This window comes from Hemiscyllium ocellatum, chromosome 17, assembly GCF_020745735.1.
Source record: "Hemiscyllium ocellatum isolate sHemOce1 chromosome 17, sHemOce1.pat.X.cur, whole genome shotgun sequence".
In the NCBI taxonomy this organism is placed as follows: Eukaryota; Metazoa; Chordata; class Chondrichthyes; order Orectolobiformes; family Hemiscylliidae; genus Hemiscyllium; species Hemiscyllium ocellatum.
The window spans coordinates 4464613-4590196 of NC_083417.1; the positions used below are offsets into that span (position 1 = coordinate 4464613).

Below are 125584 nucleotides of genomic sequence, written 5' to 3' on the forward strand. Positions count from 1 at the left end.
GCACCATAGAACATTACAGTGCAGTACAGGCCCTTCGGCCCTTGATGTTGCACCGACCTATCATACCAATCTGAAGCCCACCTAACATACACCATTCCATCTCCCCTGTCAGCCAAATTCTGAGGGGTTTGGTACTGGGGTTCCTCAGGGCTCACCATCAGGATTCTGGCTTTTCTTTGTATCCGGGATTTGGGTAATCTGATTTCAACATTCACAGATGACAAGAAACTTGAGAGCATTGTAAATGATGATGAGGAAAGAAGACAAGCTGATGGAATGGGTGGTCACATGGCAGCTGAAGTATAAAGTAGAAAATCTGAGCTTAAGAAATAAGAACAGGAGTGGGCCATTTGGCCCGTCAAGCCTGCTCCTACATTCAATATGACCCTGGCTGAACTTGGGCTTCAATGCACTTTCCCTCCACTCCACCCGCTCCCCCCCACTACCCCCCCCCCCCAATTCCCAAGTGACTAAAAATCTATTTGCCTGCACCTTAAATCTATTCAAAACATGCAGCTCTCACTGTCCTGTGAACTAAAAACATTGACAACTTAAAAAGAAAACCCACTGGTGAGGTGATGTTTAGGGAAATACAAAGACGTTTTCTAAGAAATTATATCATAGGCAAGAGAATACCGGGAACAGAGTTGGACACATTAGGGAGCAAAGTGGCAATCTGTCAGGGGAGCTGGAAGATGTAGCTGAGATCTTAAACGGAGTCCTGCGGATCTGTATTCACAATCAAGAAGGACCATGTAGGTGTAGAAATCAGGGAGGCAGATGAGGTATACCCAAATGAATTTAGCGTCAAGAGGAAGGGGCTACTAGCAGTTTTTAGAATAGAATCCTTACAGTGTGGAAACAGGCCCTTTGGCCCAACACCAACCCTCTGAAGAGTATCCCACCCAAACCTATTCCCCTACATTTACCCTAAGTAACACATCCCTGAACACTATGGGGAATTTAGCATGGCTAATTCATTCTAACCTGCACATCTTTGGACTGTGGGAGGAAACCACACAGACACAGGGAGAACGTGCAAACTCCACACAGACAATCACCCGAGGCTGGAATCAAACCCAGGTCCCTGGCGCTGTGAGGCAGCAGTGCCAACCACTGAGCCAGCATGCCATTACAGCTTAAAAGTATAATAATCCCCAGGCCCAGATAAGATGGCACAAGGGAGGAGATTGTAGGGGTTTTGACATTAATTTTGAAATCCCCTCTGGCCACAGTAGTGGGGAAAATACTGAGGGACAGAATTAATCTCCATTTGGAGAGGCCAGAGTTAATCACAGACATCCAACTTAGCTTCATATTGAATTGAATTGATTGTCACGTGTACCGAGGCTTTGTCTTGTGAGCAATACAGGCAGATCACAGAGTTCAATAACATAGATAGTAAATAATAGGTAAACAGCAGCAAAAACAAAAACACAGGTACAGGCGAATGCTAAGAGTTTGAGAGTCGATTCATTATTCTAACAACAGGCGGGTAGAAACCGTTTTGAAACCGGCTGGTTCAGGCTTCTGTACCTTCTCCCCGATGGTAGAGGTTGTAGAAAAACATTGCCAGGGCGGGATGGATCGTTGAGAATGCTGGCGGCCTTTCCTTGACAGTGGGCCTGGGAGATGGATTCTATCGATGGGAGGTTGGCCTTTGTGATTGTCCGGGCTGAGTTCACCACTCTCTGTAACCATCTCCGATCTTGAATGGTACAGTTGCCATACCAGTTGTGGTAAATCCAGACCGAATTCTCTCGATGGCGCACCTATAAAAGTTGGCAAGGGTATTCGCCATCATGCCAAATTTTCTCAGCTGCCTGAGGAAGAAGAGACATTGTTGGGCCTTTGTAACCAGTGCGTCCTCATGAAGAGTCCAAGAAATCGTGATGTGAATGACCATTCTCTGAAGCTTGACACTCTCCACTCGTTCCACCTCTGTGCTGTTAATGTGTCGGGGGGCAGGAGTAACATCCCGCTGAAAGTCAACAATGAGTTCCTTGGTTTTGCCGGCATTGAGAGCTAGGTTGTTCCGGTGCACCACCTTTCCAGGTCTTCCACCTCCCATCTGTTTCGTCACCATCTGTGATTCGACCGACTATGGTGGTGTCATCAGCGAACTTGTAAATGGCATTAGTCTGGTATTTGGCGACGCAGTCATGGGTATACAGTGAGTACAGTAGGGGGTTGAGTACGCAACCCTGGGGGGCTCCAGTGTTGAGTGTTAGTGAGGATGAAATATTGTCCCAATCTTCACTGATGGTGGCCTGTGGGTCAGGAAACTGAGGATCCAGTTGCAGAGAATGGGGCTTAGACCAAGATCACTAAGTTTAGTAATCAGTCTCGAGGGGATAATAGTGTTGAGTATGATTCTTACGCAGCTGTTCTTGGTGTCAAGATGTTCGAGGGAGGAGTGAAGGGCACGTGATACAGTATCTGACGTGGATCTGTTGGTCCGATAGGCAAATTGGAGTGGGCCAAGAGTAGTGGGGAGGCTGGAGTTAATGCCATGACCAGCCTTTCAAAGCACTTCATGACCAGTGAGGTTAGGGCCACTGGGTCATGCTGCATGAGCCGCCTTAGGCACAGGGGTGATGTTGTCCCTCTTGAAACAAGCAGGGACAGGGGTCTGCTGCAGGGAGAGGTTGAAGATGTCAGAAGACCTCTGCCAGTTGATCTCTGCATGCTCTGGGCGCACGGCCTGGTACTTTGTCTGGTCCCATCGCTTTCCCTGGGTTCACACGAAGGAAAACTGATCTGACCTCTGACTGCTGGGATAGGTTCGTCAAGACTCGTCAGAATAGGTGTTACCTCTTCCCCAAACTTCTGCTCAAAGCGAGCGTAGAAGGCGTTGAGACAATCTGGGAGGGGTGTGTCATTGTCTGCTACCCTGCACTGTCTCTTTTAAGAACCTGTGATGTCATTCAGTCTTTGCCATAGTCGCTGGGTGTCTGTCTGGGTCTCCAGTTTGGATCAGTATTGGTCCTTGGCTCTCTTAATATCTCTGCAAAGGTCATACTTGGATTCCTTATATTTGAATGGGTCTCCTGATCTGAAGGCCTCATGCCTGGTTTTTAGCAGGTTCTGTATGTCCTAGTTTATCCAGGGTTCCTTGCTGGGGAACCCCCGGATTGACTTCCTCGGTATACAGTCCTCCACATACTCACTGAAAATTGATTGTAAGGGGGAGATCATGTCTAACAAATTTGACTCTTTTGGGGTAGAGTAGTGGATGTAGTCTACATGAATTTCATTAAAGCTTCTGACAAGGTCTGGCACAGCAGCCTGCTTCAGAAGCTCAGAACCAATGGTTGTAAGTTGTAACCTCAACCTGAGATACGAATCTTCTCAAAAATCAGTCAGAAAGAATGGAATCCAGGGCCATTTGGCAAAATGGATCCAAAATTGGTTTCGCGGTGGGAAGCAGAGGATGATTGGGTCAAAGGATGTTTGTGTGACTGGAAACCTGTGTCCAGGGACACACCATTGGGTTTGGTGCTGTGTCCCTGACTGTTTGTTTGTACATTAATAATTGAGACATGAAGGGAGGAGCTATGATCAGTTTGTTTGCAGATGACAGGGGAATTGGTGATGTAGTAAGTAGCGAGGAGGACAGCCTTAGACCACAGGACAATGTAGACGGGCTGGTCAGATGACGGAACACAGTGGCAAATGGAATTAAATCCTGAAAACTGAGAGGTGATGCCATTTGGGAGCACTGACAAAGCAAGGGAGCACATAATGAACAGCAGAACCTTTGGAAATACAGGGGGACCATGGTGTGTGTGAGCACAGATCTTTGAAGGCAGCAGGACAGGGTTGTTAGGAAGGCACATAGGATACTTGCCTTTATTCATCAAGGCATTGAGTACAAGGAGGTGGAGAAGTCGATGTTTCAAGTGTAAACCTTCTTCAGGACTGGGGGTAGGCGTAAGGGGAGCCGCAGCTAGATTCAGGTGTGGGGTGGGAAACGGGGTGGTGAGATAAGGATAGGTGAACACAGGGAGAGGGTATGATCTGGTTGGTTGAAGGAAGAGAGATAACCTAGTTTACTGCATCAACTGCTCCCGATGTGATCAGGGAGACCAAATGTAAACTAAGAGGACGTTTCACTGAGCATCACAGCCAGACCCACAGGGGCTGACCTGACCTCCCAGTCACCATCAATTCCCCTTCCCACTCCCTTTCCAACATGATCATCCTTGGCCTCCTTCATTGTCACAGCAAACCAGACCGTAAAAACATCTCACCTTCCACCTGGGCAACCTACAGCCCAGAGGACTCAACGTTAAGTTCTCCAACTTCAAATCCACCTCCCCCCCCCCCCCCCCCCCACCTCACCAAACCCCCTCCGCATTCCTCTGATCAACCATTCCTTCCAGCCACCAACCGGATTCATTCCTCCCATTGACCAACCAGGTTGTAGGATCTGACTGTCTGCACCAATCCCTAATTCATCACCACCACCACTCCCTTTATCCGCCACTCATCCCCAGTCCTGAGAAAGGGATAAACCCGCAGTGTTGACTTCTCCACCTCCTGATGCTGCAGGGCTTACTGTGTTCTTCCAGGCTCCTGCCTTGACACCGTTGGAGCACTGACAACCTTGGATTCCAGCATCTGCAGTTTTTTTTGTCTCTGTTGAGTACAAGTGCAGGAGGTTATGATGGAGCTGCCTATAATGTGAGATTACAGCTTGAGTCCTGTGTGCAGTTCTGGTCACACTGTGAGGATTGCACTAGCGAGGGTGCAGAGGAGATTCACCAGGAAATTCCCTTGGGCTGAAACAATTCAGATAAGAAGAGAGATTCAATAGACTGGGAGTAGTTGCCTCAGAGCAGAGAAAGCTGAGGGAGATCCGATTGAGGTATACAAAGTTCTGAGGGGCATAAACACTGTAGATAGAGAGAAACTTGAATTTTTTCCCTTTAGATAGGTTAATAGCCAGGGGTGAGGGGCAGGAGGTTGAGGGGGGATTTGAGGAAAATATTTCTCACCCAGAGGATTGTGGGTATCTGGAATTCACTGTTTTTCGGGTGGGAGATGCAGGAACTACCAAGACATTTCATGATGATTGAGATGAGCATTTGTAACTACACAGGATACAAGGCTACAGGCCTAGTGCTGTAAATTGGGGTTAGAATAGATGGATGACCAGTGCAGACATAATGGGCCGAAGGGCCTCGCTCTATGCTGTAAAAATTCTATGTCTCTGTTCATTAACCTTTGATTTCTCTTTCTTAGTCCGAAATGATCACTGCCTTATCCTTAAGCTCTGACCCTGTATCTGAGCTCCACCATTGGGAGAAACCAGGTTCTGTGTCTACCCAGACTATCTCCCTCCAAACCTACAGGAATGTGAGGTGACATTTCTCAGGAAGACCAAGGAAATGAAATATAAAATAGAGGAGACAATTCTAAAGACGGGACAATAACATAACAAGTCTATACGTGGAGTGAACCTGAACTCTCAGGAAAGGCCGAGACAAACTATTGAGTCCCATTCAGGCCAGCAGAAATTAAGGAAGTTTTATAATAAGGATGTTAGCCTGATCTCACTTTATAGAATCACCAACAGGTTAAATTAGCCACTCAATGATTTTCATCAAACAAAGGAGTAAGGAATACTTGCATTTATATAAACACCTTTTCTGACCTCAGCATTGTGTAGTTAGGAGAAACTCCAGTCAGTATCTGGAGCCACTGATTTAATGGGATTGGCAAAAAAAACACAGGAAATAGAGACAGGAGTAGGCCATTTGACCCATTGAACCTGCTCCACCATTTAACCACAGAGTCATAGAGATGTACAGCACGGAAACAGACCTTTCGGTCCAACCTATCCATGCCGACCAGATATACCAACCCAATCTAGTCCCACTTGCCAGCACCCGGCCCATATCCCTCCAAACCCTTCCTATTCATATACCCATCCAAATGCCTTTTAAATGTTGCAATTGTACCAGTCTCCACTACTTCCTCTGGTAGCTCATTCCATACACGTACCACCCTCTGCGTGAAAAAGTTGTCCCTTAGGCCTCTTATCTTTCCCTTCTCACCCTAAACCTATACCCTCTAGTTCTGGACTCCCTGGCCTCAGGGAAAAGACTTTGCCTATTTATCCTGTCCATGCCCCTCATAATTTTGTAAACCTTTATAAGGTCACCCCTCAGCCTCCATGCTCCAGGGAAAACAGCCCCAGTCTGTTCAGCCTCTCCCTATAGCTCAAATTCTCCAACCCTGGCAACATCCTTGTAAATCTTTTCTGAACCCTTTCAAGTTTCCCAACACCTATGAACCTGCTCTCCAAGGTCTCATGACTACAACTTCACTTTTAAATCCAGGACTCATATTCCCCAGCTTTTTTTTAAGACATTTTGTGGGCGGCACGGTGGCACAGTGGTTAGCACTGCTGCCTCACAGCGCCTGTAGACCCAGGTTCAATTCCCGACTCAGGCGACTGACTGTGTGGAGTTTGCACGTTCTCCCCGTGTCTGCGTGGGTTTCCTCCGGGTGCTCCGGTTTCCTCCCACAGTCCAAAGATGTGTGGGTCAGGTGAATTGGCCAAGCTAAATTGCCCGTAGTGTTAGGTAAGGGGTAAATGTAGGGGTATGGGTGGGTTGCGCTTCGGCGGGTCGGTGTGGACTTGTTGGGCCGAAGGGCCTGTTTCCACACTAAGTGTAATAATCTAATATGGAGACCACACACTTTATAATGACACAGCATTTAAATTGAATTATTAAAATCCTGGAACTGAAAGGTCTCCAGTAATGGAGACCATGAAAATATGATTGACTGCTTTAAAAACCTGTATGGTTCATTAATTCCCTTTAGAGATGGAAATCTGCTCTCCTTACCTGGTTTGGCTTATGTGTGACTCCAGACCCACAGTAATGCAACTGAGTGTTAACTGCCCCCTGAAATAGCCCCAGCCATACACACAGTTCCAGGGCAATTAGGGATGGGCAACAAATGCCCAGTGCTCACCACCTCCTGTAAATAAATAAGTTTAAACTTGCTTGCAATAAAGGCAAAATGCCATTTGCCTTCCTAATTGCTTACTGTACATGAAAACTAACTTACTCTGATCCTTGCCAGATACAGAATTCTCTGCCAACATCAAAGTTTACAAGATTCACACCTTGTAAACAATTTTCTGTTCTTATTTCCAAAATGAATAACCTTCCCTTGCTGTACATTGTATTCTGTCTATCACCTTGTTTTCCACTGACTTCACTTTTCCACATCACTTTGCAGCCTCTCTGCACTCTCTTTGTAGCTTACACTCCCACCTGACCTTGTATTGCTATCAGTGTGGGCATCTTACTCTCTAACTCAGCATCAGTCGTTAATACTGATGGCAAGTAGTTGAGGGCCCATGACTAATCCTTGTTGCATTCCACTTGTAATAGTCTACAACTTTAAAATGCCCTGTTCATTCCTATTTACTGATTTTGGTCCATTAACCAATCCTCCAATCATGATAATTCACATCGCCCCAAATCCATGAGCCCTAAGTTTGCCTATTAACCTTTTATGTGACACCTTTCTGATGGCCTTTTGGAAATTCAAGTGTACTACACCTGCTGATTGCCCTTTATCTCCCTTACTGGTACCATTATCATAAAACTCTAATAAATTTATCAAATTAGATTTCCCCTTCATTAAACATTAACTTTTGCTGAGTGCATTACTCAGACATCTGCAATAATGGGTTCAAGCAAATTTGCCCATGACTGATGTCTGACTGACCCAATGGCAGTTTGGAAATCCAGTGCAGACACAATGGGTCGAATGGCCTCCGTCTGTGATGTAACAATTCTATGATTCCCAGTTTATTCCTCTCTCCTTTCTTGAATAGTGGTGATACAGTTGCTAATTCCCAATCCTCTTGGACTGTTTTAGAATCTATTACTATGAAATCAGACACAAGATTTGTTCAACATCCCGTCAATCCTCATTACCCACAATAATTTCTTTGAACTCTGCCCTCTAAGGTACAAGTGCTTACTTTAGCTATTCTCTTCCTTGTTACATACTCTTCTGATCAGTTCTTATATTCTGGGGTATTTCACACCAGCATTCAATTTCTTCCTTTTTTTATCCAAATTTTGGTATTTCTTTGCTAGTTTCTGAATTGTCCCCATTCTTTGCAAACTACAGTCTCATTTTTTTTTGATCCAGTATTACTCCAACCCTGACAGGCTATTAGTAAATCATTCTTTCCAAGAGTTTGCCTTTAATGGAATGTACTTTTGTAGAACATTTTGAATAATTCTTTTAATGTTTCTCACGGTTTATTTGAGGATAGTGTGCAGTTTTGTTCACATAGTCTGAGGAAGGACATTCTTGTTATTGAAGGAGTCCAGCGAAGGTTCATCAGACTGATTCCTGGGATGGCAGGACTGACATAAGAAGAAAGATTGGATCAACTGATCTTGTACTCACTGGAATTTAGAAGGAAATCTCAAAGAAACGTGTAAAATTCTAATGGGAGTGGACAGGCTAGATTTGGGAAAAATGCACCAGATGTTGGGCAAGTCCGGAACTAGGGGGTCACAGTCTAAGAATAATGGGTAGGTCCTTCAGGACTGAGATGAGGAAGAATTTCTTCACTCAGAGAGTTGTGAAGCTGTGGAATTCTATCCCATAGGAAGCTGTTGGGACCAGTTCATTCGATAGATTCAAGAGGGAGCTGGGCATGGCACTTGTGGCTAAAGGGACCAAGGGGCATGGGGAGAGGGGGGGAATGGGACACTAAGATTGCATGATCAGATTGAATGGTGATGCAGGCTTGAAGGGCCGAATGGCCTAGTCCAGCTTCTATTTTCTATGTTTCTATGTTTTATTTATCATCAAATCTTTTAATCAGAAAGAAGATAAGCGTTTTCTCATGCAATGAATTGTGATTTGAAATTTGCATTCCCTAATGGAAGTAAATTTAACACGGAATTCAATGCTTACTACAGGGAAATAAGTAAGTGGAAAGGCCAAATGGAGTGGGATCATTGGATACCCTTGTAAGTAGTTAGCACAGACACAAGAGGCTGAATGGTTTCAGGTGAGGTGACTCACATTATGGAGTATATTTATGGGATGAGGACATTACTGCGCAATATTTATTGCCCAGAGTCTGCCACATTGCTGTGAGTCTGGAGTCACATAGCCAGGTGAAGATTGCAAGTTTTAGGGCATTGGTGAAGATTTTTAAAAAATGACAATTGGTAGTGGTTACAGGTAAACATTTTACCACATTTAAATTTCGTCAGCGACAGTGGTGGAATTTGAACACAGGATGTTAACCAAGAGGTCTGGAATTCCTAGCCCAGTGACATTGTCCCTACACCATCATCTCCCCATGATATACCGTACTGTTTGAGGGACATGGATAGGGTGGAAACATCAAATACTAGGGGTGCATAGGTTTAAGGTGAGATGGGAAACATTCAAAGGAGATACATGAGTAAAGTATTTTACTCAGAGGGTGGTAGGTCATGGGAGGTGATAGAAGGAGATATGATAATATGTTCATGAGGTATTTGGACTGACCCATGAGCAGACAGGGAGTAGAGGGATATGGAGCATGTGCTGACAGATGGGATTAGTTCAAAATGGCATCATTGTCAGCACAGATATGGTGGGCTAAAGGGCCTGTGCCTGTGCTGTACTATTCTATATTCTGTGCTGGACACTTTTATGATTGTACAATGCCTAAGTGGAATTGTACAAAGGTAAAAATCACACAACACCAGGTTATAGTCCAACAGGTTTAATTGGAAGCACACTAGCTTTCGGAGCATCGCTCCTTCATCAGGTGATAGTGGAGGGCTCGATCGTAACACAGAATTTATAGCAAAACATTTACAGTGTGATGTAACTGAAATTATACATTGAAAAATTGATTGTCTGTTAAGTCTTTCATCTGTTAGAATACAGTGATAGTTTCACTTCTTTCATGAGTAAATCACAAAACTCTTTTTTAAAAGTTGCATTCTCAGGTTAGCTGTTAACAATGGTGATAGCTAGACAATATGTTGAAGGTGTTAGCCCCCTGTGTTCTCTGTCTATGCCATGATGTTTAGACTGATTCTAATCTGTCCGGGTTGGGGGTTGTGAGTGTGAGAAAGTGTATGTGTGTGTGTAGTGAGTGTAGAGTGTCTTAAGTCTGTGAGGGGGTGCATGTATGAGTGTATGTGTCTATAAGGGTGTGCGTGGGTGTCTGCGTGCACGTCTGTTTATTTGTGTGTCCGTGTGTATGTGTGTGTGTACAGGAGTGTGTGTGTGTGTGTGTGTGTGTGTAGGAGTATCTGTGTGTGTGTGTGTGTGTGTGTGTGTGTAGTGCAATGGTGGTCACCTGTAATGTGACATGAACCCAAGGTCCCGGCTGAGGCCCTCCCTGTGGGTACCAAACTTAGCTATCAGCCTCTGCTCGGCCACCTTCCTCTGCTGCCTGTCCCGAAGTCCACCTTGGAGGATGGTCACCCGAAGGTCCGAGGCCAAATGTCCTGGACCACTGAAATGTTCCCCAACTGGGAGGGAACACTCCTTCTGTTGATTGTTGTGCGGTGCCCATTCATCCGTTGTCATAGCCTTTGCTCAGTTTCCCCAATGTACCATGCCTCCGGGCATCTTTGCTTGCAACGTATAAGATAGACAACGTTGGCTGAGTCACATGGGTACCTGCCATGTACAAGGTGGGAGGTGTTCCCATGTGTAATAGTGGTATCTATGTCCACACTCTGACACGTCTTGCAGCACCTACCATGACAGGGTTGTATGGAGTTGTCCTGAGAGCCGGGCAGCTTGCTACGAACAATGATCTGTTTGAGGTTTGGTGGTTGTTTAAAGGCAAGTAGTGGAGATGTGGGGACGGTCTTGGTGAGGTGCTCATCCGCATTGATAATGTGTTGTAGGTTACGAAGAACATGGCATAATTTTTCAGTTCCTGGGAAGTACTGAACAACAAAGGATACCCTGTCAGTTGCAGCACGTGTCTGTCTCCTGAGGAGGTCATTACAGTTCCTTGCTGTGGCACGTCGGAACTGCCGGTCGATGAGTTGAGCATCGTACCCCGTTCTTGAAAGGGCATCCCTGAGTACTTCCAGGTGTCCATCACATTCCTCCTCATCTGAGCAGATCCGGTGTATGCGTAGGGCTTGTCCATAGGGGATGGCTGGTTTAATATGTTTTGGGTGGAAGCTGGAGAAGTGTAGCATTGTGAGGTTGTCTGTGGGTTTGCGGTAGAGTGTGGTGCTGAGGTGTCCATCCTTGATGGGGACGCATGTGTCCAAAAATGAGATAGAGAGTTGACAGTAGTCCATGGTGAGTTTGATGGTGGGATGAAACTTGTTGATGTCACTGCATAGTTTATCAGTGACTCCTCGCCATGGGTCCAGAGGAAGAAAATGTCGTCAATGTTCCTGGTGTATAATGTTGGTTGGAGATCCTGCATAGAGAAGAAGTCTTGTTCGAACCTGTGCATAAACATGTTGGCATATTGGGGTGAAAATTTGGTCCCCATGGCTGTTCCATGTGTCTGGATGAAGAACTAGTTGTCAAAGGTGAAGATGTTGTGATCAAGGATAAAGCAGATGAGTTGTATAATGTATAATTTCAGTTACATCACACTGTAAATTTTTGCTATAAATTCTGTGTGTTAGGATTGAGCCCTCCACTATCACCTGATGAAGGAGCGCGCTCCGAAAGTTAGTGTTTCCAATTAAACCTGTTGGGACTATAACCTGGTGTTGTGTGATTTCTAACTTTGTACACCCCAGTCCAACACCGGCATCTCCAAATCATAAGTGGAATTGGTTAACCCAGTTGGCTAAGCATAAGGGTAAAAAATGAGGTCTGCAGATGCTGGAGATCACAGTTGAAAATGTGTTGCTTGTTAAAGCACAGCAGGTTAGGCAGCATCCAAGGAATAGGAAATTCGACGTTTCGGGCATAAGCCCTTCATCAGGAACAGCCAGCTTTTGACGCTAACAACATGGGTTAATTCCTGCACTGGCTGAAGTCTCCTTCTCAACATCTCCTCACACTTGGGCCATGGTGACCCTCAGGTTAAACCATCACCAATTGTCTCTCTCCAATGAGAGAGCAGCCCTGTGCTCTGGCAGGCCAATAGCAACTGGATCTTCTTATGACATTCTAAAACACTTCACAATGAATTCCTTTTGAAGTGCAATCACTTTTGTGGTGTGTGTAATTCAAGCACATCAAGCTCCCAACTACAATAACGAGATAAATGGCCAGATAATCTGTTGTTTGTTTGTGGCTTCCTCAAGCACAGCCAATTTCAGGATTTCAATGTGATAAAATCCTGGTTTATCTGAGCAATCTATCCAGAAATATATTAAATGCATGCTGTTGGCACACACTGTACTATATTAGCGCAAGACAATGTGATTTAGATCCGTGATCATCCTGTAAAGGGAGATTGATCAGTGCCTTGGGGTAACTCAATACTTGGAAGAACTGAAAGCCCTTTTCATTAACAGTCTCCCTGGCTGTGTCTCCATGTCATTTCATCCCAAATTCCACCCCAACCTCAACCTGCCCATGTCCCACATCCCTTGTGAATAAAATCAGATCTGGTCCTTTTCTGGATATTGATGTAAAATATGTACAAGATATCAATGAATTAAAGGGAAATTTGAAATGACGTTTCCTATGCAGAGCGAACATAGGAAATCCCTGCGAAGAAACCACTGCTTGAAAGCAAAATTATTTCAAAAGGGTATTAGGCACACACTCTGAAGAAGTGTCAAATTAGACTTAAATGTTAAACAAAAATCGAAAGAACTACAGATGCTGAAAATTGAAAACGAACGCAGAAATTGCTGGAAAAACTCAACAGGTTTGACAGCATCTGTGGAGAGAAATCAGAGTTGACATTTCGTGTTCAGCAACCCTTCCTTAGAGTTAAATATTATTTCTGTTTCTCGATGCTCAGAAACTGCCGACCTGCTGAGTTTCTCCAGCATTCTCTATATCTGTGAGAGGGAAGAGCCAGAGGAATTTTCTTTATTTCAGATTGATATCAATTCCTGTTAGGAATGTTGTGCCAAAGTTTCATTCAAAAACATGACTAAATGTTCCCCATTTCCATAAAATTACACAGACCCAGGGCCGAGGGCAATGAAATGTTGACAAACTGGTCTAAATAAGAAAATGAATCAAATTCTGAGCGCTAAAGACAACCAGAGCACTATCTAACCATCCAGCAGAGAATATACAGCCCAGAAACAAACCACTCACATATAGAGTAAATGTACTGTAGTAAATGAATACCATTAGACTGAAGATATTTGAAATGTATATGAGTGGTTCATTATTTTTAAAAGGTGGAGATGTGACAATACAATTACTTTAAGAGCTGTATTTTGTCCACGGGTTTTTTTGAAGAAAGGTTTTCAGCCATAAATGCTGAGAATTTCAACAAAGAATCTGGGCTTTTGTTAAAGTTGGAACAATAGAAGCAGCATGAATGGGTGGAGTCAGGCTCCCACAGAACCAAAATTTTAGTGTAGCTTCCAGTAGTTGCTGGGGCTTTGAAGTTGGTTGTGGAAGCTGTTACATCTCTCTTGGCCACAGTAAAAAGTTGGTATTCTCTGTCTCTCTCTCTCTCTCTGTTTCTCTCTCTGTCTCTCTCTCTCTGCCACAGCTTCATGTGAGCCAATCTATTTGACTGAACATGCTTTTGCCAAGGGTGTGTTTATGGGATGGTATGATTTTTGAACAGTTGTTGTTTAATAGTGAAATAATCTATAATTCTGTTAAGTTTTCCCCAAATCGAGTTAAAATTATTCCAATTCTTCTTTCTTTTGTTTGTATTTCGACTGTAGGGTGAGAATAAAGAGCATTTTGATTAAAGTTGAATAGTGTAACCAATCGAAATACATCTGGAATACTGAAATACATCTGGAACACAGCATCTTACATTTGCTTTTAAATAAGATAAAAGTTAGGGCCTAGGCTATTTCCTTAATATATTTGAAGGGGTATTGGTCTGGTCCATAACAGGAGATAGGACGTCATGTTGAGATGACATGACGTTGGTGAGGCCTCTTCTGGATTTCTGCATCCAGCTCCGGTCACCCAGTTATAGGAAGAATAGTATTAAACTGGAGAAGGTTCAGAAGAGATTTACCAGGATGTTGCCAGGCAAGGAAGGTTTGAGTTATAATGAAAGGATGGGACTTTTTTCACTGGAGTGTAGGAGGTTGAAAGCAGGCCTTATAGAAGTTTATACAATAATGAGGGGTATAGATAGAGTTAATGGTCATTGTCTTTTCCTGAGAAAGGGGGGGTTTCAAGACCATGGGGCATTTCTTTAAGGTGAGAGGAGAGAGATTTTAAAAAGTCATGAGAGGCAACTTCTTCACACAGAAGGTGGGTTGTGTGTGGAATGAACTTCCTGGGGAAATGGTGGATTTGGTACAATTACAACATTTAAAACACACTTGGAAAAGTACATGAATAGGAAAGGTTTGGAGGGTTAAGGGCCAGGGGCAGGTGGGTGGGACTAGTTTAGATTGGGATTTTGGTCAGCATGGATTAGTGGGACCAAAGGGTCTACTTCCATGTTGTATGACTCTATGATTACCATCTTCTCACAGCCAATGATCTGTGCAGATATACAAGGTAAAAACAATGACTGCAGAGGCTGGAAGCCATATTCTGGAGTAGTGGTGCTGAAAGAGCACAGCAGTTCAGGCAGCATCCAAGGAGCAGCAAAATCGACGTTTCGGGAAAAAGCCCTTCATCAGGAATGGCTGAGTGAAGGGTTTTTGCCTGAAATGTCAATTTCGCTGCTCCTTGGATGCTGCCTGAACTGCTGTGTTCTTTCAGCACCACTACTCCAGAATGTGCAGATATACACCCAGGCCCCTCTGCTCTTAACCCCCCTTCGTAGAATTGTGTCTCCTAGTTTATATTGTCTTTCAATGTGCATCACCAAAGCGCATCACCTCAAAATTCTGTGCAATGAACGTCATCTGCCCCCATCTGCCCACTCCACCAACTTGTCAATATTCACTGGAGTTCCACACTGTCCATTCAAATGCTTCCAGTTCTCCAAGTTTTGTGTCATCTGCAAACTCTGAAGTTGTCCCCTGCATTCCACAATTCAGATCATTAATATAAATCAAGAACACCAAAGATCCCAAACACTGACACCCGGGGAACTCTACAACAAAGTTTCCCCCAGAGAACCATTGTTCTCTGTTTCCTATCACTCAGCCAATGTTGTATCCATGTTGCTATTGTCTCATTTACACCATGATCTGTAACCTTCCTGACAAGTCTGTTGTGTGGCACTATCTCAAACACCTTCTGGAAATCCATGTACACCACACCAATAGTGTTACCTTAATCAACCTTTTCTGTTTCCTCTTCAAACAATTACAGCAAATTAGTTAAACATCATTTCCTCTTTAGAAATCTGTCCTGGCTCTTCCTAATCAGCTCATACTTTTCCATGTGCTTATGAATTCTGTGTCATTTGATTATTTCTCGAAGTTTCCCTACCACTAGTGTCATAGAGTAATACAGCACTGAAATAGACCCTTTGGTCCAACCTGTCCATGCTGACTAGTTTTCCAAATGAAACTAATCCCATTTGCCTGCATTTGGCTTATAGCTTTCTAAACCTTTTCTATTCACGTAGCTGTCCAAATGTCTTTTAAACGTTGTTACTGTACTTCATGTTAAACTGATTGGCCTGTAATTGCTGGGATTATCCTAAGAACGCTTTTTGAACAAGGCTGTAATGTTTGCAATTCTCCAAACATTTGGCATCTCCCCTGAGTCTAGGGGAGACTGAAGGATTATAGCCAGTGCTCCCACAATTCCTATCCTCACTACCCTCTGTTCAGAAAGGAAGGGAGGCAGAAAACAGGAACTCTCATTATTCCTTGAAATTGGTGAGGGAATACTGTTAGAGTTAAGAGATTATAGGTGGGCACTTCGGGAATTAGGAAGAGTCGGCATGATTTTGTCAAAGAGGAATCATGTTTAACCTCTTTATTTGAGTTTTTTGAAGGAATAACACGTGTTGTGGTTAAAGGAGAGCCTGTAGATGTATTGTACTTGGATTTCCAGAAAGCACTTGATACAGTGTCACAATCAGAGGTTTTTGTACAAAGTGAATACAGGGGTAAGCATATCAGCATGGATAGATGACTGGCCAGCTGGAAAATCACAGAGTATGCCTGAATGGATCCTTATCTAATTGGCAGGAAGTGATGAGTGAAGTCCCCCTGTGGTCTGTTCGGCAGTCTCAACATTTTAAAGTCATAGGTAGGACACAAAGGTAGGTGGGAAAGTCTTTGTGAAGAGGATTACTGAATATGCAAACAGAGGAGGCAGGAAATCTGGTCTGATTTGATTTGATTTATTAATTGTCACATGTATCTTGTTACAAAATACAATGAATTTTGTTGTATAGTGTTGCCACTCTCCAGGGTAAAAACAATGACTGCAGATGCTGGAAACCAGATTCTGGATTAGTGGTGCTGGAAGAGCGCAGCAGTTCAGGCAGCAGTGCAGCGAAATCGACGTTTCGGGCAAAAGCCCTTCGGCACCACCCAGCTCCACCGATGTAACCGGCACCATCTTGGTTATGTACAGGTGGTTCTCTTATAACACAGTGGCTGCGTTCCCATGGGACTCCATGTCATAGAAAATCGCGTAATACAAATAACTGCCTGTGGGAAGAACAGGGTTGGGACAAACCATTGGAAATATCAGTAAAAATGGAAACAAAAATAGGAGCCTAACACAAAGGATATCATTAAATAAATCCTTTATTTAATGAAATAGTACAGTAAATATAACACTTTCACACTACAATCACTGATTACAGCACTGTACCTTTCACCAAGCTCTTCACCAGAAAATGTGTGAGTCAACTGACCACATGATGCCGACGCGGAATTCCAATTCTCCCCAAGATTCTCCCCTCCCAACCCCGGTTTGAAATAACGTTTGTTCTAAATGTAGACTACAATTTCCAGTATCAGGCTCAGTTTCAAGGCTTGCAGAGCTGATTGCATTCCTGTTTTAGCTGAAGACGTTGAAGTTGCATGTTGTAGGCAGAGGATCCTGAGGCTGGGACTTGCTGCTCAGCTGGTGCTGGGGATGGAGTCACGTAACAGCGAATGGGAGTTCACTTTTAAAAAAAAGTCCACAATTCACAAATTGCGTTCCAGCCAAACCGTGCTTAATAAACCGCGCTATAGTAGAACGAGCTGTACATGATTACAAAACTGGAATTTTAAAAAGCAGCAGAATTAAAGGAAACAAAGCCAAAAGGAAGACTGGAGAATCATGTGGGAAAATATGAAGCTGCTCACTTTGCCAGGGAAAATAAAAATGAACATTATTTAAATGGAGAACAACCGTGGAATTCTGATGTGCAGAGGGACTTCAGCTCTGATGAAGAGTCATCTAGACTCAAAATGTTAGTTTGTTCTCTCTGCATGGATGCTGTCTAACCCGTAGCGATCTCCAGCATTTGTCACGATTTGGAGATGTTGGTGTTGGACTGGGGTGTACAAAGTTAAAAATCATACAACACCAGGTTATAGTCCAACAGGTTTAATTGGAAGCACTCTAGCTTTCGGAGCGACGCTCCTTCATCAGGTGATTGTGGAGGGCTCAATCCTAATACAGAATATATAGCAAATATTTACAGCATGATGTAACTGAAATTATACATTGAAAAATTGACTGTCTGTTAAGCCTTTCTTCTGTTAGAATACAGTGATAGTTTCAATTCTTTCATGTGTAAATCACAAGACCCTTCTTTTTAAAGTTGCATTCTCGGGTTAGCTGTTAACAATGGTGATAGCTAGACAATATGTTGAAGGTGTTGGCCCCCTGTGTTCTCTGTCTATGACCTGATGTGTAGATTGAATTCTAATCCAATAAGTGGAGATAACAGTGTTTTACGTAAATTCCTGCAGTTTTTGAGCTCAGAGTTCTACATGAATGTATGCAGTGGGTGCAGAGTGTCTTAAGTCTGCGAGGGGGTGCCTGTGTGGGCATGGGAGTGTGTGTGTCTATAAGGGTGTGTGTGGATGTCTGTGTGCGCGTCTGTGTGTACCTGTGTCCGTGTGTATGTGAGAGTGTCTCACCTGATGAAGGAGTGTCGCTCCGAAAGTTAGTGTGCTTCCAATTAAATCTGTTGGACTATAACCTGGTGTTGTGTGATTTTTAACTCCAGCATTTGTTGTTTTCAGTACAGATCCCCACATTTGTAATAATTTGTTCCTGCAGAGGCATCTAGGTGTTCTAGTGCGTGTGTCACAAAAAGTTAGCATGTTGGGACAGCAAGTAATCGGGAAGGCTAATGAAATGCAATCCTTTCATACAAATGAATTGAACGCAAGAGTGCAGATGTTATGCTTCACTTATACAGGGCAATGGTGAAGCCACATCCCCGATACTGAGGGCAGTTTCCTTCTCCCTATTTACAGAAGGATGCCAATACACTCACAGTGGTTCAGCAAAGGTTTATTTGTATGGTACCGGGAACAATTCTGTTCTTTTATGAGGAAATGTTGGACAGACTGGGCTTGTTTCCGTTGGAGGTTAGAAGAGTGAGAGGTGACCTGATTGAGGTGTCTAAGATCCTGAATGCTCTTGATAAGGTAGACGTGGGAAAGATGTTTCCTCTTGTGGGTTCGTCCAGAACTGGGGGTAATGGTTCCAAAATCAGGGGTTGCTGAGGAGGAGGAATGATCTCTCAGAGCATTGTGGGAGTTTGGGCCACAGGCTCAGAGGCTGGTGAAGTGAGTGTCTGAGAATAGGGTTAAGGTGGATCTGGATAGACAGAGAAAGGGTAACCCGACCTGAAACGTTTACTCGGATTTCTCTCCTCAGGTGCTGCCAGACCTGCTGAGCATTTACAGCAATTTCTGTTTTTGTTTCTGATTTACAGTTTTTTTTCAGTTTTTATGTGGATAGATTCTTGTTGGGAAGGGGATCAAGATGAGAATGTGGGATTCAGGACTCAGCAGATCTGTCATGATCTAATACAGTGATAGAACAGGCTTGAGGGGCTGAGTGGCCTACTTCTGCTTGTCATTCATAACTTTGTACTCAGGTTAATCTTTCCTCAGTTGTTGACTGAGCAATTAACTTTAAGACACTGAAGAAACAGAATAACATCATCTACTTAATCACTCATTCAGTGCTGAATTAAACATAAACGAGATTGGAATTTGGTAATAAAGTTTGAAAATTTAAACTTTAAATCTTTTTCAACTTGTTTAGAAGATTGGATAAAAATTCTCAATTTAACATTTTCCAACGTTCAAATTGACTGATGCCATTGTTGGGGGAGGGTAAGGGAGGTGAGTGGGACAGAAGAGGGACTTGCAATATTTCGAGATACTACAAGGTTGTTAGATTGGAAAGAATCTAACTAAATCTAAATCTTCTTTGATATGAATTCCTCTTTAAACGTATCAAGAAGACAGATGTTAATGTAGGACATTGAAACCTTTCATTTTAAACACAGCAGCACAAGGTTAGATACAGAATTAAATTCTCTCGACACTGTCCCCATCAAACACTCCCAGAACAGGGACAGCATGGGATTAGATACAGAATAAAGCTCCTTCTATACTGTCTCCCATCAAACACTTCCAGGACAGGGACTGCGCAGGGTTAGATACAGAATAAAGCCGTTAAGAGTGTGTTGCTGCAAAAACACAGCAGGTCAGGCAGCATCCGAGGAGCAGGAAAATCAACGTTTCGGGCCAGAGCCCTTCATCAGGAACACAGTGTAAAGCTCTCTCTACACTGTCTCCCATCAATCCACTCCCAAGTCAAGGACAGCACAGTGCTAGATACAAAGTAAAGCTTCCTCCACACTGTTCCCCCATCAAACCACTCCCAGATCAGGGACAGCACAGTGTTAGATACAAAGTAAAGCTTCCTCTACACTGTCCCCCATCAAACATTCCCAGGACAGAGACAGCACAGTGCTAGATACAAAGTAAAACTTCCTCTACACTGTCTCCCATCAAACACTCCCAGGATAGGGACAGCATGGAGTTAGATACAAAGTATAGCTTCCCCAACACTGTTCCCATCAAACACTCCCAAGACAGGAACAGAACAGAGTTACCATACAGATAAGCTCCTGCCTTTTAAAGTTTGTGAGATTCTGCATCAGCAAAGTGAAGTAGGGACTGGCAGTGGGGGGGGGGGGAACATTTTAAACACCAGATTTAATGTCAACTTGTTTTTGCTCAGTGTGTGGAATGGTAGGTGTATTCCTCACCAGGAAGCCATGCATAATATTACCATTGAGCTTTATGATCAAGTGATGGGGTTTAAGTGTATCTATAATTCCATGGTTAAAAATCACACAACACCAGGTGATAGTCTAACAGGTTTAATTGGAAGCACACTAGCTTTCGGAGCGACGCTCCTTCATCAGGTGATAGTGGAGGGCTCAATCCTCACACAGAATTTATAGCAAAAATTTGCAGTGTGATGTAACTGGAATTATACATTGAAAAATTGATTATCTGTTTTTTTTCAATGTATAATTTCAGTTACATCACACTGCAAATTTTTGCTATAAATTCTGTGTTAAGATTGAGCCCTCTACAACCACCTGATGAAGGAGCGTCGCTCCGAAAGCTAGTGTGCTTCCAAATAAACCTGTTGGACTATAACCTGGTGTTGTGTGATTTTTAACTGTGTCCACCCCAGTCCAACACCAGCATCTCCAAATTATAATTCCATGCATTGTGTGGATCACACTGCACCCTGCTGGGCATTTGAAGAACTGGTCTATGAAATGGTAGAATAAATTCTTCCCCAAGCCTCAAGATGCTTCTATGTTTTTGTTTCCCCACACCCAATGAAGTTCTCTTCTACATGCCATTGCTGTGACAATGTCGGAAATGACAGAACCAATTGGGTCAAAGGAAGTTCCCACAAACAGCAGTGTGAAACTGTCTGGGGAAGGGACACTGATTGAGATGTTGCCTGTGGTGCCATCCCAAGAAGTGGGCTATGGAGAGGATGGGAAGAGAAAGTGGGTGAAAATGAGAAAGTACGAGGAAAGTCAAGGTGTCACAACACTCCAAGATATCTGAACACCTCTCAAACAGGCCTGGGCAGCTGGGAGTACAGATACCTGAGCCCTATGCATTGGTATGCCCTCCCTCCACCTCCCAGCCTCTCCATCTCACTTTCCTTCCTTAAGACTCTCATTAAACCTGCTTCTTTGACCAAGCTTCTGGTCACTTGCCCTAGTACTGCCCCTTGTGGCTCAGTGTGATATTTTTGTTGTATACCTTGGGACATTTGATGATGTTAAAAGTGTTATATAGGTACAGGAATAGGCCATTCAGCCCCTCAAGCCTATTCTGCCATTCAATGAGATCATGGCTGATCTGTGGCCTAACTCCATATGCCTGGTGTATCCTTTAATACCTTTGTTAAACAAAAAATCTCAGATTTAAAATTAACAACAGATCCAGCGTCCATTGCCATTTTTGGATGAGAGTTCCAAACTTCTCCCAACCTTTGTGTGTAGAGGTGCTTCCTAACATCTCTCCTGAATGGTCTGGCCCTAGTTTTTATACTATGTCCCTAGTTCTAGAATCCACAACCAGTGGATATAGTGATAGAGTCATAGAGTCATAGCGATGTACAGCATTGAAACAGAATCTTCGGTCCAACCCGTCCATGTTGACCAGATATCCCAACCCAATCTAGTCCCACCTGCCAGCACCCAGCCCATATCCCTCTTATTCATACACCTAGTTTATCTTTATCTACCCTGTCTTATTCTTTTAATGTCTTGAAGACTTTAATCATATCACCTCCTAATCTTGTAAATTCTGAAGAAAACAGCCCTAATTTGTATAATCTCTCTTCACGGCTTATCCCCTGAAGTCCAGGCATCATTCTTGTAAACCTATGTTGTTCTCCCTCCAAGGGAGTCAGTCTTTCCTAAGGTGTGGTGCCCAGGGCTGCTCACAGTGCTGTTTAGTTTTTGTTGTTTCAGGCAGTTGACATTCAATGGTGTATCTGGGTGAGGAGCTGGTAGGAACCACAGTGTTCTGATGAACATGATTCGTTGTAAAACAGATGCATCAATTAATGCCGAGAGCTGGAGTGATTCTAGTCACAGATCAAAGAATTAGTGCAGATGGATAGAAAGATTAAAGAGAGGAAAAAGCTGAAAAATTGAATTAAATCACATCTGGTTAGCAAGTGGAGACTGTTTGAGAGGACAGACTCACTCACATCACACCAGTGGAGTTGGGAGCTGCTGAGTTGGGAGCCCCTCAGAGCTGGGTAGGCCCAGACCAGATCTCAACCAGGGCAGTGGCTAAGGGTTTGCCAGGACTCCAAGATTGCTCTGCAATCTCCTGGGATAGGAAATTAAAGCCCACAAACCCAATGGGATCCTAACTGGAAGCAATAAATCATTAGGGAGATATGTGTTTGGATATTAAATATTCATTCATGTACAACATTGAAGATGAAGAAAACATGATGAAGAGTCATTTCTCCCCCCAATTTTCCAACTGATCTCTGTCCAACTGTATCCTTCGACAACCTTCCTCACTATCCACAACTCCAGCAATTTTCATGTTGTCTGTAAACTTACTGATCAGACCACCAACATTTTCATCCATATCATTTATAATTATTACAAACAGCAGAGGTCCCAGCACTCACCCTGTGGAACAGCACTGGTCACAGACCTCCTATCAGAAAAACACCCCTCTGCAACTACCCTCTGTCTCCTATAACCAAACCAGTTTTGTATCCAATTTACCAACTCACTGTGGATCCCATGTGACTTAATCTTCTGGACCAGTCTACCATAAGAGACCATGTCAAATGCTTTAGTAAAGTCCATGTAGACAACACCCCCTGCCTTACTGTCATCAATTATCTTTGTCAAATTTTGTGAGAGAAGGCATCCCCTGTACAAAGCCTTGCTGACGATATGATTCAATGAGATCACCTCACATTCTAAACTCCAGTGAATAGAGTCCCAACCTGTTTAACCTTTGTTCAGAAAACCATCCCTCCATATCAGGGATTATCCTAGTGAACCTTCTCTGAACTGCTTCTAATAAAATGATATCTCCTTAAATAAGGGGACCAAAACTGTTCATGGTACTCCAGATATGGTCACACCAGCATCTTGTACAGTTATTGTAAGACCTCCCTACTCTTATATTCCGACCCGCTTGGAATAAGGGCTAACATTCCATGAATCCTTCTGATTACCTGCTGCACCTATGTGCTAGCTTTCTGTGTTTCATGCACAAGCAACCTCCAAGTTCCTTTGTGGTGCAGCTTTCTGCAGTTTTTTTGCCATTTAAATAATATTCTGTTCTTTTGTTCACCCTTCCAAAATGAGCAACTTCACATTTTCCCACATTTGCCAACCTTTTGCTCACTTACCTAACCAATCAACATCTCTCTGTAAACGAAAAGCAAAATCAAAAGTTGCTGGCAGCATCTGTGGTGAGAGAAATAGAAGTTAATGTTTCAGGCCCTGTGACCCTTTTTCAGAACTGATGGTAGATAGGAAAAGGTTGGCATGTTGCTGAAGATGGGTTAGGGGTATGGGGAGGAATAAATGATAGATAGAGATGAAGCCCAGAGAGAGAGAAAAACAATTGGACAGACAAAGAAATGGGTAAAGGTCAGCCTGGGAGAATGAGTAACTGCTGATGGGGACTATTAATGGCTGACAATGAGTTGTTTGTGGAACTGCTCATGTGATGACAAGGCCTGATGTGTGGGTGTTGGGGTAAGGACATGGGAGATGGTGCCCAGGCCCTAAAATTGTTCAACTCAAAGCGGAGTCCAGAAGGTTACAGGGTTCCCAAGTGAAAAGTGAGATGCTCTTCTTCCAGAATGTGCTCAGCTTTACTGCAGCAAACCTGAGACAGAGGTATTGGCCCGGGATTAGGGTGGTGTGTCCAAGTGGCAATTCTCTCTCTAAACTGTTTGTATCCCTCTTGCAACCTGCCTTTCCACCTGTATTTGTGTCATCCGCAAATTTGGCTACAGTACGTTCACTTTATTTGTAAACTGTTGCAGTTCCTGCACTGATCCCTGTGGAATCCCTGTGGTCACAGGTCATTAACCTGAAAAATAACCACTTATCCCCAGTTACTGTTTCCCGTCCATGAGCCAATTCTCTATCCATGCCAAGGTACTCCCTCCAACAGCTCTTATGGGCTCTTATCTTATATCTTAATTCTCTGTGAGGTACCTTTTCAAACACATCCTGGAAATCCAAATACAACTCATCTACTGATTCCCCTCTATCTGGCTGAACCTTCCTCAAAAAACTCCAACAAATGAGTCAGACATGATTTCATGAAGTCATGTTGATTCTATTTCATTAGATTATGATTTTCCAAAAGTTCTGCTGTTACTTCCTTAATAATTGATTCCAATACTTTTCCAACAATATGTGTTGGACTAATTGGCCTTAAGTTACTTGTTTTTTCCCTCCCTCCCTCTTTTGAATGGGGGCTGTAACATTAGCAGTTTTCCAATCCTCTGGTACTTCTCTAGAATCCAAGGATTTTTGGTAATTTACAACCAGTGCATCCACTATCTCTACAGCTATGTCTTTTAGGATCCTAGGTTGTAAGCCATCAAGGCCAGGGGACTTATCTACCTTTAGCCCCATGAGCTTATCTAAAACTATGTCTTTAGTGACGGTGATGGGATTTAATTCCTTCCTGTTTTCTTTAGCATTAATGGGATGTTTGAAATATCTTCCACCATAAAGACAGATACAAAATATCTCTGCCATTTCTTTGTTTCCCCAAAGCTGCCTCCCATTTTCTGAGGGGTTTATGTTCACTTTGACCTCTCTCTTCCTTTCTATATATTTAAAGAAGCTCTTATTGTCCGTTTTTATATTTCTCACTAGTTTGCCTTGTAATTTATTTTCTCAGTTATTTTGTTATCCTCTTTTGCTGGATTCAGGGCTATCACTGATAGTTGCCTCCTTACATGCTTTTTCTTTTAACTTACTGCTCTCCTTAACTTCCTTGGTTAGCCATGGATGGTTCATCCCTCTTTTAGAATCATGCCTTTTCACTGGGATGTACTTTTGCTGAGAGTCATGAATTAATTCCTTAAATGTCTATCATTGTTGGATTACTGTCTTTCTTGCTAACCCATCTGGTGAGTTCAGTTTAGCTAACTCTGTCCTCTTCATTGTTATGCCCATTATTTAAGTAGAATACATTTGTTTCTGACCCAAATTTCTCACTCTCAACCTGAATATTAAATTCTGTCTTTTATGATGACTGCTTCTTAAGGAGCTTCTAGTCAGAGGTCATTAATTAAACCTGCCTCATTATCCATTAGCAGATCCAAGATAACCTGATCCGTGATTGGCTCCATGGCATGTTGCTCTAGAAAACGATCTTTACTGCACTCTATTAATTCATTGATGTAGCTCATCTTTCTAATTTGATTAACCCAATCAAATTAAGGTTAAAGTCACTCATAATTATTGCTTTTTTTTTAACCTGCTCCTACTATTTGTTGATCTATAAACTTTCCCACAGAGTGGCTCCTGTTTGGGAATCTGTACACTGCTCCTATCAATGTCATCTTTCCTTTGCTGTTTTTGCCTTCTGTCCAAATGGACTGGACACGATCCAAGCCAAAATCAAATCTCACAATTGTCCTAATTTCATCTCTTATTAACAATGCTACCCCACCACCTTTTCCAACCAGCCTATCTCTCCAAAAGGTCAAATATCACTGAATGTTAAGCTCCCAGTGTTGATCTCATTGTAAACGTGTCTCTGTAATGGCTTTAAGGTCATATTCGTTTACATTAATTTTTGCTGTCAGTTCATCTACTTTATTTGGAATGCTTTGTGCATTAAGATACAAGGCCTATACATTTTTCAATCATCATATTTCCTTATACTTCTATGGTTTCTAGGTACAATATGACATTCGTATATTCTGTCCCTTCCTTTTAGTTTCCAGTAACAATCCACTGCGTCACTAACCTGCAATCTTGCCTTCTGCTTTATCTTTGATTTTATAATTTCCCATCCCAATGACCCCCCCCCCCACCTCACTATTTGATTTAAAGCCCTACTCACAGCCTGAGCTATACAATTCCCCAGGTCTCTGATCCCAGCATGATTCAGGTGGACCCTATCCCATCGGAACAGCTCCCTCCTTCTCATGCCCCTCAAATTCAAACCCTTTTCTCCCACACCACCCTTTGAGCCATGCAGTTACCCCTTCAGTTTTGATTTGAAGATGCCGGTGTTGGACTGGGGTGTACAAAGTTAAAAACCACACAACACCAGGTTATAGTCCAACAGGTTTATTTGGAAGCACTAGCTTTCGGAGAGCTGCTTCTTCGCTTAATGGAAAGAGCAGCGCTCCAAAAGCTAGTGCTTCCAAATAAACCTGTTGGACTATAACCTGGTGTTGTGTGGTTTTTAACTCTTTAGTTTTGTTAAACCTGTGCCAATTTGTTCATGGATCAGGTAGTAATCTGGAGATTATTACCTTTCTGATTCTGTCCTTTCATTTAACCCTGAGATTCTCATATTCCTTCCGCAGAACGTCTTTCCTCTTTCTACCAATATCTTTGGCACCTACATGGACCACAACAACTGGATCATTCCCCTCCCACTCCAAGTTCCTCTGCAGCTGAGGTGAGATATTCTGAATCCAGGCACCAGGCAGGCAGCACAGCCCTTTGGACTCTCAATCCTGGCCACAGAGACTATTCTTTACCCAATTACAATTAATCCTGTTAAAAGACCTTATAAACTGTGAAGCAGAAAAAGCAAAAAACACATCTCCCCCTCTACAGCAAATTTCCACACTGCCCCAAAATCCCAGAAGTATATACTCCCTTGGGCTGTGCCTCACTCCAGATGTGATCTCTCCTTCCTGATCAGGCAAAGCTTACTGCTGGGGGTGGGGGTGAGCTGCCTTCGTGAACCACTACAGTTCATGTGCGGTGGGTTGACCCACAATGCCCTTAGGGAGGGAATTCCAGGATCTTGACCCACCAACACTAGACAAATGGTGATATATTTCCAAGGCAGGATGGTGAGTGGCTGAGAGGGGAACTTTCAGGGGCTGGTGGTCCCATATATCTGCCGCTCTTCTGGATGGAAGTGGTCATGGGTTTGGAAGATGCTGTCTAAGGATCTTTGTGAATTTCTGCAATGCATCTTGTAGATGGTACACACTGCTGCGATTGAGCATTGGTGGTGGCAGCAGTGGATGCTTATGGGTGGTAAACACTGCTGCTACTGTGCGATGGCGATAAGTCGGCTCATTCTCTAACTGGCAAGGTGAGATATTGCAAGAATTAAAGTGTTGGATGAGCAGTGGTGGGATTGTGGGGCATAGGTCGGTAGGGTGTGGGAGACTAGACACTGAAACCTGCAGGAATTCATCTGACCACAGCAATCTCATCACTAGGTCCTGGGGCTTCTTTACTGACACAACAGAAAATCACCCAGGATGCCCACTCCAACTTTCACCATCCTGAGATTCCCACCAGAAACTGAGCTATCACTGGGAATATTTTGTAACTTCAGTTTGGTGTTTGGAAAGAGCTACTCTGAGGTAGGTGGGGTTTTTAAGGGGCAGAATCGTCATCATAGACTGAATGGCCTGTTTTGCACCTCCATGTAGTAAATAACTTCAAATAAATGACGGTGGATGCTGAAGATCTGAAAGAAACAAACAGAGAACACTGGTGAACCTCAGCAGGTCTGGCAGCATCAGAGGGAGAAACAGTTAATGTTTCAAATTTGGGGATCCTTCTTCAGGGAAGACCTGTCGAGTCTGTCCAGCAGTTTCTATTTCTGTTTGTAATAAATAATTGGCTTAGCAGGAGGTCTAATGTTCCTTTGAGATTTTTCTCACGTCTTGTCTGGATCTGTTCTGGACTCAATCAACAAACATTAATCAACAACTCCATTACCATCTCCAATAATGACGACCGACTTGATACCGACATTTTTTACAAACATACCGACTCCCACAGCTACCTGGATTACACCTCTTCCCACCGTACCTCCTGCAAACATGCCATCCCGTATTCCCAATTCCTCCGCCTCTGTCGTATCTGCTCCCAGGAGGAACAGTTCCACCACAGAACACACAGATGGCCTTCTTCTTTAGAGATCGCAATTTCCCTTCCCACGTGGTTAAAGATGCCCTCCAACACATCCCGCACCTCCACCTTCAGACCCCACCCCTCCAACTGTAACAAGGACAGAACGTCTCTGGTACTCACCTTCCACCCTACAAACCTTCGCATAAACCAAATCATCCGCCGACATTTCCGCCACCTCCAAACGGACCCCATCATCAGGGGTCTATTTCCCTCCCCACCCCTTTCCACAAAGACTGTTCCCTCCGTGACTACCTGGTCAGGTCCACGACCCCCTACAACCCACCCTCCCGTCCTGGCACTTTCCCTTGCCACCGCAGGAACTGTAAAACCTGCGCCCACACCTCCTCCCTCACCTCTATCCAAGCCCCAAAGGAGCCTTCCACATCCATCAAAGTTTTACCTGCACATTCACCAATATTATTTATTGTATCCGTTGCTCCCGATGTGGTCTCCTCTACATTGGGGAGACTGGGCGCCTCCTAGCAGAGCGCTTTAGGGAACATCTCCGGGACACCTGCACCAATCAACCACTCCGCCCCGTGGCGCAACATTTCAACTCCCCCTCCCACTCTGCCGAGGACATGGAGGTCCTGGGCTTCCTCCACCACTGCTCCCTCACCACCAGACGCCTGGAGGAAGAACGCCTCATCTTCCGCCTCGGAACACTTCAACTCCAGGGCATCAATGTGGACTTCAACAGTTTCCTCATTTCCCCTTCCCCCAGTTCCAAACTTCCAGCTCAGCACTGTCCCCACGACCTGTCCTACCTGCCTATCTTCCTTTCCACCTATCCACTCCACCCTCCCTCCTTGACCTATCACCTTCATCCCCTCCCCCACTCACCCATTGTACTCTATGCTACTTTCTCCCCAGCCCCACCCTCCCCTAGCTTATCTCGCCACCCTTCAGGCTCTCTGCCTGTATTCCTGATGAAGGGCTTTTGCCCGAGACATTGATTTTACTGCTCCTCAGATGCTGCCTGAACTGCTGTGCTCTTCCAGCACCACTAATCCATTTGTATGACCGTCAGGTTGCTCGGGGATGAACTACATGCACTCTGGTCTTTTTCATCTCAGATTCCCTCTGCTCTTTCCAGCACATATAAGCATAGAAAATAGAAACAAATACAGAAGCTGTTGGAGAAACTCAGCTGGTCTGGCAGCATCTGGGGAGAGAGAAACAGAAATCATTTTGAGTCCAATGTGAATGAACAGAAAAGAAGTGGAAAATAGTGTTTTTTACATCTTTTATAGCAAAGGTGGGGAGGGAGGGAACAGACAGTGTGGGGACCAATGGAAAAACAAGAGGTTTACAAATGGGGGTGAAACAGAAAAAGAGGTGCAAAATAATTACAAATTATTTTAATTTTTGAAAGGGAGAAAATGCGTCCAATCTGCTGAGAGAAATGCACTAACAAGACGAAACTGTGGGGAAGGGCGAGAGAGAGAATGTGAGAACAGACATCAGGCAGTCACACTCTGAAGATGTGGAACTCATAACTGAGAGCCTGAGGCTGTAAAGTACCTGAGCAGAAAACAAAGTGCTATTTCTCGATCTAGTGTTGTTCTTCACTGGAGCATTGCAGCGAGCTCATGGTGGAATTGTTAGCTCAGAAGCAAGGTGGTTTATTGAAATGGCATAGAAATAAGCAAATAAAATGAGCACCACACAGGGAACCAAACAAGCATTGATATTATGGGTGCAAAACAAAAGTACTGGGACACATAGTTTAATAGCACCTTAACATAAATGGAGTTCTATCATATTGAGAGTACCACTTTGTTATGGCGATGGTGAAACTGAACAAGTTGAATCCCAGCATGAAATCTGGCTTCATTTTATTTTTATATTTTGGTCAACGTGATGATCAGTCACTGAAGATTTCACAAGAGGCTATCAATGTACTTTTAATAAAAGAATGGTTTATTTTGCAAAAGAAAATAAAATTTAAAAAAAGCTACATGACAATTTGAAATCGTATCACAAACAGTAAAAAAGAAAGATTCAATCTTTTGCTTACCAATATCCACTACAGACAATCAAACCCTAGTGAAGTATCACTCATCTCTTCATTTGAAGATTTCTTACTCAGCTGATAGTGGTTTCTTTCAGTGACTTTCTACACATTTACCAGAAATTATTCTTTCCATTACTGTTTCTTTCTGAGACACACAGACACTGGCTAACTCAGTTACCTTTCTCACAGAAGTCTGAGAAAAAAGTTAAGGGCTGCTAAAACAGTCAGACTCCTTTCCAGCTCTGATGGCCTGGAGACTGTCAAAATCTAAAATACTGGTACAGATCTTTGCTTCTGAACCTGCAAACCTACTTTTGGCTGATTTCTCCTTCTGTGGAGAAAATGAGGACTGCAGATGCTGGAGATCAGGGTTGAAGAGAGTGGTGCTGGAAAAGCACAACAGGTCAGGCAGCATCTGAGGAGCAGGAGAGTTGATATTTCGAGCATAAGCCCTTCATCAGGAATGAGGGGCTTATGATCACAACGCGATTCTCCTGCTCCTTGGATGCTGCCTGACCCGCTGTGCTTTTCCAGCACCTTCTCTTTCTGTAGGTCATAAACAGCTCACTTTAGTAAACACTTGAGCAATTATTGGTAGCTCCCCTTATGATTTAGCATAAGTCACATGATTTCTTGAAAATGCTGTTTTGAACCAATGATTAAAAAAAGTTTCTGATCTGTTAAAAATGTCACCTTCACACATCTGAAAACCAAATAGTCATTTACCTCTTTTAAATCACAGGTTCCCAAATAATAATAATTCATTGCAATAGCAAGCTCCAATAACAGCAATATAATCATGAAGAATTAATCTACTTATGGGATAAAAGGTAAAAACAATGACTGCAGATGCTGGAAACCAGATTCTGGATCAGTGGTGCTGGAAGAGCACAGCAGTTCAGGCAGCATCCAACGATTTCGCTGCTTGTTGGATGCTGCCTGAACTGCTCTACTTATGGGATGTTGATTGAATAATCAATGCAATTCAGGACCCTGGAGGTAACTTTGCTGAACTTCTGACAGTGGTGATGAGAACCATTACATCTACCTCAGATGACATGACGTGACTTGGTTTAATATCTCTTAAAGATACTTCTGAGAGTACAGAACTCCCTCAGTACTGAGTTGGTGTGCCAGCCTTGATAGTTGTGATCAAATGCTGAAGTGGGACCTGAATTTATAACTTTATCACTTAGGGGCTAAAATGCTATTAACTGAGCTACAGATTACACATTATTTACTTCAGTCACTATTCCTTTAAATAACAAGAGCATTTGTTGTGTCAATAAGAAACCATTAACAAAGCAGTGTACTGCTTCTTTAACAAAGCAGGTTCACTGCCCCTTTAATTTTGAAAAAAAATCTATTTTTCTAATCAACATGTGAGAGATGTGATAACACCCTTCTGGAGAAGGTGGGACATGAACAATGGCCTCCCCGTTCAGGGGTAGGGACATTATCACGGTGGTACTAGAGGGCCCTTTACTGCCCCTTTAACAGAGCAGGGACATTCTCCCTTTACCAGTGCAGGGACTCTGCCCCTTTGACAAAGCAGGGATACTGCCCCTTTAAGAGAGCAGAGACTTTGCCCCTTTAACAGAGTAGGGGCACTGCCACTTTAAGAGAGCAGGGACACTGCCCCTATAAGAGAGCAAGGGCTCTACCACTTTAAGAGAACAGGGACACTGCCCCTTTAAGAGAGCAAGGACACTGCCCCTGACAAGAGAGCAGGGGCTCTACTCCTTTAACATAACAGGGGCACTGCCCCTTTAAGACAGCAGGAGCACTGCCCCTTTAAGAGAGCATGGATGCTGACCCCTTAACAGAGCAGGAGCACTGCCCCTTTAAGAGAGCAGGAGCACTGCCCCTTTAACAGCAGAGGGACACTGCCCCTTTAAGATGATGTTGATGTGGGCTGAGTGCGCCCTCTGCTGTCGAGTTGCCGCCAGTGCCGCTCGTGGCGAATCTGCGGCTGCGCGGGATTTACCTGGCGCTGGGTCACCATGGCGGCGGGGAGCGGCCTGAAGAAGGAGGAGAAATATGACCGACAGCTGCGGTAACGGGGGGGGGGGGGAGAGGGGCCGCAGGTGGGCGCGTCGGAGCGGCTCCTCCACCCACTGGGTTTCCCTCTCACTGTGACCTGCGGATCACCCCCCCCCCCCGGGATCCCCCCCACCCCCATTGGATCTCCCTGGCCACTCCACCCCACCCCACATTGCTGCCCAGTGGGTCCCCCTCCCCCTTTACTGGATCCCCTCCCCATTCCCTCTTGGCTGATGGTCCACCAGCATGGCACCCCCCCCCCCACCCTCACCCTCACCCTCACCCCCCACCCCTCCCCCTCACCCTCACCCCTCACCCTCACCCTCACCCCCCCCCCTCCCCCTCACCCTCACCCCTCACCCTCACCCCTCCCCCTCCCCCTCACCCTCCCCCTCACCCCTACCCCTCACCCCACCCCCTCACCCCCCACCCCCCACCCCCCCACCCCCCTCACCCCCCCCACCCCTCACCCCCCCCCCCTCACCCCCCACCCCTCACCCCCCACCCCTCACCCTCACCCCTCACCCCTCCCCCTCACCCTCACCCCTCCCCCTCACCCCTCACCCCTCCCCCTCACCCTCACCCCCCCACCCTCACCCCCCACCCCTCACCCCTCACCCCTCACCCCTCACCCCCCACCCCTCACCCCCCACCCCTCACCCCCCCACCCCTCACCCCCCACCCCTCACCCCCCACCCCTCACCCCCCACCCCTCACCCCCCCACCCCTCACCCCCCCACCCCTCACCCCCCACCCCCCACCCCCCCCACCCCCACCCCCCCACCCCTCACCCCCCCACCCCTCACCCCCCACCCCTCACCCCCCCACCCCTCACCCCCCCACCCCTCACCCCCCACCCCTCACCCCCCACCCCTCACCCCCCACCCCTCACCCCCCACCCCTCACCCCCCACCCCTCACCCCTCACCCCTCACCCCCCACCCCTCACCCCCCACCCCTCACCCCTCACCCCTCACCCCACACCCCTCACCCCCCACCCCTCACCCCCCACCCCTCACCCCCCACCCCCTCACCCCCCACCCCCTCACCCCCCACCCCCTCACCCCCACCCCGATGTGTCTATGCCAGGTACTGCGGGGTGGGGGTTGGGGAGGGACAGTGCAGCCTCTGCATCCTGACTGTTGGCTCATCGCTCTGTCACGTTGAGCTAATGTCTGCAGGAGGCTGTTGCACCATCAGGTTCTAGGTTAGAGTGGTCTCTCCACCCTGCAGGCACTCTGCCTCTAGTCCTGCTGAGGGGCTTTTGTCTGAAACATCGACTCTCCTGCTCCTCGGATGCTGCCTGACCTGCTGTGCTTTTCCAGCACCACTCTACTCCAGAATCTGGTTTCCAGCATCTGCAGCCCTTGTGTTTTTACCCTGTTGGACCATCAGAAATGTTGTAGCCAAACATAAACCCCGTTCTACCCTAATCTGATGGCCAGGCGTGGTTGCTCTCCAACGGTTTGTAGGAAGCCGATGAGAATCGGGAACTCTGGTTTTTCGTTTTTGTTTCTCTGGTCGTCCAGGGAATTCAACACAGGTGACAGCATCTCCACCTCTACCGAAACCCTCAGCACAAACAGCAGTCTCTGAGTACTGGTCCCATATCACACATTATGCCAAGTTCTCTTCATTGATGACTGAACTACATTGACACCTGCTTGTGAAAATGCTCCTTCTTTTGAAATCCTCCATTGTGACGTCTCTTCTGTATCTCTGAAATCATTCCCAGACCCACAACCCTGAAGCGAAATCTGTTTTCTGATTATCTGACATCTTGTGGATGCCTGACTGTAATTGGCGCTGTACCTTCTGTTGATTGGTCCCATGTTCTGGCGTACCCTCCCTCCCTTTGCCTGTCTGCCTCATGTCTTCCTTTAAAACACTTTAAAAGTCTACCACTTTTGGTTACCTTTCTCTCTTTATCGCACAGCATCACATTTCATTGAATTGTGCATCTTTATCTTGGAGTGGTTCACTGTGGGGAAAAAATTAGTTCAGTAGTTGTTGTAAACAAGAGCAACTTCCTACCTCCAGCAGCACTCCAGTGCCTCATGTGAGATCATGGAAGTCTGAGAGTCATAAAGATGTACAGCACAGAAACAGACCCTTTGGTCCAACTCAACCATGACTTGGCAGGAGATTGTGGGGTGTGCCTTCATGAACATTTGTGCAGTTTAATTTTACTTGGCATGTTTGTTTGTATCGAGTGGAGGGGAAATAGGGGCAGCCATAGAGTCATGGAGATGTACAGCATGGAAACAGACCCTTCAGTCCAACCTGTCCATGTCATCCAGATATCCCTAATCTAGTCCCTCTTGCCAGTATCTGGCCCATATCCCTCCAAACTTTCCTATTCATGTACCCAACAAGATGCCTCTTAAATGTTGCAATTGTACCAGCCTCCACCACTTTTTCTGGCAGCTCATTCCATACACGTACCACCCTCTGTGTGAAAAAGTTACCCCTTAGGTCCCTTTTATATCTTTCCCCTCTCACCCTAAACCTATGCCCTCTAGTTCTGGACTCCCCCACCCCAGGGGAAAGACTTTGTCTATTTATCCTATCCATGCCCCTCATAATTTAGTAAACCTCTATAAGGTCACCCCTCAGCCTCCGACGCTCCAGGGAAAACAACCCCAGCCTGCTCTGCCTCTCCCTATAGCTCAAATCCTCCAACCCTGGCAACATCCTTGTAAATCTTTCCTGAACCCTTTCAAGTTTCACAACATCTTTCCGATAGGAAGACCAGAATTGCATGCAATATTTTAACAGTGGCCTAACCAATGTCCTGTATAGCCGCAACATGGCCTCCCAACTCTTGTACTCGATACTCTGACCAATAAAAGAAAGCATACCAAACGCCGCCTTCACTATCCTATCTACCCGTGACTCTACTCTCAAGGAGCTATGAGCCTGCACTCCAAGGTCTCTTTGTTCAGCAACACTCCCTGGGACCTTACCATTAAGTGTATAAGTCCTGCTAAGATTTGCTTTCCCAAAATGCAGCACCTCGCATTTATCTGAATTAAACTCCATCTGCCACTCCTGAGCCTATCAGTTCGTCTGGTCAAGATCCTGTTGTAATCTGAGGTAACCTTCTTCGCTCTCCACTACACCTCCAATTTTGTTGTCATCAGCCAACTTACTAATGATACCTCTTATGTACACACCCAAATCATTTATATAAATGATGAAAAGTAGTGCACCCAGCACCGATCTTTGTGGCACATCACTGGTCACAAGCCTCCAGTCTGAAAAGCAACCCTCCACCATCACCCTCTGTATTCTACCTTTTGAGCCAGTTCTGTATCCAAATGGCTAGTTCTCCCTGTGTTCCATGAGAGCCCACCTTGCTAACCGATCTCCCATGGGAATGCCTTACTGAAGTCCATATAGATCACGTCTAATGCTCTGCCCTCATCAATCCTCTTTGTTACTTCAAAAAACTCAAATCAAGTTCATGAGACATGATTTTCCACACATAAAGCCATGCAGACTATTCCTAATCAGTCCTTGCCTTTCCAAGTGCATGTACATCCTGCCCTTCAGGATTCCCTCCAACAACTTGCACACCACTGACGTCAAGCTCACTAGTCTATAATTCCCTGGCTTGTCCCAAAGCATTTTATTATATAAGAAGCAAGCAGGTAACTGGAGAAAGGATTGGGCCACTAAAGAATAATGAAGGAAGGCTGTGTGTCGAACAGCCTTCAGAATGGGTGAGATTCTGAATGATTACTTTGCATCAGCTTTCACTGAGGAGAGGAACATGATGAATGTTGAGATTAGAGATAGAAGTTTGATTAGTCAGGATCATGTTGACATAAGTAGGGAAGATGCGTTGGGTAGGCTAGAAGTTATTAAGGTGGACAAATCCCCAGGACTGGATGGGATCTATCCCAGGTTGCTGAGGGAGGCGAGAGAGGAAATAGCTGGGGCCCTGACAGATATCTTTGTGGCATCCTTAAATACAGGTGAGGTGCCAGAGGACTGGAGGGTTGCTCATGTTGTACAAGAAGGGTAGTAGGGATATTCCGGGTAACTACAGATCAATGAGCCTGACGTCACTGGTGGGGATGTTGCTGGAGAAGTTACTGAGGGATAAGATATATTTATATTTAGTAAAGAATGGGCTTATCAGTGATAGGCAACATGGTTTTGCATGGGGGAGATTGTGCCTTACCAACTTAAGTTCTTCGAGGAAGTGACCAAGTTGATAGATGAAGGAAGGGCTGTTGATGTCATATACATGGACTTTAGTAAGGTGTTTGATAAGGTTCCTCACAGTAAACTAATGGAGAAAGTGAAGTCACATGGTGTGCAGGGTGTTCTAGCTCGGTGGATAAAGAACTGGTTGAGCAACAGGAGACAGAGAGTAGTAGTTCTCGAAATGGAGAAAGGTGACCAGTGGTGTTCCACAGGGGCCAGTGTTGGGGCCACTGTTGTTTGTGATTAGATTAGATTACTTACAGTGTGGAAACAGGCCCTTCGGCCCCACAAGTCCACACTGACCCGCCGAAGCGCAACCCACCCAGACCCGTTCCCCTACGTTTACCCCTTCACCTAACACTATGGGCAATTTAGTATGGCCAATTCACCTAACCTGATATACATAAATGATCTGGGAGAGGGCACTGTTGGTATGATCAGCAAGTTTGAAGATTGGTGGAGTAGCAGAAAGCATAAAGGACTGTCAGAGAATACAGGAGGATATGGATAGACTGGAGAGTTGGGCAGAAAAGTGGCAGATGGATTTCAATCCAGACAAATGTGAGGTGATGCATTTAGGCAAGACTAATTCTAGGGTGAATTGTACAATGAATGGAAGAGCCTTGGGAAAAGTTGATGGGCAGAGAGATCTGGGAGTGCAGGTCCATTGTACCCTGAAGGTTGCTGCACAGGTCGATAGAGTGGTCAAGAAGGCATATAGTATGCTTGCCTTCATTGGACGGGTATTGAGTATAAGAGCTGGCAAGTCTTGTACAACGTTGTACAAGACATTAGTTTGACTGCATCTAGAATACTCTGTACAGTTCTAGTTACCACATTACCAAAAGGATGTGGACACTTTGGAGAGGGTGCAGAGGAAGTTTACGAGGATGTTGCCTGGTATGGAAGGTGCTCGCTATGAAGAGAGGTTGAGTAGGTTAGGTTTATTTTCATTAGAAAAAAGGAGATGGAGGGGGGACCTGACTGAGGTTTATAAAATCATGAAGGGTATAGACAGGGTGGATAGAGACAAGCTTTTTCCCAGGGTGAAGGATTCAATAACGAGAGGTCACGTGAGATGTGGAAAGTTTAAGGGGGATACACGCGGCAAGTCCTTCACACACAGAGGGTGGTGGGCATTTGGAACGCGTTGCCAGCAGAGATGGTAGAGGCAGGCACGGTAGATTGATTTAAGATGCGTCTGGACAGATGCATGAGTAGGTGGGGAGCAGAGGGATACAGATGCTTAGGAATTGGGCGACAGATTTAGACAGTGGATTTGGATCGGCTCAGGCTTAGAGGGCAACCAACCTTGAGTTGACTCAAGATCTCTGTGCTTTAGAGTTAAAAGTTTAATAGCTCTCCCTGTATTCCCTCTGTTAGGCTGTGGGGAGACCATGGTCAGGAAGCACTGGAGGCTGCTCATGTCTGTCTGATTAACGCTAGCGCCACTGGAACTGAAATCCTGAAGAACCTGGTGCTTCCTGGTAAGATTGGAGCATTTATCATCCCATTAAAATGCAAAATATGATAATGACAGCCAATCCATCTGTAATCTTTATTTCCACAATTCTCATTCCTTAGGAATTGGATCTTTTACCATTGTAGATGGCAGCACCGTCGCTGGGGAGGATGTTGGCAATAAGTGAGTTTTTTTTTTAACAGCCTAACATTTTATTTTGTCCATGTGCGGTTTAACATTGACAATGTCATTTTTTGAATTGGTGGAGGCCAGGCTCCTCCTCATCTGGACCTCCAGAACTCCCTCCCTCATTATTGAATCTACTCCTCTTATTTCGACATTTTAATCTATGGTTTCTTTGCTTCTCTTCCATTCCTTCTCAAGCCCAGTGACTGATGTTTGAACTCATTGGCCTGAAGTATGTTGTACATTGAACTCTGTAAAATGTGATATTGTTCACCTTTCTTTGGTGGGAGTTATTGCTGTTGGAGCTGTGCTTGCTGATTCTTGTGTACAGTGTGATGTGATTCCAGAATGGTTTCTGAAATAATCAGTGTTTTCTTTCACTCTGAATGGGGCACAAAGGTAAGGAGCACACTGTGAGAATGGAGAAACAAAACTGTACGTTTTGGACATCCCTTATCACAGCATGTGATGTGAGTCTATAAGGTTAAGCAAGCATTATCAATCTCAAGTTGTCTAGAGCGCAGTTAGAATCAACCTCGTTGCTGTGAACCTGAGGTCACCTGTAGGCCAGATAGGGAACAGTTGGCAGGTTTCCTTCCTTCAGGGATATTAGTGAACCAGATGGGTTTTTACAACAGTTAACATTAGGCTGAAACAAACACCGAGAATGATGGAGAAACTGAGCAGGTCTGGCAGCATCTCTGAAGAGGGAAAGCAAAGTTAATCTTTCAATTGGATGATCTTCCAGTAGACCTGGAAAACTTTAGAGGCAACTGGTTTTAGCCAAGTACAGAGGAAAGGGAACCCTGGCAGGAAAGGAAAGAACACAACGGAAAGGCTGTGATGGGGTGGAAAGCAAGAGAGCTTAAGTGAAAAAGGTGTTGATGGGGCAAGATGGAAGGGAATGACGGTGGAACGCAGAGAACCAAACATGGGGCTAAATGAACTGCAGTTGATTCAGAGTTTCTCTGTTCCATTTAGTTTATGGTCAGTGGTAATGCTAATACCTTGGGAGATTCAGCGTGGGCAATATTATTTAATATCCAAGAGCAATGGTTAGATTCTGGTTTGTTGCAGGTTACCATTACCTGACAGTTACATAATGCAAATGGTCCTTGCCCTCTTAACCCAAATGTAGTGTAGTGACTGTATCAATACCTGAAACATTGCAAATAGTGTCAAACATTGCAACATCTCCACATCTGATCACTACGGAGGGTAGGTCATTGATGAAGCAGCTGAAGATGGTTGGGTTTACAATCTCTCCTTGGAGAGTTCCTGCAGAAATATCCTAGGGCTGAGATGACTGACCTCCAACAACCACACCATCATCTTATGTGTCACATATGACTCCCAACCAGTGGAGAGTTTACCCCAATACCCATTGATTCGAGATTTGCTAGAGTTCTTGGCTCCACAGCTTTTCACTGACTGAATTATATTCTCTTGCAGCTTCTTCCTAACCAAAAACAGTATTGGACTGGTGAGTGCTTTGGATTTTGTTTTTACATTTTTGTAGCTATGATCTGAAATGATCCTTCTGTGCACTGTTGCTCAGTGAAGAGGGCCTGGGTGCCACTTGATGGTGTGGCCATGCTTTCAAATGTCAGCTGCAGCTGAGTGCTCTCTGAGTACTGACACAGCAAGGCCAAACCTGCTGGAACTGTATAACAAGTGGATTCGGAGCCTTCCAAAGAGGGAGAATGAGAGTCTAACATGATATTAAAAAGGCAGATCAAACACTGGGATTCATTTCTGGTGAAATCGAATTGAAAAGCAGAGAAGTTACATTACACTTTTTTGTTTGTATAACTGTAGAATGCTTTGCATAGTACTAGTCAACAAATTGGAGGCACTGGACAAGGTGCAATAAAAAGATTTCTGGGATAATATTCTAACCGAGTGGTTATATCTGTCTGGCATCCTCTGTTTGGCATCGTCTCCATGCTCCTGACCTTGGCCTTCCCTGCAGGGATGTAAGGAGTTTACGAGCATCCTGGGTCAGACGACGTGTTTTATATACCTTGGGCACGCAGTGACAGACCATCTGGCGTTGCACATTCTCCCTGTGTCTGCGTGGGTTTCCTCTGGGTGCTCCAGTTTCCTCCCACAATCCAAAGATGTGCAGGTCAGGTGAATTGGCCATGCTAAATTGCCCATTGTGTGAGGTGCATCAGTCAGGGTTAAAAATAGGGTAGGGGAATGTGTCTGGGTGTGTTACTCTTCAGAGGGTTGGTGTGGACCTGTTGGGCTGAAGGGCCTGTTTCCATACTGTAGGGAATCTAATCTAATCTAATCTGTTCCTTGATGAAGAGCTTAATGCACACATTAGGGAAGCAGCTACCACCTTTAGCTGGTCTGCGGATGGAATAACATGAAGTTGGCCCCAGGACCTGACTGTTTCCATTCCAAGGTGTTAGTGGAAGTAGGAGAGCACAATGTAGATGTTGTAACTATAATCTTTCAGAGTTCCCTAGACACAGGGGCTGTCACTCTGTATTAGAAAATTACACCATCTCACTCCACTTTTTACAAAGGGCGAAAGAAGAAAACCAGGGAATTACAGACGAGTTAGCCTAACGGCTGTGGTGTGGAAATTGTTGGAGTCTGTCATCAAAGATGGGGTAAATAAATACCTTGAAAGTTTTCAGTTAATCAGGAAGAATTGACATGGATTCGTGACCGGTAGGTCATGCCTGAGAAACCTCATGGAAAACTTTGAAGACATGACTAAGGCAGTAGACAGAGGAATGTCTATGGATGTTGTTTATATGGACTTCCAGAAAGCATTTGAAATAAGTCCCACGTAAGAGACTGTTAATTATTTTAAAATCTATGGAATTGAGGGCAAACTACTGACATGGCTGGGAAATTGGTTGAGAGATGGACAACAGAAAGTAGGGATAATGGGTAGGTACTCAAATTGGCAGGATGTGACCATCCCACAAGGTGTCCATCAAGGATCTGTGTTAGAGTCCCTGTTATTTACATTCGTTATTAACAACTTGGATAATGGTCAGAAAGTCATGTTTCAAGTTAAGTTCATGTGGAGTGAAAGAAAATGGATGTCCAAAGAGACTTAGGGTTCATATGCATTTATCTTTAAAATGCCACAAATAGGTGCAAAAAATAGTAAAGAAAGCTAATAGAATGCTTTATATCTAGAAGATTGGAGGATAAGGATGCTGATGTTTTGCTGCAGTTATACAAAACCCTGGTTAGACCCCACTTGGAGCACTGTGAGCAGATCTGGGTCCCACATCTTAGGAAGGATCGATCGGCCTTGGTGGGGTGGGTGGGAGGGGTGGAGAGCGGGAGTACGACGTTAGATTTACAAGGACAACCTGAACTTTAGGGTTTATACAATTTAGGCCTGTTTCCTCTAGAATTAAGAGGGTTAAAGGGGTGATCTGAATGAAGTCTTCAAGATCTTAACAGGAAAGACAAGGTACATAACGGAAGTCTGTTTCCGATGGGGATTCTAAAAATAGATGGCCGAGTCTGTGAATTAAGACCAGACCTTTCAGGAGAGATGTTAGGAAGCTCTTCTAGACACACAGGGTGGGAGATGTTTGTAACGCTCTTCCACAAATGGCAGTGGATGCTGGACTATTTGTTAATTTTGAATCTAAGATTGATAATGTTTGTTCAGCAAAGGTATTCGGGGATATGGGACAAAGACAGGGTATATGGAGTTAGGCCATAGATCAGCCATGACCTCATTGAATGATGGAACAGGCTTAAGGGGCTGAATGGCCTACTCCTGTTTCTGTGATCCTGTATTTTCAGCCTTATGTTTGCAGTACTTCGCTGCGCCAAATGAATGAGATCTTGTTGTTGAAAAAAGAAGCACAGTATTTCCCAATTTCCCTGTCCACAGGGCATATCCTGGTAGGGCAAAATCACATGCAGCAGCCCCCTCAAAGGAAGAGCTCCTGCATTCGTCAGCAGGCAACTTCCCAAGGACCTTCTGTATGGTGAGAAATCCAAATCCAAAGCCAGAAGACCAGTAGGGTGCTTTGTGTTCTTTCTCAGCGAAGCTTGTGAAGTGAAGGCCGTAGTCATTGGATATCACAGCTGGCAGTTGCTAATCAACAACAGGGGGAAATAATGACCCCTCCTCGGGCTGGCATGAGGGAGCCACGGTGACTTGGCAAAGTGCAAACAGCAACACATAGTCACACTTGGCAGCTTCATGTGCAGCACTAACCTGCGTCTCAACTACTGATCTAGTCAGCTATCAGCAAACATGGATCACGTCCATCAGGAACAGACTGCTTACTGCACGGCCATTACCTTTCGTAGATGGACCAACCTGTACTTGTTTGGAAAATTTGAACAGGTTGGGTCTCTTTTTCTTTCTAGACTTGAGATTATAAAAGGAGTTTGAAAAGAAGGAACTGGCAAAGGTTTTTCCACTTCCAGAAGAGACCAGAATGAGGGGCAATGAACTGAAGCGAGTCACTGATAAAAACAGTGGAATTTTCCTATGAGCTGGTTAGGCCATTTGACCCTTTGAGACTAATACCCCATTCAATAAGATCTTTGATCTGGTTGTGGTCTTAGCTTCACTTTCCCGTCTGCTCCTCATAATCCTCAATTGTTTCATCTATCAAAAACCTATCGATCTCAGTGGTGGGCGGCACGGTGGCACAGTGGTTAGCACTGCTGCCTCACAGTGGCAGAGACCTGGGTTCAATTCCCACCTCGGGTGACTCTCTGTGTTGAGTTTGCACGTTCTCCCCGTGTCTGCGTGGGTTCCTTCCGGGTGCTCCGGTTTCCTCCCACAGACCAAAAATGTGCAGGTTAGGTGAATTGGCCATGCTAAACTGCCTGTAGTGTTAGGGGCAGGGGTAAATGTAGGGGAATGGGTCTGGGTGGGTTGCGCTTCGGCGGGTCGGTGTGGACTTGTTGGGCCGAAGGGCCTATTTCCACACTATAAGTAATCTAGTCTCAGTCTTGAATATATTTAAGGACAGCCCACTACCTACTTGGGAAGAAACCTCCGCGCACTCAACATCAGAGAAAAGAAATCTCTCCTCACTTCAAACTTGGAAAAACCATTTATTCTTAACTACATCCCTTACATTTAGTCTCCTTAACAAGAGAAAACATCTCTGTGTGGTATCCACCCTATCCAGACTCCTCAGAATCTTTCATATTTCACTAGGATTGCCTCTTGTTCTCCAAAACTCAAATGGACATACGCCAAACCTGTTCAGTCTTCCTGAGATAAGCCATTCATCCTAGGAATGAGTCAAGTGAACCTTCTCTGAACTGCTAATGAACTTATTTGTTTTCAAATAAGGAGTATTGTGTACAGTTTTGATCTCCAGATGTGGTTTTACCAAGGTTCAGTACAGCTACTGTACAACTTCACTACTGTTATATTCCATTCATGAGAAATGTCTTTTAGAAAGACAGAAATGCAGAATTCTCAAAGAAGGGTGGAGGTGAATACTAAAGATTCATTTAAGAGTCTGGTGATGGGAGATGAAATAGGGCTGGAACAGGATAGTGTGGAGCTTAAACACTGGGGTTGAGTTGAAGGGTCTGCTTCTGTGCTGTAACTGTTTAGTCAGGGGAGGGTATTCGTTTTGAAGTTCATGACTAGAGTGAAGGTTTAGTATTTCTGTTTCTTTTTCCATTCAGAACCGAGCCCAGGCAGCCATGGAGCTCCTTCGGGAGCTGAATAGCGATGTCAGTGGAAACTTCATGGAGGAGGTAAGGAAGTTTTTAATTTCACAACAAGCGATGTATCCTGTCCTGTTTGGCAGGAGCAGTGTCCTATGTTGTGTTGTAAAAAGGGTGGTGGAAGCAGATTTTATGGCAGATTTTGAAATTGGTTTGATAAATATTTTGAAAAGGAAAGAAGATTGGGGTTATGAGAGAAATACCGTGTGGACTAACTGGCAGCTCGTTTGTAAATTACAGTATAGATATAACGGACTGAATGGCCATGGCAATGAGTTACTTTGAGTGCACAATGAGTCAGTCACTTGCCCACAACAATGTTTGAAAGGATTAATGTCTGCAGTGTTGTGTGTAATGCCTCCTACTGTGATGGGGAAGATTACATGAGAGAGGGATGCATCATGGCTTCAGCAGAGATAGTCATGCTACTGTGAAGCTGTATATCTTATTTTAAGATATAGAAAAACATTATTGTTTGAACTTATTGAAACCTCACTAATCTCCCAAGCTCGTTAATTGAACATACAGCACAACGCACAAAGAACGCTGCTGGATGACAGACTGGTTAGTCGGTGATGTGTGGAGCTGATGGGCTGGGCCAAGGATGGAGTCCTTTCTGCTTTCTTGGGAGTGCTCTCAAATCCAAATGGTTCCATTCCAGGGTCCTACGTCATCAACTTATGCCAACAGGACAGGGGAATAGCGTCTCAGTTTATCATTTTACCCTGTTTCCAGGCTGTGGATGACTTGGACTTTCCAGGCTTGGTCAACCTTGAGGAATGGGACTGGAGTCACACAGACAGCAGTGATTAAGGAAGGACATCAGTTATCCAGTTACATTGGTGTGAGCAGCCAGCAGCTTTTGTAAAGGAAAGATAATGGGAGGATATTTACATTTGAGGCTGAGATTTATGTGTATGACTGTTTTCTTTGGAATTGACTGAGTTATGAAATCTTGACACTTTTTCAGAGCCTTGAACAGCTGCTTGAAAATGACCCCACATTCTTCCTCCGATTCAATATAGTGATTGCTACTCAACTTTCAGAAAGGTAAGCAGCAGTTTTTTAAATAGTTGTTTGGTACATTTCTTCTCCATAAAAAGCCTGACATGTCAGGAATGCTGTCGTCAATAGAGTGATTGCAGTCAGCACAGAGGAAACGTGACATTATCTAGACAGACTACTGCATCCACCAGCTTCAGCATTCACTTCCTTCAATGACATACACAGAGGCACCAGGGTGTACCATCTACAAGATACCCTGCAGAAATTCACCAAAGCTCCTTCAACAGCATCTATCAAACCCACTGCCTCTACCATCTAGAGGAAAAAGTAATTTAGAGCTAAATTCTGCAATTTTGAGGTCTCATCACAGTTATACCTTAGAAAATGTGGCTACCAGTTTGGGCACAGCAACTCCCCACAACATCGATGTGTTAAATGACCGAACATCCATTTTTAGTGATTTTTGGTGAAAGGATAGTTGTTATTCCTGCAGGCTGTTCTCTGAAATACGAACATGGGACCATTACATCCACATGATGGACAATAGTTCCTCATTTTAAAGTCTGTTGAAAGAGAGCACCATACCCTGCAGTGCTGTACTGGAGCTGTCAGTCTTGGGCTATGTGCTGGTTATTAGTCATCTCGTTACTACTTGTCTATGTTTCATGGAGCATTTGGGTTATTACAACAGGTGATGGTTTCATGATCATCTAATCTGATGACAGGTCACAGACAGTCAAGAATATTGAATAAACATTGACAATTTATTGCAGTGGGATTGAATAATATCGCCATCACTGGATTACTTGGCCAGTCACCTGACCATTAGGCCTCAAGTTGTTTGGTTTTCTCTGCAAATCAGATATTTTAAAAGAGGAATAAATGAATGAATGTTTGTTCTTTCTCAGGCAGTTTATTGATATTGTCCATTATTTTCTGAGACACATGCTAACAAGCCAGAGGGTGGGGGTGGAGGGTTGGTTTTCAGACTGGAGGCCTGTGACCAGTGGTGTGCGACAAGGATTGGTGCTGGGTCCACTACTTTTCGTCACTTATATAAATGATTTGGATGTGAATGATGGAGGTATACTTAGTAAGTTTGCAAATGACGCCAAAATTGGAAGTGTAGTGGATATTGAAGAAGGTTACCTCAGAGTACACCAAGATCAGATGGGCCAATGGGTCAAGGAGTGGCAAATGGAGTTTAATTTAAATAAATGCGAGGTGCTGCATTTTGGGACAGCAAATCAGAGTGGGACTTATACGCTTCATGGTAAGTATGTAAGTTAGCTTGCTGAGCTGGAAGTTTGTTTTCAGATGTTTTGTCACCATACCGCAGAATTGGGCTGAGAGGTTGCAAATGGAATTCAATGCAGCTAAATGTGAGGTGATTCACTTTGGGAAGAATAACAGGAAGGTAGAATACTGGGTCAATGGAAAGATTCTTGGTAGCGTGGATGTGCAGAGGGATCTTGGAGTCCATGTCCATAGATCCCTGAAAGTTGCCACCCAGGTCGATAGTGCTGTTAAGAAGGCATGTGGTATGTTAAGTTTTTTTTTATTGGTAGAGGGAGTTCCGGAGTCGTTATGTCATTCTGCAACTATACAAAACGCTGGCGTGGCTGCACTTGGAATGTTGTGTACAGTTCTGGTTCCCCCATTACAGGGAGGATGTGGAAGCATTGGAAAAGGTGCAGAGATTTAGCTGGATGTTGCCTGGTCTGGAGGGAGGCTCTTAATTAGGAAAGGCTGAGAGACTGGGGCCTGTTCTTATTGGACAAAAGAAGGCTAAGAAAGGAATTTGATAGAGACATACAAGATGATCAGAGGATTAGATAGGGTAGACCATGAAAGTCTTTTTCCTAGGATGGTGATGTCAGCATGTACGAAGGGACATAATTACAAGTTGAAGCATGGTAGATTTAAGACAGATGTCAGAGGCAGGTTCTTTACTCAAAGTGGTAAGGGAGTGAATGCCCTGCTTGCCAAAGTAGTTAACTCAACCACGTTAGGGAGATTTAAACAATCCTTAGATAAGCACATGGATGATGATGATGATGATGATGGGATAGTGTCGGGTGATGAGCTTAGATTAGTTCACAAGTTGGCGCAACATCGAGGGCTGAGGGGCCTGTTCTGCGCTGTATTGTTCTATGTTCTGTACTAGGTAACATCATCAGTGAGATCTCTGGTGATGTGCTGGTTGTATGTCCTAACTTGCCACCAGGATACATGAACACCAACTAGCCACCAAAAGACACAGCCCACTATCACTAGTTTCCATATATACAGACGAAGAAGGATACCATTTTGACTGGGACAGCGCACACGTCCTAGGACAGATGAAACAAAGACTCTCACGAGAATTCCTAGGGGCATGGCATTCTAACTAGAACTCCCTCAATAAAAACATCGACTTAGATCCCATCTACCTTCACTTGGGTGAAAAAAAGAACCAGAAATGACATCACCCGCCTTAAGGAACCAGGACCATAAATAGAGAGACGGGACATAACACCAGCGCTTTACCGGAGACTCTCACTGATGTTACCTAGTATGGTGACAAAACCTCTGAAAACAAACCTTCCAGCTCACCAAGCTAACTTATAGACTTATCATCGACCTGAGCTTCAAATCTCAAAAATCGCTACCTTCATGGTAAGGTCTTGGGGAGAGTTGCTGAGCAAAAGAGACCTCTGTGTGCAGGTTCATAGTTCCTTGGAAGTGGTGCCGCAAAGAGATAGGATAGTGAAGAAAGCGATTGATATGTTTGCCATTATTGGTCAGTGCATTAAGTATAGGAGTTGGAAGTTCATGTTGTGGCTGTACAGGGCACAGGTTAGGCCACTATTGGAATACTGCATGTAATTCTGGTCTCCCAGCTATAGGAAGGATGTTATGAAACTTGAGAGGGTTCAGAAAAAATTTACAAGCACGTTACCAGGGTTGGAAGGTGTGAGCTGTAGAGAGAGGCTGAATAGGCTGGGCCTATTTTCTGTGGAGCGGCTGAGGGCTGACCTTTTACAGAGGTTTATTAAATCATGTGGGGCATGGATAGGGTAAATAGACAAGGTCATTTACCAGAGGTGGGGTAGTCCAAAACTAGAGGGTGTAGGTTTAAGGTCAGAGGGGAAAGATTTAAAAGGGATCTAGGTCACAACTTTTTCATGTAGAGGCTGGTGCATGTATGGAAAGAGCTGCCAGAAGAATTGGTGGAAACTGGTACAATTACAGCATTTAACAGGCATCTGGATGGATATATGAATAGGAAGGGTTTGGAGGGACATGGCCCAAGTGCTAATGGGATTGGGTTGGTTTAGGATATCTGTTCGGTGTGGACCGAAGGGTCTGTTTCTGTGCTGTACATCTGACTCCATAACTAGCAAAAATATTACTTTCTCTCCACTTTGAGTAGCAGAGAATAGATAACAGTCAATCTAAGGGATTGCTGTTTTAAATTATTTACACATGACCATCCACTTAACTATAAAATAAATGAGATGTATAAAAGCAAATATAGTGCATGCTGGACACCTGAAATTAAAAATAAACACATTGCTGGAGAAACTCAGTAAGCTCAGATAATTCTTTGAAGCAGAGTTACAAAGAAGTGTCCTTGGACTTATTGACAGATGCTGCCAGACTTGCTGAATTTCTCCAACAGTTTCTGTTTTCATGCATTTTATATAAACTGATCGACTTTTGTTTCCTATTGTCAGTACATTGTTACGTTTATCAGCCATCCTTTGGAAAGCTGATGTGCCACTGCTGGTGTGTCGGACGTATGGGCTGGTTGGCTACATGAGACTGGCTGTAAAGGAGCATCCAGGTAGATTTTCATATAATTCTACTTATCGAGCAGTAATGCTCATTCTGCTGTGCTGCTGCTTAAAGTGAATCAGATAATACCACAGGATCAGTGTGATGTTTTGTTAAATGGCATAACTGCTGTGTAGCGAGCAGAGAAAATTCAGGGAAGATTTAATAGATGTCAAAGTTATGCAAGGTGGGCTGGATGGGTTGCACCCTCAGGCATTAAAGGAAGTAGCTGAGAGATTTTGGATGCACTGGCAATAATCTTCCAAAAATCCTTAGATTGTGAAAAATTCTCAGAAGATTGGCAATTTTCAATGTAAATCCTTATTCAAAAAGTAAGGGAGACAAACAAACAGACATTTTTAGATTACTTAGTGTGGAAACAGGCCCTTGGGCCCAACAAGTCCACACCGACCCGCGGAAGCACAACCCACCCAGACCCATTCCCCTACATTTACCCCTGCCCCTAACACTACGGGCAGTTTAGCATGGCCAATTCACCTAACCTGCACATTTTTGGACTGTGGGAGGAAACCGGAGCACCCGGAGGAAACCCACGCAGACACGGGGAGAATGTGCAAACTCCACAGTCAGTTGCCTGAGGCAGGAATTTAAACCAGGGTCATTGGCGCTATGAGGCAGCAGTGCTAACCACTATGCCACCGTGCTGCCCAAACAGGATAGGGAGATAGCTTAATATGTCATTTGCTAAAATGTTAGAATCATTTACAAAGGATATAAGAGTGCATTTAGGAATATGATCGAGCAGAGTCAGTATGGCTTCATGAAGAGGAAATCCTACTTTCCATATTTATTAATAACTAGAACCCCATGTTGAGTGGATAATTGGGGAGGCAACTGAACTGTTGACCTGTTATGGGAATGCAGTATAAAAATGGGAATCTTGCTGAAACAGGATGTAAGTTTGCTCACTGAGCTGGAACCTACTCAACACTTGCTGAAACTCTTCAGGCACTAGTCAGACCACAATTCGAATAAAACCTGGAAAGGTTGTTTCCCCTTGTGGCAGAGTTGGGCCAAAGGGCATAATTTCAGAGGAAGGGTTGCCCAGTTAAGACAGAGATGGGGAGCAATTTTATCTGAGGGTAGTGAACCTGTGGAATTCTTTATCACAAAGAGCTTTCAAGGCTGTGTCTTTTAGTATTTTTGAGGCTGAGACAGATGGATTTTTATCAGGAAGAGAATCTAGGGTAATGAAGAGAAGGCAGGAAAGTGGAGTTGAGGATTATTGGACCAGCAATGACCTCATTGAACTGCAGAACAGATTTGATGGATTTTCCCCTCTTATTTTGCAGTCTGGGTTATTGACAGAGTTATTAGGGAGAAACTGTTCCAACTGGCAGGAGCATTGATAGATAAATATCAGAAATTTAAGATGATTGGCAAAAGGACCAGAAGATGGATGAGAATTTGTGTCCTGGAGAAGTTTGTTGTGATCCAAAACCAGCAGCTTGAGGTTGGGTGGAAGCTGGTTCAAGAGTAACTTAAAATGGGGGAACGGACTGTAAGGTTAAAGGGGGGCGGAGTGCGATAAGTTTGATACCTCTTTCAAAGAGGGACAAATATATTTGCAAACGTACATAATTGTCCTCTGGAGTGTTAATATGACCTATAGCATTCAAAATCCTTAATTTGTGCCTTTTAAATTTTAAAAAAAGTTTCTTTTTCCCTTGTGAGCCATGGATTATGATCAAACTTTGATTGTTGAGACAATTGGGATGCAGCAAACTTTAGCAACCAAATTGTGATGTGAATGCCAGACCTCAAGGTACTTGATGCATGTGTTTTCTTTTCAGTTGTGGAATCGCACCCAGATAATGCGCTGGAAGATCTGAGACTTGACTCACCTTTCCCACATCTGAAGGATCACATTCAGGCCTACGACATGGATAAAATGGACAAAAAGGTTAGCAGCAAATACAGGGAAGGTCCTTTTTTAATAAGAGCATCAATTTCCCAAGATTTGACGTGTACAGGACCAAAGGCTCCAAATCTCAGGTTGTGGATTTAGCCACTAAGAATTTCTTTTCTCATCTCAATCCTACCACTCAGAAGTTGTGAATGTTTCAAGTCCTCCATTCCAGAGAGTTGCAGATCCTGTCATTTTGTAAATTCAAGATTAAGATCAAGAGATTATCCAGTCATTACAGGAATCCAATAATATGCGGATCAAGGGGAGGGAAGTGGAGTGGAGATCAGTCATGATCTTAATGAACAGTAGAGCAGGTTCCAAGTGAACTATGACCAATCCTGCTCCTATTTTTCTGTCCTTAAGAAAATGACCAGTGCTATAAATGGTTTAGAGGGCTTAGAAACTGCTTCTGCAGTTTTGCGTTGAGAATGAAAATGTGCGGAGTAGGCTAGAGGAGTGATTGAAGGTGAGGAACTTGGTTTTTCAAGTTACTAAACTCCATGTTTCTCAGTCCTCACAGTTGTTATGAAGGCATAGAAGTATACTGTACCTTTAAGAAAGTTAAAAGCTAGCAGAACTACCTGACAGCACCAAGTGTTCTGAGCAAAATATAATGTAACCTTTTGATCCAGCAGCTAGGGTAGCTGGTTGTCTAGAGACAAAAGCAAATTTTAATTAGGCCAATCAGTTTAAATTATATCCCCCAAAAATACCAAACTCCAATCGAGTTTGAACTTTGTCAATAAACTATGTTAAAAACCAATGACCCAATCTGATGCTTTGGGGGTATAAGACCGTGGAAACGTGAACAACTGGGAGAGAACTGCCAAAAGACCAACAGATGTAGGCTGCTAGTCAGAACTCTGAGAGAGGCACCTGTCTAGAGAAGGAGTTAGCACAGAATAAAACATCAACACCAACCTGGAGAGCAAATCTACAGAGGAAGATACAAAGAGAAGATTTGACAGCTGGCTGGTTATGAAATTTTGAATTTTTTGACTAAATCTTACTCTGTTTTATTGGATGAGTATTATAGAAGGGAAAGTAAAAGATAGGTTAGAGGAAGAAATTGTAAATAGTTGTTAGTTAATTATTCTCTCTTATACTTTAAGAAATAAAGTTGTTACTATTTAAGTAGTTCTTGGCATCTCGAATTTTCACAGATTACTGCTAAGGCTGAATCTTTTCTGTGTTGCTGGTTTAAAATTAACATAAGGGGTTTACCCCATGTCATAACACAGTTTCAATTTATAGTTGCAGAAAATGGTGTTATTTTACAGTAGTACCAGGTACCTAAAGCAGGAAAGTATTTCTGAGCACTAAAACTTACCTTTAAGTACTTAAAAACTCATGCACAAAAATAATGTTCCGTTTGATATTGTAATGGATACTTGTGCAGTTGTATTATGTGATAGTTTAGTAACAGTTTATTGCCATTAATATTGTAGGACCATAGTCACACTCCATGGATAATTGTGGTAGCCAAATACCTGGAAAAGTGGTGCAGTGAGGTAGGTTGTAGATTTTTTTGTTGATATTACTTTGATAAGTAATCCTTATCCATCTGAGAAAATATACAACTGCAAAAATATACAACTGCAAATAGTTCTGCATATGTTACAGAGAATTACTTTTGATCTCCACGGGATTAGTTTCACTTTGCAGGTTTCAGATGCCATTATGAAATTGGGCCATTCGATGCAATAAAACATAGAAAAGTATAGCACAGAACAAGTCCTTTGGCCTACAATACTGTGCCGAGGATTAATCCTAAAGTAAAATAAAATAATCCGACCTACGCACTCCTCAATTCACTGCTGTCCGTGTGCATGTCGCTTAAATGGCCCTAATGACTCTGCTCCCACCACCACCCTGGCAATGCATTCCATGCATTCACAACTCTCTGCACAAAGAACCTATCTCTGACGTCTCCTCTATACCTTCCTCCTAATATCTTAAAACTATGATCCCTCGTCCCAGTCATTCCTGTCCTGGGGAAAAGTCTCTGGCTATTGACTCGCTCCATGCCCCTCATTATCTTGTACACCTCGATCAGGGCACCTTTTTTCCTCCTCCTCTCCAGAGAGAAAAGTCCAAGCTTAGTCAACCTTTCTTCATAAGGCAAGCCCTCCAGTCCAGGCAGCATCCTGGTAAACCTTATTTGCACCGTCTCCCAAGCCTCTGTATCTTTCCTATAGTAGGGCGACCAGAACTGGACACAATATTCCAAGTGTGGTCTCACCAGGCTCTTGTAGAGCTATAGCAAAACCTCGCAGCTCTTAAACTCAATTTCCCTGTTAATGAAAGCCAAAACACCATATGCTTTGTTAACAATCCTATCCACTAGGGTGGCAACTTTAAGGGATCTATGTACTTGCATACCCAGATCCCACTGCTCCTCCACACTGCCAAGAATCCTGTCTTTAATCCTATATTCAACATTCAAGTTCAACCTTCCAAAATGCATCACTTCGCATTTATCCAGGTTGAACTCCATCTGCCATTTCTCAGCCCAGCTCTGCATCCTGTCTATGTCACGCTGCAGCCTACAGTAGCCCTCAGTACTATCAGTGGCACCTCCAACCTTTTGTGTCATCTGCAAATTTACTAACCCACCCCTCAACCTCCTCATCCAAGTCACTTATAAAAACCACAAGGAGCAGAGGCCCAAGAACAGAGCCCTGCGGGACCCCACTCAACACTGACCTCCAGGCAGAATACTTTCCATCTACAACCACTCTCTGCTTTTTGTCAGCCAGCCAATTCTGAATCCAGACAGCCAAATCTCCCTGTATCCCATCCCTCCTGACTTTATGAATGAGCCTACCATGGGGAAATCTTCATGGACGTATGGACGTTTTGTGTTTGTGAAAAGCAGTGATTTTAACTTCTGCCTCCTGGTGATTTATGTAATTCCCCTTTTTTATTCACCCCCCCGCCCCGCCAAACTCCTTGCTGACCCAGTCTTCACTTATCCTATTTCAGGTTTTGCTGGGATGCTGTGCTGCTAATTAATTTGTTGTTATTCATATAGTCTGTCCTTGCATGAGCCATGAAAATGCAGACCCCACCCTGGTGTAGTAAGGTTCACCAGATCGCAGTCAGAAATGTTGATTTCCTGGCTGACATTTCCTTCCCTATTCCAGGAATGCTGATGCTAGTCTGAATGTCCATAATATCTACATCAAAGATCACTTGGATGAGTCTGCAGAGTGCTCTCTGTGACCATGGAACTGTATCTGCACAAATATTAATCACTTCAGACGAGGAGGAAGGGAAATACATTTGATGCAGTGTGCATTATAATATGTCTTTAGGTCCAACCAGTTACAGGCAGTCCCTGGGTAGGGAATGGGCTCCTTGTTTGAGTCTGTTTGCAAGTTGATTTCTACGCAAGTCAGAATGCAAAGCAGGACAATATAAGATCACAGTTCATAAGTACAGGAAATATTTGTACGTTGGATCTTTACATTTACACCCCTGTATGGGATGACCTTTGTATGTTTGAGGGCTTGAAAGTCAGACGTTATTATTACTTTTTGGAGTAACATTTCTCTCTGGCTCTCTCGCTCTTTCCCCAACCTTCCAACCATGACTGATATGTTTCTCAACTCCATTCTCCTGCCTTCTCCAATAACCCTTGCTCCCATTACCAATCGAGAACCTATCTATCTCTCTCTTAAGTACGTTGAATGACGTGGCCTCCAAGAATAACTGCTGACTAGCTAAAGAAATTCCTCCTCATTTCAGTCCTAAAGGGTTGTCCCTTCACTTTGAGGTTGTACCCTCTGGTTCATTTCTCTGACTAGTGAAAATATCTTCTCCATGTCCACGCCATCCAGGCCTCTTTGCATTCTGGAAGTTTCAAAGAGATCCAATTTAAACTACATTAATTACGAACCCAGAGTCCTCAACTGCTCCTCATGTGACAAGGCCTTCATCCTTGGGATCATTTTTTTAATCTTCCTCTGGACTGCCTCCAACGACAGCACATCTTTCCTTTGGTCTGGGGTCCAAAAGTACACACACTATTTTAAATGTGGTCTGACCAGAGCTCTACGTAGCATCAGCAGTATGCCTCTGTTCTTGTATTCTAACCCTCTTGAAATTAGTGCTAACATTGCATTGTCTTCCCAGCTGAACTTGCATGTTCACCTGAAGAGAATCCTGAACTAGGACTCCCAAATCCTTTTGTGCTTCGAATTTCTGAAGCCTTTCCACATTTTAGAAATGAGTCTGAGCTTTTATTGTTCCTACCAAGTGCATAGCCTCACAATTTCCCTCATTTGTGTTCCATCTGTCTCTTCTTTGTTCATTCTCCCAGCCTTGTCCAGCTCCTTCAGCAGCCTCCCCACTTCCTCAACATAGCCTGTCCCTCCAACCATCTTTGCATCATCTGTAGACTTAGCAACAATGCCCTCTGTTCCTTTATACTATTCACTAATGTGAATAGTTGTGGCCCCAACACTGACCCTTATGGAACTCCACTAGTCACGGAGTGCCATCCTGAAGAACACCCCTTTGTCCCTGTTCTCGTGTCTTCTGCTAGTCAGCCCATCCTCTATCCATGCCAGCACTTTGCCCCTAACACTTAAGAGCTCTTATTCAGCAGCCTCCTGTGCAATACTTTGTCAAAGGACGTCTGATAGACTGACTTCCTTGAGCCAGACTCGCTGCAGAGAATTTGAGTGACACTGCCAGTGATATTATGAAGATTGCCTTTTGATGAGACGTTAAACTGAAGTGCCTCGGGTGGCTGTAAAAGATCTGATGGCTACTATTTCAGGAATATTGCAAACAATACCCAGCACAAACAAAGATGGATGTGACGGTTGAGAGGCCAAATATTTCAGCCACAGGATTTCGCTTCAAATGTTCCTCAGGGAGGTTTCTTAGCTCATACCACCTTCAGTTGCTTCATCAATGACCTTACCTCCTCCATATGGTTGGAAGTGAGAATGTGTATTAAGCAGGGTACAGAGTAACAGACTCTGCAGCCTACACAGACTAGAAAACGGTCTGGGGTTGATAAATAGCAAGTGACCATTATTACCATACAAGTGCCAGGCAATGACCATCTCCAACAGGAGAGAATCTGCCCATCACCCCATGACGTTAAATGGCATTGTCATTGCTGATTCTTCTCCATCAACATCCTGGGGTCACTATAACCAGAAACTAAATTGGCTGCAAGACTGGGTCAAAGGCTGGGAATTCCAAGATGCGTAACTCACCTTCTGACTCACCAAAATCTATCCACCATCTGTGAGATACAAGTCAGGAGTGTTTTGGAATGGTCTCTACTTACATGGTTGGAGCTTCATTCCTCAACACTAAGACAAAGCAGCCTGCTGGATCAGCATCCCATCTTCCACCTTCAACATGAACCCCCATCACCACTGATGCACAGTGGTAGCAGTTAGTAACATCTAAATGGTACATTGCAGCAAATCACCAAGGCTCCTTTTGACAGCATCTTCCAAACTTGTAACTTTTGCTATCTAGAAGGACGAGGGGAGCAGGTACATAGGACCAGCACCCCTGCAATTCACTTTCAACCAGTCACCATCTTGCTTGGATCACAATCCTGGAATTCCCTCCGTAACAGCATTGTGGGTCTGCCTACACCTCACAGACCGCTGTAAGTCAAGAAGGCAGCTCAACGTCAACCACCTCCAGGGTAAACCGGGATGGGCAATAAATGTCGGCCTGGTCAATGGTGCCCATATCTCGTAAGTGAATAGATCAAATGCTTTGTAGAAAGTAGGTCCAAGGCTGCAAAGTGCCGTTGGTCTTTGATATTCTGACAGATCTACATAAGTTCATATTTTATTGTTGAGTAATCCCAACACAGTCCTGTGCTGACATCCCCCTTTAAAGCCATTGGTACTGTATTTTTGTAATCTGTGTGATTGGGATTGCCTATACGAACAGAAACTCATGTTTCCTTTTCTTTTAAACTATGCAGCACAGTAGTCAGTTACCAAAAACGTACAAAGAAAAGGAAGCATTTCGAGAGTTAATACGTCAAGGTATGAAATTGTAGTTTTGGTTTTCTGGATGGTTCTGTTAGATAGATTTGGTGCACATAAACAGCTAATTCTCTTTGTTTTTGGGGTCTTCCTAACTTATTTGTCAATTTAATAGTTCCTGTAGTGTAGTGATAGATATAGGACAGAGGACAGATGTCAGAGGTAGTTTCTTTTCTCAGAGTAGTAAGGGTATGGAATGCTTAGCCTGCAATGGTATTCGATTAGATTAGATTAAATTACTTAGTGTGGAAACAGGCCCTTTAGCTCAACACGTCCACACCAATCCGCCGAAGCGCAACCCACCCAGATCCATTCCCCTACATTTACCCCTTCACCTAACACTACGGGCAATTTAGCATGGCCAATACACCTAACCTGCATATTTTTGGACTGTGGGAGGAAACCGGAGCACCTGGAGGAAACCCATGCAGACATGGGGAGAACGTGCAAACTCCACACAGTAAGTCGCCTGAGGCGGGATTTAAACCAGGGTCTCTGACGCTGTGAGGCAGCAGTGCTAACCACTGTGCTGCCCATATTTCGCAAACTTAAAGTACATTTAAGTCGTCATTGGACAAGCATATGGATGTACATGGAATAGTGTAGGTTAGATGGGCTTCAGATTGGTATGACAGGTCGGCGCAACATCGAGGGCCGAAGGGCCTGTACTGTGCTGTAATGTTCTATGGTCAGGCAATTGGGTCAGCAATCTGAAGGGTGAGAGTTGGAACCTCTGTAGCCTGATGTTGTGCAATTCAAAAAATCCAGTGGGCGTGCACCAAAAATATGACCATGTGAGGCATTGTTTCTCTCAGCCCTGCCATGACATAACGTACTGCTATATGTGACCAAATATCCACTGAAATTTGAATGTAAATTCTTTATCAAAAATACTCTCAAATGATTTTGATGGGAAGAGCAAGAAGATCGTTGCAAACTAAATGGTCCCATTTTAACTGGAATGGATGTTAGGGGGTGGGGTGGGTGGTGAGGGTGTGAAAGTGCCAGAAAAAAGTGACCTAGAGCTGTACAGGTCAGGTTGTCGGTCTTGGAAGGTGGCAGGACAAATGGAGAAAGCTGATTAAAAGGGATTTTGGAACCATGGCCTTAATAAGCAATAAACAAAGGCTTGGTGTCTAAAAGCCAGGAGGTAATGCTGAACCTTTATAAAACACAGCTCGAGTTTTGTCGCCAGGTCTGGGCACCATACTTCAGGAAAACCATCAAAGCTTTTGAGAAGGGGTAGAGGAAATTTACTAAGATGATACCAGTGATGGAGGGACTAGAAAAACTGATCCCTCCTCAGTTAATGGCCACAAGGCCACTAATTACTTCATTTTCTTGCCTTGCAAATTAATTCAGGATTATTAAAGAAAGACAATGGAACACCAGAAGATGAAGAGAACTTTGATGAAGCAATCAAAAACGTCAACACTGCCCTGAATCCTACTAAGGTACGATTGCTGGTGCCGTTGCTTCATTATGTGCTGCTTTCTGATATGGAGCATGAGATTGACACACCAGTGAACAAATATCAGAAGACTAGTAAAGGTATCTCCTCCTCATGTCATGCTGCTACATCTTCCCTTGCCATCCGAGCTGTAGCTTGGAAGTTGAAGATCTTCATATACTCCACATTGTGTAGCTGATGCAATAGAGGACACGCATTTTAGGAGCTGTTACATCACTTGCAGTGTCCCCACAGCTGGAGTCGACAGAACTCGTACAGCTGTATCTGTGCTTCTGCAATGCAGCCAGTACCTGTCTGGAAGTGATTGAGTCATAGCTAATCGGTCATGGGATTAGGGATTCCTCTGGGCCAATAGACCATTCATCTCGGGGTCATTAGTCTGCTTTATCTAATTTTTCATAAAGTCGCCATTAGGATCAGTACCAGCAAGGAGACCATTGCCCATTTTTGTGGATTTCAGCAATTTGTAACAGCTTGTTGTAAAAGCCAGGGGGTAATGCTGGACCTTTATAAAACACAGCTCGAGTTTTGTCACCAGGTCTGGGCACCATACTTCAGGAAAACCATCAAAGTTATTGAGAAGGGGTAGAGGAAATTTACTAAGATGAGTGTGGGATCCTACTCCTTTGCGGAGGGAGAACATTCTGTCAGATGTTCAGCTGCTGAGTTACATATGACAGGGGCAGATGTTTGTTATATTCTTAGGTCAGTTCCCCATTTAGACTTGGCCACTTTCCTCGATCTTGCTTCTGTCTGCCATTTTCACCTTTTACTTTGATGTCATCATCTTAAAAGCTATGAGTCTCATTTATTCCATTATTTCATGCAATATGGGCATGATGGACTGGTCCAGCATGCATTGTTCATCCCTAATTACCCTCATGAAGGTGTTGGTGAGCTGACACCTTGAGCCATATAGTCCTTGGAGTTTAGGAACAACCATTGTACTATTATGAAGGTGTTCCAGGATTTTGAGTGATGCATCAGTTATATAGGTCCAAGTCAGGATGGGCGTGTGGCTTGGAGGGGAACAGGTATTACTCAAAGACAAACTGATTTAAAGTTGTGTGCCAGTCTTCTCTCATTCCAGCATATGGTAAGTTCTCACTTTGCATCTCTAGTCCTAAAATGAAAAAAAAAACTGATTTTTTTCTTTTCAAGATTAGTCAGCAAATCATTAGTCACAGTAGAATGGAGGAATATCTGACATTTTAAGAATGACTTGAGTTGTAGAAGATGAATCGGGTCTGCTCTAGGTCAATGTTGGAACTACCAGCTTCTCCTAGAAAGATCGTTTCTGATGCTTTGTGAATTCAAATGCACCTCCCAATAGTCCCTACTTTTCAAAACTTAAAATTCTTTTCAAAACAAATCAAAACCGCACAGAGGGCAAAAAGCTAGACATTTAGCATGTCCCCATTCCATATTGATTAGATTAGTAAGATGTTTAGCCTCACTGTTAGTAGTTGATGACTGACATTGCAATATACATTTGGGTGAGGAATGCATTTAACCATCTTAGCTCGTGCATCTGTTAGTCTGTCAGAGAAGGTTAAGAAGGGATTTGATGGAATGACTGGTGGGATGTTAACCAGAGAATGCAGATTTTAAAGTAAAAGGCTTAAGAAAAGCAGGAGTGAAACATGGAGACGTTCTTTGCATCAAGTTATGGAAAATGCAGCCGAAAAAGCTGGTAGGAACAGAATCAATGGGAGCTTTCCAAAGAGAAATGGCTAAGTAGAATCACAGATTCCCTACAGTGTGGGAGCAGGTAGTTCATTCCATCAAGTCTATATCGACCCTTCGAAGAGCATCCCACCCAGACCCACTCCCCTACCCTATAACTCTGCATTTCCCATGGTCAATCCAATTAACTTGCCACATTTTTGGACTTTGAGAGGAAACTGGAGCACCCGGAGGAAACCCACAGAGACACAAGGAGAATGTGCACCTCCACACCGACAGGTACCTGAGGGTGGGATTGAACCCAGGTCTCTGGCATTGTAAGGCAGTAGTGCTAACCACTGAGCCACTGTGCTGCTGGAAAGCGCTGGAAAAGGAAAACCATTTGTTGGGCTAATTGGGAAATAGCAGTGAAGTGGAGCTAAATGGAGTCACTTTGAAAAGGTAAATAAGGTCACAATAGAGCAAATGATTTCCTTCTGTGCTGTATAATTCAATACTTGAAATGGGAACTTCTATTTCTGACATGTTCTTCTCTTTAAATGTATCTTTGTAGATTCCAAGTAACGTAGAAGAGCTGTTCAAGGATGAGAGATGCACCAACATCAATGCGCAGGTCGGAGTAAAGAACAAAACAAACCCTTTTTAACATTTGAACATTTAATCTGAAGAAGAGAATGTTCTATATTATGTATTTATCCCTGATTCCCCAACCCACCCACACACACAAGATCAGTTTTTGTTTAACATGTTGACTTGAGCTATTGGATAAGACAGCACAGTGTTGAGATCCATTGACTAGTCTAATAGGTATTCTCCCCCGTTATTAGAGTAGATAATGACCTGGGATTTGATATTTCCCTTTGATTTGTGTCCCCTTCTTCCTAAGACCTCTAACTCACTTGACCACTTGTTCATAAAGGGTAAGCTGAATGAGTTGGTGTCAGTTGTCTTTTGGAAGCTGACAACTAGGTTACTACGTCCTGGTATTTCAGAAAGGAATATGTGTTATGCCATCTTCCTGGCATGGTGCTCAATGCCTACAATTTTGTCTGCAACGTGTTTTTACATTTCACAACATTGCACTTGAATAGGACTGCTTCAGTAGTGACTCACAAGATAGGATTGTAATGTTAAAAGATTAAATTGTACTACTTCTCTGAACATTAATGTAATATGAAAGTGCAGTTTAACCATATCTTTGGATGGGAATGACCACCGTGAAACAATGCAGATGACTATCCACTGAAATTTACACTTCAATTAGATATTAATCCCCTGCTATTGTCAAGTTAAACTATCAATTCAATCTCCCATTCAGAAATGCTTTCTGGCCAGAGACCTTTCTCACCTTCATTGTCTTGAGAAATCACTGAGTCAGGAAATTGTCTGCATAAAGATTCCCCAGGATTGGGGCATTGGTATTTGCATTATCTCTGAGGATGATCTCATCCTGCCATTGTACCTGGGGTAGCATGTGACTGTGTGTAACAGGGGGGTTGTCTTATAAGAGTCAAAGAGCTATAGAAATGTACAGCACGGAAACAGACCCTTCGGTCCACTTCATCCATTCCGACCAGACACCCCAACCTAATCTAGTTCCACCTGCCAGCACCTGGCCCACATCCCTCCAATTCCTATTCATATACCCATCCAGATGCCTTTTAAATGTTGCAATTGTACCAGCCTCCACCACTTCCTCTGGCAACTCATTCCATACACATACCACTCTCTGCATGAAAAAGTTGCCCCTTAGGTCTCTTTTATATCTTTCCCCTCTCACCCTAAACCTATGTCCTCAGTTCTATACCCCCCCCCATTCCAGGGAAAAGACTTTGACTTTGTTGGCTGCGTAGAACAGTTGATCTTCTGTAATTACACCGGCACCACCCCCCACCTCTTCCTCCGCTACATTGATGACTGCATTGGCGCCACCTCATGCTCCCGCTAAGAGGTTGAGCAATTCATCAACTTCACCAACACATTCCACCCTGACCTTAAATTTACCTGGACCATCTCTGACACCTCCCTCCTCTTCCTGGACCTCTCCATCTCCATTAATGGCGACCGACTTGACACTGACATTTTTTATAAACCCAACGACTCCCACAGCTACCTGGATTACATCCCGTATTCCCAATTCCTCCGCCTCTGCCATATCTGCTCCCAGGAGGACCAGTTCCACCACAGAACACACCAGATGGCCTCCTCCTTTAGAGACAGCAATTTCCCTTCCCACGTGGTTAAAGATGCCCTCCAATGCATCTCGTCCACATCCCGCACCTCCGCCCTCAGACCCCACCTCTCCAACCGTAACAAGGACAGAACGACCCGATGCTCACCTTCCACCCTACCAACCTTCACATAAACCAAATCATCTGCCGACATTTCCGCCACCTCCAAAAAGACCCCACCACCAGGGATTTATTTCACTCCCCACCCCTTTCCGCCTTCCGCAAAGACCGTTCCCTCTGTGACCACGCCCCTCTACAATGCACCCTCCCATCCTGGCACCTTCCCCTGCCACCGCAGGAACTGTAAAACCTGCACCCATACCTCCTCCCTCACCTCGATCCAAGGCCCTAACGGAGCCTTCTACATCCATCAAAGTTTTACCTGTACATCCACTAATATCACTTATTGTATCCGTTGCTCCCGATGCGGTCTCCTCTACATTGGGGAGACTGGGCGCCTCCTGGCAGAGCGCTTTAGGGAACATCTCTGGGACACCCACACCAATCAACCACACCACCCCATGACCCAACATTTCAACTCCCCCTCCCACTCTGCCGAGCATATGGAGGTCCTGGGCCTCCTTCACCGCCGCTCCCTCACCACCAGACGCCTGGAGGAAGAACGCTTCATCTTCCGCCTCGGAACACTTCAACTCCAGGGCATCAATGTGGACTTCAACAGTTTCCTCACTTCCCCTTCCCCCATCTCACCCTAGTTCAAAACTTCCAGCTCAGCACTCTCCCCATGACTTGTCCGGACTTGTCCTACCTGCCTATCTCCTTTTCCACCTATCCACTCCACCCTCTCCTCCCTGACCTATCATCTTCATCTCCTCCCCACTCACCCATTGTACTCTATGCTACTTTCTCCCCACCCCCACCCTCCTCTTGCTTATCTCTCCATGCTTCAGGCTCTCTGCCTTTATGCCTGATGAAGGGCTTTTGCCCGAAACGTCGATTTCGCTGCTCCTTGGATGCTGCCTGAACTGTTGTGCTCTTCCAGCACCACTGATCCGGAATCTTTGTCTATTTACCCTAACCATGCCACTCATGATTTTATAAACCTCTATAAGGTCACCCCTCAGCCACCGACGCTCCAGGGAAAACAGCCCCAGCCTGTTCAGCCTCTCCCTATAGCTCAAATCCTCCAACCCTGGCAACATCCTCGTAAATCTTCTCTGAATTCTTTCAAGTTTCACAACATTCTTCCAATAGCAAGGAGGCCAGAATTGCATGCAATATTCCAACAGTGGCCTAACCGATGTCCTGTACAGCTGCAACATGGCCTCCCAACTCCTGTACTCAATACTCTGACCAATAAAGGAAAGCATACCAAATGCCTCCTTCACTATCCTATCTACCTGTGACTCCACTTTCAAGGAGCTATGAGCCTGCACTCCAAGGTCTCTTTGTTCAGCAACACTCCCTAGGCCCTTACCATTACGTGTATAAATCCTGCTAAGATTTGCTTTCCCAAAATGCAGCACCTCGCATTTATCTGAATTAAACTCCATCTGCCACTTCTCAGCCCATTGGCCCATCTGATCAAGATCCTGTTGTACTGTGAATTAACCTTCATCGCTGTCCACTACAGCTCCATTTTGGTGTCATCAGCAAACTTACTAACTATGCCTCTTATGTACACACCCAAATCATTTACATAAATGACAAAAAGTAGTGGACCCAGCACCGATCCTTGTGGCACTCCACTGGTCACAGGCCTCCAGTCTGAAAGACAACTCTCCACCACCACCCTCTATCTTCTACCTTCAAGCCAGTTCTGTATCCAAATTGTGAGTTCTTCCTGTATTCCATGAAAGCTAACCTTGCTCACCAGTCTCCCATGGGGAACCTTGTCAAACGTCTTACTGAAGTCCATATAAATCACGTCTACCGCTCTGCCCTCATCAATCCTCTTTGTTACTTCTTCAAAAAAACTCAATCAAGTTTGTGAGATATGATTTCCCACACATAAAGCCATGCTGACTATTTGCCAGAATTTGGCCCATATCGCTCTAACCCATCCTATTCATGTATCCATTTAGATGCCTTTTAAATGCTGTAATTGTACCAGCCTCCTCCACTTTCTCTGGCAGTTCATTGCATACACGCACCACCCTCTGCATGAAAATGTTGCCCCAAGGTCTCTTTTAAATCTTTCCCTTCTCATCTTAAACCCATGTCCTCTAGTTTTGTACTTGTTGAATGCCTTGCTGAAGTCCATATCAATCACATCCACCGCTCTGCCCTCATCAATCCTGTTTGTTACTTCCTCAAAAAACTCAATCAAGTTTGTGAGACATGATTTCCCACGCACAAAGCCGTGTTGACTATCCATAATCAGTCCTTGCCTTTCCAAATACGTGTACATCCTGCCCCTCAGGATTCCCTCCAACAATAATGCTTGTATGGCGTGTGACTGGGGGGGGGCGCGGTGTGTGTGTAAGCATGGCCTGTATAAAGGGAATGTGTGTTCTTTGTTGAGTGCCTCACTTGGACTCAACCTTGCAAGCCTGTGAGCAGGGTTGGGTGGCCAAAGAGGGTCATCTAGACTATACAAGCTTTAATAAACTTTAACTGTTTCCTTTTTGCCAGAATGCCATATGCTCTGTGAAGTGTGTTAAAGGTTCCTCCAGAAAGCTTGCACTGTACTGTGTTTAATACATTTGGCTGCTTGTTCACAGAAGTGGATGTGCTGCTGTTACATCAAATGTGTAAGAACCGCAAGAGTAAAAGAACCTAAAGGAGGAGATAAAAAAACACCAAATTGTTTGAATGTGTCGGTTTTATTGGGAGGTCTTTGTTCTCCGAATTGCTGTGTTTGCCTCTAACTGCAGTGATGGTTACATGTGCGAGACCATACTTGACCTGCTGCTTTGTTTATTGTTCAGAGTCCTTCATTTTGGATCCTAACCCGAGCTGTGAAGCAATTTGTGGAAAAAGAAGGGCTAGGAAACTTGCCAGTACGTGGTACTATCCCGGACATGATTGCAGACTCAACTAAGTTCATTAGACTGCAGAACATGTATGTAACCGAAATGATTTAACCAAAGTATTTGTCTTTTCCATAGTTTGGTGAATTTGAGTACCACCAGTTCCTCTCAGCTATTCTCAAAAGTGTCCTTTGTCCTGATATGAGGAAGCTTTTCTTTTTCCTAATGTTCTCTGCAGAGGTCTTCCCTGACAACTAAAGGTTATCCTGCTGCTTACCGTGTTTTTCCTTCTCCTGAGTTATTCACTCTAACATCACCCCAAAGACATGAGCAACATATGTGGGCTAATGTTTTTTTTTAGATTAGATTAGATTAGATTAGACTTACAGTGTGGAAACAGGCCCTTCGGCCCAACAAGTCCACACCGACCCGCCGAAGCGAAACCCACCCATACCCCTACATTACCCCTTACCTAACACTACGGGCAATTTAGCATGGCCAATTCACCTGACCCGCACATCTTTGGACTGTGGGAGGAAACCGGAGCACCCGGAGGAAACCCACGCAGACACGGGGAGAACGTGCAAACTCCACACAGTCAGTCGCCTGAGTCGGGAATTGAACCCGGGTCTTCAGGCGCTGTGAGGCAGCAGTGCTAACCACTGTGCCACCGTGCCGCCCACTAATGTTCCAAGTGCATTAGCTGAGGGAGCACCACATTGTCGGAGGGTCACTGCTGAGGGAGGGCCACATTGTTGGAGGATCAGTACTGAGGGAGCACTGCAGTATTGGAGGGTCAGTACTGAGGGTATGCACACTGTTGGAAGGTCAGTCCTGAGGGAGTGTCATGCTGTCTGAAGTACCATATTTTTAGTGGAGACCTCCCTTCTCTGATAATTGTAATAGATTCCACAATGGTAAATGTTGGGAAGCTGAAAGCCATTATTTTGGTCCTGACTCCAAACTCCTCCCATCCAGACAACAGTGTGAACATACAGACACCAGTCAGAGAGTAAGTCAGTCTGTGTACAGCCTTTTTCACATTTCATTATGAAATTAGCTTCTGACCTCGTATTTATGTCGTCACTCAGACTGCCTGTATGACCTCCCTAAAAGCACCCGACTTCACTATGTTTAAGCTCGTCTACAATAGGGTTAGTCTGAGGAAACCCTCATTCATCATGTCTTTGTTACCTCTAGCGCACTCTCCTGATATTCTGTATTCTGAAACCATTTCAAACTGCAACCTGCATCTTAACTTACATCAAAACATCCGATTTCTCTGACACTCGTATGCTCCCTGACTTTCATTGTTTCCTTTTCATCTTACAATTATATGTTAAAATACTCATCCTTTTTTCAAATCCCTCCATAACTTTGTTGCTCCCTATCTTGATCTGTGCTCATCTAATTCTGCTCTTTTGAGTATCCCTAATTATAATCACACCACCATGGCCTGATATTGCCCAGGTCCCGAGTGCTGGAATTCCCTCCCTGCTACTCTCTTCTCTAATTTTGCTTTCCTTTTTAATGCAGTCCTTTAAACTTCCTTGACAAAGTTTTGGTCATCTGTCCAAATATCTTCCAGTGTCTAGATGTTACACTTTGTTTTATAATGCTCTGTAAAGCAATTGGAGCGCTTCATTATGATCACATTGCTGTATAAGCTGTAGTTACCCTTCAGAGAAAAGAGTAGCTGGTCATCGTTATTTAACCAGTAAGCGTTATTTATTCCACAAACACAATCACTAAAGTATACAGTCTGATTTATTGCACTGTGGTTTGTGGGATTTTGCTGTATGAAGTTTAGCTGCTAACTTTCTTCCTTGACAACAGTGAACTTCAAACGTATGTCATTGTTGACACAATATTTTGGGACATCTTGAAGGTATGAACAGCACTGTATAAATACAAATTATTATTTTTATTATGGGCATATTGCAAGAGTTGCATCTAGTATAGGGGTTTTCAACTTGTCACACTTCCGTATGGTCTTTCTAAGAGACTGTACAATCAGTAGAAACGTTCTTGTTGTGGTCGTGATTTGTAGGAATTTAAACTTGTTTTTCTCAACTTCTTTCTTGTAGAATCGCTTAAAAACTGAGAGAAAATTCATCAGTGTAAAAATGGGTTAGATTCTAGTTTCAGGACCTGAGGGGATTGTCTGAAAGTCCCCTGTACTACATAGGGGAGGCAGTGACGTAGTAGCCACTTCACTGGACCAGCAATCTAGAGCCCCAAGCTAATGCTGTGGGGACTTGGGTTTGAATACCCACTTGGCAGGTGGTGAAATCTGAATTCAATGTGAGAGACCTGGCCAAATAGCAACTGTCATAGAACAGTACGGTGCAGAACAAGCCCTTCAGCACTCGATGTTGCACCGACTTGTGAAATAATCTAAGCTCATCATCCGACACTATTCCTATCATCATCCATGTGCTTATCCAAGGATTGTTTACATCTCCCTAATGTGGCTGAGTTAACTACATTGGCAGGCAGGGTATTCCACACCCTTACCACTCTCTGAGTAAAGAACCTGAGTAAAGAACATCTGTCTTAAATCTATCACCCCTCAATTTGTTGTTATGCCCCCTTGTAGACGCTGACATCATCATCCCAGGAAGAAGACTTTCACTGTCTACCCTATCTAATCCTCTGATCATCTTGTCTATCTTATCAAATTCCCTTCTTAGCCTTCATCTTTCCAACGACAACAGAAGCAAGTCTCTCGGCCTTTCCTCATAAGACCTTCCCTCTAGTCCAGGCAACATCGTGGTAAATCTCTTCTCCACCTTTTTCCAATGCTTCCACATCCTTCCTGTAATGAGGCGACCAGAACTGTACACAATATTCCAAGTGTGGCCGCACTAGCGTTTTGTAAAGTTGCAGCATGACATTACGGTTCCGGAACTCAATCCATCTACCAATGAAACCTAACACACTGTATGCCTTCTTAACAGCACTATCCACCTGAGTGGCAACTTTCAGGGATCTATGTACATGGACTCCAAGATCCCTCTGCACATCCACACTACCAAGAATTTTTCCATTGACCCAGTACTCTGCCTTCCTGTTATTCTTCCCAAAGTGCATCACCTCACATTTAGCTGCATTGAACTCCATTTGCCACCTCTCAGACCAATTCTGCAGTTTATCCAAGTCCGTTTGAAACCTGTAACATTTTTCCACACTGTCCCCTACTCCATTGACTTTGTTTCAAAAGCCCATCTGGTTCATTAATGTCCTTTTAGAAAGGAAATCTGTTGTCCTTAGCTGGTCTGGTTTACATGTGACTTCAGACCCACAGTGTTTGATTGTTAACTGTACTCTGGGCAATTAAGGGTGAACAACGAAAGCTAGTCAAGCCAATGACACCCAAATCGCCTGAACAAATTTTGTAAAAAGTCTTGTCTCGGGCTTCACTAAGGAGATGCCACAACGTCATCCACTGCGTTCTGCTTCTTTGTATCCAAGCCTTCAGTTTTCTCCGAGATGTACTCAGTCTTATCCCTATTTCACTGCCAAGGGAAGCGGGGAAGCGTACGCACGGCACACAACCTCTAAACTGAGCCTGTCAGTCCGGGTGGCCTGATTCTATGCTGTAAACACCTCTTTAATACCCAACTAACACCTGACTTTCTGATTCTGGTGTGATATTTCCATTCAAACAGAACTTTAAATACGATTATTAAATAGGACTTTAAATAGGATTAAAACTCTCATTCCAATAGGTCCCATCTCTCTCTCAATAAGAATCAATACCAGATTTTGATGGAATCAGATACTGCTGTAAATACACTGCAGGCCATCTTGAAAGTGTGTTAGTATTTCAGTTTAGACCTTTCATCAGACCTCAGCTGGAGTTTTCTTTTAGAAATCAGTCATGATCACAAGATCAGATTACAGTGAGCTCCTTGACCTAATGGGTCTTGCTCTTAGAGTGCCATCTGCTTGTCACAGCTCCTCATAGCAACATGAACGGAAAAATCTCACTTTGTCAGCTTTTTGGAAAGATGGAATCTCGAGCAAGGTGGTACTTGCTCCGTACTACACTAGACCACAGGTCTGGTGACCATTTCCACCCTTTACATCATTTCATTTGGTGTCTAGTTTTAAATAGCTGACAGTCCTTGTTTCTGTGTTATGTTTGTGTACTTGATTCTGCCTCTCTTTCTCTCAGATATCGTGAAAAGGCAAAAGAAGATGCATCTGTTATAGGTGACTATGTCACTGAAATACTGGAATCTATTGGCAGGGTAAAGTTACGTAGGATTCAACTCTTTCCTTATTGCATTTTTACTAATGAATTGCTTTATAGAAGTTACCAAGCGCATCAAATCTAAATGTGATGAATGATCACCTAATCTGATTATGATCCTGTTGGGCAGACAGGAGGGAAAATCCTGATGTCTCTTCCCAGTAATAACTGAATATTCTACATCCACCTGCACAAGTTCCTATCAAGCCTCAGTTTAATGTCTGATCCAAAAAAAAGTACCCTGACATTGTAACCCAACTTTCATATTCTTTATATATAGATTTATATTATTTTTAGATTTTCATCTGCAATGTTTTGCTTTTGTGTTTATGTGGCTCATTCCTCTACCTTTTCAAGAATTGTGGAATCAAGCAAGGTACTAAGAATTGAAACAAAACAAAGAATTGCAGATGTTGTAAATCTGAAACAAAAGCAGAAAATGCTGGCAAAGCTCAGGTCTGGCAGCATCCGTGGGAAGAAATCAGAGTTGATGTTTTGAGTCATCAGAACTGTTAGTGGCTCGGCAAAAGTGGTATTTATGCGAAAGATGAAGTTTGTGGGTAAGCCGTACTGAGAGTAACCCATTTAATATGGTAGAAGGCCCAGGAGTAGGTGAGAATCCTGTCACCTTCAATAGGATGCTGTGACAAGACACATGTTCCGTTCCGTTCCCTTCCCTGTAAGCATTCCGCAGGGACCGTTCCCTCTAGTCCATGCCTCCTCCACTCCCAACACCACCTCCCATCCCTATGGCATCTTCCTATTCAATTGCAGAAAGTGTAATTACCTGCCTGTTTAGGACTACCTTCCTTACTGTCTAAAGTCCCAGACACACCACCTAGGTGAAGCAGCAATGTACCTGTACTTCATTCAGTCTAGTTCACTCTATTTCATTGTTCAGTTTGGTCTACTCTACACTGGGGAGATGAAAGGCAGACTGAGTGACCACTTTGCAGAACACTGGCATTCTGTCCTCAAAAGTGAGCTGGACTTCCAGTTGCTTGCCACTCCAACAGACCATCATGTTCCCATATCAAAATCTCTGTTGTAAGCCTGCTATAATGTTCCAGCGAGTCTCAGTGCAAGCTCGAAGAGCAGCATCTCATTTTCCTCTGGGTACCTGGAGTCTCTGGGACTCAACATCAAGTTCAATAACTTTACAGCCTGACTCTATCCTTCCATGTTTTTATATCCGCCCCATACTCCGACCTCTTATGACTATGGTTGCTTTTAGTACAGTCGCCTGTTCTGACCTACTCCTAGGCTAATTATCAGATCAGACCCTGCTGAGTACCGCCAGCAATTTGTTTTTATTTCAACCCGGAATTGAGCTGTTTTGGATTGAGTGTTGTGTAATGGGAAAGGCTAATTAATAACTTCGTTCTAAAGGAGCCTTTGGGAAATGGTAGCCATAACATAGTAGTGTAAATGTCTTAAGTTTGATTGTGACATTCTGAAACTAAGGCCTGAAGTCTGTGCCAAGGAAACTGAGGGTATGAGGGGGCAAGTTGGCTATGGTGGATAGGAAAAATGCAGAAGGATTTAATGGTAGACGGGTAAAAGAAATATGACAAAAATCTGTATTACTCAGTGGAAAAGGCCAATTAATCCGTGATCAATAAAAGAAGTTAAAGGTTGCATTAAATCAAAGGAAGTAGCTTGCATGAATGCTGGAAAGAGTGGCAAGCCTGTGAACTGGGAGTGATTAGGATTAGCAAAGGAGGACCAAGGAACCAATAAGGAAATGGAGACAGGAATATGAATGTAAGGAATGAGGTACACAGGCTTTTGCTGTCTGCATTTCTTGATATAGGAAAGAGAAAAAGGTTAACAAGGAGAAATGGAGGCCCATTACAAATGGGAATGTGAGAATTTGGAAAAGAGAATGGAAATGGTAGAGAAACTAAGCAGTTATCTTGCATCTGTTATCACTGAAAATCTCCAGAAAAACTAAGCGACTTAGAGACTTGTATAATTGGGGAACCAATAAAAATTAGATTTAGTAAAGAGGGTAGACTTGAAAACTTAGCTGAATTAAGGGTTGATGCATCCCTTGTAGCAGATAAATTTCATCCCAAAATGTTGAAGAAAACAACATTGGATTAGTGGATGTATCGGTGGTTACATTTTCTAACTCCAGATTCTAGAAAGGTCGCTACAGCCTATAATTGTAACCAGCCAAGACTCGTAGGGCCAGAGTCATCGCGGATTCTATTATGAGGGGAGTAGATAGGCGGTTCTGTGGCCGAAAATGGGACTCCCGGATGGTACGTTGCCTCCCAGGTGCTTGGGTCAGGCGATGTCACCGATTGGCTGCAGACCATTCTGAAAGGAGAGGGTGAAAAGCCAGTTGTTGTGGTGCATATGGGCACTATGTAATTATAATTATATGAGTAAAAAAAAAATGAGATGAGGTCCTGAAAGCTGAATTCAGGGATTTAGGAGAGAAGTTAAAGAGAAGGACCTCAACGGTAGTGATTTCTGGATTGCTACCAGTGCCATGTGCTAGCCAGAGTAGAAATGAAAGAATAGGCAGGATGAACACATGGCTTGAGGGATGGTTAGGAAGGAGGGGTTCAGATCTGTGGGACATTGGGACCGGTTTTGGGGAAGTTGGGACTATTACAAATTGGATGATCTATACCTGAACCACACTGGAACTAATGTCTTTCGGGGAGTTTTGCTACTGCTGTTGGGGAGGGTTTAAACTAATGTGGCAGGGGGCTGGGAACCAGAAGAGAACACCAGTAGGCAGCGAGGTGGAGACTGGAGACTGTAAGGATCATGAAGTTAGCATTACCAAGTGGAAGAGTAGGCCAAGAACAGATGAACGCAAAAGAACTGGCGGCCTGAAATGCATATACTTTAATGCAAGGAGTATAGTGTATAAGGCAGATGAACTTCAGGCTTGGATTGGTGCCTGGGAGTATGACGTTATTGCAATCACGGAGACTTGGTTGAAGGAAGGACATGATTGGCAACTAAATGTCCCAGGGTATAGACACTTCAGGCAGGACAGGGAGGGAAGTAAAAGCGGGGTGAGGAGTCGCATTGCTGGTCAGGGATAATATCATGGGTATGATAAAGGAAGATGCTATGGCGGGCAAGAGCAGGAGGCGTTATGGGTAGAGCTAAGAAATAAGAAGGGTGCAGTTACATTATTGGGGCTGTATTACAGGCCTCCAAAACAGAGCGTGAGATAGAAGAACAAATAGGTAAACAGATTATGGAAAAATGTAGGGGCAACAGTGTGGGGTGATGGGAGATTTTAACTTTCCCAACATTGACTGGGGTACATTTAATATCAGAGGTCTGGATGGGGCAGAATTTGTAAGGAACGTCCAGGAAGTTTTCTAGAGCAGTCTGTCAATAGTCCAATGAGGGAAGGAGCCATATTGGACCTGGTATTGGGAAATGAGTCAGGCCAGGTGGTAGAGTCATAGAGATGTACAGCACGGAAACAGACCCTTCCGTGCCAACCAGATATCCCAACCCAACCTAGTCCCACCTGCTAGCACCCGGCCCATATCCCTCCAAAACCTTCCTATTCATATACACATCCAAATGCCTCTTAAATGTTGCAATTGTACCAGTCTCCACCACTTCCTCTGGCAGCTCGTTCCATACACGTACCACCCTCTGTGTGAAAAAGTTCCCCCGTAGGTCTCTTTTATATCTTTCCCCTCTCGCCCTAAACCTATGCCCTCTAGTTCTGGACTTCCCGACCCCAGGGAAAAGACTTTGCCTATTTACCCTATCCTTGCCCCTCATCATTTTGTAAACCTCTATAAGGTCACCTCTCAGCCTCTGACGCTCCAGGGAAAACAGCCCTGGCCTGTTCAGCCTCTCCCTATAGCTCAGATCCTCCAACCCTGGCAACATCCTTGTAAATCTTTTCTGAATCCTTTCAAGTTTCACAACATCTTTCCAATAGGAAGGAGACCAGAATTGCATGCAATATTCCAACAGTGACCTAACCAATATCCTGTACAGCTGCAACATGACCTCCCAACTGCTGTACTCAATTCTCTGACCAATAAAGAAAAGCATACCAAACGCTGCCTTCACTATCCTATCTACCTGTGACTCCACTTTCAAGGAGCTATGAGCCTGCACTCCAAGGTCTCTTTGTTCAGCAACTCCCTAGGCCCTTACCATTAAGTGTATAAGTCCTGCTAAGATGTGCTTTCCCAAAATGCAGCACCTCACATTTATCTGCATTAAACCCCATCTGCCACTTCTCAGCCCATCTGGTCACCCTCTTCGCTGTTCACTACACCTCCAATTTTGGTGTCATCTGCAAACTTACTAACTCTACCTCTTATGCATGCATCCAAATCATTTGTGTAAATGACAAAAAGTAGAGGACCCAGCACCGATCCTTGTGGCACTCCACTGGTCACAGGCCTCCAGTCTGAAAAACCACCTTCCACCACCACCACCTTTCTACCTTTCTACCAAAGGTCTTCTACCTTTGAGCCAGTTCTGTATCCAAATGGTTAGTTCTCCCTGTATTCCATGAGATCTAACCTTGCTAATCAGTCTCCCATGGGGAACCTTGTCGAATGCTTTATAGATCGCATCTACCACTCTGCCCTCATCAATTCTCTTTGTTACTTCCTCAAAAAACTCAGTCAAGTTTGAGACATGATTTCCCACGCACAAAGCCATGTTGACTATCCCTAATCAATCCTTGCCTTTCCAAATACATGCACATCCTGTCCCTCAGGATTCCCTCCAACAACTTGCCCACCATTGACGTCAGGTTCACTGGTCTATATTTCCCTGGCTTGCCCTCACTACCCTTCTTAAAGAGTGGCACCATGTTAGCCAACCTCCAGTCTTCCAGCATCTCACCTGTGACTATCGATAATACAAATATCTCAGCAAGAGGCCCAGCAATCACTTCTCTAGCTTCCCACAGAGTTCTAGGATACACCTGATCAGGTCCTGGGGATTTATCCACCTTTATCCATTTCAAGACATCCAGCACTTCCTCCTCTGTAATGTGGACATTTTGCAAAGATGTAACCACCTATTTCTCTTCAATCTATATCTTCCATATCCTTTTCAGTTGCAGTGGGTGATTTCTTTGGGAATAATGACCACCATTCTGTATGTTTTAGAATATTTGTCTACAAAGGTGAGAGTGGTCCTAAGGGAAGAGTACTAAACTGGGCCAAGGCCAATTATATCAAAATTAGGCAGGAGCTGGGAAATGTGGATTGGACACAGCTATTTGAAGGGAAGTCCACATTTGATGTGGGGGAGGCTTTCAAAAATAGGTTGAAGATAGTGCAGGATAGACATGTCCCTTTGAAAAGAAGGGATAGGAAAGGCAAGATTCGTGAACCATAGATTGCAGGAGAAATCGTGCGACTAGCCAAGAGGAAGAGGGAAGCGTACATAAGGTCCAGGCAACTAAGAACAGAATTGGCCTTGGAGGAATATTGGGAGAGTAGGACCAATCTTAAACGAGGAATCAAGCGGGCTAAAAGGGGTCATGAAATAACTTTAGCGAGCAGAATTAAGGAGCATCCCGAGACCATTTATGTTTGTATGAGAAGCAAAAGGGTAACTAGAGAAGGGTTAGTCCACTAAAGGATAACGAAGGAAGGCTGTGTGTCAAACCTGAGAAAATGGGTGATATTCTCAATGATTGCTTTGCATCAATGTTCACTGAGGAGAGGGACATGAAGAATGTTGAGATTAGAAATAGAAGTTTGTTTACTCTGGATCACGTTGACATAACGAGGGAAGATGCGTTGGGTAGGCTAAAGGATATTAAGTTGGACAAATCCCCAGGACCGGATGGGATCTATCCCAGGTTGCTGAGGGAGGTGAGAGAGGAAATAGCTGGGGCCCTGACAGATATCTTTGTAGCATCCTTAAACACCGGTGAGGTGCCAGAGGATGGAAGGTTGCTTATGTTGTCCCCTGTACAAGAAGGGTAGTAGGGATATTCCAGGTAACCACAGACCACTGAGCCTGACATCAGTGATGGGAAAGTTGCTGGAGAGGTACTAAAGGAGAAAATTTATTTATTTTTGTTTGGAAAAGAATGGGCTTATCAGTGATAGGCAACATGGTTTTGTGTGGGGGAGAAGTGGTCAAGTTGATAGATGGTGGAAGGGCTGTCAGATGTCATATACATGGACTTTAACAAGGCATTTGATGAGGTTCCCCATGGTAAACTAATGGAGAAAGTGAAGTCACATGGTATGCAGGGTGTTCTGGGTAGGTGGATAAAGGACTGGGTAAAAACAAGGACTGCAGATGCTGGAAAAACACAGCAGTTCAGGCAGCATCTGAGGAGCAGGAAAATCGACGTTTTGGGCAAAAGCCCTTCATTAGGAGAGAGGCAGAAAGCCTGAGGGTGGAGAGATAAATGAGAGGAGGGTGGGGGTGGGGAGAAAGTAGGATAGAGTACAATAGGTGAGTGGGGGTGGGGATGGAGGGTGGAGTGTATAGGTGGAAAGGAAGATAGGTAGGACAAGTCATGGGGACAGTGCTGAGCTGGAAGTTTGGAACTGGGGTGAGGTGGAGGAAGGGGAAATGAGGAAACTGGAGATGTTCCCTAAAGCGCTTTGCTAGGAGGCACCCAATCTCCCCAATGTAGAGGAGACCACATCGGGAGCAACGGATGCAATAAATGATATTGGTGGATGTGCAGGTAAAACTTTGAATGTGGAAGGATCCTTTAGGGCCTTGGATGGAAGTGAGGGAGGAGGTGTGGGTGCAGGTTTTGCAGTTCCTGCGGTGGCAGGGGAAGCTGCCAGCACGGGAGGGTGGGTTGTTGGGGGGCGTGGACCTGACCAGGTAGTCACGGAGGGAACGGTCTTTGTGGAAGGCGGAAAGAGGTGGGAAGGGAAATATATCCCTGGTGGTGGGGTCCGTTTGGAGTTGGTGGAAATGTCGGATGATTTGGTTTATGTGAAGGTTGGTAGGGTGGAAGGTGAGCACTGGGGGGTTCTGTTCTTTTTACAGTTGGAGAGGTGGGGTCTGAAGGCAGAGGTGCGGGATGTGGACGAGATGCGTTGGAGGGCATCTTTAACCACGTGGGAAGGGAAATTGCGGTCTGTAAAGAAGGAGGCCATCTGGTGTGTTCTGTGGTGGAACTGGTCCTCCTGGGATCAGATACGGCGGAGGCGGAGAAATTGGGAATACGGGATGGCATTTTCTCAGGAGGTGGGAAGAGGTGTAATCCAGATAGCTGTGGGAGTCGGTGAGTTTGTAAAAAAAAAATTCAGTGTCAAGTCAGTTGTCATTAATGGAGATGGAGAGGTCCAGGAAGGGGAAGGAGGTGTCAGAGATGGTCCAGGTAAATTTAAGGTTAGGATGGAATGTGTTGGTGAAGTTGATGAATTGCTCAACCTCCTCGCGGGAGCACAAGGTGTTGCCAATGCAGTCATCAATGTAGCAGAGGAAGAGGTGAGGAGTTGTGCCGGTGTAACTACAGAAGATGGACTGTTCTACGTAGCTAACAAAGAGACAGGCATAGATGGGGCCCATACAGGTGCCCATGGCTACCCCTTTGGTCTGGAGGAAGTGGGAGGATTTGAAGGAGAAATTGTTGAGGGTGAGGATCAGTTCAGCCAAACGAATGAGAGTGTCAGTGGAAGGGTACTGTTGGGGACGTTGGGAGAGGAAGAAGCGGAGGGCTTGGAGGCCCAGGTCATGGCGGATGGAGGTGTAGAGGGATTGGATATCCATGGTGAAGATGAGGCATTAGAGGTCCGGGGAAATGGAAGTCTTGGAGGAAGTGGAGGGCATGGGTGGTGTCTCAAACATATGTGGGGAGTTCCTGGACTGGGGGGATAGGACAGTTTCGAGGTAGGTAGAGATGAGTTCAGTGGGGCAGGAGCATGCTGAGACAATGGATCGGCCAGGATGGTCAGGCTTGTGGATCTTGGGAAGGAGGTAGAACTGGGCTGGCACCTTCCCCTGCCACCTCAGGAATTGCAAAACCTGCACCCACACCACCTCCCTCACCTCCATCCAAGGCCCTAAAGGAGCCTTCCACATCCATCAACGTTTTACCTGCATATCCACCAATATCATTTATTGTATCCGTTGTTCCCGATGTGGTGGTCTCTACATTGGGGAGATCGGACGTCTCCTACAGAACGCTTTAGGGAACATCTCCAAGACATCCGCACCAATCAACCACACCGCCCTGTGGCCCAACATTTCAACTCCCCCTCCCACTCTGCGGAGGACATGGAGGTCCTGGGCCTCCTTCACCACAGCTCCCTCACCACCTGACGCCTGGAGGAAGAACGCCTCATCTTGTGCCTCTGAAACACTTCAACCCCAGGGCATCAATGTGGGCTTCACCAGTTTCCTCATTTTCCCCTCACCACCCCCCCCCCACCTCACCTCAGTTCTAAACTTCCAGCTCAGCACTGCCCTCATGACTTGCCCTACCAGCCTATCTTCCTTTCCACCTATCCACTTCACCCTCCTCCCTGACCTATCACTTCCATCCCCACCCCCACTCACCTATTGTACTCTATGCTACTTTCTCCCCACCCTCACCCTCCTTTCATTTATCTCTCCACCCTTCAGGCACTCTACCTGCATTCCTGATGAAGGGCTTTTGCCCAAAACGTCGATTTTCCTGCTCCTCGGATGCTGCCTGAACTGCTGTGCTTCTCCAGCACCACTCTAATCTCGGATAAAGAACTGGTTGAGCAACTGGAGACAGAGTAGTAGTTGAAGAGAGTTTCTCGAAATGGAGAAAGATGACCAGTGGTGTTCCACAGAGATCAGTGCTGGGGCCACTGATGTTTGTGATATACATAAATAACTTGGAAGAGGGCATTGTTGTTCCGATCAGTAAGTTTGCAGATGACATGAAATTTGGTGAAGTAGCAGAAAGCATAGGGGGCTGTCAAGGAATACAGGAGAATATAGATAGATGGGAGAGTTGGGCGGAGAAGTGGCAGCTGGAGTTCAATCCAGGCAGACGTGAGGTGATGCATTTTGGGAAGTCTAATTAGAATATAATCCTAAACTAAACAGAAGAGCCTTGGAAAAAGTTGAAGAGCAGAAGAGATCTGGGAGTTCAGGTCCATTTTACCCTGAAGGTGGCTGCACAGGTGGATAGAGTGGTCAAGAAGGCATATAGTATGCTTGTCTTCATAGGACTGGGTATTGAGTATTAGAACTGGCAAGTCATGTTAAAATTGTACAAGACACTGGTTCGGCCGCATTTAGAATACTGTGTACAGTTCTGGTCGCCACATTACCAAAAGGATGTGGACACTTTGGAGAGGGTGCAGAGAAGGTTTACGAGGATGTTGCCTGGAATGGAAGGTGCTAGCTATGAAGAAAGGTTGAGTTTATTTTCATTAGAAAAAAGGAGATTGAGGGGGGACCTGACTGAGGTTTACAAAATCATGAAGGGTATAGACAGGGTGGATAGAGACGAGCTTTTTCCCAGGGTGAGGGATTCAATAACGAGATGTCACTCGTTCAAGATGAGAGGTAAAAAGTTTAAGGGGGATACACACGGAAACTGTTTCACACAGAAGGTGGTAGGTGTCTGGAATGCGTTGCCAGCAGAGATAGAGGCATGCATGCTAAATGCATTTAAGATGCGTCTGGACAGGTGCATGAGTAGGTGGGGAGCACAGGGATACAGATGCTTAAGAATTGGGCGATAGGTTTAAGACAGTGGATTTGGATCGGCTCAGGCTTGAAGGGCTGAAGGGCCTGTTCCTGGGCTGTAAACTTCCTTTATTCTTTGTAACCCTGTGCTTTAAGAAGGGAGGAAGAAAGCTACAGACCTGTTAGCTTGACGTAAGAGAGAGATTCTAACATTTCACCTATTATAAAGGCATCTGACAACTGGACACTTAAAGAAATGGCAAAATTGGGCAGAGTCAACATGGGTTAATGCAAAGTAATTCATATATGACAAACGTGAGTTGTTTGAGGATGTTACTTGTAGCTTAAACAAAGGAAGACCAACGGATGTACTGTATTTAGATTTTTAGAAGGCTTTTGATAAGTTCTCCCATAAGAGGATGACAAATAAAATTAGAGCACATGACAGAGGAAAACATTCTAGTCTGAATTGAGAATTGGCTGTTATATAGAGAGTAGTAATAAACAGATGATTCTCAGGATGGTAAGTTGTTACTAGTGGGATACTAGAAGTCCAGTGCCTGGTCCACAAATGTTCACGAATCCTCACTTTCACCACAACTGTTCATGGTCTACAAAATTGATTTGGATATGGGAGCCAATTGTAATATTTTGAAACTTTGTTGATAACATTAATGACATTAAACTGGGTAGGTTTGAGTAGGTTTAGTAGGCTAGAATGTGGTAAATGAAACCTAATGTGAATAAGTGTGAAGTTTGAAGTGGGGAACAACAGAAAGGGACAATATTTCTTAAATGGTGAGAAGTTGGGAAGTGTGGGTGCCTAAAGGATCTGAATGTCCGTGAGTTACCTAAAAGCAGGTGATCAGGAAGGCAAATGTTATGTTGCCATTTGTTTCAAAAGGGGTTGAGTACAGAAGATTTTGTGTTGCAGTTGTGTAGAATCTCGGTGAAATCACACCTGGAGTACAGTTGTACAGTTTTGGTTTCCAAATTCTTAATGGGACATAACAGGCTGATATAGATATTATGTTTCTTCTGGCTGGTGAGCCGACAGCTAGGGAATATAATTTTAGGATAATAGGCAGCCATTTAAGATTGAGCTGAGGGCGAATTATTTTCAGAGTGTGGTGAATCTTTGGAAATCTATACCCAGAAGGCTTTGGAAGTGCAATCATTAAGCCAGTTCAGTATAGAAATCGCTAAGTTTCTAGAGACTATTAATTTCAATTAGTGATGTGAAATAGTGCAGGAAAAGTATTTAAATAGAAGATCAGCCAAGTTCTAATTGAATGTTGAGGCAGACTCAATGGGCCAAAGGACCTATTCCTGTTCCTATCAAACCTTTACTGGCTTCTTAAAATAGCCATCTAGATGTTTTCTGGCCCCTGCTACTTCTGTCCATAGCTCTGCAACTTCTCTTCCAAGTATTTATCCAATTCAGATTTGAAAGTTACAAGTTGAAGGTGCTTCCACTGAACTTCTCACAGTCTTTGTCAAATCATAATGGCTAATGTTCTCGTGCCACTCTGATTCTTCTGCCTATTAACGTAAAGCTACGTCCTCTGGTATCTGGTCATTGAAAAGGTTTCTCCTTGTTTATAAAACCCTTCATCATGTTGAACAGCTTTATTTTCGGAAGGCTCCTCTTCACCGTAATAAAATGGAGCATTGAGGTTCTGAAACAAAAACAGAAAATGCTGGGTAAAATCTGGCATCGGCTGTAGAGAGAAAGTAGAGTTAACATTTAACTCAGTGTTAAATTTGCTTTCTGTTCACAGGTATAGCCAGTTCCGCTGAATTTCTCCAACAATGTCTGCTCTTGTTTCTCCTGTTCACTACCTCTGCTTTAAAAAGTACAAAACAAACTTCCTGAGAACTTCCTCCACTCTGGAGACCTGAAAGCGGTTTTCAGTTGCTGTTAAAAAGTACAATGACAAAGATTTAGTGCAGGGTGCCTCTTCAGATTGAAATCCACAGAATGTGATCTGTTCTGTGTAAATCACCACAAGTTACCTCTAGTCTGGCTATTTAGAATCATAGAAATGTACTGGTTCTGTTCGCCGAGCTGGAAGTTTTAGTTGCAAACGTTTCGTCCCCTGGCTAGGAGACATCATCAGTGCTCTGGAGCCTCCTGCGAAGCGCTTCTTTGATGTTTTTTCCGGCATTTATAGTGGTCTGTCCTTGCCGCTTCCGGGTGTCAGTTTCAGCTGTCCGCTGTAGTGATTTGTATATTGGGTCCAGGTCGATGTGTCTGTTGATGGAGTTTGTGGATGAATGCCATGCCTCTAGGAATTCCCTGGCTGTTCTCTGTCTGGCTTGCCCTATGGTAGTAGTGTTTTCCCAGTCGAATTCATGTTGCTTGTTGTCCGAGTGTGTGGCTACTAGGGATAGCTGGTCGTGTCGTTTCGTGGCTAGTTGGTGTTCATGTATGCGGATTGTTAGTTGTCTTCCTGTTTGTCCTATATAGTGTTTTGTGCAGTCCTTGCATGGTATTTTATAAACTACATTAGTTTTGCTCCTGTTGGGTATTGGCTCCTTTGTTCTAGTAAGTTGTTGTCTGAGCGTGGCTGTTGGTTTGTGTGCCGTTATGAGTCCTAGGGGTCGCAGTAGTCTGGCTGTCAGTTCTGAAACACTCCTGACGTATGGTAGTGTGGCTAGTCCTTTTGGTTGTGGCATGTCCTCGTTCCGTGGTCTATCTCTTAGGCATCTGTTGATAAAGTTGCGCGGGTATCCGTTTTTGGCGAATACCTTGTATAGGTGTTCCTCTTCCTCTTTTTGCAGTTCTGGTGTACTGCAGTGTGTTGTAGCTCTTTTGAATAGTGTCCTGATGCAGCTTCGTTTGTGTGTGTTGGGGTGGTTACTTTCATAGTTTAGGACTTGGTCTGTGTGTGTTGTTTTCCTGTGTACCCTTGTGGTGAATTCTCCGTTCGGTGTTCTCTGTACTATCACGTCTAGGAATGGGAGTTGGCTATCCTTTTCTACTTCTCTCGTGAATCGGATGCCTGTGAGTGTGGCGTTGATGATCCGGTGTGTTTTTTCTATTTCCGTGTTTTTGATGATTACGAAAGTGTCATCGACATATCTGACCCAGAGTTTGGGTTGAATTTGTGGTAGGGCTGTTTGTTCTAACCTCTGCATAACTGCCTCTGCTATGAGTCCCGAGATTGGTGATCCCATGGGTGTTCCATTGATTTGTTCGTATATCTGATTGTTGAATGTAAAGTGTGTAGTGAGGCATAAGTCCAGTAGTTTAAGTATGCCGTCTTTGTTGATAGGTTCCGCCTCCTGTTTTCTGTTCTGTATGTCTAGTAGGTTGGCTATTGTTTCTCTGGCTAGGGTTTTGTCAATCGAAGTGAACAGTGCCGTCACGTTGAACCAACAGCCACGCTCAGACAACAACTTACTAGAACAAAGGAGCCAATACCCAACATGAGCAAAACTAATGTAGTTTATAAAATACCATGCAAGGACTGCACAAAACACTATATAGGACAAACAGGAAGACAACTAACAATCCGCATACATGAACACCAACTAGCCACGAAACGACACGACCAGCTATCCCTAGTAGCCACACACTCAGACAACAAGCAACATGAATTCGACTGGGAAAACACTACTATCATAGGGCAAGCCAGACAGAGAACAGCCAGGGAATTCCTAGAGGCATGGCATTCATCCACAAACTCCATCAACAGACACATCGACCTGGACCCAATATACAAATCACTACAGCGGACAGCTGAAACTGACACCCGGAAGTGGCAAGGACAGACCACTATAAATGCCGGAAAAAACATCAAAGAAGCGCTTCGCAGGAGGCTCCAGAGCACTGATGATGTCTCCTAGCCAGGGGACGAAACGTTTGCAACTAAAACTTCCAGCTCGGCGAACAGAACCACTACAACAAGCACCCGAGCTACAAATCTTCGCACAAACTTTGAATAGAAATGTACAGCATGGAAACAGACCCTTTTGTCCAACTCATGAAGCAATCTCAATCAAGTACTGAAACAATGATTTAAACTTTACTGCAAGTAACAATCAAACTAAGACCCCTCAGTAAGCAAGTTAAGCCTCACAACCCAACTTGGCTATTACCCAATTAATTGTGGAATTTAGTTACAATTCCAACCACTAGTGTCTGTCTTTGCAAATTTCCAGAGTTTGATCCTTGTGCAGTATTGTTCTTCAAAGTTTTGCCGTGTGGTCTATCCTGTTCTTTTTCTTACGGTTTTATATGAGGTGGCTATTCAGCCCATCATGTGTGCACCAGCTCATTAAATGATCTTCTGCCAGTAACAAATACCTTGCACACTATTTCTATCCAAATCCACTAGTTGCTGGTGGATTAACGTTAAAAACTAATGTTAAAACTTATGCAGAGAAATCCCACAGTTTACATCACAATGGACGTTCTCTATTCATGATTTGAGAATGGGACATAGATGAGCTTCTGTTATGGCCACTGTTTTTGTGTTGCGATGTCCAAATTAAAAATGAATTATGTTCCTTCTGCAGCCTCCGGATACCATCTCTGAGAAAGACATTTGGCTTTTCTGTAAGTGACCTTGCTGCAACCACTAGTTGGCAGTGCTTTGCCATTTGACAATAAATAAGAGCTTAATGTTATCACAACTGCATGAAGCAACAAAGTGAATAGGGTAGTGTGGTGGTGATGTTATTAGACACATTACCCAAAGAATGAGTTTAAGTCCCATCCTGGTGATTTACAAATTTGTATTCTGGTTAGCACATGTAGAAATGAAAAGATGTGGGATTGTTGTGAACATACTGTTTATTCACTAACATTCTTTAGGAAAGAAAAGCTGCCATCATTGCCTGCTCTGGTTTATGTATGACTCCAGTGCCACCCGAAAGTTGCTGACTCCTCTCTACTACCTGATGTGGCTGAGAAGATGGATCAGAGCTTTAAGAAGGCCCACACTCTCTTTGCAGGGCAGTTAAGAATGAACATTAATGCCGGTGATGCCCATATTTTGGGATGAATAAACAAATTTAATCTTTTCCTGATCATTGCTTTTTGCAAAAGTCCTGAAATCATTTCCCTTTGTTTTGATTATTCATTTCATGTGGGCTCATTTCAGAAAGGGTAGGGTTCCCATGATGCTGCAAATTCTAATTTTGTATTGACCTGCTAATGATTTTAACACCTGCCATCATTGAGGAGATCAAGTGATTAGGTTTGTGTAACTTTGCTCCACATTTTGCACAAGGGTGCATCGGTAGCTGCCAGTTCCTCCTTCACTGCTGCTGTCTAAAACTAACAGCCTTTACTAGTTGTAGGGCCCTGCTTTTTAAACAAACAACTTGGATTTAACTGTTACACCTTTAACAGGGTGAAACACCCCAAGGTTCATTGCAGGACGATACATTAGACAGAAACGGACATATCAGGAGATATTAGGATAGTTGCCCAAAAGCTTAATAAATGTGTGTGGCTTTAAGGGTGTTTTAGGAAGAGTTTATTCAGCCTCTTGAGCCTGTTCTGCATTCAATTAAATCATACCTTTTAAAAGAGATAAGAGGTGAAAAGATTTGGAGACTGAATTTTAGCATCTGAGTTATATCCCAATCTGACATCCCATTGCTGAGTTTCATTCTTAACCCAGTTGAGATCAGATGTCTTGCTGTGTGAAAGAGTAGTAGGTCCTGTCTGATGTCCTTGTAGTGGCAGGGGGCTGCTTCAGCAGTAGCAGAGTCCCTTATCCATTTCATAAACCTGGAAACAACAAGTGAACTTGTCTTAACTTCGTCTAAATGATTTCTTTTTATTATTTCTATAATTAAAATATCATTGAGTTATGGTGACTTATAGACTTCTCACTATATTTTCATAAATACAAGTGACAGTAAGTGACTATTCTATTCTAACCTATAGGTTTAAAGATGGTTAGTGTTGTAGGTTGATACAGGAACTATTTTTTTCAACTTTTCTTGATAGCAGAACTTGTCTGCAATTTAATCAGAAGGGGGAAGGGATGATAATGCTCTTGAGTATTTTGTCACCGTTTCCCCTAATTTGTTTTGAGTGGAGTTTTAGTTTGAACGATATTGTTCCTAATCCTGATCATGGCTGTCTACCCCCACCAGGCAGGAATGCTGCTTTTCTACGCCTCGTGCGATGTCGTTCGCTGGCGGAGGAGTTCAATGCAGAAACGACAAATAAAGAAGAAATAGGTAAATGTTATCAATTTATGGGGGCTACGAATATCATTATATTTAAAGAAAAATTGGCATGAGCAGTAAGCCAGACTATGTCTGAAGATGAAAGATTGTGACAAAACTGTTGTACTGTTTTACAGAAGTTTTGCAGTTGTAAGCATTTAATTTATTAGTTCAGAATTTTGGAAGACCATGTGTTCAACTGTGTCAAATCTCCGTACTGTAGGTGTGTTACGCTGTCAGAGGGGCTGAACCTCCATTTTACTGTCAAGGGTCTGGTGCTGGAAATGCACAGCAGATCAGGCAGCATCCGAGGAGCAGGAGAATCGATGTTTTGGGCAAAAGCCTGATGAAGGGCTTTTAACTCAATGTCGATTCGAATGCTGCCTGACCTGATGTGCTTTTCCAGCACCTCACCCTCCATCTAATTTGCAGTCTTCAGTTTCTCCTCCATTTTACTGGTCAGGGGATACCATTCTTGGCAGGCAGGGGAGGCATATTGTAATTGAAGGATGTATTGGCATTATCGGCATTCACCACATTATATCACAGAATTGAGTGATAAGCCCCATGTGGTAGAAGGCTCTTAAAGTTTGTAATAATGACCTGTCCATGAGATGGCAGTCAATTACACCCAACTGATATGGTTATGTCTATGAATACCATTTCCATACTGTAGGGGATCTAATCTAAACACCAAACCTGTGTTCACAGCTGGAACTCCCATCTTCACTTCCAGGGATTGATTAGAATGGGATTCAACCCATATTGACTCTGAGGCAAGATTTTTAACAAGATGAATCTTGGGATATGGATGTTGTTGGCTGAGCCAGCATAATATTACCTGTCTCTAGTTGCACTTAAGGTGACATTGAGGCACCTTCTTGAATTGCTGGATTGAACGTGCTCCTACAGTCCTGTTTGATAAGGGTTTGATCCAGCATCATCAAAGAAGCAGTCAAGAATGACCCAAGTGAGGATATACGATTTGTTTGAGAACTTAAATCTGATGGTGTTCCTGTACGTTTGATGTCCTTATCTTTCAAGAGGCACTTGTATTCATCAAATTTAAGCTTTGTAGAAAAGTGAAAATTTTGAGAGATTGTCTAAGGTGAGAGAGATTTGTTGCTTTTGATTCTGTGTGGTTTTATGCTTCATCAGTAAACTTCACAGCTAATTTTCTACCTTTTTATTTGGAAGTCACAGTGGGCAGTCCATTCACACACAATTCTCAATCCAGAAATATTTTGCTCCCATTTACGAACATTGAACATCCAAACTTGCCTTATATTAGCACCTTTCTAATTGACTGCCAGACTCTGCACATGTAGGCAGCACCAGTAGCTGCAGTGGCTTTAGCTGCTAGTTCTGATGCTCTGGCATACTCTTCCTAAATCTCTCTCTCTCTCTCTCTCTCTCTCTCTCTCTCTCTCTCTCTCTCTCTCTCTCTCTCTCTCTCTCTCTCTCTCTCTCTCTCTCTCTCTCTCTCTTCCCCCCCCCCCTCCCCCTCTCCCCCTTCTTTAAAATGCTAATTTAAAACCAATGTCTATGACAAAGGTTTCACCCATCTGTCACAATATCACAGTTACTCCCACTGCACATTTAACTATCTACAAGATGCACAGCAGCAATTGCTTCAGTAGCATCTTCCTAACCTACATCTTCCACCACCCAGGGCCAGAGCGTGGGACCACCACCACTTGCAAATTCTCCTCCAAATCATTATCCTAATTTGTAAATCTACCACTGTTCCTTCATTGTCACTAGATCAAAACCCTGGAGTAGCTTCCTTAACATAATTGTTGGTGCATCAACACCACGTGGACTTCAGGGGCAGCTCACTCCCACTTTTTGAAGAGCGGTTTGGGATAGGCAGTACTGTAAACGCTGGCCTTGTGATGTCCATTGCTTATGAAGAAAGAACAAGAATAGGCTACTCCGCCCTTTGAGCCTCTTCCTCTATTCAATAAGATTATGGCTGATCTGATTTTAACTTCAGTTGTACATTTCTGCATATCCCCAGTAATCTTTCCTTCCCTTGGTAGTCCAGAATCTTTTGAGTCTACCTTTAAAAATGTTGATAGAGTTTGTATCCACTGCCTTTTCATGAAGGAAATTCCAAAGACACGGAGCCCTTTGCCTCATCTCTGTCTTAAATGGGTAGCACCTTATTTTTAAACTAGATTCTCCAACAAGAGAAAACATCCTTTCCACATCCATCTAGTCATGTACCTTCAAGATTTATATGGTTCAAGATGAACAACTTAAGTGCCTTATCATCCAGTTTTGATTGCTAATTATTTGACAACAGAGCAGTTTTTTTAGCCGTTGCACTTCTGATAGAAATGAAAGGTAGAATATCTGTCTTGTAATTTGCTCAATAATATTAAACCATTTCAGTTTGTGGAAATGGTCAATGTTCCTTTCTGCATGTAGCATAGTTGCCCAGTCTCGATCAGTGCTGCTTATTTCCTAATCACCTTCACACAGTAACTGATCACTAAACTGCGCCCTTTCCCATCAGCTTGTTCCAAAACCTTTTCCAGGATGCTTGACCTCTCATCTTCACTGGGGCTGTAAAACTCTGGCTAATCCTGTTTCTTTTGTCATACAGCATCTTGTATGGAGAATCTCGACAGTGAAATGGTTTTGTACATAATGCTACGAGCTGTGGATTGTTTTCACAGGCAACATGGGCGATACCCAGGTATGTAATTCCATGTCGGTTATAGAACTATCTCCTGACACCTATTTTCTGACAAGGTGTAACTCTCAAGTTCAGATTAACTCCATATGTTTTTCAGATTGAAATTTGTAATATAGAGGGGTTTGGTTAACTCAGTTGGCTGAATATCTCGTTTGCAATGCAGCATGAGGCTAACAGTCTGGGTTCAATTCCTGCACTGGCTAAGGTTACACTGAAGGACTGTCCTTCTCAACCTCTGCCCTTACCTGAGGCATGGTGACCCTCTGGTTAAACCACCTGTAACTGTTTCTATCTAATGAGAGAGCGGCCCTATAGTCTGGTAACACTAGGTAACCTCACCTACATGTGAATATTCTCACCTCTCAGCACCAGTTCTCTTATTCAGCGTCACTGTGGCTCAGTGGATAGCACCCTCGCCTCTGACTCCGAAGTTTGTGGGTTTCCGCCCATTAACGAATCGTGCACCAAATTCTGGGCTGGTGCTCCAGTGCAGTACTGAAAGAAAGCCATACAGTCAGTTCTGTCCTTCAAATGAGACATAACCTGAGATCCCATCCACCCACTCAGCTGTGTGTCAATGTTTCCATGTCACTATTTCACAAGAGTGCAAAGATATCCAGCAATCAATATCACTTGGGGGGAAAAAAACTTAACTGATCACATTGCTGCCCATGAGAGCTCATGCACAAGTTGGCTGCTGACCTTCTAATATTAATACTGACAATGTTTTACAAATTTCATTTATTAGCACAAAAAGCATTTTGAGCCAGCCTCTGGTTGTACTGAACTCCATGTTACCTTTTATCCCCTATCCCTTTGTACCTCTGCATAACTAAAATCTATCCATCTCGGATTTAACATTCAAAGTTGACCTAGTGCCAGTTGCTGTTTGGGGAAGCAAGTTCCCAACTCTTGTCACCCTTTGTCATAGAGTAGAATTATAGAATCCCTACAGTGTGGAAGCTAGTCATTTGGCCCATTCGAGCCCAAGCTGACCCTCCGAAGACCATCCCACTCAGATGAGAACGCCACCCCCTCCCCCCAACAGAGAAAAACCCTATCCCTATAACCCTGCATTTCCCATGACTAATTTACCTAACCATTGCACTATGGGCAATTTCGCATGGCCAATTCACTCTAATCTGCACACCTTTGGATTGTGGGAGGAAACCGGAGCACCTGAAGAATCACACGCAGACACTGGGAGAATGCGCAAATTCCATACAGTCTGGAGGATGGAATCGAACCTGGGTCCCTGGTGCTGTGAGGCAGGTGTGCTAACCACTGAGCCACCATTGCACCCACTTGCGTATTGATGTCTCTACTATCTTGTGTCCTAAATGGTCTGATTATATTTTTTAGACTACATATTCTTGAACTATATGTTCACAGCCAAAATAATTTTTTTTTTCTTATCTACCTGACCATTCCATTGCAAAGGTGATAGGCTAATAGCATTATTGCTAGACCATTAATCCAGAAATTCAGCTAATCTGCCACGGTAGATGGTGGAATTTTAATAAATTCAATTTTTTAAGAATCTGCTGATTGCCATGAAGCCGTTGATCAATTGTCAGGAAAAATACCCATCTGGTTCAGTAATGTCCTTCGGGACAGATGTCTGCCAACCTCACTCACCTGGTCTGGCCTGCATGTGATTTCAGATGTACAGCAATGTGGTTGCCTCTGAAATGGCCGAGTGTGTCATTCCAGTGTAAAAATCCACAGCCAAGTCTCAACGAAGAAAGGAAACCAGGAAGATGACCTAGCATCGACTTAAGCAAAAACAGCCCTGTGTACCCTGCATAGTCTTTCTTATTAATATATGGGAGCAAGTGCCAAAATTGGGAGAGCTGTCTCACTGACCAGTCCAGTTACAGCTTTACAGTAATTGTAAGGTATAATTCCATGAGTATGTCCCAGCCACCACCATCACCATCCCTGGATATGTCCTGACAAGACAGACCCAGCAGAGCTGTAGGCTACAGCTGTTGGGAGGGAGTTGCCTCATCATTGACTCTCAGCCTCACGATGTCTCATGGCATCAGGTTAAACATAGACAAGGAAACCTCCAGCTGACTACCATGTACCGTCCTCTTTTGGCTGATGAATCAATAGTCCTCCATGTTGAGCAACACTGGGAAGAAGCACAGAGGGTGGAAACACGCAAAATATATTCTGTTTGGGCGATTTCAATGTCCACCACCAAGAGTGGCTCAGCAGCAGTACTAAGGTCCTAGGGAGTGTTGCTGAACAAGGAGACCTTGGAGTGCAGGTTCATAGTTCCTTGAAAGTGGAGTCGCAGGTAGCTATGATAGTGGAGAAAGGCTGATTGCATCTGAATTGGAAGGGGACTAATATACTGGCAGGGAGATTTGTAAGAGCTGCTTGGGAAATTTTAAACTAGTACGGTGAGGGTGTAGGATCCAGGGAGATAGTGAGGAAAGAGATCAAGCTGAGACTGGTACAGTTGAGAAAAGAAACGAGTCAAACAGTCAGGGCAGGCAGGGACAAAACAGAGAACAAGGTAGGACTGATTAAATTAAACTGCATTTATTTCAATGCAAGAGGCCTAACAGGGAAATCAGATGAACGCAGGGCATGGTTAGGAACATGGGACTAGGATATCATAGCAATTACGGAAACATGACTCCGGAATGGACAGAACTGGAGGCTTAATGTTCCAGAATATAAATGCTACAGAACGGGAGGCAAAAGAGGAGGGGGAGTGCCGTTTTAGATAAGGGATAGCATTACAGCTGTGCTAAGGGAGGATATTCCAGGAAATACATCCAGGAAAGTTATTTGGGTTGAACTGAGAAATAAGAAAGGAGTGGTCACCTTATTGGGATTGTATTATAGACCCCCCCCCCCCCCCCCCCCCCAGTAGTCAGAGGGCAATTGAGAAACAAATTTGTAAAGAGATCTGTTATCTCTAAAAATAATAGGGCGGTTATGGTGGGGGATTTTAACTTTCCAAACATAGACTAGGACTGCCATAGTGTTAAGGGTTTAGATGGAGAGGAATTTATATTCCTGTTAAGGTGAAAGGAAAGGCTGGTAGGTATAGGGAATGCTGGATGACTGAAGAAATTGAGGTTTTGGTTAAGAAAAAGATGTCAGGTATAGACAAGATAGATCGAGTGAATCCTTAGAGTATAAAGGCAGGAGGAGTATACTTAAGAGAGAAATCAGAAGGGCAGAAAAGGAACATGAGATAGCTTTGGGAAATAGAGTTAAGGGGAATCGAAAGGGTTTTTTCAAATGTGTTAAGGTCCAAAGGTTAACTAAGGAGAGAATAGGGCTGCTCAAAGATCAGCAAGGCGGTCTTTATATGGAGCCACAGGAGATGGAGGAAATACTAAACTAGTATTTTGCATCCGTATCTACTGTGAAAATAGACATGGAACATAGAGAAATAGATGGTGACATCTTGAAAAATGTCCACATTACAGAGGAAGAAGTGTACAAAGGTGGATAAATTCCCAGGACCTGATCAGGTGTACCCTAGAACTCTGGGAAGCTAGGGAAGTGATTGCTGGGCTCCTTTCTGAGTTATTAGTATCATCGATAGTCACAGGTGAGGTGCCTACACTGGAAGTTGGCTAACGTGGTGCCACTATTTAAGAAAGGTGATAAAGACAAGCCAAGGAACTATAAACCAGTGATCCTGATGTCGGTGGTGGGCAAGTTGTTGGAGGGAATCCTGAGGGACAGGATGTGCGTGTATTTGGAAAGGCAAGGACTGATTAGGAATAGTCAGCAGGGCTTTGTGCGTGGGAAATCATGCCTCACAAAGTTGATTGAGTTTATTTGAAGAAGTAACAAAGAGGATTGATGAGGGCAGAGTGGTGTACATGATCTACACGGACTTCAGTAAGGCGTTCGACAAGGTTCCCCAATGGGAGGCTGGTGAGTAAAGTTAGATCTCATGGAATACAAGGAGAACTGGCCATTTGGATGCAGGACTGGCTCAAAGGTAGAAGACAGAGGGTGGTGGTGGAGTGTTGTTTTTCAGCCTGGAGGCCTGTGACCAGTGGAGTGCCACATGGATCAGTGCTGGGTCCACTACTCCTCTTCATTTATATAAATTATTTGGATGTGAGCATAAAAGGTATAGTTAGGAAGTTTGCTGATGACACCAAAATTTGGAGGTGTAGTGGACGGTTACCTCAGATTACAACAGGATCTTGATCAGATGGGCCAATGGACTAAGGAGTGGCAGATGGAGTTTAATTCCGATAAATGGAGGTGCTGCATTTTGGGAAAGCAAACCAGAGCAGGACATATACATTTTAATGATAAGGTTCTTGGGAGTGTTGCTGAACACCGAGACCTTGGAGTGCAGGTTCATGGCTCCTTGAAACTGGAGTCGCAGGTAGATAGGATAGTGAAGAAGGCATTTGGTATGCTTTCCTTTATTGGTCAGAGTATTGAGTACAGGAGTTGATATGTCATGTTGCAGCTGTACAGGACATTGGTTAGGCAACTGTTGGAATATTGTATGCAATTCTGGTCTCCTTCCTATCAGAAAGATGTTGTGAAACTTGAAAGGGTTCAGAATTACAAGGATGTTGCCAGGGTTGGAGGATTTGAGCTATAGCGAGAGGTTGAACAGGCTGGGACTGTTTTCCCTGGACCGTCAGAGCTGAGGGGTGACCTTATAGAGGTTTATAAAATTATGAGGCATGGTTGGAATAAATAGACAAAGTCTCTTCCTTGGGTGGGGGAGTCCAGAACTAGAGGGCATAGGTCTAGGGTGAAAAGGGAAAGATATGAAAGGTATCTAAGGAGCAATGCTTTCATGGAGAGGGTGGTACGTGTATGGAATAAGCTGCCAGAAGAAGTGATGGAGGCTTGTACAGTTGCAGCATTTAAAAGGCATTTGGATGGGTATATGAATAGAAAGGGTTTGGAGGGACATGGGCTGGGTGCTGGCAGATGGGTCTAGATTGGGTTGGGATATCTAGTTGGACTGAAGGGTCTGTTTCCGTGCTGTACATTTCTAGGACTCTGTGACTCTACGGTATGGTATGCTTTCCTTTTTTGGTCAGTGCATTGAGTACAGGTGTTGGAAGGTCATGTTGTGGCTGTACAGGATATTGGTTAGGCCACCTTTGGAATATCGCATGCAATGCTGCACTCCTTTCCAAACGGAGAATGATGTGAAATTTGAAATGGTTCAAAAACTATTTACAAGGATGTTGCCAGGGTTGGATGTTTTGAGCTATAGAGAGGCTGAACAGGCTGGGGCTGTTTTCCCTGGAGTGTCGGAGGCTGACGGGTGACCTTAGATGTTTATAAAATCATCGGGAGCATTTCCCTGAGATGGGGGGAATCCAGAAGTAGAGGGCATAGGTTTTGGGTGAAGTGGAGAAAGATATAAAAGGGACCTCTTTTCACACACAGGGTGTGCGTGTATGGAAGTAGCCAGCAGAGAAAGTGGTGAAGGTTGGTACAATTACAACATTTAAAAGCCATCTGGATGGGTATATGAATAGGAAGGATATGGGCCAAGAGCTGACAAATATTCTATGTTCTAAATGAGGCTAGATTAATTTTAGATATCTGGTCGGCATGGACAAGTTGGACTGAATCGTCAGTTTCTGTGCTGTACATCTCTGACTCTTTGATTGAGTTGGTCAGATCCTAAAGGATGTAGCTGCTAGACTGCGTCCGCAGTAGGTGGTGAGGGAACCAACAAGCGGGAAAAACCTACTTGTCCTCACCTTTACCATTCCGCCAGCTGCAGATACATCTGTCCATGACATTATCAGTAAGGGCAACCACCGCAGTGCCCCTGTGGAGACAAAGTCCCGGCTTCATGTTGAGAAAAGCCCCCATTGTGTTGTGTGATACTATCACCGTGCTAAATGGGACAGACTCTGAATAGTTGTAGCAACTCAAGACTCGGCATCTGGGCACTGAGGTGCTGTGGGCCGTCAATAGCAGCAGAATTATACTCCAACACAATCATTAACCTCATGGCCCAGCATATCCCCCACTCCCCCTAAGCCAGGGGATCAGCCCTGGATCAATGGAGGGTGCAGGAAAGCATGCCAGGAGCAGCACCAGGCATACCTGAAGATGAGGTGATGACCTGGTGACAGCACCAAACAGGACTACTTACGTGCTAAACAGCATAAGCAGCAAGTGATACAGGATCCTACGTCCTGTAGATCATATCTAAGCTCTGCAGTCATGTCATGTTCAGGTGTGAATGGTGATGGGCAATTAAACAATACACTAGAGGAGGAGACTCCACCAATACCCCCATCCTCAGTCGTGGTAGAGCTCAGCAAAAGATGAAGCTGAAGCTTTTACAGCAATCTTCAGCCAGAAGTACCAAGTAGATTATCATCTCCGCCTCCTCCAGTGATTCCCAGCATCACAGATGCTAGCCTTCCATCAAGTTGTTTCACTCCATGTGACATTAAGTAACCAAGGCACTGGATGCTTAAAAAGCATGGACCCTAACAACATTCTGGCAATAGTACTGAATACTTTTGTTTCAGAACTTGCTGCTCCCTTAGCCAAGCTCTTCCAGTGCAGTTACAACACTGGCATCTCCCTGACAATGTGGAATACTGCCCAGATATGTCCTTTCACAAAAAACAGGACAAATCTAACCCAACCAATTACCATCCCATTAGGCTACTCTTGAGCATCAATAACAAACTGGGCACTAGTGAGCAGTTTGGGTTTGGCCAGGATCACTCCTGACCTCATTACAGCCTTGGTTCAAACATGGACAGAAGAGCTGAATTCGAGAGGGGAGATGATGTGGCAGTGACAGCCCTTGATATCATGTGTGGCATCAATGGGAAACAGGAGGAAAACTCTCCGCTGGGTGTGATCCTTATTTGGCTTGCAGGAAGATGGTCGTGGTTGTTCAGTCTTCTCAGTTCCAGGACATCTCTGTAAGAATTCCTCAGGATAGTGTTTGAGGCCCAACCATTTTCAGCTGCTTCACCAATGCCCTTCCCTCCCTCAGAAGGTCAGGAGTGGGGATGTTTGCTGATTGCACAAATGTTCAGCACCATTCCCAACTCCTCAGACACTGAAGCTGTCCATGTCCAAATGCAACAAAATCTGGACAATATCCAGGCTTGGGCTGACAAGTGGCAAGTAACATCCATGCCCCACAAATGCCAAGCTATGATTGTCTTTTATCGGAGACAATCTAACCACCGACCCTCTACCCCCTCCCCCCCCCCCCCCCCCCCCCCCCCCCCCAACCACCTTGCCATTCGGTGGTGTTACACTGAGAGTAATTCCTTAAGGGCAACGAATGTTGGCCAGCCAGCAATACCCACATCCTACATGTGAATTTTAAAAAATAACATTGCTCTTAATCACTTGAAGGTGTGACCAATAACTTTATGATTTTCAGGGAATGCTATCCTAGTTGCTGCGCTCACTTCTCATAATTTAACCTTTGGAGACCAGGTATAATTCATGTAAATCTTCCAAGACTAATATATCCTTCCCCACGGTGTGGTGCTCAAAACTGAACACTCTCCAGGTTTGATCTAACCAGGGCTTTCTATCACTGAAACATGACTTCTACCTCCTGGTATTCTAATCCTCCCAATGCAAAGGCCAGCATTTAAATAACTTTTTTTCCACTAATTTCCGTACATTTATGACATTTTAATGATTTATGTTCATAGATCATTAAGTCTTTATGAACTCCTTACTTTTAATCATTCAGAAAGTAATCTTTCATTTTAAGATCCACGACCTCATAATTGAGCAAATCTGTGATAAATCGATATCATTCACTTAATGAAATACCTTCTTGTAATTGAATATTTGTCAGCATTTTATAATGCTGCCACTCCTTGTGCCATTGGCAAATTTGAATGTGAGATTTTGTATCATAAATACATAGAATAATTGAGCACAGGATAGGAGATAAACTTTTATTAGTACTGACCTGTGACCAGCTGGTTAGTTGTGAGAATGTGCACTCCTGTTTACTAACTCCATCACCGTTAATTTCTTCCTAGCTTGCTTCCTCCTAATTCTAGCCTGAAGTGGGGACCTCAGTTTATTCCGTCAGGGCTTATTCTGTCATTTTCTGCGATATCGTTTTGGTGGTTCTACCACCACGTGCTTCCAACAGAAGCACTCCACTTCCTGAAGTAACATGATGGCAGAGTAGGTCAGTGGGAATGCAGGAAATAAACTTTAGAAAAACCAGGATATGTTCCCTGAACCACTGATCTCAGTTGGTGCATCAGTTGAGTGTGTCAGTTTCCTCAGCAGCTCTTGATTGCTCCTGGTCTCTGTCTCCTGGTAGAACTGCTGAACTGATCATGGATTGGATTGTTCCTGAACTGTACCCCAACAGTCCAGAGCTCTTGTATCTATTTTGTTAAAAGCAGCTGTGTTTTGTGGTGGTAATGAATTATTGTTCCAACAGGTGTTTGTAATAACCAAGTTGAAGAGGACATTGGAAAGTTGAAATCGTGTGTGGTGGGCCTGCTGCAGGAGTGGGGTGTCTCTGTATCCGTGAAGGATGACTACATTCATGAATTGTATGTTTTTGTTTGTGTTCTTGTACATGTCACTGTTGTCTAGAGACACCTCAATGGAAGATGTCCCTAATAGGGAAAAGCAGCTGGGAGAGGTTCACATGTTACTGTTCAATTCACCCACCTCAAACTCCTTTTAGAATCCCATCGAGCTCATATTTCCTCTCAATGTGGAGATTTCACAATCCCCTAAAACCAACTCGTCCAGAGCCCTAACACACTATAAGCATAGTGGTATTTCAGAATTCTGCACACTGGTTGATGCAGTATCCTGAAACTACAATAATGGAGGGTGGGGGTGGTTGTTTCTTTTTATATTAGAACCCCTCCAGTGTGGAAACAGGCCCTTTGGTCCAACAAGTCCATGTCGACCCTCTGAAGAGTAACCCACCCAGGCTCATTCCCCTACCCTACATTTATCCCTAATTAATGCACCTAACCTACACGTCCCTGAACAGTACAGGCAGTTTAGCGTGGCCAATTCCCCTGACCTGCACACCGTTGGTTTGTGGGAGGAAACCTACACAGACATGGGGAGAATGTACAAACTCCACGCGGACAGTCACCCAAGGCTGGAATTGAACCGGTGTCCCTGACACTGTGCGGCAGTAGTGCTAACCACTGATCACAATTCCTTGGATTGAATTTTTCAGACCCCTTTCAGACTAGATCAGTGTGGAGTTTCACCAATCCTCCAACAGCTTCAGCTCCTTGAAACTATATTAAATGTACAATGTATAATTACTGACTCCAAACATTCATTCCACACCATCGTATCACTCCAGTTGAAAGCATTTCTCCTACTTACTGTCCTAATTTCCTTGTGATTAATCTTGTATCTAAGACTATGTTAATTATGACAGTCAGGTGTCTGACGGTGATGAAATTTAGAAACATGGAGTTGATTGAACTTAAATATTTAACTTTAATGCTCCTGGACATGGGTTTGAGGCCACAGAAAAGAATTCTTGCAATTCACCTACAAGGGAAAATGTCTGCTGTGTTTTATGGGCAATTTGAATCCATTAAAATGCGTCAAGGTTTCTGAAGAGCATGTCTTTCCTCTTTCAGTTGTCGGTATGGTGCTTCCGAACCACATGCTGTTGCCTCATTTTTGGGAGGTATGTTTCAGTTTTTTTCGTACTGGGTGATTTTGGATTGCAGCTAATTGTCACATTGGTTGTGTTGCAATGTGAATTGTTTGCCTTGTTTTTACTTCCTGTATTGCACCTTCTCAAAGTTTTTAATATCAGTTGTCTTAATCACTGACTTTTAATGCTTTGCCATTCAACTAGATGTTTAATCCTTGCCTCAACTGCATCTTATACAATGTTGTTGTGCTGTCATTATCCCTTAATACCTTTTCCTAAAGGTATCCATTCTCCGTTTTGAGTTTTTCAACATGAACAACCTTTTGTGGTGAAGGGGTGAAGTGCTGGAAGCGGTCAGCAGCTCAGGCACATGGAGAGAAGCACAGTTAGTGTTTTCGGTCTTTCATGAGGATTGAGAAAGTATATTTTGAACAAGATTTCAAGCATGTTTTGGGGGTGAGATGACAGAAGAACAAAAGGGAAGGTTTGTGAAGGGGTAGAAAACAGGAGAGATTAAATGACAAAAGTGTTGGTGGTCCAAGATTAAAGAAATTGGTATTTGCACTAAGTAACGAAATATAAAAATGTCTGGATGAGGTGTGAATATCAGAATTATGGACAACTCCTTCAATCCAAGAATAACATTAAAACTGAAATCTACAAAAAAATACACTAAAATGCACAGAATTGCTGTCTCATTGTTGAACTTGGAGTTGAGTCTAAAGGCTGCAGTGTGCCTCACCAAGAGGTGAGGTGCTGCCTTTCAGGTTTAGCTTGAGCTTCACTGGAACACTGCTGGATTCCGAAGATCAGTGTGAGAAAAGGAAAAGAATTGTAAAGGCAGGTTGACCTGGCTTTCACTGCTTGTCCATGGCTTTCATAATCAGGCCCTCCCCATCCACAGGGCTCCCCAAAACATCTCGCTCTTTCTCCCTCACCACCACCAATGCCAAACTAGCCTCCAAAGTCTCTAACTCCCAAACAGCCATACAAGCCAAGCTGGTAAACATACAACTACACCAAACAGAACTCTCAACCAAAACTGTACACAGACTCGTAATGCAGCAGGTTAATTCTCTGCAGCAAAATCTACCAAGTAAGGGATAGCTGCATAATATAAATGATGTGTGTAAGCTTTATCCCAACCAGTTGAAGCCATTTCCAGCTGTGCTTCTTGAGGTGATACCCAAATCATACCATATATCGATTCTGGCTGTGATTTCTCGCGTTCCTATCATACAGCATTGTTTATTAACCTCAAAAGTTTTATGTATCAGTGCATGTTTATGGTTAGCAGTAATTTACATAGTTAATTGCTGTGTTTGATATTTTTATTTCCCTAGGAGCTGCTGCCCAGGAGGCCATCAAAATCATCACAAGGCAGTTTGTACCCTTCAATAACACATTTATTTACAATGCAATGTTGCAGACATCAATGACTGTGAGAATGTAGGGCTTTTATTCTCTGCAGCACAAATCTGTAACGTACATGGAGATAAGGACTGTACTTCTACAGTTTTGTTACTGAACAATTTATGTAACATAAAATTCAATTAAATTAATAAAATTCCCTAAATTTGATTTTGTAAAAGTGCTATGTTTACAAAATGTTTTCTCCAAAGGAGTGCAGTGAATTCACCTGTGGAAACAGGATTGAACTAATAACCATCTGAATGAAATTAATGCTGAATCTGGTTGCTTTGCTGTGTTTGTCAGTCACGGCTCTGTCGTAACACTCTTGCCTCACTTGAATCTTCAATCCTGGTCTCCCTGCTATTGGAAAAATGTTATTAAACTTGTTCAGAAAAGATTTACAGCAATGTTGCCAGGGTTGGAAGGTTTGACCTATAAGGAGAGCCTGTTTTACTTGGAACATTGGAGCCTGAGAGGTGACCTTATAGAGGTTTATAAAATCATGAGGGGCATAGATAGGATAAATAGACAAGGTCTTTCCCCAGGGTAGGGGAGTCCAAAACAAGAGGACATAGGTTTAAGGTGAGAGGGGAAAGATTTAAAAAGCGCCTTTTTCACACAGGGGATGGTGCATGTATGGAATAAGCTGCCATAGGAAGTGGTGGAGGCTGGTGCAATCACAACATTTAAAAGGCATCTGGATGGGTACATGAATAGGAAGGGTTTAGAGGGATATGAGCCAAATACTGGCAAATGGGACTAGGTTGATTTTGGATATCTGGTCAGCATGGACGAGTCAGACCAAAGGGTCTGTTTCCGTGTTGTACGATTAAAGCTTTGCTTTAAGGTCACAGTTTAGCGACTCTAGCAGGACAAAGCTAAAGTGAGGGAGTGTGGCACTGTTGGAGGTATTAAACCTACACCTTGCCTGCTCTTTCAAGTGAATGTAAAAGATTCCACAGTAGCATATTGAAGAGCTGGGAAGTTCTTCCCAGTATCCTGGCCAATATTTGTCCCTTAACCAACATTGAGAAAGTGAGGACTGCAGATGCTGGAGATCAGAGCTGAAAAACGTGTTGCTGGAAAAGCACAGCAGGTCAGGCAGCATCCGAGGAGCAGGCGAATCAACGTTTAGGGCATAAGCCCTTCTTCGGGAATGAGGAAGATGTGCCAAGCAGGCTAAGATAAAAGGTAGGGGGAAGGGGCATTGGGAATGCGATAGGTGGAAGGTTAAGGTGAGGGCAATAGGCTTGAGAGGGGGTGGGGGTGGAGAGGTCGGGACGAAGATTACAGGTCAAGAAGGCGGTGCTGAGTCCGAGGGTTGTAACTGAGATAAGGTGGGGGGAGGGGAAATGAGGAAGCTGGAGAAGTCTGAGTTCATCCCTTGTGGTTGGAGGGTTTCTAGGCGGAAGATGAGGCACTCTTCCTGCAGGTGTCGTGGTGCCATGGTCTGGTGATGGAGGAGGCCAAGGACCTGCATGTCCTTGGTGGAGTGGGAGGGGGAATTAAAGTGTTCAGCCACGGGGCGGTGGGGTTGGTTGGTGCGGGTGTCCCAGAGGTGTTCTCTAAAACGTTCCACAAGTAGGCGGCCTGTCTCCCCAAAATAGAGGAGGCCACATCGGGTGCAGCGGATGCAGTAAATGATGTGTGTGGCGGTGCAGGTGAATTTGTGACGGATATGGAAGGATCCCTTGGGGCCTTGGAGGGAAGTAAGGGGGGGGAGGTGTGGGTGCACATTTTGCATTTGTTGTGGTTGCAGGGGAAGGTGCTGGGAGTGGAGGTTGGGTTGGTGGGGGGTGTGGACCTGACTAGGGAGTCGCGGAGGGAGTGGTCTTTCCGGAATGTTGATAGGAGAGGGGAGGGAAATATATCCCTGGTGGTGGGATCGGTTTGGAGGTGGCAGAAATGACTGCGGATGATACAATGTATATGGAGGTTGGTGGGGTGGTAGGTGAGGACCAGTGGGGTTCTGTCCTGGTGGCGATTGGAGGAGCGGGGCTCAAGGGTGGAGGAGCGGGAAGTGGAGGAGATGCGGTGGAGAGCATTGTCAACTACGTCTGAGGGGAAATTGCGGTCTTTGAAGAAGAAGGTTGTTCGGTATTGGAACTGGTCCTCCTGGGAGCAGATGCGGCAGAGGTGAAGGAATTGGGAATATGGGATAGCGTTTTTACAGGGGGCAGGGTGGGAGGAGGTGTAATCTAGGTAGCTGTGGGAGTCGGTCAGTTTATAGTAAAAGACCATGTTGAGTCGGTCGCCCGAGATAGAAATGGGGAGGGAGGAGTCTGAGACGGTCCAAGTAAATTTGAGGTCAGGGTGGAAGGTGTTAGTAAAGTGGATGAACTGTTCAACCTACTCGTGGAAGCACGAGGTAGCCCCGATACAGTCATCGATGTAGCGGAGGAAAAGGTGGGAGGTGGTGCCAGTGTAGCAGTGTGCTCCCACTAGTCTTAAAACCCTCTGTCCTTGAGAAAAGAGAAATACCATTAACTCTCCCTATACTCCTCGATATTTTATAAACTTCTATCAAGTCACTTCTCAACCTCCTACACTCTGGTGAAAAAAATTCCAGCCTTTCTTTATATTTCAAACCTTCCGTACCTGGCAATATCTTGGTAAATCTCTTCTGAACCCTCTCCACTTTAATAATATCCTTCCCATAACAACAGGGAGACTAGAACTGGTGTTAGTCCAGAAGACGCCTCATCAACGTCCTGTACAATCCTAACATAATGTCCCAACTCCTGTAGTGAAAAGTCTGAGCAATGAAAACAAGCCTGCTAAATGCTTTCTTAAATCACCCTATCTATGTGATGCAAATTTCAAAGAATTATATACCTGAACCCCTAGGTCTCTCTGTTCTAGAACACTACCCTAGGGCCCATTTTTAATTGTATCAGTGTTGTTTGTTTCAGTCCTCCAAATTAAAATAAATTTGCCACTCTTCAGCCCATTAAGCCAATTGATCTCAATCTCTTTGTAATCTTAGATAACTGTATTCATCTTTCCACTATACCACCAATCTTGGTGTCATCCGCAAACTTACGAACCATGCTTTCTATATTCTACTCTAAATCATTTATAAATGACAAACAAAAGTGGACACAACACCAATCCCTGTGGAATACCGCTGGCACAGGCCTCCAGTCTGAAAGCCAACGCTCCATCACTAGGTTCATAAGACATAGAAGCAGAAATTACCACTTGGGTGTTTTCCTATTTTCCTGGTGGTGGAAATTGAATAAAGATTTGTACACTTTGTGTCTCTCACTGTGTCTCACACCTGCGCACACACACACCCCATGGGTGCTGGGGAAAAAATAAGCACTACCGCAGTTAGGCGGTAGTGTGGGAGGTAAAGGAAATAAAAAGAGAAAAAAAAGGACTGTTGATCACACAGCATTAAGAAAAAAATTTTAAAAAAGCAGAAATTGCCAACTCTATTTTGATTTAGTCCCTGCCCTCCCCTTCACTGTTTGATCACACAGCATTGCCCTTTGATGTGAAGGGCACTGCTTGTCACTGGCCACTTGGGTGTTTCCTATCTTCCTGGTGGTGGAAATTAAATAAAGATTTGTGCACTTTGTGTCTCTCACTTTGTCTCACGCTTGCACACACACACCATGGGTGCTGGGGAAAAATAAGCACTACCGCAGTTAGTGTGGGGGTTAATTTTAAGAAAAAAAATGAGATTAAAAAAAACAAAAAAGCAGAAATTGGATCATCCAGCCCATTGAGTCTGCTCCGTCATTCAATCATGGCTGATAAGTTTCTCAACCTCGTTCTCCCGCTTTCTCCCCGTAGCCTTGACCCCCTTTAACAATCAAAAACCTAGCTATCTACGGGGAGAAAGCGTGAGAAACGGTTGAGAAACTTATCAGCCATGATTGAATAGCGGAGCAGACACAATGGGCTTAAATAAACTCAATGACCTGGCTTCCACAGTGTTCTGTGGCAATGAATTCCACAGATTCCCCACTCTCTGGCTGAAGAAGTTTCTCTTTATCTCTGTTCTAAAAGGTCTTCCATTTTACTCTATGGCTGTGCCCTCGGGTTCTAGTCTCTCCTACCAATGGAAACATCTTCCTAGCATTCACTCTGTCCAGGCCATTCAGTTTTCTGTAAGTTTCAATTAGATTCCCCCTCATCCTTCTAACTCCAGCTTCCTTTGATTGTTGGTTCCCAGCGTTCTTGTGCACCAAGTTTCCAACCTTTATAGCCTTGAGTACCTAACTTCTCTTGACTTCTCCTCTGTCCAAAATGACTCTAACTCCGTGTGTGTGAGCAACCAACTCCTGATTTGATCATTTCATTTTTAAACTCAACCCATTGGAACATTCTAAATGACATTGTTCATGTATTGCAAAGCTTACCAGATGAAATAGATAAGCTTTATATTGAGGTCCGTAAAACTAATGCTGCATTTACTCTCAACTGTGAAGTTCCGTTACACCTACTGCCTTTGTCTTTCTAATTGGTAGAGTTCACAGGCTTGGAAGGTGTTGTCAAAGAAACCTTGGTGTGTTACTGCAGTGCAACTTGTAATTGGCATTTACTGCTGCCACTGTGCATCAATGATTGTGGGATTGAATGTTTAAGTTGGTGTTTGGGGTTCGAATTGAGGGCTTAATTGTCCTGCAGGGTTTCAAGTTATTGGAGCTGCACCCATCCATGGAACTGGGGTGTACTCCATCACACTCCTGATGTGTAGATCGTGGACAGGCTTTGGAAAGTCAGTACAGAATTTCCAGAGTGTGATCTGCTGTTGTAGCCATTTTATTTGAATAGCTGGTCTAATTGGTTTCTGGTCAAGTGGAAGATGGCAATGTCCACATTCTTTCTTGTTGGAAATGACCATTGCCTGGCATTTCTGTGGCATAAATGTTATCAGCCCAAGCCTCCTTGTTGTTTAGGTCTTGTTGCAGCAGCGCGCCGAAAGCTCGTGCAATTCTTAACTGCTTTCCTTGCAATCTCCCTGGTTTATGACCTCTAGTTTTTGTCTCAGTTGTAAGTGGAAGCATTTTTTGTTAATGTCAGCCCTAATAAAATCCTTCAAAATTGAAAAATCTCTCATCACCTTACTGCTTTCTATTTCAGCATTACAACAATGATTATATTTCCAAAATACTTAGTTGACAAATGTTTTGAGACCCATCTGTTTCATGGATCACATTTGGGGATGAAAATCTGCAGTTCTTACCCATCGTGGCCGACATATAACTCAAAAAGCGCAGAAATGTTGAGTCTTAACTGCCTTCTGAAATGACCTGGCAAATCTTTCGGTTCGAGGGCAACTACGGATGGGCAACAAACTGGCCTTGTAAGTGATGTTCACACTCTGGAAACGAATAAAGGAACATACATTGGGGCGATGAAAGGGGTGAGATAAATTGAAAACGTTCTTTTTGCATAAAACCTCTGGTTTCGATCCTAATTGGTGCATGATTTTAAATAAAGAACTGGAGATGTTACAGCGCTGACAAACAAAACAGAAATTCATTGAGCAGCTGGCATTAATCGCTGCGGGAAATATCTGAGTTTAGACAACATTCTAAACATCAGCCACGCCTCCAATTAAAAATAATAGCTCCACTTCCTCTTCCTTGTACGTAATGACGCAGGGGTGGGGCAAAGTGTAAAGACGTCAGGGCGTCGCCGCGTGCCAGGCGGTTCAGGATTTGGCGGGAAGCGGCCGCCCGCCGACGGAGGGGGAGGGGCTTCAGTAAAGAAATCCCTTTCGTCAGTGAGAGATACTCAGTAAGTGAGAAAATAATTACCCTCAATTAATGAGTGAGAGAATAATTACCTCCTGTCAGTGAGAGAATAATTACCTCCCGTCAGAGCGAGAGAATAATTACTCCCTGTCAGGGCGAGAGAATTATTATCTCCCGTCAGAGCGAGAGAATTATTACCCCTGTCCGGTAGAGAGAATAATTACCCTCTGTCATATTGAGAGAAAAATTACCTCCTGTCAGGATGAGAATAATTACCTCCCGTCAGGATGAGAATAATTACATCCCGTCAGATTGAGAATAATTATCTCCTGTCAGTGAGAGAATAATTACCTCTCGTCAGTGAGAGAATAATTACCTCCTGTCAGTGTGAGAGGATAATTACCTCCCGTCAGAGCGAGAGAATAATTACTCCCTGTCAGGGTGAGAGAATAATTACCTCCTGTCAGGGCGAGAGAATTATTACCCCTGTCCGGTAGAGAGAATAATTACCCTCTGTCATATTGAGAGAATAATTACCTCCTGTCAGGATGAGAATAATTACATCCCGTCAGATTGAGAATAATTATCTCCTGTCAGTGAGAGAATAATTACCCTCAATTAGTGAGTGAGAGAATAATTACCTCCTGTCAGTGAGAAAATAATCACCTCCTGTCAGAGTGAGAGAATAATTACCTCCTGTCACTGAGAAAATAATCACCTCCTGTCAGAGAGAGAGAATAATTACCTCCCGTCAGAGTGAGAATAATTATCTCCCGTCAGTGAGAGAATAATTACCTCCCGTCAGTGAGAGAATAATTACCTCCCGTCAGAGTGAGAGAATAATTACCTCCTGTCAGTGAATAATTACCTCCTGTAAGGGTGAGAGAATAATTACCTCCTGTCAGTGAATAATTACCTCCCGTCAGTGAGAGAATAATTACCTCCCGTCAGTGAATAATTACCTCCAGTCAGGGTGAGAATAATTATCTCCTGTCAGTGAGAGAATAATTACATCCTGTCAGAGTGAGAAAATAATTACCTCCTGTCAGTGAGTGAATAATTACCTCCTGTCAGAGTGAGAGGATAATTACCTCCTGACACAGTGAGAGAATAATTACCTCCCATCAGTGAGAGAGAATATTTACCTCCCGTCAGAATGAGAGAATAATTACCTCCTGTCAGTGAGAGAATAATTACCTCCCGTCAGAGCGAGAGGATAATTACCTCCCGTCAGAACGAGAGGATAATTACCTCCCGTCAGGGTGAGAGGATAATTACCTCCTGTCAGGGTGAGAGAATAATTACCTCCTGTCAGGGTGAGAGAATCATTACCTCCCGTCAGAGCGAGAGAATAATTACTCCCTGTCAGGGTGAGAGGATAATTACCTCCCGTCAGGGTGAGAAAATAATTACCTCCTGTCAGGGTGAGAGAATAATTACCTCCTGTCAGGGCGAGAGAATTATTATCTCCTGTCAGGGCGAGAGAATTATTATCTCCCGTCAGAGCGAGAGAATTATTACCCCTGTCCAGTTGAGAGAATAATTACCCTCTGTCATATTGAGAGAAAAATTACCTCCTGTCAGAGTGAGAGAATAATTATCTCCTGTCAGAGCAAGAGAATAATTACCTCCTGTCAAGGTGAGAGAATAATTACCTTCCGTCAGGGTGAGAGACTAATTACCTCCTGTCAGAGTAAGAGAATCATTACCTCCCGTCAGAGCGAGAGAATAATTACTCCCTGTCAGGGTGAGAGAATAATTATCTTCTGTCCGAGCGAGAGAATAATTACCTTCCGTCAGGGTGAGAGAATAATTACCTCCTGTCAGAATGAGAGAATAATTACCTCCTGACACAGTGAGAGGATAATTACTTGCTGTCAGGGCGAGAGAATAATTATCTTCTGTCCGAGCGAGAGAATAATTACCTCCGGTCAGGGTGAGAGAATAATTACTTCCTGTCAGGGCGAGAGAATAATTACCTCCCGTCAGGATGAAAGAATAATTACATCCTGTCAGAGTGAGAGAATAATTACCTCCTGACAAAGTGAGAGGATAATTACTTCCTGTCACAGTGAGAGAATAATTACCTCCTGCATGTCCGAAAGGCAAGGTCACGGTGATCTTGCAGGATCTTCAATATGCAGGTGGACTCGGCAAATAATGTTGCCAGTGGATCCAAAGAAAGGGAATTCATGGAATGCTTACAGAATGGCTTTTTGGAACAGCTTGTCATGGAGTCCACAAGGGAGCAAGCTATTCTGGACCTCGTGCCTATGTCATGAACCAGACTTTATAAAAGATCTTAAAGTAAGGGAACACTTAGGAAGCAGCGATCATAATATGGTAGAGTTCAGTCTGTAGTTTGAAAGAGAGAAGGCAAAATCAGATGTAATGGTGTTACAGTTAAATAAAGGTAATTATGAAGGCATGAGAGAGGAACTGACAAAAATAGACTGGAAGCAGAGCCTAGCGGGGAAGACAGTACAGCAAACATGGCAGGAGTTTGTGGGTATAATTGAGGACGCTGTACAGAGGTTCATCCCCAAGAAAAGAAAGATTATCCAGGGAGGGATTAGACAGCCATGGCTGACAAAGGAAGTCAGGAAATGTATTAAAGAAAAAGAGAGATCCTATAAAGTGGCCAAGAGCAGTGGGAAATCAGAAGATTGGGAAGGTTACAAAAACAAACAGAGGATAATAAAGAGAGGAATAAGGAAGGAGAGGATCAAATATGAAGGTAGGCTATCCAGTAATATTAGAAATGATAGTAAAAGTTTCTTTCAATACATTAGAAACAAAGGACAGGCAAAAGTAGACATTGGGCCACTTCAAACTGTTGCTAGAAGCCTGGTGATGGGAGATAAGGAAATAGCAGGAGAACTTAACAAGTACTTTGCGTCAGTCTTCACAGTGGAAGACACGAGTAATATCCCAACAATTAAAGGGAGTCAGGGGACTGAGTTGAGTATGGTTGCCATTACAAAAGAGAAAGTGCTAGAAAAGCTAAAAGGTCTTATAATTGATAAATTTCCTGGCCCCGATGGGAAACTTCCTAGAGTTCTGAGAGAGGTGGCTGAGGAAATAGCGGAGGCATTGGTTGAGATCTTTCAAAAGTCACTGGAGTCAGGGAAAGTCCCGGATGATTGGAAGATCACTGTTGTAACTCTCTTGTTCAAGAAAGGATCAAGACAAAAGATGGAAAATTATAGGCCAATTAGTCTAACCTCGGTTGTTGGTAAAATTCTAGAATCCATCATTAAGGATGAGGTTTCTAAATTCTTGGAAGAGCAGAGTCCAATTAGAACAAGTCAACATGGATTTAGTAAGGGGAGGTCGTGTCTAACAAACCTGTTGGAATTCTTTGAAGAGGTGACAAGTAGGTTAGACCAGGGAAACCCAGTGGATGTGGTCTATCTAGACTTCCAAAAGGCCTTTGATAAGGTGCCACATGGGAGGCTGCTGATCAAGATGAGGGCCCATGGTGTTTGAGATGAGCTACTGGTATGGATTGAGGATTGGCTGTCTGACAGAAGGCAGAGGGTTGGGATAAAAGGTTCTTTTTCGGAATGGCAGCCAGTGACAAGCGGTGTCCCGCAGGGTTCAGTGTTGGGGCCGTAGCTGTTCACATTATATATTAATGATCTGGATGAAGGGACTGGGGGCATTCCAGCAAAGTTTGCCGATGATACAAAGTTAGGTGGACAGGCAGGTAGTACTGAGGAAGTGGGGAGGCTGCAGAAAGATCTAGACAGTTTGGGAGAGTGGCCCAGGAAATGGCTGATGGAATTCAACGTGAGCAAATGCGAGGTCTTGCACTTTGGCAAAAAGAATAAAAGCATAGACTACTTTCTAAACGTTGAGAAAATTCATAAAGCCAAAGTACAAAGGGATCTGGGAGTGCTAGTCGAGGATTCTGTAAAGGTAAACATGCAGGTTGAGTCCGTGATTAAGAAAGCGAATGCAATGTTGTCATTTATCTCAAGAGGGTTGGAATATAAAAGCTACTGAGACTTTATAAAGCTCTGGTTAGGCCCCATTTGGAGTTCTGTGTCCAGCTTTGGTCCCCACACCTCAGGAAGGTCATACTGGCACTGGAGCGTGCCCAGCGGAGATTCACACGATGATCCCTGGAATGGTAGGTCTAACATACGAGGAACGGCTGAGGATCCTGGGATTGTATTCATTGGAGTTTAGAAGACTAAGGGGAGATCTAATAGAAACTTACAAGATAATACATGGCTTGGAAAGGGTGGACGCTAGGATATTGTTTCCGTTAGGCGAGGAGACTAGGACCCGTGGACACAGCCTTAGAATTAGAGGGGGTCAATTTAGAACAGAAATGCGGAGACATTTCTTCAGCCAGAGAGTGGTGGGCCTGTGGAATTCATTGCCACAGAGTGCAGTGGAGACCGGGATGCTAAATGTCTTCAAGGCAGAGATTGATAAATTCTTGATGTCACAAGGAATTAAGGGCTACGGGGAGAATGTTGGTAAGTGGAGGTGAAATGCCGATCACCATGATTGAATGGCGGAGTGGACTCGATGGGCCGAATGGCCTTACTTCCACTCCTATGTCTTATGGTCTTATAGGGTGAAAGAATAATTACCACCTGTCAGAGTGAGAGAATAATTACCTCCTGTTAGAGTGAGAGGATAATTACCTCCTGTCAGAGTGAGAGAATAATTATCTCCTGTCAGAGTGAGAGAATAATTACCTCCTGTCAGAATGAGAGAATAATTACTTCCTGTCATAGTGAGAAAATAATTACCTCGTGTCAGGTGAAAGAATAATTACCTCCTGTCAGAGTGAGAGAATAATTACCTCCCGTCAGAGTGAGTGAATAATTGCCTTCGGTCAGAGTGAGAGAATAATTACCTCCCGTCAGAGCGAGAGAATAATTACCTCCTGTCAGAGCGAGAGAATAATTACTTCCTGTCACTGAGAGAATAATTACATCCTGACACAGTGAGAGAGTAATTACTTCCGGTCATAGTGCGAGAATAATTACCTCCTGTCAGAGTAGGAGAATAATTACTTACTGTCAGGGTGAGAGAATATTACCTTCTGTCAGAGTGGGAGAATAATTACCTCCTGTCAGGATGAGAGAATAGTAGCCTCCTGTCAGGGTGAGAGATTAATTACTTCCCGTCACAGTATGAGAATAATTACCTCCTGTCAGGGTGAGAGAGTAATTACCTCCTGTCAGAGTGGGAGAATAATTACCTTCTGTCAGGGTTAGAAAATAATTGCTTCCTGTTAGGGTGAGAGAATGATTACCTCTCGTCTTGGTGAGAGATTAATTACCTCCGAGGTTGCTGAGGGATGTGAGGGAGGAATTAGCTGGGGCCCAAACAGATATCTTTGTGGCATCATTAAACACAGGTGAAGTGCCGGCGGACTGGAAGGTTGCTCAAGTTGTCCCCCTGTACAAGAAGTGTCTTTGGGATATTCCTGGTAACTACAGACCAGTGAGCCTGACATCAATGGTGGGAAAGTTCCTGGAGAAGGTACTGAAGGATCGAATCTATTTATATTTAGTAAAGAATGGATTTAGCAGCGATATGCAACACAGTTTTGTGTGGGGGAGATCGTGCCTTGCCAACTTAATAGAGGTCTTTGAGGAAGTGACCAAGTTGATAGATGAAGGAAGGGTTGTTGATGTCATACACATGGACTTTAGTAAGGCGTTTGATAAGGTTACCTATGGTAAACTAATGGAGAAAGTGAAGTCACATGGTGTGCAGGGTTTTCTTGCTAAGTGGATAAAGGACTGGTTGAGCAACAGGAGACAGAGAGTAGTAGTTGAAGGGAGTTTCTCGAAATGGAGAAAGGTGACCAGTGGTGTTCCACAGATGTCAGTGTTGGGGCCACTGTTGTTTGTGATATACATAAATGATCTGGAAGAGGGCACTGTTGGTATGATCAGCAAGTTTGTAGATGACATGAAGATTGGTGGAGTAGCAAAAAGCATAAGGGACTGTCAAAGAATACACAGGCAAGTCTAATTCTCAAGCGAATTATACAATGAACGGAAGAACCTTGGGAAAAGTTGATGAGCAGAGAGATCTGGGAGTGCAGGTTCCATTGTACCCTGAAGGGTGCTGCACAGGTGGATAGAGTGGTCAAGAAGGCATACAGTATGCTTGCCTTCATTGGACGAGGCATTGAGTATAAGAGCTGGCATGTCATGTTAAAATTGTAGAAGCCATTTGTACGGCCGCATTTAGAATACTGTGTACAGTTCTGGTCGCTACATTACCAAAAGGATGTATACGTTTTGGAGAGGGTGCAGAGAAGGTTTATAAGGATATTGCCTGGTATGGAAGGTGCTAGCTATGAAGAGAGGTTGAGTAGGTTGGGATTGTTTTCATTAGAAAAAAGGAGATTGACAGGGGACCTGATTGATGTCTACAAAATCATGTAGGGTATAGACAGGCTAGATAGAGATAAGCTTTTTCCCAGGGTGAAGGATTCAGTAATGAGAGGTCATGCTTTCAAGGTGAGAGTTGAAATGTTTAAGGGGGATACGCGCGGCTAGCACTTTACACAGAAGGTGGAGGGTGTCTGGAATGCGTTGCCAGCAGAGGTGGTAGAGGCAGGCACGGTAGATTCATTTAAGATGCGTCTGGACAGATGCATGAGTAGGTGGGGAGTAGAGGGATACAGATGCTTAGGAATTGGGCGACAGGTTTAGACAGTGGATTTGGATTGGCTCAGGCTTGGAGGGCCGAAGCTCCTGTTCCTGGGCTGTAAATTTTCTTTGTTCTTTGTTCTTCTTTGTTCTCAGCGAGAGAATAATTACCTCCTGTTAGAGTGAGAAAATAATTACGACCTGTCAGAGTGAGAGAATAATTACCTCCCGTTAGAGAGGGAGAATAGTTATTTCCCATCAGAATGAGAGAATAGTTATCTCCTGTTAGAATGAGAGGATAATTACCTCCTGTCAGAGTCAGAGAATAATTGCATCCTGTCAGAGTGAGAGAATAATTATATCCTGTCAGAGTGGGACAATAATTATTGTTGGGAATAATTATTATTGAGAATTATTACCTCCTGTTTGAATGAGAGAATAATTACCTCCTGTCTGAATAAGGGAGGGAATAATTACATCCTGTTAGAGTGAGAGAATAATTGCTTGCAGAGTGAGGCAATAACTACTGTTAGAGTGAGTGAGAAAATAATTACTGTCCAAGTAAGCGATTGATTATTTACCTCCTGTCAGAAGAAGCGAGAGAATAATTGCTGTCAGAGTAAGTGAGAGAATAATTTTTGTCAGAATAAGTCAATAATTATTGTGAGTTTGAGAGAATAATTACTGCTGGAATGACAGAATCTCCTGGTGGAACAGAGAGAAGAATTGTCAGAGGAGGAGAATTGGACCCGAGACATCTGTTGCTGTGGGAGAAATGGGGGAAAAAAAAGAGTCCTTTCTGGGGTTGGTGTTGGTCAGAGAGAGTTACATCTAGCGGAGGTGTGGGTGCGATGGTGGTAGAGTCCTATCGGGCAAGAGGAAGGGATTAGAGTCCTGTCCAGGCTGTTTGGGGGGGGGGGGGGGGAGAGTAGGTAGGTAGAGTCCTGTTTCAGTTGGGGTTAGAGTCCTATAGGGTGGGGGGAGGCATATAGAGTCCTGTCTGGCATGGAGGTAGAGTCCAGTAAGGGGGAGGGGTAGAAGATGGGCATTCTGGCGAAGTTTACCGATGATACGAATTTAGGTGGACAGGCAGGTGGGGAGGCTACAGAAAGATTTAGACAGTTTAGGAGAATAGTCCAAGAAATTAATGAAATTCAATGTGAGCAAATATGAGGTCTTGCACTTTGGACTATTTTATAAACGGTGAGAAAATTCATTAATCCAAAGTACAAAATGATCTGGGAGTGCTTGTCCAGGATTCTCTAAACGTTGATTTGCAGGTTAAGCCCGTGGTTAAGAAAGCAAATGTAACGTTGTCATTTATTTCAAGAGGGTTGGAATGTAAAAGCAGTGAGGTGCTACTAAGACTTTATAAAGCTCTGGTTAGGCCCCATTTACAATACAGTGTCCCGTTTTGGGCTCCACACCTCAGGAAGGACATACTGGCATTGGAGCGTGTCCAGCAGAGATTCACACGGATGATCCCTGGGATGGTAGGCCTAACATATGATGAACGACTGAGGATCCTGGGATTGTATTTGTTAGAGTTCAGAAGGTTGAGGGGAGATCTTACAAGATGATGCATGGCTTAGAAAGGGTGGACACTGGGAAATTGTTTCCGTCAGGTGGGAATCCTAGGATTCATGGGCACAGCGTTAGAATTAGAGCATAGAACAAAGAACAGTACAGCACAGAACAGGCCCTTCAGCCCACGATGTTGTGTCGACCACTGATCCTCATGTATGCACCCTCAAATTTCTGTGACCATATGCATGTCCAGTAGTCTCTTAAATATCCCCAATGACCTCGCCTCCACAACTGCTGCTGGCAGCGCATTCCATGCTCTCACAACTCTCTGTGTAAAGAACTCACCTCTAACATCCTCTTTATACTTTCCTCCAGCCAACTTAAAACTATGACCCCTCGTGTTAGCCATTTCTGCCCTGGGAAATAGTCTCTGGCTATCTATGCCTCTCATTATCTTGTATACCTCAATTAGGTCCCCTCATCTCCTCCTTTTCTCCAATGAAAAAAGTCCAAGCTCAGTCAACTTCTCTACATAAGATAAGCCCTCCAGTCCAGGCAGCATCCTGGTAAACCTCCTCTGAACCCTCTCCAAAGCATCCACATCTTTCCTATAATAGGGTGACCAGAATTGGACGCAGTATTCCAAGTGCGGTCTAACCAAAGCTTTATAGAGCTGCAACAAGATCTCACGACTCATAAACTCAATCCCCGTGTTAATGAAAGGCAAAATACCATATGCTTTCTTAACAACCCTTTCCACTTGGGTGGCCATTTTAAGGGATCTATGTACCTGCATACCAAGATCTCTCTGTTCCTCCACACTGCCAAGAATCCTATCGTTAATCCTGTACTCATCTTTTAAATTCGACCTTCCAAAATGCATCACCTTGCATTTATCCATGTTGAACTCTATCTGCCACCTCTCAGCCCATCTCTGCATCCTGTCAATGTAGCAGCCTACAACAGCCCTCTATACTGTCAACGGCACCTCCAACCTTTGTGTCGTCTGCAAACTTGCTGACCCATCCTTCAATCCCCTCATCCAAGTCATTAATAAAAATTATAAACAATAGAGGCCCAAGGACAGAGCCCTGTGGAATACCACTCACCACAGACTTCCAGGCAGAATATTTTCCTTCTACTACCACTCACTGTCTTCTGTTGGCCAGCCAATTCTGTATTCAGACAGCTAAGTTCCCCAGTGTCCCATTCCTCCTGACCTTTTGAATGAGCCTACAATGGGGAATCTTATCAAATGCCTTGCTGAAGTCCATATACACCACATCCACAGCTCAACCCTCATTAACTCTTCGAGTCACATCCTCAAAGAACTCGATAAGGTTTGTGAGGCATGACCTGCCCCTCACAAAGCCGTGATGACTGCATTTAATCAAGCCATGCTCTTCCAGATGGTCATAAATCCTATCCCTCAGAATCCTTTCTAACACCTTGCAGACAACAGAGGCGAGACTTACTGGTCTGTAATTGCCGGGGATTTCCCTATTTCCTTTCTTGAAGAGAGGAATTACATTTGCCTCTCTCCAGTCCTCAGGTACGACTCCAGTGGAGAGCGAGGATGCAAAGATGTTCGCAAGTGGCGAAGCAGTTACATTTCCCGTTTCCCAAAGCAGCCGAGGACAAATCTGGTCCGGGCCTGGCGACTTATCAATCGTAATGTTTGACAAAATTTTCAGCACATCAGCTTCCTCTATCTCTATCCATTCCAGCATGCACACCTACTTTTCAAAGGTTTCATTCACTACAAAGTTCATTTCTTTCGTAAAGACAGAAGCAAAAAACTCATTTAGGGCTTACCCTACCTCCTCAGACTCCACACACAAATTCCCTATGCTATCCCTGATCGGCCCTACTCTTTCTTTGACCATTCTCTTATTCAATACATAAGTGTAAAATGCCTTTGTGTTCACCCTAATCCGTTCTGCCAAGCCTTTCTCATGCCCCCTCCTGGCTCTCCTCAGACCATTTTTGAGCTCCTTCCTCACCTGCCTGTAATCCTCTAGAGCTGAGCTTGACCCTAGCTTCCTCCACCTTATGTAAGCTACCTTTTTCTTTTTGACGAGAAGCTCCACCGCTCTCGTCATCCAAGGTTCCTTTATCTTACCACTTCTTACCTGTCTTAGAGGGACATATTTATTCATCACTTGCAACAACTGTTCCTTAAACAGTCTCCACATGTCTATAGTGCCTTTACCATGGAACAATTGCTCCCAATCCATGCTTCCTAACTCATGTCTAATCCCATCATAGTTTCCTCTTCCCCAATTAAATATCCTCCCATTTTGCCTAATCATCTCCTTCTCCATAGCTATGTAGAATGTGAGGTAGTTGTGGTCACATCACCAAAATGCTCTCCCACCACAAGATCTGATACCTGCCCCGGCTTGTTTCTGAGCACCAAGTATAGAATGGCCTCTCCCCTCGTCGGCCTGTCAACGTATTGAGTTAGGAAACCCTCCTGAACACACCTTACAAAAACAGCTCCATTCAAATCTTCTGCTCAAAGGAGGTTCCAATCAGTATTGGAAAAGTTAAAGTCACCCATTACAACAACCTTACTACATCCACACTTTTCCAAAATCTACCGACCTATGCGCTCTTCCATCTCCCTGCTGCTATTGGGGGGCCTGTAGTAAACCCCTAACGATGTGACTGCTCCCTTGCTGTTCCTAATTTCCACCCATACTGACTCGGTAGGCAGATCTTCCTCGACAATGGAAGCTTCTGTAGCTGTGATACCCTCTCTAATTAGTAGTGCTACCCCCCCCCCCCCCCCCCCCCCCCCCCCCCCCCCCCCCCCCCCATTCTTTTTAAATGCTCTAAACCCTGGAACATCCAGCAACCATTCCTGCCCCTGAGTAGCCCATGTCTCTGTTATGGTCACAACATCAGAGCACCAGGTACTGATCCATGCTCTAAGTTCATCACTTTTATTTCTGATATTCCTTGCGTTAAAGCAAACACACTTTAACTGATCCCTTGGTTCTTTCCCAGGAAAATCCTTCCCACTGGCTGGTCTACCTCTTGCTATTGCCTCATCTGTATCAACTCTCACCTCTGGTCTACAGCTCAGGTTCCCACCCCCCTGCCATACTCGTTTAAACCCTCTTGAACTACTCGAGCAAACCTTCCACCCAGGACATTGGTCCCCTTCCAGTTCAGATGCAACCCGTCCTTCTTGTACAGGTCCCACCTTCCCCAGAAGGCATCCCAATTATCTACATATCTGAAGCCCTCCCTCCTACACCAGCTGCGCAGCCACGTGTTAAGCTGTGCCCGCACCCTGTTCCTTGCCTAGCTATCTCGTGGCACCGGTAGTAAACTAGAGAACACTACTCTGTTCGTCCTGCTTTGTAGCTTCCATCCTAACTCCCTGAAATCACATTTTATATCCTCAATCCTTTTCCTGGCTATATCATTAGTGCCAATATGTAACACGATTTCTGGCTGTTCGCCCTCCCCTTTTAGAATCTTATACACCCGATCAGAGACGTCCCGGACCCTGGCACCAGGGAGGCAACATACCTTCCGGGAATCCCGATTCTGACCACAAACTCTCCTGTCGATTCCCCTAACTATCGAGTTCCCTGCCATGAGTACTTTTCTATTCTGCCCCCTTCCCTTCTTTGCCACAGTGTCAGGCTCAGTGCTAGAGAACTGACTGCTATGGCTTTCCTCTGGGAGGTCATCCCCCCCAGCAGTATCCAAAACGGTATACTTATTGCTGAGGGGAATGTCCACAGGGGATCTCTGCACTGTCTACCTGGACCTTTTCCTCCCCCTAACTGTAACCCATCTATCCTTGTCCTGAGCCTTAGGAGTGACCAACTCCCGGTATCTACTCTCAATTACCCCCTCAGCCTCTCAAATGACCCATTGTTCATCCAGCTCCAGCTCCAGCTCCAATTCCCTAACACGGTTTTCAAGGAGCTGGAGATGGGTGCACTTCCCGCAGATGTAGCCAGCGGAGACGTGTGCCATGTCTCCCACCTGTCACATTCTGCAGGAGGAGCAAGCAACTGCCCTAGCATCCATACCCAACTTATCTGAACACCCACTCAGTACTAAAGTAGAAAGCTTAGTTCAAGTTGCTATAAAATTAATAACAAACTTATATTCAATAGAGGAAGTTTAGAATGAACCTTACCTTATTGACTAGGTTAGAGGAGGAGGGCGGGTGGGAGACCCGACAGTTGTAGAGTCTCGGGTTTAGCCGCCTTGCTGATATATATAGTCACTACTTTCCTTCCCGGCTGCCCCTTTGTTCCTCATCACTTCCTCCGCTGCTCCTGCTCCTTCTGTGAAAGGGAAAACACCGCTGTCCACTTCCAGTAAGTAATTTTAAAAAACTGCCTTACCTTAGCTGCAATCTTTCGGGTTTGTCTTACCTCCGCTGCTGCTCGCACTCAAAATTTAGAGGGGTTCAATTTAGAATGGAAATAAGGAGACATTTCTTCAGCCAGAGAATGGTGGGCCTGTGGAGTTCACTTCCATGGAGTGCAGTGGAGGCCGGGACGTTAAATGTCTTCAAGGCAGAGATTGATAAATTCTTAATCTCGTAAGGAATTAAGGGATACAGGGAGAGTGCGGGTAAGTGACGTTGAAATGCCTATCAGCCATGATTAAATGGCGGAGTGGACTCGATGGGCCGAATGGCCTTACTTCTACTCCTATTTCTTATGGTAGAATCCTGTCTGGGGAGCGGGATAGTTTTGTCTGACGGAGTGAAGGAGGTAGAGTCCTGTTGGGGAAGTAAAGGGTGGTAAAGTCCTGTTGGGAGGGGGGGATGGGAGGCAGAGTCCTGTCTGAGGGAGGTGGAGGATGAAGGGAGAGAAGGGGAAAATCCTGTCAGGTGGAGAGGGGGAGAGAAATCTCACGGGCCTTGCAGTCAGCCCCAACGAGAGCAGCCTGATGGACATTCCCATCATAAAAGGAAGAACAATGAGGAGAGCAGCCCAAGGCGCCCTGTTCCCAAGGTCTGTAGAGAGTGACTGGCAACTTGATTGTGTTTTAATAAGGAAATGATGCAGATAAGGTTGATGGAGAATCTCAGCAGGTCCAGCAGCATCTGTGGAGAGAAATCAGAGTTATTGTTTCGGATCCAGTGACCCTTCTTTACAATTCAGGTCTAGATGAAAAACTGGGCACCGGGCTGACATCAATCAAAGCAAAGGCTAAAAGAATGTTTGCGGGCTTTGGGTCAGATTTTCATTGAATGTTTGTGAAATGGGAATTGGGAAATAATGTGAGACCCATTATTGTGAGACAGACATGGGAAACGCGGCATGTAGGAGGTGGGAAGAGGAATGTGAGATTAAAGGAACAGGGAAGGAAAATGGATAGAATAGAAAAGGAATTAAAATTACAGGTAGTTCTCTGGTAATGTGTGTTCTAGTGGCGCCATTTGGCTATAACATTGCTGAGGAATTAAGAAACGGTATTTTCAAGAATGTTAACCTCTGTTCCCAATAGCTCGATTGCAGCATGATCATTTTGTGCACTTTGTTCTGCGCATGAAGAACTTGAGGAGATGGAGAGGCTTCTAAGTGTTTGAATAGAAGATCAAACAAAAAAGCAATCTGGGACAACCTTTCTCATCATAGAGGAGAAAGCCTTATCCATTTCTGAAGATCTAAAGAAAAATGCTCAAAATCCTGCAGATGTGTCTGTCTTTAGTGCTACCAAAGGATGGTTTGTTGGTTTTAAGAACCATTAAGAATTCCATGACACAAAGTTAATTGATGAATCTGTCTGTGCAGATGAGGAGCGTGCACGGACAATTCCTCCCATAGTAAAAAAAAATGCCAACGCAATCTATATTTCTAAGAATGAAGCACATGCTCCAGGATTTAAGGTGACAAAGGATTGTATGACTACGCTGCTAGGGTGCCAGTGCCAGTGGTGACTTAAAGCTTAAGCCTATGGTGGTGTATCACTCTGTGAATCCATGAACCTGAAGGGTTACCTTAAGTCTACTCAAGGTGTCTACTTCAGGTCAAGCAAAAAACCTGGATGATGGGGCACTTTTTTTCTGATCTTACTGTTGATGTTTTGGAAGGTGTTTTCAGAAGCTATTGTCGGCAAAAAAAAAATGGATTTCAAGGCCCTCCTCATCCTGGATAATGCCCAAGCCAGCCTGCCATAGCTGGTGAACTTTCTGAAAACATCAGTGTTATTTCTACCTCCAAACACAACCTCTCTCATTCAACCCATGGACCAGGATGCATTATCAGCTTTTAAAGCTTATTATTTAGGATGCACATTCAAGAGACTGATTGTAGCTACTGACCGGGATAATAAGGAGTGTTCTTCAATTTTGGAAGAGCTTTAACATCAAGAATACTATTGTCATTATTGTGGAGGCCTGGGGTGATGTCAGTAAGGACTGCCTGTATGCAGTTTGGCGGCGGCTTCTCCTGGATTTTTAAAAAGATTTTAGAGGATATGAACCGTCAGGGGAGCTCTCAAAAATCAGAGAGCACTGTGTTGCCCTTGCAAAGCAGATTGGATTTGAAGAAATGGAAAGTGAAGATATTGAAGAGCTGCTTGAGTTCCACTGTGAAGACCTTTCTACAGCTAATCAGCAACAGCTTGTCGCTGAGGGGGAAGTGGAAGCTGGAGACGAAAAAGATGAAGTCCAGCATGAGTGAAAGATCAGAATTGACCCAGTTTTGCCTAATGTAATATTTTACACTCTGCCCATATCATAATACAGCCCTCTGAAGGCAAACGCGTGCGTTTGTCTTGTTACCCACTGAAGTAAAAGTTTCAGTGTTCTTTTGTGAAGCCGTAAAAATAATTTTATCTCACTGGAATGTTTGAAAATAAATGTTTCTAATTTAAAGGTAAATGTCCTTCTGGACTCTTGCATTTTGTGGACTGAGGCAGATAGAAATATTTCTGTCAATTCTTTTGAGCTTGAAAGTGTACCTTGAGGGAGAACCTGAAATCCAGTTCTTCATATATGTGAGGGAATATTTTTTCCACTACTGCTAATGACAACTAAATTCTTCATCGGAAGAAATTGCGTATTGAATTTCTCCATTCTCAAGCTACAAGAGCTGGTCAGAGACTAGGGATACTGCAGTGGGTAATTCATTCCTGACACCCCAAAGTCTGTCCACCATCTACAAGGCACAAGTCAGTAGTATGATGAAATACTCCCCTCTTGCTGGGATGGGTACAGCTCCATCAACACTCACGAATCTTGACACCATCCAGGACAAAGCAACCCGCCTGATTGGCACCCTATCTACAAACATTCAATCCCTCCACCACTGGCGCTCAGTAGCAGCAGTATGTACTCTCTACAAGATACACTGCAGAAATTCACCATAGATCCTTAGACTGCACCTTCCGAACCCATAGCCACTTCCATCTAGAAGTGCAGCAGGTACTTGGGAACATCATCACCTGCAAGTTCCCCTCCAAGCCACTCACCACCCTGACTTGGAAATATACCGCTTCATAGTCATTGTATCAAAATCCTGGAATTCTCTCCCTACTGACATTGTGGGTCAATCCACAGCAAGTGGACTGCAGCAATTCAAGAAGGCAGCTCACCACCACCTTCTCAAGGGCAAATAAGGATGGGCTATCTATGCTGGCCAGCCAGTGATGTCCAACTGCCACAAATTAATTTTAAAAAAGAGCAGTACTGTGGAACTCATCTCTTCCTACCTCGACTCAATGTTTTTCATCTTGTCAAATTTCTACTTCTGTGATTCTTCACATGCTTTACGCTCTTGTCTGCATCAGTGGTGCTGAGGTGGAGATGTCGAGAACATCAGTTTGTGGGAGTGGTGAGAACAATTTGCCCTGGTCCACCTTTGACCATTCTTTACTTCCTCAGGAGGCTACGGAAATTCGGCATGTCCACAAAGACACTTATCAATTTTTATAGATGCACAATAGAAAGTATCCTATCTGGATGCATCACAGTATGGTATGGCAATTGCTGTTCCTAAGACTGCATGAAACTACAGAGGATTTTGAACACAGCCTATTCCATCAGTCTTCCATCCTTTGACTCCATCTATACTTCCTGGTGCCTTGGTAAAGCAGAGTTGAAAAATGTGGTGCTGGCAAAACACAGCAGGCCAGGCAGCATCCGAGGAGCAGGAGAATTGACGTTTCCGGCATAAGCCCTTCTTCAGGAATTTTGTCTGTGTTGAGTCGGTCACCTGAGATAGAAATGGGGAGGTCTAGGAAGGGGAGGGAGGAGTCTGAGACAGTCCAGGTAAATTTGAGGTCAGGGTGGAAGGTGTTAGTAAAGTGGATGAACTGTTCAACTTCCTCGTGGGAGCACAAAGTAGCACCAATACAATCATCGATGTAGCGGAGGAAAAGGTGGGAGGTGATGCCGGTGTAGCTGCGGAAGATGGACTGTTCCACATATCCGACGAAGAGGCAGGCATAGCTGGGGCCCATGCGGGTGCCCATGGCTACTCCTTTGGTTTGGAGGAAGTGGGAGGATTGGAAGGAGAAGTTGTTAAGAGTGAAGACCAGTTCAGTCAGTTGAAGGAGGGTGTCAGTGGAAGGGTAGTGGTTGGGTCAGTGGGAGAGGAAGAAGCGGAGGGCTTTGAGGCCTTCGTGATGGGGGTGGAAGTGTCTAAGGACTGGATGTCCATCGTGAAGATAAGGCATTGGGGGCCGGGCAAGTGAAAACCATGGAGGAGGTGGAGGGTGTGGGTGGTGTCCCGAACGTAGGTGGAGAGTTCTTGGACTAAGGGGGACAGCACAGTGTCGAGGTATGCAGAGATGAGTTCAGTGGGGCAGGAGCAGACTGAGACAGTGGGTCGGCCGGGGCAGTCAGGTTTGTGGATTTTGGGTAGGACGTAGAAAAGGGCGATGCGGGGTTGTGGGACTATGAGGTTGGAGGCAGCGGATGGGAGATCTCCTGAGGTGATGAGGTTATGGATGGTCTTGGAGATGGTGGTTTGGTGGTGTGAGGTGGGGTCATGGTCAAGGGGGCAGTAGGAGGAGGTGTCCGTGAGTTGGCGTCTAGCTACAGCGGTGTAAAGATCGGTGTGCCAAACTACCACTGCGCCTCCCTTGTCTGCCAGTTTGATGGTGAGGTTGGGGTTGGAGTGGAGGGTTGCGTGTTGTGAGGGTGAGAGGTTGGAGTGGGTGAGAGGGGTGGACAGGTTGAGGCGGTCAATGTCGCGGCAGCAGTTGGATATGAAGAGATCGAGGGCAGGTAAGAGGCCAGCACAGGGTGTCCAGGTGGATGGAGTGTGTTGGAGTCGGGAGAGGGAGTCGTCAGAGGGTGGGCGAGAGTCCTTATTGAAGAAGTAGGCGCAGAGGCAAAGGCGGCGGAAGAAATGCTCACTATCTAGCCACGTGTTGAACTCATTGATCTGGGAGCGTAGGGGTATGAAGGTGAGGCTTCTGCTGAGGACTGATCGTTCATCCTTAGAGAGGGGGAGGTCTGGAGGGATGGTGAAAATACGGCAGGGCTGGGAGCTAGGACCTGGTGTGGGGCTGGAGCTGGGAGTGGGGGTGGAGTCAGTCGTGGGGCCGGATATTGACGTGGGGGCGGCGTGGTCCTTGAGCAGGTGAGTGACATCACTGGGGGCGGAAGTGGCGCGCTGGGCAGATATGGTGCTGGTCCCAGTGGCCGTGGATCCTGCGGCGGCCACGTATCTGTTGGCGATGGTCTTCCTGGCAATCGTGGAGGTGGTTGCCTGGGTGGCGATCGCGGAGGCTGTATGGTCCGTGGTGGCTGTTATCCGTGCGGCGGTGGGGGCAGAAGTGACGTCACCATTCGCCGCGGCGGTGGTGGCTGCGTGGGCAATGGCACCCGAGCGGTTCCGGAGGTCGCGAGAAGGTTCTGGAACGGTCGAGGAATTCGGAGTATGGGAGTGAGTACCTGAAAGTTTTTTGTATTTACTTTCTTTGATGTTCGATATGGCTAGGAAAAAACGTTTGTTTAGTGTGTGAATTCTTCTGAGGACGAAGAATAGCAAAGGTCCTTTGCAGGTCTAGGAGAGTGTTGTCCTGAGCTGGGGTAGGGCTGACTTCAGGGAGTGTATGTAGCGGCGCATGGCTACGAGCGTGGAGCGGAGGATCCGGAGGGAGGTCTGTTGTTGAAGGCTTTGGATTTGTCCTGGTTGGGTCCAAATTGTGTTGGTTTGAATGTAGTCTGGATTCTATGCAGGGTCAGTCGGTTCTGTAGGCAGGTGCTGAGGAAAGAGATGTGGCTGTAGTAGCGAGTTTGTCTCAGGACGTTGCTGAAGAGCTTCAGGGCAGAGGAGATGACCTGGAGGAACTCACTGAGATCCTTGTAGAGGGAGGAGGAGAGCTTCTTCAAGGTAGGCATCCTTGCAAGAGGATTCGAAGTAGGTTAAGATCAACTAGGAGAAAGCGAGGACTACAGATGCGAGAGTACCTGAGTTGAAAAATATGGTGCTGGAAAAATACAACAGGCCAGGCAGCATCCGAGGAGCAGGAGAATCGATGTTTCGGGCATAAGCCCTTCTTCAGTCCTTCTCCGCCTTGGTAAAGCAATCAACATGATGACTCCACCCATTCCAGTTATACTCTCCTCCACTAACTTCCATTGGGCAGAAGGTATAAAAGTTTGAATACATTTACAAACAGTTTCAAAAACAGCTTCTTCACCTCTACAATGTAAAGGTTAATCTCTCTGTGCTGTTAACCTCTGTCGCTGTATTCTGCAGTCTCTTCTGCTAATGCACTTTGTATGGTAGGATCAGCCTGTGTAGCATGAAAGATAAAACTTCTCATTGTATCTTGGTACACGTGACAACAATTAAAAAACAAAAGATTCAGTATTTCCAGTTTGTAGGCATCAGCCACCTCCTCTTCACTGTTAAAAATCACACATCAGGTTATAGTCCAACAGGTTTAATTGGAAGCACACCAGCGACGCTCCTTCAGCTCCGAAAGCTAGCGTGCTTCCAATTAAACCCTTTGGAGTATAACCTGGTGTTGTGTGATTTTTAACTTTGTACACCCCAGTCCAACACCGGCATCTCCAAATCATCACCTCTTCACCATGGTTGGGTAGTACTTCACATGTCCATCCCACATCAGGATTATCTCAAGGCTGTGTTACTCTCCCTGGAAAAAGGCCTGAAATATCCTGTGATGATACTGTGGCTTTAAGAGTGTATTTTGACCTTTTTTTTGTGAAAAGGGTTGAGGTAGAGGTGTGAGCAGTCTGCTCAAAGTCATTATAGTAAACAGCTTGTGAGACCTTGCATTTTGTTTCAAAAGTTGGAACAGCCTGAATGGATGGAGTCAAACTCCCAAAGAACCAGGACTTAGGTTTAGCTTTCAGCAGTTGCTAGGGTCTTGAAGTTGGATTTAGAAGTTTTTATTCCTGTGCCTGTTACAGGTAAAAGATGAAGTTCTAATCCTGCTGCTAGAATTGCATGTGAGACAATCTATTTTACTGAATTTGCCTTTGCCAAGGGTCTGTTTGTGGGATGTTACTGTATTGGAACAGTTAATAAGTAGTAGTTAATGTTAACATCATCTTGTTAAACGTTTCAATAGTTATATTTAAGTCAATTCTTTTATTTTTATTTTTTGACCAATTGAATTACATCTGGAACTCAACACTTTACACTTGCCTTTAAAATAAGAAAGAGTAAGAGGCTAGGCTATCTTAATATATATTGATGGGATTTGGTCTGGTCCACAACAGTCCCCATCCGCCACACCTTCCTCCACATGGCTGAGCTTATCCTCACTTTGAACAACTTCTTCTTTAGGTTTTCTCACTTTTTTTCAGATTAAAGGTGTGGCCATAGGTATCCACATGAATCCCCGTCTCTTTGTGGGATTCATGCAACACTCCTTGTCTGATCCTACTTGGGTTCCTACCCACAATTCTCTCTCTGGTACATGGATGACATTATCAGTTCTGTTTCATTCTCATGTCTGGATGGAAAAATTTATCAATTTCACTTCCAATTTCTATTCGATTTCACCTTTTCCTTTACCATCTCTGATTGCGGATGGTAGGAAGCAGAGGATTTCAGTGGAAGAGTCAATCTGAGGAGCAGGAAATCGATGTTTCGGGCAGGAGCCCTTCATCAGGAATGAGGCTGGGAGCCTCTGGGTGGAGAGATAAATGGGAGGTGGGTGGGGCTGGGGAGAAGGTAACTAAGAGTGCAATAGGTGGATGGAGGTGGGGATAAGGTAATAGGTCGGAGAGGAGGGTCGAGTGGATAGGTGGGAAGAAAGATTGGCAGGTAGGACAGTTCATGAGAATGGTGCTGAACTGGAAGGTTGAAACTGGGGTAAGGTGGGGGGAGGGGAAATGAGGAAACTGGCATGGATGGGTTGGACCGAAGGGTCTGTTTCCATGCTGTACATCTCTATGACTCTATGGTGAAGTCCACATTAATGCCATGGGGTTGAAGTGTTCTGAGGTGGAAGATGAGGCTTTCTTCCTCCAGGCGTTGGGTGATGAGGGAGTGGCGATGGAGGAGGCCCAGGACCTGCCTGTCATCAGTAGATTGCGAGGGGGAGTTAAACTGTTTGGCCACGGGGCAGTGGAGTTGATTGGTGCAGGTGTCCTGGGGATGTTCCCTAAAGCGCTCTGTGAGAAGGTGTCCAGTCTCCCCAATGTAAAGGAGACCACATCGGGAGGAATGGATACAATAAATGATATTGTGGAAGTGCCTGTGAACTTTGATGGATGTGGAAGACTCCTTTGGAGCCTTGGATGGAGGTGAGGGGGGAGGTGTGGGTGCAAGTTTTGCAATTCCTGTGGTGGCAAGAGAAGGTGCCAGGAGGGGGGGTGGGTTGTTGGGGGGCGTGGACCTGACCAGGTAGTAATGGAGGGAATGGTCTTTGCAGAAAGCGGATAGGGGTGGATAGGGAAATATATCCCTGGTGGTGGGGTCCGTTTGTAGGTGGCAGAAATGTAGGCAGATGATGCGGTTTATGCGGAGTTAGGTAGGGTGGACAGTGCGGACCGGGGG

At 44.3% G+C, this 125584-nt stretch overlaps 1 protein-coding gene across 1 annotated transcript; it reads left to right on the top strand.

The window, feature by feature from the left end:
* The first annotated feature begins 32181 nt into the window (after nucleotides 1–32181).
* On the top strand, nucleotides 32182–98905 carry nae1 (nedd8 activating enzyme E1 subunit 1). The gene is made up of 20 exons (XM_060837567.1): nucleotides 32182–32277; nucleotides 37862–37965; nucleotides 38063–38123; nucleotides 39579–39609; nucleotides 43779–43850; nucleotides 44791–44870; nucleotides 48545–48654; nucleotides 50459–50568; nucleotides 52023–52085; nucleotides 56543–56606; nucleotides 57969–58060; nucleotides 60317–60376; nucleotides 64886–65019; nucleotides 69108–69183; nucleotides 83322–83361; nucleotides 84915–85001; nucleotides 87601–87693; nucleotides 96122–96236; nucleotides 97305–97354; nucleotides 98668–98905. Exons 1-20 carry the CDS (start codon nucleotides 32225–32227, stop codon nucleotides 98775–98777), a joined length of 1605 nt encoding a protein of 534 aa, XP_060693550.1. The 5' UTR covers nucleotides 32182–32224; the 3' UTR covers nucleotides 98778–98905.
* The last annotated feature ends 26679 nt before the right edge of the window (nucleotides 98906–125584 follow it).

Excerpts from the sequence above, each read along its gene's own strand:
- nae1 (XM_060837567.1), top strand. The coding sequence starts at position 32,225 with ATGGCGGCGGGGAGCGGCCTGAAGAAGGAGGAGAAATATGACCGACAG. Across the intron at positions 56,607-57,968 it reads TCGAGAGTTAATACGTCAAG|GATTATTAAAGAAAGACAAT; the intron begins GTATGAAATTGT and ends AAATTAATTCAG. Across the intron at positions 97,355-98,667 it reads TGTTGCCTCATTTTTGGGAG|GAGCTGCTGCCCAGGAGGCC; the intron begins GTATGTTTCAGT and ends TTATTTCCCTAG.